This window comes from Capricornis sumatraensis, chromosome 2, assembly GCF_032405125.1.
Source record: "Capricornis sumatraensis isolate serow.1 chromosome 2, serow.2, whole genome shotgun sequence".
Classification (NCBI taxonomy): domain Eukaryota; kingdom Metazoa; phylum Chordata; class Mammalia; order Artiodactyla; family Bovidae; genus Capricornis; species Capricornis sumatraensis.
The window spans coordinates 95,916,361-96,060,539 of NC_091070.1; the positions used below are offsets into that span (position 1 = coordinate 95,916,361).

The 144,179-nt window shown below is 40.1% G+C and overlaps 3 protein-coding genes across 13 annotated transcripts; 2 read left to right on the forward strand and 1 right to left on the reverse strand.

The window, feature by feature from the left end:
- Nucleotides 1-16,683: 16,683 nt before the first annotated feature.
- AP3S1 (adaptor related protein complex 3 subunit sigma 1) lies at nucleotides 16,684-87,421 on the reverse strand. 8 transcript variants are annotated; one of them, XM_068964518.1, is made up of 7 exons: nucleotides 87,283-87,421; nucleotides 58,265-58,356; nucleotides 54,800-54,911; nucleotides 44,120-44,191; nucleotides 26,513-26,620; nucleotides 18,639-18,686; nucleotides 16,684-17,358 (listed from the first exon to the last, which is right to left on the reverse strand). In XM_068964518.1, the coding sequence occupies exons 1-7, from the start codon at nucleotides 87,349-87,351 to the stop codon at nucleotides 17,230-17,232; spliced, it is 630 nt and encodes a 209-aa protein (XP_068820619.1). In that variant the 5' UTR covers nucleotides 87,352-87,421; the 3' UTR covers nucleotides 16,684-17,229. The 8 variants fall into 8 exon arrangements, with proteins under 8 accessions (XP_068820619.1, XP_068820620.1, XP_068820621.1 ...); XM_068964519.1 differs by lacking the exon at nucleotides 18,639-18,686; XM_068964521.1 differs by lacking the exons at nucleotides 16,684-17,358; nucleotides 18,639-18,686 and adding an exon at nucleotides 23,384-23,419.
- A 197-nt stretch (nucleotides 87,422-87,618) lies between these two features.
- Nucleotides 87,619-107,835, forward strand: ATG12 (autophagy related 12). 3 transcript variants are annotated; one of them, XM_068964959.1, is made up of 5 exons: nucleotides 87,619-88,007; nucleotides 97,196-97,332; nucleotides 105,435-105,497; nucleotides 105,868-105,938; nucleotides 106,147-106,165. In XM_068964959.1, exons 1-4 carry the CDS (start codon nucleotides 87,845-87,847, stop codon nucleotides 105,892-105,894), a joined length of 390 nt encoding a protein of 129 aa, XP_068821060.1. In that variant the 5' UTR covers nucleotides 87,619-87,844; the 3' UTR covers nucleotides 105,895-105,938; nucleotides 106,147-106,165. The 3 variants fall into 3 exon arrangements, with proteins under 3 accessions (XP_068821060.1, XP_068821059.1, XP_068821061.1); XM_068964958.1 differs by lacking the exon at nucleotides 105,868-105,938 and having other exon boundaries at nucleotides 106,147-107,835; XM_068964960.1 differs by lacking the exons at nucleotides 105,435-105,497; nucleotides 105,868-105,938 and having other exon boundaries at nucleotides 106,147-107,835.
- An 8,517-nt stretch (nucleotides 107,836-116,352) lies between these two features.
- On the forward strand, nucleotides 116,353-127,625 carry CDO1 (cysteine dioxygenase type 1). 2 transcript variants are annotated; one of them, XM_068964663.1, is made up of 5 exons: nucleotides 116,353-116,726; nucleotides 119,384-119,461; nucleotides 121,018-121,172; nucleotides 125,929-126,098; nucleotides 126,937-127,625. In XM_068964663.1, the coding sequence occupies exons 1-5, from the start codon at nucleotides 116,557-116,559 to the stop codon at nucleotides 126,964-126,966; spliced, it is 603 nt and encodes a 200-aa protein (XP_068820764.1). In that variant the 5' UTR covers nucleotides 116,353-116,556; the 3' UTR covers nucleotides 126,967-127,625. The 2 variants fall into 2 exon arrangements, with proteins under 2 accessions (XP_068820764.1, XP_068820766.1); XM_068964665.1 differs by having other exon boundaries at nucleotides 121,021-121,172.
- The last annotated feature ends 16,554 nt before the right edge of the window (nucleotides 127,626-144,179 follow it).

A 144,179-nucleotide genomic window follows, 5' to 3' on the forward strand; every position in this document is an offset into this window, starting at 1 on the left:
GCAGGGCCAGATCCTTGGGAGACGTCAGGAGTGACATGCATAGAGGAGGGCGTGGTGGTGCCTAGTGTAAAGGGTGGATTGTGAAAATAAGCTATTTCAGCCTTCATATTTGGGGTGGTCTTTAGGGAAAAAATACCACATGCATTGTTAATTCTAGAATGAATGCTTCTGTGGTTTAAGTCTGACTGTCTCCTCTAGTTTCAGAGAAACATGAAAGCACCTATAAAAATAAACTCCAGGAAGTGGAAGATACATTACAAAGAGGGTTTAAACATAATAATTAGAATTCCTGCCTTCTGAAACTAAGATAGCTTTACTGCGGAAAATACTCCGGCCTTAATTTCTGTGTTGCAGTATGCAGCCCTCCCCCAACCCCAGGGGAATCTGAAAGAGTAGTCTTGGCAAACCAAAGGTCAGGAGCTTAAATGGTTAAGGAAGGTGTCTGAAAGGGAAAGTTCCAGAAGTGCACTGTTCCAAGCAGAACAATCCTTTGAAAGTGGAAAATATTCTTTACTAGCCAGCCAGGATCCTTCTGCACTTGAATGTATTTCCGCCCCACGCCCCCCCGCCACCCCCGGAGCAAAAACACATTTTTTTTTTTGAGCAACCATTTCATTAAATGCCAGTCTTCTGTTTGGCATTGTGCTAGGCACATTACATAGATTATTCATGGAGTTTTCTGCTGTGTAGTCAAGTCATGTCTGACTCTTTTGCAACCCCATGGATGGTAGCCCACCAGGCTCCTCTCTCCATAGGACATCTTGGGCAAGAATACTGGAGTGGGCTGCCATTGCCTTCTCCAGGGGATCTTCCTGACCTGGGATCAGATGGAAACCACGTCTTCTGTAGCTCCGGCATTCTCAGGCATACCACTGAGCTACTACATAAGTCCAGTTCATATAGTCATCCCAGTAATTCTATGAGATAAGTAACATTGGCATATTCTACTTACATGAAAGAAAACTGAGACTTAGCCGCCTTATGTATTTGGTTTAACACGGACAAGCTAGAATTAAAAATCTGGTGATTTGCAAGGAAACCAGAATTGAAAGAGACACATGTACCCCAACGTTCATCAAAGAACTGTTTGTAATAGCCAGGACATGGAAGCAACCTAGATGTTCATCAGCAGACAAATGGATAAGAAAGCTGTGGTACATATCCACAATGGAGTATTACTCAGCCATTAAAAAGAATACATTTGAATCAGTTCTAATGAGGTGGATGAAACTGGAACCTATTATACAGAGTAGAGTAAGTCAGAAAGAAAAACACCAATTCAGTATACTAACACATATATATGGAATTTAGAAAGATGGTAATGATGACCTTATATGCGAGACGGCAAAAGAGATACAGATGTAAAGAACAAACTTTTGGACTCCGTGGGAGAAGGCGAGGGCGGGATGATTTGTGAGAATAGCATTGAAACATGATGCCCATGAGTTTGGGTGAACTTCGGGAGTTGGTGATGGACAGGGAGGCCTGGCATGCTGCGATTCATGGGGTCGCAAAGAGTCGGACACGACTGAGCGACTGAACTGAACTGAACTGATGTATATTACCATATGTGAAACAGATGGCCAGTCCAGGTTCGATGCATGAGGTAGGGTGCTCAGGGCTGGTGTGCTGGGATGACCCTGGGGGATGGGATGGGGAGGGAGGTGGGAGGGAGGTTCCGGATGGGGGACACATGTACACCCATGGCTGATTCTTGTTAATGTATGGCAGAAACCACTACAATATTGTAAAGCAATTAGCCTCCAATTAAAATAAATAAATTAATAAATAGATAAAAATCAGGTGATTTGAATCTAGAGGTCATGAAATTAATCATTGTGGTACCTGCAATCTTTCCCAGGTGGCTCTCCTGCAAAGCAGGAGCTGCCAGAGGCACGGGTTCGATCCCTGGATTGGGACGATCCCCTGGAGGAGGTCATGGCAACCCACTCCAGTATTCTTGCCTGGAGAATCCCATGGACAGAGGAGCTTGGCGGGCTACAGTCCACGGGGTCACAAAGAGTTGGACGTGACTTTTTACCCTTAAACATCATCTCCCACTCCGTCAACCCCCAGCACCTGGTAACCACCATTTTACTCTGTGTTTTAGTGAATTCTGCTTTTTTAGATCCCATACTCAGGTGTTGTCATACCTACTATTTATCTTTCTCTATCTGGGCTTCCCTTGTGGCTCAGCTGGTAAAGAATCCTTCTGCAATGCGGGAGACCTGGGTTTGATCCTTAGCATGACGCCTCAAGATCCACGTGGCTGTAAATAGCAGGATGTTCTTCTTTCTCATGGATAATACTCCACTTTGTGTGTATGTGTTTCTTTTTTTCCCATGTCCTCACGGACACATACCTCTTGTTGTCTTCGGAACAGCCATTCTAACAGATATGAGTTGATATCTCACTGTGATTTTTTTTGAACCTTTTGAAAACTGTAGTTAACTTACAATGTCGCATTAGTTTCAGATGTACAGCAAGCGATTCAGTTATATACATGCATATACAAACGTATTTTTCTCAGATTCTTTTCCATTATAGATTATGAGCTACCGAATATATTAACAGCTCCCTGTGCTACACAGGAAGTAGACCCTTGTTGCTGATCTATTTTATGTACAGTAGTGTGTATCTGTTAATCCAAAACTTGTTTATCCTATCCCTTTCCCTTTGGTAATATAAGATTGTTTTCTATGTCTGAGTTCGTTTGGTAAATAAATTTCTTCGTATCACTTTTTAAGATTCCACAAGTGATCTGATACTGGCCTCTGTCTGACTCGCTTCGCTTAGTGTGAGAATCTCTGGGCCCGCCCTCGTTGCTGCAGATGGCACCGTTTCATTGCTCGTTATGGCTGAGTGCGTGTGTCTGTGTTTGCCACGTCTTCATCCAGTCGTCTCTTGATGGACACGTACGGTGCTTCCGTGTCTTGGCTATTGTAAACAGGGCTGCTATGAACACTGGGGTGTGAGTATCTTTCTGAGTGAGAGTTTCCACCCTTTCTGGATATATGCCCAGGCGTGGGATTGCTGGATCAGATGGTAACTCTATTTCTGTGGAAGATGTCACTGGAACTTTCACAGGGGTCACGCTGAATCTATGGGTGGCTTTGGGAATGGGGGGGGGGGGTTGCTGTCAGCATCAGGGCGGCATGAGCTGTTCCTTTTCCTCTCCCCTTTTATGTGCAGCAGGTTGGTCATTCAGAAGCAAACAAAAGGGCCTCTTCACATTACTCCAGAAAACAGCGAGTGCGGTGGGAGACGGGAGGTGAAACTGGTGAAAGCAAAATGAGGCAGACAGCAAGGGAAACAGAGACCCGCGGCAGTCCAGAGAGGCCGTCAGGAGAATCAGGCATGCTACTGGAACGGGAGAGAGTCGAGTTTGGAAACAGAGGGGAATCTCAGCAAGGCAGCCGTCCTTCCTGGGGTAACACCGCCTGCTCTGGGCTTTCCCTGCATTGACGATGGTGATTCCCTCACAGTTCAGTTCAGCTGAACAGTCGTGTCCGACTCTTTGCGGCCCCATGAATTGCAGCACGCCAGGCCTCCCTGTCCATCACCAACTCCCGGAGTTCACTCAAACTCATGTGCATTGAGTCGGTGATGCCATCCAGCCATCTCATCCTCTGTCGTCCCCTTCTCCTTCTGCCCCCAATCCCTCCCAGCATCAGTCTTTTCCAACGAGTCAACTCTTCACATGAGGTGGCCAAAGTACTGGAGTTTCAGCTTTAGCATCATTCCTTCCAAAGAACACCCAGGGCTGATCTCCTTTCAAATGGACTGGTTGGATCTCCTTGCAGTCCAAGGGATTCAGCAGTGGCCACAGGACTGGAAAAGGTCAGTTTTCATTCCAATCCCTAATAAAGGCAATGCCAAAGAATGCTCAAACTACTGCACAATTGCACTCATCTCACACACTAGTAAAGTAATGCTCAAAATTCTCCAAGCCAGGCTTCTGCAATACGCGAACCATTAACTTCCAGATGGTGAAGCTGGTTTTAGAAAAGGCAGAGGAACCAGAGATCAAATTGCCAACATCCGCTGGATCATGGAAAAAGCAAGGGAGATCCAGAAAAACATCTATTTCTGCTTTATTGACTACGCCAAAGCCTTTGACTGTGTGGATCACAATAAACTGTGGAAAATTCTGAAAGATGGGCATACCAGACCACCTGACCTGCCTCTTGAGAAACCTGTATGCAGGTCAGGAAGCAACAGTTAGAACAGGACGTGGAACAACAGACTGGTTCGAAATAGGAAAAGGAGTACGTCAAGGCTGTATATTGTCACCCTGCTTATTTAACTTATATGCAGAGTACATCATGAGAAACGCTGGGCTGGAAGAAGCACAAGCTGGAATCAAGATTGCTGGGAGAAATATCAATAACCTCAGCTATGCAGATGACACCACCCTTATGGCAGAAAGTGAAGAGGAACTAAAAAGCCTCTTGATGAAAGTGAAAGAGGAGAGTGAAAAAGTTGGCTTAAAGCTCAACATTCAGAAAACGAAGATCATGGCATCCGGTCCCATTACTTCATGGGAAATAGGTGGGGAAACAGTGGAAACAGTGTCAGACTTTATTTTTGGGGGCTCCAAAATCACTGCAGATGGTGATTGCAACCATCAAATTAAAAGCCGCTTACTCCTTGGAAGGAAACTTATGACCAACCTAGATAGCATATTGAAAAGCAGAGACATTACTTTGCCAACAAAGGTCCGTCTAGTCAAGGCTATGGTTTTTCCAGTGGTCATGTATGGATGTGAGTTGGACTGTGAAGAAAGCTGAGCACCGAAGAATTGATTCCCTCACAGGGGAGATGGAAACAAAAGGGTGAGTGGCTAACCAGTGGGCTGCCCCGGTCACAGGAGGATGGACCTACTTCTCTAGCAGCATGGATTTCTGAGGAAGGCTCTGTGACTGAGGGGGAAAGTGCGTGGCAGACAAGTATAAGGAATGGCCTTACAGGAACAAGTGCCCTGCGATCTGCTTCAAGATTTTAGCAGGAGGTCTAACCCGCAATCAGGGAACTCCCTACTGTGTAATGGGCATCCACTCAGCCCCAGGTGCTAAGCTCACACTTCCCCACAGTGCGCTGCTAGCTTTTTCCATGTCAGGTTCTACTCTACCAGGAGCTCCGAAGTGCAGCCCCAGCGCTAGTTTAGGTTAAGTGGAGCCGAAAGTTTGGCCTATAGCGCCACCGTGTGGAAAACAAAAGTTTCGAATTGCCCATCTGCTAAACTGAACAAAGGAAACAAGAAAGGTGTGTGGTATTTCAAAGGCACATTTCATCAAACACTATGAAAAAATCATGGTAATATGGCATAACAAAAAGAAAACAATAATTCTGTAGCAACGGAACCCACAGGTACAGAATACTGCAATCTGATAAAGAATTCAAAACAGTTGTTATGAAGAGATTCAATGAGTTACAAAAAAACTCAGGACAACAATTAAAAGAACTCAGGAGTAAAATTAATGAATAGAAGAAGTCATTTACCAAAGAGACTAAATTTTTTTTTTAACAAAGAAACAGACAAAAATTCTGGAGCTGAAAAAGTCAATAACTGTGATTGAGAATACATTAGAGAACTTAGGAAAAGAGGCAGAAAGATAAAAATAAGGAATTATGACCCAGAGGATAAGAACGTGGAAATGACTCTGAAGAGTAAAGAGAAACTAAGATGTTTAAAAAGTAAAGAAATCCTATGAGAACTATGAGATATGAAGGGAAAAACAAATAAAAAAATTGTTGGTCTACCAGGAGGAGAACAGTGAAAGAGGGAGCAGGGAGTGTATTCAGAGAGATAATAGCTGAGAATTTGCAAACCCTGGGGAAGGAACTAGACAAACAAGTCCAAGAAGCTAGTAGAACATCCTATTATCTCCATGAAAAAAAGAGCTTCCCAAGACACATTATAATGGAATTGTTGAGAATTAGTAAGAAAAAAAGAATCTTAGAGGCAGCCAGGGGAAAAGAGGAAGTAACCTACAAAAGAAATCCATTAGGCTATTAGCAGATTTCTCATCAGAAATGCTACGGGACAGGAGAAAGGGACATACATATTCAGAGTGCTGAAAGATGAAAACTGCCAGCCAAGAACACGTTATCCAGCAGTTATCCTTCACATATGAAGATAAAGGCATTCTCAGACAAACAAAAACTAGGGGAGTTCATCTCCACGAGACCTGCCTGGCAAGAGAGGCTGAAAGGAGCTCTTCAAGTTGAAATGAAAAGATGCTAATTAGTGACATAAAAGTAAATCAAAGTGTGCTATACTCTAGCAATGGTGAAAAATAAACAGAATATAGATGACATTTTAAAGTTTTAATTCTTTAATTAAAATTTATTAATTCAACTTATTAAATAATTAAACAATTCTTTAAAGATTAATTTTTAAAATTTAATTTAAAAATAATTCTTAATTTAATTAAAGAATTAATTACTCCAATCCATAAATTTCCATTTGTCTGTGCCTTCTTCAGTTTCTTTCAACAGTCTTGTAGTTTTCATTCTAGAGATCTTTCACTTTTTTGATTAAATTTATTTCTAGGTATTTTTCTGTTTTTGAAGCTATTGTGAAAAGGACAGTTTTTTCAGATCTTTTGATTGTTTCTGTATAAAAGCACCTGACTTCTGTATGTTAATCTTGTGTCCTGCAACTTAGCTGAATTTGTTGATTAGTTCAGTTTTTTTATTGAGTCTCTGGGATTTTCTATATTTAAAATCATAGCATATATTCTGCAAACAATGTCAATTTTATTTCTTCCTCTCAAATTTGGATGATTTTATGACTTTATCTTGCTTAACTGCTCCAGCTAGGACTTTCAGTACTACATTGAACAAGAGAGGTGAGAGTGTTACCTGCACGTGTTAACTTACGTGTCTTGCTCCTGTTCTTAGGAAAAAAGCTTTCAATTTTTCTCCATTGAGTATATTGTTATAATGTTACCTGTGGATTTCTCATTTTGATTTTGCTGAAGTATGTTCCTTCTATACCAATCTATTGAAGGTTTTTTTATCATGAAAAGATGTATATTTTGACAAGAGCGTTCTCTGAATTTATTGGTTACTCTTCAGTTTTCTCTCTCATCTATATTTAATATCTGGTTTTGGAGTCACACTGAATGAGTTGTGTTAACTCAGCAACTGCAATGCTAGCAACAGAGTCCTAATGAAACTTGTCCTCAAAATAGCTGTGATTTTGAATCACTAGACAAAACATGATTGCTATTATTTTTGGTGTGCTGAAATATGCTTTTTGGGGGGTCAGACTTCAATGAGCTGAGGAGAAACGGAGGATGGGGACTCATTGCCAACAAGATGTCCTGAAATGAATGCAGGGCTGCTGTAGATGAAAGAGGAACACAGCCGTTGTTGCACCCCTAGAGGAAGCGTTTCTGGGATCCAAGACCTCTAGACCACAAGAAACCCGAGTTGTGGCGGCACGAAGCACACATCCCCCGGCAGGTCACTGGGAGTGGGGTGAGTTTGGCCGCTCCGACTTCTGCCCCGTGGCTCACCTGCTGGGAGCAGAGCAGCATGTGCCCCGTGGCTCACCTGCTGGGAGCAGAGCAGCACGTGATGACTGCCGCCTGAGGCACCCGGTGCCCCAGCTGTGCTTTAAGAAGGCCACGCCGAGGCCCTGGCAGTCCAGCAGCTCGAGCCACTGTTCTGCATTCGCTGCAGCACCTCCTTTGCGGGAAGGCAGATGCTTGGGTGCTTTGTGATGCTCTGTGGGCCTCCCGTGTGAGCTGATCAAACTGCAGGTCCTTCAGTAGTGATGCTGGTTGAGGACATGCAGTCTGGAAACAAAAGCCCATATCCAGAAGGCGTGTCCTTTCTGTCAGGATTCACTCTTTCTAAAACGGCAGGGGCAAAAATTACTTGCCACAAGCGGCTGCTGGGTTTCCTCAAGGGAAGGTGCTGCATCGGGGGCTCAGCTTTAGTCTCTGTTACTGGTGGACATCTGACAAAATCAGTGGCTAAGTTAGCCTTGATGAGCAGGAGTTCATGCTGCTGGGCCCACGTGTGGCCTCAACCCCTGGATACCCCGTTTAAGCTCCACTGTACCAACCCTGAGGCCAATGGCAGAAGCACAGGAACACTTTGCTGAGTCATTGTCTGTATTTGGCAGGACAGCATCTCTTCAGATGATTCTATGGGTAACATACGGTTCAAAAATCTTCACATTTTCATGCTCATTCCGATGTACACCTATCCACATGCCTCCTCCCCAAGCTTCCTTCCTCTGATCTTCCGATCTGTGTCCTTCCGGGACTCTGGCTAGCCCCTGTATGCTCCCACCGTAATGGGGACAGAGGCACATGGTGAGGTTAGATGGCTAGTTGTCAGTGTCAGCTTGGGAACCGTGCCCAATAATCCTCAAAAGGTTGGGTATTTTCCATTTCCCAGTGTCTGGTTAGTCAAGTAAGTCCCTTTAAAGGAAGTCATGGGAAAAGAATTCATCTATGCCCTTGCCATGGTGTGCTGGGTTGTCCTCCTGGAGACTCGATCTTTCTGTGAATCAATGAGTTCTGGGTCCGAGAACCGGCTCAGGATCAGAAACTGGACCGCGAGTCATGCCTTTTTATTGTGGTGGTTACCCTCAACCTGATCATCCGTTTTTTATTTCTTTTGATTATGCAGATTGGGCAATGCCCTCACTGGCTGACCATCTATCTTGTACCTACTGAAGCCCTGTTCCATTAACCATCTCTATAGCCCTCTGCGAATCAAGACCTTTGGCTGCCATTTCATTAAGACGATTAATCCAGGCCTTCCCCAGTGGTTCAGTGCTAAAGAATCCCGCCTGCCAATCCAGGAGACATGGGTTTGATTCCTGATCCAGGAAGATCCCACATGCCACGGAGCAACTAAGCCACGGGTCACAACTACTGAGTCTGTGCTCTAGAGTGCGGGAGCTGCAACTACTGAGCCCACGGGCCACCACTGAAGCCCTCGCACCACAGAGCCTGTGCTCCCCAACACGAGGAACCGCTGCCGAGCCAGGCACTGCAGCTACAGTACCCCCACTCATCACAGCTAGAGAAAAGCCTGCACAGCAACGGAGACCCAGCACAGCACGCCCCCCGCCAAAAAAAAATTAATCCATTTGCCACAATCCCTTATTTTAGGATCTCAACATCCCTATTGTTTTCAGGGTACCCAGCTCTTTAACAGCATTTCCTACCATCAGCCCTGGCCTTCAGAAGACAGCTACTAATGAGCTCCTAGATGATGCCAGTGTCCCTATAGATAGCATATTCCTTATTGCTTTAATAAACGGAGGAACTTCCGGGCTGTCTTGCTTTACACAGTATATTCACTTTAGCTCACATGCTTCTCTAAGGTTTTTAATGTCTTCTTCCTCCTCCTGTCAAAGAAAAGCTATGACCAACCTAGACAGCATATTAACAAGCAGAGACATTACTTTGCCAACAAAGGTTTATCTAGTCAAGGCTATGGTTTTTCTAGTAGTCACGTATGGGTGTGAGAGTTGGATTATAAAGGCAGCTGAGTGCCTAAGAATGGATGCTTTTGAAGTGTGCTGTTGGAGAAGACTCTTGAGAGTCCCTTGAAGTGCAAGGAGATCCAACCAGTCCATCCTAAAGGAAATCAGTCCTGAATATTCATTGGAAGGACTGATGCTGAAGCTGAAACTCCAATACTCTGGCCACCTGATGCAAAGAACCAACCCATTGGAAAAGACCCTGATGCTGGGAAAGATTGAAGGCAGGAGAAGGGGATGACAGAGGACGAGATGGTCAGATGGCATCACCGACTCCAGGGACACGAGTTTGAGCAGGCTCCGGGAGCTGATGATGGACAGGGAGGCCTGGCGCGCTATGGTCCGTGGGGTCACAGAGTCGGACACACCTGAGTGACTGGACTCTACCTGTCTGCTTGTACATTCTGCTATACTCCACTTAGCTGGGCCAAACAAGTGGCTCAGCCTTTCTCCAAGCTTTCAAGAAATACCCTAGCCGTGTAACAGCACTGTCTCCCAAGGTCCTGACCAATTAGTTAAATCTTTTGTCACTGGAGAGCTTACATATAAAACTCCCTCCCTCACCCAACTTTACATTCCTTCCGCCTTAAGCCAGAAGCGTCGTGATCCAGGTCCGTATATTAATACACTCTCTTGGCTCCTCCAGGTTTACTTTGGCAGGCAAGGTTCTGCAACAACTGTGGCACACCTAGCACTTCCCTGGCCTGATTATGCTGTGTCTTGACCCTAGTTATTGGCTTGGTGATCAGAGCACGGGAGGCAAACCCTAAGGAGGATTCATCTTACCCTGCGAGGTAGATGCTTCTGCATCTTTCTCAACAAGGAGGACACGAGTGAGGGGCAGCTTAATGGGAAGAAGTGGGCTACTTCTGTAGGCCTATATCCAAGATTTTTGTCCCTGATCGTGGCTTAGCAGACATGATGAGCCTGGAATCCCTTGAACTTTGCCTATCTTACAGCTAAGTCCGGGCCTGATGCTTAGCTTTTTCTGTCATCCAGCTGAACAAGAGATGAAAGTACCTTCATAGGCTGTTAAGAAGGCCTTCTGCTCTTCATTGTTATTGTTCAGTTACTCAGTCCCTCTTCTCCTCCTGCCCTCATTCTTTCCCAGCATCAGGGTCGTTTCCAATGAGTCAGCTCTTTGCATTGGATAGCCAAGTATTGGAGCTTCAGCTTCAACATTAGTCCTTCCAATCAATCAGTTCAGTTCAGTCGCTCAGTCGTGTCTGACTCTTTGCGACCCCATGAATTGCAGCACGCCAGGCCTCCCTGTCCATCACCAACTTCCAGAGTTCACTGAAACTCACGTCCATCGAGTCCGTGATGCCACCCAGCCATCTCATCCTCTGTCATCCCCTTCTCCTCCTGCCCCCAATCCCTCCCAGCATCAGAGTCTTTTCCAATGAGTCAACTCTTCTCATGAGGTGGCCAAAGTACTGGAGTTTCAGCTTTAGCATCATTCCTTCCAAAGAAATCCCAGGGCTGATCTCCTTCAGAATGGACTGGTTGAATCTCCTTGCAGTCCAAGGGACTCTCAAGAGTCTTCTCCAACACCACAGTTCAAAAGCATCAATTCTTTGGTGCTCAGCTTTCTTCATAGTCCAACTCTCACATCCATACATGACTACTGGAATATTCATTCCAATGAATATTCAGGACCAATTTCCTTTAGGATGGACTGGTTGGATCTCCTTGCACTCCGACAGACTCTCAAGAGTCTCTCCAACACCACAGTTCAAAAGCATCAATTTTTCAGTGCTCAGCCTTTTTTATTGTCCAGCTCTCACATCCATACATGACTATGGGAAAAACCATAGCGTTGACTATATAGATCTTTGTCAGCAAAAGTAACGTCTCTGCTTTTTAATACACTGTCTAGGTTTGTCATTGCTTTTCTTCCAAGGAGCAAGCGTCTTTTAATTTCATGGCTGCAGTCACCATCTGCAGTGATTTTGGAGCACAAGAAAATAAAGTCTGTCACTGTTTCCACTGTTTCCCCATCTATTTGCCATGAAGAGATGGGGCTGGAGGCCATGATCTTCGTTTTTTTGAAAATTGAGTTTTAAGGCAGCTTTGTCACTCTCCTCCTTCACCTTCATCAAGAGGCTCTTTACTTCCTCTTTGTTTAAGGGTGGTGTCATCTGCATCTCTGAGGTTATTGGTATTTCTCCCTGCAATCTTGATTCCAGCTTGTGCTTCATCCAGCCCAGCGTTTCACATGATGTACTCTGCATATGAGTTAAATAAGTGGGGTGACAATATACAGCCTTGACATACTTCTTTCCAAGTTTTGAACCTGCTCTCAACACATAGCCTTTAATTAGTAATTAATCACACTCAGCATTTCTCTAATGGATTGATGGCCTGGAATAACAGTCATCCAATTCTATACTCTTCATGATTATTAGTTCTCATGCATTTCTCAAAGGCCTGAGACCCTGTCCCTACCAGGGCATTCCGAGTTCACCATCAGTGCCAGCTGCAACAATTACGCTGCTGTGGCATACTACTGGTGAACCACACTCCACTTGCTGTCAGTAACAGGTCTTTTAATGCTAGCCTGTCAGGAGGCAGTCAAGTTTCAAAATCTCATTTTAGAATGTGCTTCCTCAGATCATTCTAGGCTATAATTTGCTGAAAACCAGACTGAGATAGAGATTTGCATGCAAGTCAATCACTGGGATCAAAGCCTGAAGTCTCAAGGAAGTAGGATGAGCCAGAGGGAAGAGTTAAATGGCAGTGCAGTCCCGACAAAGGCTGGAGCTGATCCCATGGGCAGCACTGGAGCTGGGGCTGTCCTGCCTTAGCCACGTGGGCTGCGTTTTTATAACTTGGTTGGAGGATGTCTTGGTGAGGAGTCACGACTTGAGGTGAAGTAGCTCCCTGCAGCTGGTGGCAATCCTCAGCAACGCAGCAGAGTGCCCTCAGCCACCAACATGGCCAGCAGCTGAGGAAGTGTGTACTCCAGGCCTACAGAAGGCACGCCAAGGCGCCCGCTTCAGGCACTGATGCGCTCTCTCTCCTGCTCTACCTCATCGTCCCCATGCAGAGACCCCGCGGAATTCTAAAATATCACAGATACCAGGGTTAAAGAGAACAATTTAATTTCGGAGGTGGGTAGTTCAGTTCAGTTCAGTCGCTCAGTTGTGTCCGACTCTTTGCAACCCCATGAATCGCAGCACGCCAGGCCTCCCTCTCCATCACCAACTCCCAGAGTTCACTCAAACTCACGTCCATCGAGTCCGTGATGCCATCCAGCCATCTCATCCTCTGTCGTCCCCTTCTCCTCCTGCCCCCAATCCCTCCAGAATCAGAGTCTTTTCCAATGAGTCAACTCTTTGCATGAGGTGGCCAAAGTACTGGAGTTTCAGCTTTAGCATCATTCCTTCCAAAGAAATCCCAGGGCTGATCTCCTTCAGACCAGGGTTAAAGAAAACAATTTAATTTTGGAGGCAGGCAGGGCAGGTCTTTTTGTCTTTAGTGGTATTAAGAGTTTAAAAGCTGCCCTTTGGGGTCAGGCTTCACAGGTGGCTTAGTGGTGAAGAATCTTTCTGCAAAGTAGGAGACACAGGAGATACAGGAGACGGCATTTTGACCTCTGGGTTAGGAAGATCCCCTGGAGGAGGAAACGGGAACTCACTCTGGTATTCTTGCCTGGGAAATTCCACGGACAGAGGAGCCTGGTGGCCTACAGTCCGTGGAGTTGCAGAGTTGGACACGACTTAGTGACTGAGCAATGCAAGTATGCCACCAATTCATCACATAGTTCAATTTATTTGCTTTGCTTTTAATTTTTAGGGGTTTAAAATTTTAAGTTTGATTACTAACTACATAAAACATTTACATGGTTTCAAAACAAGATACACTTCAAGAAGTCCAGGCCTCTGCCGTTTTTCCTTCTCACTGTGTGTGTGTGTGTGTGTATGTGTGTGTGTGTGTGCATCCTTTCATTTAAAAGTGCACACACATCACTCATTCTCCCTTTTTCTTGGGTAACTGATAACATACTGTGATGGTTAATTTTATGTGTCAACTTAATTGGGCCATGGGGTTTCCCAGACATTTGGTCAAACATTCTGGGTATTTCTGTGAGGGTGTTTTGGGTTGAGATTAACATTTAAATCAATAAACTGAGTCAAGTATATTGCCCTCCCTTGTGTGAATGAGCCTCACCCAAACAGTTGAAAGCATCAATAGAACTTAAAAGGCAGATCCTTTTCATTGCTCCTGTCGGACTGCCTTCAAGCTACGACATCAGCCTTCTTTTCCTTGCTTTCTCATTTAAAAATGATCACCAACATGATGATCTCATTTAAAAATATTTACCATAAGGAACGGGCCTACATGAGTCCCATTCATTGTAAGTCCCAAGGTCTGCAGGGTGAGTTGATAAGCTGGAGACCCAGAGAGCCTAAGGTGGAGCTCCAGTCTGAAAGCTGGCAAGATTGAGACCCAGGATGAACCCTTGTTTTATTTCAACTCTGAAGGCAGAAAAAAGCCAATGTCCCAGTCTGAAGGCAGTAAGCAGGAGGAATTAAGAGGCAGCCTTTTCATTCTACTCATGCTTTCAACTGACTGGGGAAGGCCTGTTCACATCAGGGAGAGCAACATGCTTCCCTCAGTCTACTGATACAGTGTGGACCTATCACACACACACACTCACATCCTACTGGTTCCAGAGAACCCTAACTGACATACATGCGGTCGATACAGATACCCTTCTTTTTATCTAGATTTTTCTCACTTAACATTATATTCTAGGAATCAACGTTATCAGTGTTTAGCACTACAGAGGGATATCTCATTGTGATAACTCCACAAGACACCGTAATGTGGACGCAACCCAACTTCTCAACCAGTCTCCTTACAAAGGACATTTGGGTCACTCCAGCCTTTTGCTATTAAAACTGGTATGATAGTTACCATTATTTATTCAACCATTTCCTTACTGGTGGGCACTGAAGATATTTCCAGTTTATTATATAATTATTTTTAAAAGGTGATGAAATAATTACCTTTCTATATAAAGATAATTCAGCAGTGCTCCAACTGCTCCACTTTGAAAATCTCCAAAGTGAGGCACAGGGTATGTAGGATATGTGTATTTTTAAGTTTTAAAAATTTTCACAGAACTTGGCATATTTTTTTTTAAGTTACCGTAAATTACATTCCCACCAGCAACATATGACAGTTTTCATTCCTCACATTCTCTCCAGCACTGGATATTGTCGCCTCTCCTAATTTTTGCTAGTATGACAGAAGAAGTGAAAGTGAAAGCGTTAGTCACTCAGTTCAGATCAGTCGCTCAGTCGTGTCTGACTGTTTGCGACCCCATGAATCGCAGCACGCCAGGCCTCCTTGTCCATCACTAACCCCCAGAGTTCACTCAGACTCACATCCATTGAGTCCGTGATGCCATCCAGCCATCTCATCCTCTGTCGTCCCCTTCTCCTCCTGCCCTCAATCCCTCCCAGCATCAGAGTCTTTTCCAATGAATCAACTCTTTGCATGAGGTGGCCAAAGTACTGGAGTTTCAGCTTTAGCATCATTCCTTCCAAAGAAATCCCAGGGCTGATCTCCTTCAGAATGGACTGGTTGGATCTCCTTGCAGTCCAAGGGACTCTCAAAGTCTTCTCCAACACCACAGTTCAAACATATCAATTCTTCGGCGCTCAGCCTTCTTCACAGTCCAACTCTCATATCTATACATGACCACTGGAAAAACCATAGCCTTGACTAGACAGACCTTTGTTGGCAAAGTAATGTCTCTGCTTTTCAACATGCTATCTAGGTTGGTCGTAACTTTTCTTCCAAGGAGTAAGCGTCTTTTAATTTCATGGCTGCAGTCACCATCTGCAGTGATTTTGGAACCCAAAAACATAAAGTCTGACACTGTTTCTACTGTTTCCCCATCTATTTCCCATGAAGTGATGGGACCAGATGCCATGATCTTCGTTTTCTGAATGTTGAGCTTTAAGCCAACTTTTTCACTCTCCTCTTTCACTTTCATCAAGAGGCTTTTTAGTTCCTCTTTACTTTCTGCCATAAGGGTGGTGTCATCTGCATATTTGAGGTTATTGATATTTCTCCCAGCAATCAGTCATGTCCAACTCTTTGCGACCCCATGGACTGTAGCCGCCAGGCTCCTCTGTTCATGGTATTCTCCAGGCAAGAATACTGGAGTGGGTTGCCATTCCCTTCTCCAGGGGATCTTCCCGATCTAGGGATCAAACTCAGGCCTCCTAAATCACAGGCAGATTCTTTACTGTTTGAGCCACCAGGGAAACTCATGACAGGTGCAAGTAAAATCTAATTGTTCTTTAAACTTACATTCCTAGGTTACTAATGAGATTAAGCATCTTTACATATTAAGTGATCACTGAGATTTCGTTTTCTATGACTTGCTTATTCTTGTCATGTGCACGTGACTGGGTTTCTTTCTCATACTAGAATACAGTGAGAGATAAAACCCTTTCCACTATTTAGGTTAAAGCATAATCTGGCCTGGAAGTTTCCCTAATTTTGGTACATTCTAACCAAACAAAAACTTAAAGTTTTCCATAATTCACACCTCTCCCCCAGAAAAATGAAAAAGAGAAAACATACACAGTGCCAGGCACTCTTGTGTGGTACTGTACCCCATTAGGACAGGGACTAACCTGGCACGCCTGTCACATGACTGAAGAGCAGGGACTTCCCTGCATGTTCTGCTTTGCATAACTTTCTTCAAGGACTTTGATACACCTCTGAACTGATGGAAATCCCAATAATCACAGACTGGATTTCCTGGATGGGGCGTAGAGTCAGATTAATTTTATTAAAAAAAAATAGTGACTTTTCTTATACCCCAGACCTTGGAGTAAAATTCACACATGCCACAGATCTAAGGAAATGTTTCAAAAAAGAACATTTGGGGAGAGAGGACCAACTAGAACTATAGGGAAAACCTGAGTCGAACAGGAAGAGGACCCTCACTGAAGGACCACAAGATAAGACTAAATACAGAAATGTGGGCAAATTATGTGATACACTGGTCTTGACTTGTGAAATAATTGAATTTTACAATAATGAGCTTCTGAATGTTAAAAATATAAATTGAATAAATCAACATTAACAGCTGCTTAACAGTGATAAAATATACTTTTATTTATTTTGTTGAGTCAGAGGGTCGTAAAAAAAATTATTGCTAAAGTAGATATCAGGCAAACAGAACAGTGCTTTATAAGTCCGGTTACCTTGAAGTTTATTTAAACTAAGAGAAATAGGTCATAATGTTTTCATGCAATACATACTTCGTTCTTTAAATAACAATTGTGACAAATAACAGAAATTATTAAGGAATGCTGCACTTGTGATCCATACAAAACACCAACATTTTGGGTTGTACACAATTTAAAGAAATATCCTGAACACTTTTCAAAATACTGTAATAGTCAATACATACAGGCATGCCTTACGTGGCCACAGGAATGCAGTTTAGAAAATAAAGAAAAAAAAAAATCACACTGGAACTACTTAATTTCTTCAAAACCACTGAGCAAGAAAAGCAACATTGAACTTCCATACTGATTTTATATAACGTCTATACAGTACCTTGACTTAAATCCAAGAGTAAAAGTTAAGACTCTCCTCCTTTATTTTTGGTAAACAACTGCATGGTAAACTTAGATGACTTTTCCCCCTGGATTTTACCTGGGAGTGGCCTTTTTAGTTTTTTATTTAAAAGAGGGCAGGTTTGGCACTTTTATACTGATGTCACCAATGTTAATATTTCTTGGGATCTCAGGAAGATTCATATTCTTTACAGCTGATACAGCACGGGCTGGAGCTCCTGCTAAGCCAGCCTGTATACAGAAGCAAATAAAAGAAAAAGAAAATGAACAACTCAGGTGTAGCTCATCAAAAAACACTAAAACTGGAGGACAATGGTAAAAGATTTTCATATAACAAGCTTAGAGACCAGATGGTAGTTTGAATTGGTATGGAATGGTTACTTTGAAATACTAATCTATAAAGAGAAAACAGTCGACACATTAAAAAATACAGTGAATACATGCAATGATAACAATGTAAAGATTTAAATACAAATTAACTTGTACTATGGAAACATCACACAAAATATTTAAGTTGCATAGCTAGATCTTCACCTCTATCTTGATTTAACTGACTTATGATACAAACATGAAGCATATTTTACATTACTTTCCTTATTAGACACCTCTTGCAACAACTGTGATAGATGATTTTGGGTTTTTGTTTTTAAACTGTCATTTATTATTAGTATATGCTGCGAAATAAAAATTGAAAGGAATAAATCATGTTTAGTTTCTTAGGGCTAAACCCTTAAAACATTACAATACAATAAAGCTTTTTAAAATAATTTTTTACAACTGTAGAGGTTCTTCTAAACTTTTCTAGGAAAGCTCCAGAACATTAAAAAACAAAATCAGGCTTTTAAAGTGAAGCCTCAATCCAAAGAGAATGGTTCTGTCAAAAAATGAAACTGTAAGAAGAGGATCAATCCAACCCTTCAATGCATTAGTAAAAATATAATGATTAAAAATATTTTGTCATATAAAGTAGATTCAACATACGTTCAGTTTATAATATACAAATTTAGAGAAAGAAATAGCATAAATGCAAAAGGTAGGATATATATGAATACATGAATTTAACAATTTCTTATGCCATTAGTGTACAATATCTGGCTTTCATCTTAGAAGGACAATTTATAATTTGTGAAAAATTTTGAGAGAAATTTTGAGAGAAAACATGCTTAAAATTATAAGAAAAATGCATTTACATCACTTTTCTCAAAAAACTACATCGTCATTATGTTTTTAAGGTTTAATTTATATATTAATTAGATTTCATCAATTTTTATTCAGGTTATATAAAAAAGTCAACAAACATATGGGAATTCAGTATCATACATTATCTTGCACAAAAGCAATTAAGTAACAAAAACAAATCTTCCACTTTGCTTAGATTTCACATATGAGACAGTGTCCACGTTATTAGAAAGATGAGTTTTAATGTCCCTTTTGGTAATTTAGTTTGTTTTTTCTCTTACGTAATCCTACCTCTTTTGTTAATTAAAAAAAAATAATAATAAAGCTGTTACCTGAGAAAAATCTTGACTGATACAAAATAGGCCAGTGTAAACTATTAGCTGAATAAAGGATACAAACATTGTTAAGCAATGAAATAAAAGCCATGGATTATCAAGTCAGAATTGGAAATAATAGAAAAATCAGCAAAATAGTATTAATAATATATATGGTCCACACAGGCAATGATAAGGGTGATATGGATGAAAAACTCCATACCCAATTAAAAATTAAATAGGGCCGGAGAATTCAATTTTTATAATTTAATGGAGGTTAGTTGTTTTTGATGTATAACTAAAAATTTGATTGACCTCTACATTTATACCTACCTGAAATAATGCAGTTTTTGTTATACCCCACTTCTCTCCAACTGCCCCCCAAAAGATGTTGGAGATACAGATGAGTATTATTTGGGCTTCCCAGGTGGCGTTAGAGGTAAAGAACCCGTCTGCCAATACAAGAGACATGGGTTTGATCCCTGGGTCGGGAAGATCCCCTGGAGGAGGGCATGGCAACCCACTCCGGTATTCTTGCCTGGAGAATCCCATGGACACAGGAGCCTGGCGGGCTGCAGTCCACAGAGTCGCAGAGTCGGACATGACTGAAGCGACTTAGCACACATGCCAACTGGATATTTTCAAGCTCAGTGTTTAGCTACCAAAATTTAGAATGGTTTAGAATCAGAGAAGACTCCAATTCAAAGAGCTTTACCATGTTGCAGGCTTTCTTCCTTTTACTAGAAAGCATGTTGTTTTCTGAGGGAACAAAAATTATTTACCAAAATTACAGACAACCTGGAAATCGTTATCATTTTTCCAGGTAAAAAGATTTTATAATTTTTCTAATTAAATACACAACTTGCTCCTATTTCTACTCTGGAATTTATATACCAGGTGCCAGTTATGAGTAGGCTATAGCAAAGCACTGACAAAGTATTTAACTCTAAACATTTTAACAGGCACAGATTATTAGAGGATTTTTATTATTGAGAAAAAGAGAGAGAAAAGGTAGGGGTGCACGTGTGTGTATGTGTCCATCTGTTTTACTGGATGCTATGCTTAACATTTATAAGCAGGAAAAATACATTTTTGTAGTATTAAATGTCATTGTCAAGAAGCTTTCTTTCCCCATAATACCCTGTACCATAAGCAGCTAAACTACAGAATAAAATTGCATCCTGTTAAATTTCATTAGATTAAGTCGTTTCTTTGTGACCACAGACGGTGTTGACTGTTGGCTGCTAATAAGAATACATAAAGTCAATATAGCATTTGATTTAAATAGCATATATGTGCCAAATTCATATTATGTAAAACCAAAAAGTTTCTAAGTCAACAAACTACAATTCCTCTAAACATAAGCAGCGAGCCATAGACATGCAAAGGGTGGTAACTACTCAGAACACGCAAATGAATTTAGAGAAGCAAATTATTTCTCAAGCATGTTCAATACTTCTGTGTAGTATGTCACAAATTTAAATGATAGAAAACTTAAAAATTGTAATGTGTACTTCAATTAAGTTTTAATTAAACTAACATTTTAAGAAATCAGATTCTGTAGAATATAAAATGGAAAGAAAAACATGAGAAGGACTGTTGATCAGTAAGTAGACGCTTAAATGAGCTGTTAATGTTAATGTACAAAAATTCAGACTTTAAAAAATAACAGACTTCATGTCACTCAGATAGTTAACAACAGAACTGCTATAAACACATCTCAGTTTCAGACTTTCATGAACGTGAAGTCTGAAACATTTTTATTAAAGAATAAAATGTAAAAGAGGTAATTTGCCATGAAGTTTGCCAACAAAAAGGTATAAAGGAATTTTCATCTGAGTTGAGCTTTTTTAGATATACTCAAAACAAGGTACCATTTACTAACACAATTTTTTAACACTGAAATTTACAGAAATTAAGTTTACCTGTCTTGTTAGTAGTATGTACAGTTAAAAATGTCAAAATAAGATACTTCTGACAGTACAACATAGTTCTTATAGATTTAAGATTACACAGTCGACATAAAGCAGAAATAAAAAGAATGAAACCCTACTGGAGAAATAACTTGTTTCCATCTAAGCTGTTATACTCGAGCACCACCATGGCAGGTAAACTGCAGCAACTTCACTAACAAAAACCAATACATGAATCCAAAGCAGTTAAGGGTGTGAATCGGATGGAAGAATGAAGTACAGTATATAAAAGAATGGTCATGTTTTCTCTCCCATGAGATTAAATAAATTAACAGAATTAAGAGAAAGAAAACAAAATGAAGTCTGCAAGTATACCAAAATGAGGCCAAACAGATAGAAGACTTATACAGACATACTCTCAGAAATTTCAAGCACTTGAATCACAAAGATAGTAATGGATGGATATGATTCGTTTTTGATTTTTTTTAATTGCCAGACCCAAAAATAAACAAAATGTGTGCAAGCGAAACTGAAAAAAGCAGCATTATAAAATATACTTCATTCAAAGACTCTGAAGGCTCCCTTTTCCTCATGCAATAAGCAATTAGCTTTCTCCAAGGGAAAAGGAAATAACCTAGATGTTTACTTCATCTAACACACTGAATATTCTACCATCTTAAAATATTTTTTCAAGCTTGAAATAGACCATAATAAGATGGTAGTGGAATAATTTTTACATACTAAAACCTTTACCCGCCCATCCTGCTGGAAGTCGCTATATGCACAATTCATAATTTTGACCTAACAGCAAAGTGAAAGAACGTCAACATTAATAAACACAGTATTAAATGGTTTCAGATTCAAAATCATTAACAAAATAATGGCAGGTTTTGAAAGCATGTTTTGAGCAGAATGGAAAATGTCAATATTTTAATTTCTGATTTTAAGGCAGAATAACTTTTAAACTGGGGACAGGCTTGCTCTTTGCTTTAAAGGCAGTGTTTTAAAACTGCAATTATAAACAGATTAGAAATGCTGCTGACAGTCCTCTAGTGAGCAAGAACAATGGCACTTTATGAAAATTTTTATCAAAATGAGAATATTTAAAAATTGTAAACCTTTCAGGTCTAGTAATTTTATGTAACCTTAAATTATAGTTTTAATTTCTAGTATAGTTTACCTGTGTGAAATAAATATAGCAGGCTGATATCATTTATGGATCTGATATAAATAGTTTTGACCATTACATGTGACCTCCAGGGTCTTCACCATAATTCTGAAGGGGAAAGTAACTGGGCATGTCAAGGCAGAGGGGCAGAACCAACTCACAAGCTGACTTTCCAATATCTATATCTGAGGGCCACTTTTCTTGTTCTCTATTCTTTGAAAATAAGATACTTGCTGGATTAAAAAAAAAAGCAAATCAGTAGTTTTAGTGATAGATGTTATAAGACCCAAATTACTGATGCTAGAAAAAACAATTTAACATAAATTAAAGACTGGAATGTAGAAACTGGCAGTGATTTGAGATTAATGGAATAAATGAGACCGATTATATATTTTCTGTTCCTGGGATACAGTAATACAGATCTGGGGTTCAAAAGTGTGTCCCCAGCTTCATGATACAAGGCCCACAAACTCAGGATAAGAAATTATAAAACCACCTGTAAGGTGCTGCTTTCTAAACATATCCAGAAACTAATAATCTAGTGTCTAAAAAATGGTGCCAAATTCTCAGTGGCATTTTTCTAATTACTAAAGTGGCTAACCTAACCTAAGTTTATATATTTTTCCCTCCATGAGACTCAAGAAAGTATTTTCATTTAAAAATTTAAGTGGAGGTATGTAAACATTTTCATTTTTCCTGAAATGGCTTTGTACAAAAAGTTGTTCATCATCATCTCTACATGGAAATTATTAATAGTAATTCACACAGGTAACTTGTGGTGTGAAAAATTCACAGGAAATAGCAGAGAAAATTTAGTTTTGTAGGGCTACGAGTCTATTTAAAACATTTTCAATTTCTGCCAATATGCTTTGCAAAAATTTTCAAGGTTTACAATATCTTATTGAGTCATATTATGGTATATTTAGATATCAGAAGCTTGCTATAGTAGAAATCCAATTTAGTTTGGTCAATATATTTAATTCCATGTTTTAGAGCATTTAGTTCAATTTTAGAAAATTTATGATCTTATTTTGGCGGGCACTTTCAATATTCATCTGTCAGTCAAAATTGTAAAAGCAATTCTGTTAAGACTTTGGAACTGAAAACCATTAAGTGGGAGGAAAGGGACTATTTAACAGTCACTATTCTAAGCCTTTGTGGGTTCCCACTTTGTATCCAAATCTCTAAAGGTTCAGCTTTTGGTTTTTAAATTCAGAGCTTCTAAAACCCAGCAGGCAATTTTATGTTATTAATAGAATCCTAATTTAGAAAGATGAGGGAAAAGTATCTGTGAGAGTTAAATTAAGATCGGTTCTGCCATATGGTGCTCAAAATAAACTAATTCATATGCACAAAGTAAATTGTCATTTCTAGAAATGTAATTAGTCAGTTAAATGACAATGTTTTTGAAAAAAAGAACAAAAAATTTAAACTTTCCTTCACAATGCAGGCAGACAAAACAGAACAAAGATGACATCAATGATATACTAATAAAATACACTAAATCCAATAACAGATGAGCAACTACGGGGAGAAACGAGAATGGAAAATAGCTACAGGGACTATATGGGCTCATTGACACAAAGAATTTTTGAGTCTGGCCTAAATAATTAATTGCCTTTGACATCATTTTGCTTTCCCTTTGTTAAAGTACATTTTTCTCAAAGTCAGCAATACCTTGTCTACCTGTCCTGTCTGGGAGATTGAAAGATAAAGGTCTGTAAGAGAGAAGAATGGAAAGAGCTAGAAAGATCAGGATGTTCGGAAAAAAGAGGACTGACTTTTAAAAAGTAGTGACTAAATTCAGACCCATTTTATTCATCTTGAAAATCACATGAAATACATATCTTCCCCAGCCCCACCCCTCCACCTCCACACCTAGGCAGATCCTGAGTGCCTCTTCCCAAGTCCCAACAACCTCCCAGCTTAAACCCTCCTTTCCCAAGATCCCAACCTTATAGTAAACCACTTATCTATTAAAGCAGGATAGAGGAAAATCTATTCAGAGCATTATCTTTGATTCTCATCTTTTAAAAGATCTGAGTCATCTTTGCATCTACTTGTCTAGGTAATGGGAATTAAACTGGCTCACTTTTGACTGCTACTGGAAATACACTACTTTTAAAATAATGAAAACTTTTTATTTCTGACAAAGTTAAAGGGACCTTGAAACATTCATGTTATATTTTAAAAGCTGTACCGTAACTACATCCAGGCTTTTTAAAAGACATGATATTCTAAACAATACTTAATTTTAAGAATATGATAAATAAGTCTTTTCATCAATCATGGTTTTCTGAACTTTAAGATTTTCTTTGGAAATTTTTGCTTACATAATACATTTTAACTAAAATTTAGTAAGAGTAAGATTAACAAAAGCTTACAGTTTGCTCACAAATAATTTTGGATTATTCTGCAGTCATATATTAGGTAGATATAACCAACTTAAATAATATGGAAATGAAACCCATATGAAAATCTTTAACATTTCCCTGTGTCTGGAATAAAGCTGGCAGCCTTCCAAACACATTTAACATATATGATAATTACTGGAAAATTACACAAAGTCAATGTTGCTTCAACACAATTTCTTAAAATGTGATCAGAACTAAATTATGGCTTCACTATGACTCAGAATTCTATCTTGTGAGTAAAATATTAGCAGACATCACATATAGGGAAATGCTTGATAAACACATAACGTTAGTTTATCCCATAAGATTTAAAACATATTTCTCTGTAAAGAAGAAAAAGAAAACTAATTTGGCAACAGACAACAATTGATTATACATGTTAAAAAATGATCAGTGGATGAAAAATGGAAGTATTCATTCCCTAGGATTCAAAACCAGTTTAAATAGCACTGTTTTGGTGAAAGGACATTTTAAAAGTTGTAATATTCTTATAACTATTTCCACTGAAACATCAATTCTGTATTTTACTGCTCTTTATAGATAAGAAAAATTGGCTTATTAACAAAGTTTTATTGGACAATCAAAAAGCAAATATCCATTATGGAATAATAATAGGTCTCCCACGACTTCTATCAATATTACAGATAGCAAACTAAGGAGGAAAAGGGGTGAAGGGCACCACCAAAGGAAAGGAATTAAATACCTGGAAAGGTGAAAATTCCAGACAAGAGGGTGATATGTTTTTACAGATGATTATACAGAATTTATAAATTACCACATATCCACTCATTTTGGACTAATTATTAAGGGACTGTATCACTGTCTGTGTCTTAGCATTTAAAATCTATATCCATACAGTTTTGCAAAGCAAAGTTTAACAGATTACATAAATTATCATTTTAAGACCTTAAAAACTATAGCTTAGAGCTTATAGTAAATCTTTTGCCATATTGAAAAATTCATTGCAAGCCAACTCTAAATATTCTAAATATTCTGAGCCCTTTTCCTTGTCCTAAAATGAAATTTTCTCTATTAATCTAGTTTGTTTTCCCTTTTCAAAAACCAGTATTTAAAAAACTTAAACTTATACAATTACTTAAAAGAGCCATAATTTTAAGTTCTTCCCCATTTCAAGCCCTTCCTTTGGGAAACCAAGAAGGATAATCAACTGAGGTAAGGAGGAATGTAGGACTTATTTTAATTTAAAATAGAACATTGGAAAAGGCTTTTATACAAAACTTCAACTGTTTCTAACCCTCAGATTTCAGATTTATCCACCATCCTGTATTTCACTTAATTACAATGAGCACAGCATTTTGTTATGCTGATCCTTTAAAGAGCCAACAAGATAAAAATTCTTCACAACTCACCTGTTGTAAATCAATACTAGCATATTTTTAATATCTCTCTGCTTTTATAGTAATATTTACTTTAGATTATCCGAACACCTGTACTAATAATTATAAATAAAATTAGTTTCCTACTCTGAGTTATGACTATAAATATCAAAGGTAAGGGTATCCTCAAACATGTATAGTGTTAAATGAGGTATCAAGACTATTCATCTTTCTAAATTTCTTCTACAGCAATAAGAAACCACTAAAATAATGCCCACACGAGTGGTTCAGCTTCAGCACCTGTTATATTCAGCTTTGTTATTGATATTCAGCCTTGTTATTGAGGGAAGAAGCATGCAATTATAAAGCAGAGTTTTACACAAGGCTAAAGTGCTGGTTGGTCCTCATTCACTCAACCTAACAGCACAAAGTCAGCTGTATATCACCAAATCTTGCTCTTCTAGAATCCTACAAAAGCCATGAACACATGGGCCACTGTATGAAGTATATATGATTTAGCTAAGGTGTCTGTGACCTTTGACAAGGATCCAGAAATAAAAGACTAGAGTGCTGAATGTCTTTTTTTTCAATGTGCATTCAGGCCTACTAAGCACCTATTATTGATATTACTTCCTTGTGAGAGTTCCATTTTCTCTCCCTTCCTTTTTCAGAAATAGTTTTATAAAACATTAAATTCATGTATCTTTGAAAACCAGTTCTAAGATTTCTTGGATAATTAATGACTAAGAATGTAACAAATACTGATTCCACTATTCAAGTAAATAACTTCTTTTTTAAGCAATAAGAATTGGGAATTTTATTTATTACTCAAAGCAATTATGACTGTGGCTAAAAGAATACACAAAACTATTTGGTGGATAGTGGTCACAGAACATTTAACATACTAAAATGTGTATATTCCATTTATTTTCAAAACCGAATAAGCCTACCAGCTGTACTAAAGGGTGATACTGAAGGACAGACAGTGAAAGCTGCAAACCATGCATAATTTATGATCATGCTTCCTCCCTTCATTAACTAGAGCACTTTCCATTCTTACCTCAGATTTCTCCAGTTTATTTTGCGCATCAATTTGTGTAACAATCTCATTCATGTTGGTCTCCAATACCATTCCCCCCATCACCATTTCTGCAAGAATATTGTGAACCTGAAGGAAGATATAATACACATCCATAAGGAAAACTATGTTTTGTGATTCCAGTAATTTTTCTTTCAAATACTGCTGTGTCTTGTTTTATGAGCTGTAAAATAAAAATAATTTGGAGTGAGAGTTCATAATACACTTACGTCACTGCTGTGAAGCCTTAGGTAATTATACAAACCTCTTTAAATCTTAGTTTAATGAGCTGTAAAACAGGGATGACAATAATAATATCTCCTTCCTAGAGGGTTGAGAAGATTAAGTGAGGTCAACCACCTTGGAAGCACCCCCAAAATAAATAATCTATAAACATTAGCTACCATGATTATAGTATCAAAATTAAAGCTAAAAAAATGACCTATTAGGGCCTTTTATACCAGATTCTTCATCAATAATTATTAAGCTGTTTTATGCTCAAGGTATTTAATAAGGCTATGTGGCTTTACTACTAGCTCTGGATTGGAAATGAAGTAATTTTTTTTTCATATTGTGCTCATTTGCTCAGTCATGTCTGACTCTTTGCAATCTCATGGACTGTAGCCCACCAGGCTCCTCTGTCCACGGAATTTTCCAGGCAAGAATACTGGAGTGGAGTGCCATTTCTTTCTCCAGGGGATCTTCCAGATCCAGGTATCAAACTGCTGTCTCTCCTGTCCCCTGCACTGGCAGGCAGATTCTTTGGCGTTAGTGATAAAGAACCTGCCTGCCAATGCAGGAGACAGGAGTGACGCAGGTTTGATCCCCATATTGGGAAGATTCCTCTGGAGAAGGGCATGGTAACCCACTCCAGTATCCTTGCCTGGAGAATCCCATGGACAGAGGAGCCTGGCACGCTACAGTCCAAAGGGGTGCACAGAGTCGGACAAGACTGAAATGACTTAGCATCCTTGTTAGTAGAGTGCTGAGTATTCCCGCCTGTCATACAGGAGACTGGGATTTGATTCCCGATGGGAGGCAACATGGCCTTTTTGAGTTCCTGGTGGCTCAGATGGTAAAGAGTCTGCTTGCAATGCAAAAGACCCGGGTTCGATCCCTGGGTCAGGAAGATCCCCTGGAGAAGGAAATGGCAACCCACTCCAGTACTCCTGCCTGGAAAATCCCACGGATGGAGGAGCCTGGTAGGTCCATGGGGTCACAAAGAGTCTGACATGACTGGGCGACTTCACTTACTTTTCTTTCTAGCATAGCATAGCGCCACCTGGGAAGTGGCACTTTTGTTATATTATAGGAAGTGGTGCTTTCTTTATATTATAGGTACTTTAATAATACTTTTGGGCTCAGTTGATAAAGAATCCACCTGCAATGCAGGGGACCCTGGTTCGATTCCTGGGTCGGGAAAATCTGCTGGAGAAGGGATAAGCTACCCACTCCAGTATTCTTGGGCTTCCCTTGTAGTTTAACTGGTAAAGAATTCTCCTGCAATGCAGGAGACCTGGGTTTGATCTTTGGGTTGGGAAGATCCCTTGGAGAAGCAACAGGCTACCCACTTCAGTATTCTGCCTAGGAGAATATACAGTCCATGGGGTCACAAAGAGTTGGAAAGACTGAGCGACTTTCACTTTTAATAATACTTTTACCCAAAGCTCTCTCTACATATCTAATTACTCAAATTTTTCATTATCAAAAACATTACAATGACAAAAATATCATTTTCCATTGGGGAAAAAAACTATAACCCAGGTGTTTTATCAAAAGGAATTTACTGAATCAAAAATCACCAATTCAAAGCTGAAGTGGGTGTCAAAGAGCACTATACTGTGCTATAATATGCATTTTTAAAATAATGTGGCAGCATGAAGAATGGAGACTGTGGAATTAGATAGGCGTAAATGCTGACTCTCTAGCTTATTAGCTGTACTCCCTTCAGTAGGTACCTGACCTCTCTGATTGTTATTTGTGAAACAGAGGCAGAACAGTATAGGCACCTCACAGAGCTGTCATAAGGATTAAACAAATTCATGAAAGGTACTGTAGCACAGTACCTTACAGATTTTTTTTTTTTTAAACAAAAGCTTTTAAAAAGTTAAATATAGAATTAAGCTATTCAACTTTTATTCTTTTAGGATTGCATGCAAATATATTCATGATTTTTAAAATATCTTATCATTATTTACTAATGTTTCATTTTGGAAATTTGGACACTTCACACTCCAATTCTGAAAAATTCTAGAAATTATTCTTCCTTAACAAAATAAAACCGGAAGCTACAGAAGCTTTAAAAAATAGTGCTAAATATCATCACTTCGGCTAATATCCTTTCCATTACTAGATAAAATTTATTAAACTCTGTTTTGATCCTGCTGGACTTATAGTATCTGATTTAATTCTCACATTAACCTGTTACACTGAGAGAAGAAACCAGCTTACTCAAGATACATAAGCTAACACATGGCAAATTAGTGACTCAAACCTAAATCTGATTGATCCAAGTCCAATACCTTGTTTTCTTCTGTTAACAATAATAAATGAAATAATTTATTCATAATAAGTACAGCAAGTTACTTTTTAGTCTTAATCTATGAAAATCCAGTTAAAGGTCAAGAAGGTAACCAGGTGATAAAATTACCATATAATAGCTATTAAGAATTGTATGTGTAGAAAGTGTTCAGAAAGAAAAGTCATGGCAGGGAGAAATATCAATAACCTCAGATATGCAGATGACACCACCCTTATGGCAGAAAGTGAAGAGGAACTAAAAAGCTTCTTAATGAAAGTGAAAGAGAAGAATGAAAAAGCTGGCTTAAAACTCAACATTCAAAAAATGAATATCATGGCATCTGGTCTCATCACTTCATGGAAAATAGATGGGGAAAAAACAAACAGTGATAGACTTTTATTTTCTTGGGCTCCAAAATCACTGCAGATAGTGAGTGCAGCCATGAAATTAAAAGATACTTGCTCCTTGGAAGTAAAGCTATGACCTAGACAGCATATTAAAAAGCAGAGACATTACTCTACCAACGAAAGTCCGTCTAGTCAAAGCTATGGTTTTTCCAGTAGTCATGGATGGATGTGAGAGTTGGACTCCAAAGAAAGCTGAGCACCAAAGAACTGATGCTTTTGAACTGTGGTGTTGGAGAAGACTCTTGGGGGTCCCTTGAACTGAAAGGAGATCAAACCAGTCAATCCTAAAGAAAATCAGTTCCTGAATATTCATTGGAAGGACTGATGCTGAAACTGAAACTCCAACACTTTGGCCACCTGATGCCAAGAACTGACTCACTGGAAAAGATCCTGATGATGGGAAAGATTGAAGGCAGGAGGAGATGGGGATGACAGCAGTAGTTGGATGGCATCACTGATGTGATGGACATGAGTTTGAGTAGGCTCTGGGAGTTGGTGATGGACAAGGAAGCCTGGCATGCTGCAGTCCATGGGGTTGCAAAGAACTGGACAGGACTTAGCGACTGAACTGAACTGAGGGGAAAGAGATTCATTAAAACTTCTCTTTTAGCAGTAGAAATTCCTCTCTTCTTTGTAAAACAAATCCTCATGAGATAGCATGACTTGTGACACTGATAGATGTGTAGCAATTCCACCAGCCCTGTTTTGCTCAGGCTTTCTTGTGGCTTCATCCCTACACACACATCCCTACACACTGTTCTACTGCCTTTTGAAACACCTCAGAACACAAGCACTAGACTGATAGAACTGTAGATTTCAGTAACACTGAAATGTCTGCCAAGTTTAGAGGTATCAAAATATTAGCAGCCTACCAGTGTGAGTTGTAAGCAGCAAATTCTAAGAATGTATGCAAATTTGTTCTCAAAGTTAAAAAAATCCTTATGAAAGCAAATTTAGATCCTGAAGAGACAGAAAATATGAGCTAAATTCCTAACCATACTCTTAGTCATTATAAAGATAATAAATGCCTAAAGACGGTATTCTCAGTGAGGAGGTACCATAAGTTATGTAGAAATCCAAGGAGATGAACAGTTTGAGAAAGAGAACTATCAACTGGGAGGCTACTCCAATACTACCCAGGTTGCTGTTCAGTTGCTAAGTCGTGTCCGATTCTTTGTAACCCGCCGTGGACTGAGCACGCCGGATGTCCAAAGTACGGTTATGGCACATGAGGAGAGGAAATTTAGAAGGTGAACATGTCCAGTGACAGAAAAATTCATGTTCCAAGAATTGAGAAGAATTTTGGCAGACTTAGTAAGAGAAAGAGGATAAGCTCTGCTTTCAGCCTAGCCCTAACTCATGTGGATGACATATTTCAGTACTTTGTTTTATAAATCTTACTAAAAACAGATTTTTATGGAAATAAAAGGGTAACAATATGCTTATAATACACAACTCATCTACTAAACTGCTTTGATGTTCACCTAAAAGTTCAATAAGTTTTCACTCTCTTTTATGAATTTTTTTAAGTATTTAAAAAGTGGCAAATACCACATTAATGATATATTTTTCCTTTAAAAAAAAATGCCCTATCTACCCAACCACACTGCTTCTTCTGGACATAGACCATAACTTTTAAATTTCATTTTTACTTTTTTAAAAATTCACCATATAAGAAAAACAGAGACATATATAAAAATAGTCTCTACCACCCTCTGCTTCTGTTATTAGGTCCCCCTATCCAAAGATAATCACAGTTACTTGTATCTTATATATCCTTCCAGAAAACTGACCCACATACTTGTTATGTGTGTGTGCATATCTAATGTACACAAATGAGATTACATTGTACACACTATTCTCATAGTTCTACAAGAAAATAAAAATTGAATTGAAAGTTACAGGCTAGAGAAAACGAGCCTGTCAGTTAATATAGTAATAAAAGTTACTGGAGCCAGATACGTGTACAAAAACGATCAGCGAAACTGTTGGTAAGAGCAAACAAAAATATAAAATTAAAATGGTGAATCTACCATATTAATTATCACGCATCTAAAAATGAGAGAAATATACAGATTCTTCAGGAATATAGGTAAGTTATTAAATGAACAAATGAGTGGGCAGAACAATATCTACAATATAGTCCCACTGAGGTACACTAAAAAAATCACACACATTCACACACTTGGATATATCCAGAAAAATTCTGGAAAGGCACATAAATAATTTTTAAAATACGACTTTATCTTTTAAGAGCTGTTTTAGGTTCACAACAAAATTAAGAGGAAGGTGCAGAGACTATCCCGCACAAGCAGCCCTGGCCTCTGACACACACTGCCTGCTGAGAGTGGCAAATTTGTTAAAGCCAATGAACCTGCACTGAGACAAGATCACCTGACGTCATGGTCGCTCTCAGAGCTCTCTTCTGCTGTCTACATTCTATGATGCACAGCCATCACTGCTGTGTCCCAGAGAGTACCCAAAATGCCCGCTATGGCCCATCTATTCATCCCTTCCCCTCCTTCCCCAATGCTGACAACCACTAATCTTTCAGTATTTGCACAGCTTTGCCTTTTCCATAATGCCATACCTTTGGAATGGCACTCTTTCTTCCTCAGTCCTCCAGCCCCATTCCTTAGGTAACTACTACCTATTAAAAAATATCTGTAACACATTGCACACCTATTGGAACGGCTAAAGCCCTTTGGAATCATGCAGTTCATAGCCTTCTCTGATCGGTTTCCTATACTTGGCAATATGTATGTTAAGGTTCACCAGTGTCTTTTCATAGTTTGATAATTTGTTTTTAGCACTGAATAAAATTCCACTGATTGAATATAACACAGCTTGTTTTTCCATTTACCACTGAAGGACATCTCGGTTACTTTCAAGTTTTGGCAACTGTGAAAAGAGCTGCTTTAATCTCCATGTGCATGCTATTGTATGGACACAAGTTTTCAACTCTTTTGGGCAAACACCCAGGAGCACAGTTGCTGGACTGCATGATAACAGTATGATTACTTTTTTAAAAGGAATTGCCAGACTGTTGTCCACAGTGACTACCATTTTGCATTCCCACCGGAAATGAATGAGAATTCCTGTTGCTCCACATCCTTACCAGAATTTGATGTTATCGATGCTCTGGACTTTAGCCATCCCAATGTGTACAACGTGTTACAAACATTTTTTAATAGATAGTAGTTATCTAAGGAATGGGACTGGGGGACTGAGGAAGAAAGGAGAATTACTTTCTTCTATAGTTTTTGTTCATTCGTTTTGAAAACTTTTAACACAGTATATATTGCTAAAGAAGAAAAAAAAAGCTTCCAAAAAGAGTTCAGAGGAACAATTTTAAAGGCAACAGACACGTATGTATTTAAGTAATTTAAGAGGTAACTCAAAGGTGCTGAATATTTGTGAGTGATAAGAGAAGACAAGCATGCCATCTTCTACACTGTTGAATAATAACTCTTTTTATGGGTCAATGAAGAACATGAGACTTCTGCTTAAAACTACTGTAACATAAAAGTTTAAGTGGTCTCTGTATTATTTTATTATTATTTATACAGCATTATAATGTCCACTGTTGGCCTCTAATAAGCACATCTAATAGGAATTAGATGACAATATGACACTTTTTTTTCCTTCAAAAGCATTTATCTCAATTATATTAAAATTAAAAAGTTAAAAAAAAAACACATGGCATTCTTTTTATACCTAACAGTTTACCCCATCAATAAACCACATTTATTAGATATTTATATACAGTGCTACAGCCAGCAGCATCTTGGTTGAGTAAAGCCTATATAATCATTGGAGAGTAAATGAAGATTAAATCAAACACATTTCACTTTTTAACAGTTACAAGTCAACCAGGTAGAAACAAGCATCTAAAATCAAAGAAGTGGAAGGAGGTCAAATTACAGGGTCCTTTCTATGGACTGTCACTTGTTTTCTAAACATAAAAGCTACTTTGCTGTAATTTATGCTAGAAATGAGGTCCTTGGCACCAAGCGTCTTTTAATTTGCCTACACTAATATCTTACTACAGGGGTAGTCAAGTAAAACATGGCATATACAATATTTCACTTAAGAATGAAGCTGATACATATATACTGATATGGAAGGATTTACAGGAGATGAAGACAAAAGCAAGGCATAGAACATAATGTAAAATAAAAACATAATCATTCACTGAACCAAGAGAACTACGCATATCCTTGAAAATACATACAAAGTCCAGAGGCCTCCCAAGCTACACTTTTAAGAGGAATGACTTCTAGGACCACCGTGCGGTAGGGGTGAGTTGGTGCACCGAGGGGGATGAGGGAAGAAGAGCTTTCATGTTTAATCATATAGTCTTCAGTGTTATCTGACTTGTTTCTAAAGGAGGTAAGTATTATTATTTTAATTGTAAAATAATAAAACATATGAGTAACACTGCAATGTTAATGGCTGTCTGTGTACCTGTGAGAAAAAGACAGAGGCACACAGATATCACACGTCCTCCTAAAACAAGTGTGAGCTACTTGAGGACTCGGGTAAGGAGAGAGTTTCCACATAATCCTGCAGAGTGTGAAGGACTCAATAAATATTCTGTAAAATCCGTTTTACAAAGAACCCCTTCCTCTTCTCCTCTTGCAAAAAGAGCAGGAGTTTTGAAAAGGGGTGAAGAGGAGGCAAAGCAGAGTTACAAGCCTACTCTAAAAACTATAGTGCTGTTAAGATGTGATTTTTTATTAGGACAGAAAAGCCAATTATGATGAAATGACATTATTTAAGTACAGCTCAGCTCAGTTCAATCACTCAGTCACATCCGACTCTTTCAACCCCATGGACTGCAGCATGCCAGGCTTCCCTGTCCATCACCAACTCCTGGAGTCCACCCAAACTAAGGCCCATCGCGTCAGTGATTCCATCCAACCATCTCATCCTCTGTCATCCCTTTCTACTCCCTCCTTCAATCTTTCCCAGCATTAGGGTCTTTTTCAATGAGTCAGTTCTTTGCATCAGGTGGCCGAAGCATTGGAGTATCAGCTTCAGCATCAGTCCTTCCAATGAACACCTAGGATTGATTTCCTTTAGGATTAACCGGTTTTATCTCCTTGCAGTCCAAGGGACTCTCAAAAGTCTTCTGTAACATCACAGTTCAAAGCATCAATTCTTAGGCGCTCAGCTTCCTTTAGAGTTCAACTCTCACATCCATACGTGACTACTGGAAAAACCACAGCTTTGACTAGATGGTCCTTTGTTCGTAATGTCTCTGCTTTTTAGTATGCTGTCTAGGTTGGTCATAGCTTTTCTTTCTAGGAGCAAATGTCTTTTAATTTCATGGCTGCAATCACCATCTGCAGTGACTTGGAGCCCCCCAAAATAAAGTCTGTCACTGTTGCCACTGTTTCCTCATCTATTTGCCATGAAGTGATGGGACCGGATGCCATGATCTTAGTTTTCTGAATGTTGAGTTTTAAGGCAATGCTTTCACTCTCCTCTTTCACTTTCACCGAGAGGCTCTTTAGCTCTTCTTCACTTTCTGCCATAAGGGTGGTGTCATCTGCATATCTGAGCTTACTGATACTTCTCCTGGCAATCTTGATTCCAGCTTGTGCTTCACCCAGCCTGGCATTTCATATGATGTACTCTGCATTTAAATTAAATAAGCAGGGTGATAATATACTCCTTTCCTGATCTGGAATCAGTCTGTTGTTCCACGTCCTGTTCTAACTGTTGCTTCTTGACCTGCATACATATTTCTCAGGAGACAGGTCAGGTGGTCTGGTATTCCCATCTCTTTCAGAATTTTCCACAGTTTGTTGTGATCCACACAGTCAAACCTTTGGCGTAGTCAACAAATCAAAAAGAGATGTTTTTCTGGAACTCTTGTTTTTTTGATGATCCAGCGGATATTGGCAATTTGATCTCTGGTTCCTCTGCCTTTTTAAAATCCACGTTGAACATCTGTAAGTTCATGGTTCTTGTACTGCTGAACCTGGCTTGGAGAATTTTGAGCATTACTTTGCTAGTGTGCAAGATGAGTGCAATTGTGCAGTCGTTTGAACATTCTTTGGTATTGTCTTTCTTTGGGATTGGAATGAAAACTGACCTTTTCTAGTCCTGTGGCCACTGCTGAGTTTTCCAGATTTGCTGGCATATTGAGTGCAGCACTTTCACAACATCTTCTTTTAGGATTTGGGAATAGCTCAACTGGAATCCCATCACCTCCACTAGCTTTACATTTGATCACTAAAAACATTATTATGAACCACTGAAAAGGAAAAATGCTGCCAATTAAATTATGACAAGCTATAGAATTGTAAATATATACTGATCTAAATTAAAAGACACTTGCTCCTTGGAAGAAAAGCTATGACCAACCTTGACAGCATACTAAAAAGCAGAGACATTACTTAACTGACAAAAGTCCGTCTAGTCAAACCTATGGTTTTTCCAGTAGTCATGTGTGGATGTGAGAGTTGGACCACAAAGAAAGCTGAGTGCCGAAGAATTGATGCTTTTGAACTATGGTGCTAGAGGAGATTCCTGAGCATCCCTTGGACAGCAAGGATATCAAACTAATCAATCCTAAAGGAAATCAGTCCTGAGTATTCATTGGAAGGACTGATGCTGAAACTGAAGCTCCAATACTTTGGCCACCTGATGGAAATAACTGACTCATTAGAAAAGACTCTGATGCTGGGAAAGACTGAAAGCAGGAGGAGAAGGGGATGACAGAAGATGAGATGGATGGCATCATGGACTCAATGGACATCAGTTGGAGCAAGCTTCGGGAGTTGGTGATGGACAGGGAAGCCTGGAGTGCTGCAGTCCATGGGGCTGCAAAGAATCGGACACAACTGAGTGACTGAACTGAACTGATCTCAAAAATGTTAAATAGGTGAAAGAAAATCAGCATTTTAGAATCAATGAAATATGATATTTTCTTATCATGCTTTAGCTTCACAGGTATTTATAAATAAAAAAGCTATAGTGAAAAATTTTAAGTAAGAAAATGGATGTCTTTGAGTTTTACTGGAGTCACACCAACATTAAAAAAAGAGCTTACCTTCAGAAATATATCTTCTCAAAACGTACTTATCAGAACTTCATTAAATCTAAAAATATGTTAAATTTTTGTATAATAATTTTCCAGCAGGGTAGCTGACATGCCAAAGTGTTATACAAATCAAAGCTTTCACTTGGTAATGTCATTAACCTGAAGAAAGTACTTGCTTGTTTGCTGAGGAAGTACCTGGTTCTATAGGTATGTGTTTAACATTGAGATTGATGCAGCTGAGCAGGTTCTGCTGCTCCAGAGCACAATCTCCACATGAACTTCTCTCTTCTTTAATATTATATCATGAAAGAAGAGTCTAAACTATGACAACTTTGAAAATGATTTTGAAAGGAATTAAGAGTATATTTTGCTAATCCATCAAAATTTTGATAACATTTTCAAGACAAACGGAAAGGGAAAGCATACAACATACTTTCAATCAGTCGCTCAGTCGTGTCCCACTCTTTGCGACCCCATGAACTGCAGCATGCCAGGCCTCCCTGTCCATTACCAACTCCCGAAGTTTACCCAAACACATATCCATTGAGTCGGTGATGCCATCTAACCATCTCATCCTGTCATCCCCTTCTCCTCCTGCCTTCAATCTTTCCCAACATCAGAGTCTTTTCAAATGAGTCAGCTCTTCGCATCAGGTGGCCAAGATATTGGAGTAGCAGCTTCAACATCAGTCCTTCCAATGAACACCCAGGACTGATTTCCTTTAGGATGGACTGGTTGGATCTCCTTGCAGTCCAAGGGACTCTCAAGAGTCTTCTTCAACACGACAGTTCAAAAGCATCAGTTCTTCTGTGCTCAGTTTTCTTTACAGCCTCACATCCATACATGACCACTGGAAAAACCATAGTCTTGACTAGACAGACCTTTGTTGGCAAAGCAATGTCTCTGCTTTTTAATATGCTGTCTAGGTTGGTCATAACTTTTCTTCCAAGGAGTAAGCGTCTTTTAATTTCATGGCTGCAGTCACCATCTGCAGTGATTTTGGAGCCCCAAAAATAAAGTTTGACACTGTTTCCACTGTTTCCCCATCTATTTCCCATGAAGTGATGGGACCGTATGCCATGATCTTCGTTTTCTGAATGTTGAGCTTTAAGCCAACTTTTTCACTCTCCTCTTTCACTTTCATCAAGGGGCTTTTTAGTTCCTCTTCACTTTCTGCCATAAGGGTGGTGTCATCTGCATATCTGAGGTTATTGATATTTCTCCCGGCAATCTTGAGTCCAGCTTGTGCTTCTTCCAGCCCAGCGTTTCTCATGATGTACTCTGCATATGAGTTAAATAAGCAGGGTGACAATATACAGCCTTGACGTACTCCTTCTCCTATTTGGAACCAGTCTGTTGTTCCATGTCCAGTTCTAACTGTTGCTTCCTGACCTGCATACAGATTTCTCAAGAGGCAGGTCAGGTGGTCTGGTATTCCCATCTCTTGAAGAATTTTCCAGTTTATTGTGATCCACACAATCAAAGGGTTTGGCATAGTCAATAAAGCAGAAATAGATGTTTTTCTGGAACTCTCTTGTTTTTTCGATGATCCAGGTGATGTTGTCAATTTGATCTCTGGCTCCTCTGCCTTTTCTAAAATCAGCTTAAACATCTGGAAGTTCATGGTTCACATATTGTTGAAGCCTGGCTTGCAGAATTTTGAGCATTACTTTACTAGCCTGTGAGATGGGAGTGCAATTGTGCAGTAGTTTGAGCATTCTTTTCCATGGAATTAAAACTGACCTTTTCCAGTCCTGTAACCACTGCTGAATTTTCAAATTTGCTGACATATTGAGTACAGCATTTTCACAGCATCATCTTTTAGGATTTTAAATAGCTCAACTGGAATTCCATCACCTCCACTAGCTTTGTTTGTAGTGATGATTCCTAAGGCCCACTTGACTTCACATTCCAGGATGCCTGGATCTAGGTGAGTGATCATACCATCATGATTATCTCGGTCATGAAGATCTTTTTTGTACAGTCCTTCTGTGTATTCTTGCCACCTCTTAATATCTTCTGCTTATGTTAGGTCCATTTCTGTCTTTTATTGATCCCATCTTTGCATGAAATGTTCTCTTGGTATCTCTAATTTTCTTGAAGAGATCTCTAGTCTTTCCTATTCTATTGTTTTCCTTTATTTCTTTGCATTGATCACTGAGGAAGGCTTTCTAATCTCTCCTTGCTATTCTTTGGAACTAGGCATTTAAATGGGTATATCTTCCTTTTCTCCTTTGCTTTTTTGCTTCTCTTCTTTTCACAGCTATTTGTAAGGCCTCCTCAGACAGCCATTTTGCTTTTTTACATTTCTTTTTCTTGGAGATGGTCTTGATCCCTGTCTCCTGTACAACATCACGAAGCTCGGTCCATAGTTCATCAGGCACTCTATCAGATCTAGTCCCTTAAATCTATTTCTCACTTCCATTGTATAATCATAAGGGATTTGATTTGGCAACATACTTTAATATACTTATAATAATTAATATTTTTAAAATTGCTGAATATGCCTCAGTCTTTCTCTCTTCTATATTAGACATTTCTTGTTCCATTTGCCTTGGCCTGTAAACTAGCTTTCCATTTTCAATCTTTTTATCTCTCAAATATATTTATTAGAACTTCATTAAATCTAAAAATACATTAAATTTTTGTGTAATTATTCTTCAGGAGGATAGCTGACATATCAAAGTCCTATACAAATCAAAACTTTCACCTGATAATGTCATGAACCTGAAGAAAGTCTCTGCTGAGGAAGCAACTGGTTCTATAGTATGCAGTTAATATTAACCACATATAACATAACATTAACCACAAATGACATCTTCAGTCTTTCTTGACTTTTTATGCTACAATATGGACAGTGTGTTCTACCTCTCTATTTACTCAGATGTGTCTGTTTAAATTTATCCCCTGAGAATTTTAATTTTGACATTTTTTTCCTTTCCCAGAAATTCCAACAACTCCTCTAGTAGTCACATATGCTTTCTCATGGAGCATATGTACTGATTATTCAGCCTATTTTTCATTTCTCTTGTTGAGATGGCTTTTTTAAAAAGAAAACAAGCAATGGACATCAGTATAAGATTTGAGCAAAATCTGTATTTTAGTTAATAAAATTGCATCATATGTTAATTGCCTATTTTTTTATAACATAGTACTTCTATATATACATTTTTTTCTCTGCTTACTCACTGGTACTTAGGTATGGTTGCTGAGATCTCTTAAAGGTTCATTTCTTCCGCTGGTGAAAGGTAAAGGAGACTCTTACCCTATGTCCTGTGGTTTAAGGACTGGCTATCAAACTCCCTAAGTGAGAGTGGGCTAGAGGAAACCACCTCAGCTCTTAATTCTTCATTCTCTTGGCCCGAAGGGTAGGAAAGATGCTGAGGCCTCCAATTAGATATCCCTTACTCTGATCTCTTTTTGGGGGGATGGGGGAAGAAGCAGGGAAAAATAGAGCACATTATAGCTATCATTGTCAAAGTCATACATGCTCCAAACCAAGCTCTTTATAAATCTTTAGCTCTATCATCTTTGCCCTGGGATTTGATGGCGTGTTGCAGTAGTAGCAACGACCTGGGGCTGCTCAATTAGAGCCGGGGTGTGCAGGAAATGGGCAGGTAACACAATTGAGCAAATAAGCAGACCTTCCCAGTAAACCCACAATGGCCATGTAAGTAGGACATAAACCAAGTTACTCATATTTTAGATCTTATGACTGTAACGTATCTGCACTGTAATGAAGAGTTCGACTCTATTTTTGATGTCTGCCTGCTGACAGTTTACAAGCCCCACTGATCTCCCTGCCTCTCCTGCCCACATCTGGCAGAACTGATAGGAAAGTCCATGTGCCCCTTCCTTTACACTGCCAGGAAATTCAAACTATGCAAGACCTGAGCTGCATGTGGAAACCCTCATTCCAGTCCCAACCACATAACACCCCACGATAGCCACTGTTCTTGTTCTCCCCCTGAACGCTGATTATGTGACTGGTAAACCGTCTCATATCAGATCTTCCTGGTGTACATGTGGTATCTTCAGTCTCTACATCCAAATAAATTTGGGGTTGGGGGTACTGTTCCATTCTTCAGGGTGACTACAAATATTAGCTTATGTGACTGATAAAGAAACTGTTATTTAAAGGCTGGTAATGAGAAGCTCAACAACAATCACAATAAAGGAAAAGACAATGGCTTAGGGGTTAGTTAGTAGGCCACATGGAAATTATTGTATTGGAGATTAGAAAGTTCGTTTGTAGTGGTAAAACACTGGCAAAAAAGCAGATAAATTTACCCATGAAAACTCATTTCTGTCTAACATAAAAACTAATGATTTTCCGGATACTATCAGCTTTGTTACCATGGATCCCAGAGAGATAGCATACTGCATAAATTAGAAATAATCTGGTATTTGTCACTGTAGCATAAAATAATCCATCTTGACTGATAACAGAATGGGTATTCTTTACAACCTCCTTCTTCCCTTTACCGAAGTGTGGTCTAACAGCACTCAGAGAATTGTGCAGAACACCGTATTTGCCCCTAAGAAGAAATGCGCTAAGATATTTAGGAGATCCCTGACTGCTAGAAGGTCCAGGGTTGCTTGGAAGCTGAAAACAAGCCTATTTTCACAGAAGGGGTAAAAAAAAGACCAGCACTGTTTTAGATAGAGAGTATAGGGACAGAAAAAGACCCTGATGCTGGGAAAGACTGTAAACAAAAGGAGAAGGGGGCAGCAGAGGATGAGATGGTTGGATGGCATCACCGATTAAATGGACATGAGTCGGGGCAAATTTCGGGAGACAGTGGAGGACAGAGGAGCCTGGAGTGCTGTAGTTCATGGGGCTGCAAAGAGTTGGATGTGACTTAGCAGCTGAACATCAACAACAACTAACAGGGACAAGAAATGTCTATTTGACCGGTCTGTAACTTCTGTTAAACTGAAGCTTTTTTCTCATTGCATTGAAGAAAAATTAAAACTAGATTTGAGGCCATAAAGAGGCACTGCTAATTTTGGCAGGTTCCAAAACAGTGATATATGGTTGTGTGATATGAACAGGCTATGTACACTATATTTATGATCCTATAAAGACATATTTGCTTGTGTACTTAATTGTACCCCAAAATCTAGAAATACACATATTCTAAAATGCTAACACTAGTGTCAATTAAACAAGGAGGTGATTAGACCAAGGTAGTTCTAATATATTAACAGTCTGCATGAGCAAAGTAAAACCTAAGCCTGAAATGCCTCAAGGTTAAGAAGTCAAAACCTAAGAACAACCAACATACACAGCCAACCTGGCTTTTCCAAATAATGTAACTGCTTAAGCAACAGCCAGGGCTTCCCTGATAGCCCACTTGGTAAAGAACCTGCCTGCAATGTGGGAGACCTGGGTTCGATCCCTGGGTTGGAAAGACCCACTGGAGAAGGCAAAGGCTACCCACTCCAGTATTCTGGCCTGGAGAATTCCACATAGTCCATGGGGTCACAAAGAGTTGGATACAACTGAGCAACTTTCACTTTCACGCAATAGCCACTCACTTTCACTTTCAAGCAACTTTCACTTTTTTACTTTCATCAGATAATTCCCTTGCTTTGTTTCTGCTTCTTCTCTATAAACGTCTTTCATTTAGCTTGCATCAGTGGAGTGCTCATAACCACTTCCGGTTTGGTGTTGACCAATCTGAATCCATTTTTATGCAAATAAACTTAAAATGTTTAATGTGCCTCAATTTATCTTTTAATACTAGACAAACTCTGAAATTAAGATGGCTTCTATTTATTTTATTTGTTTTTTTCTGATTTTTCTAAAATGAATGTATATTAATGTAAAATAGAAGTTATAAAAACACCGTGTGTCATGTATGGAAGGTGTATATATATATATATGTTGAATTTAATTTCTCTATTAAGGAAAATTTTTCTATTACAAATGCAACAACTTTACTCTTATTGCAACATTTTACAATAGAATCCTTGATTTTCTAAAAAAATTGCTACATGTAACATAAAAGCCAATGATCTTTGAGCAGTCATTTTAAAAACAGAACTTTAAACATTTTAGTGTCTGACTCTGTGCGGCCCCACAGATGGCAGCCCACCAGGCTCCACCGTCCCTGGGAGTCTTCAGGCAAGAACACTGAAGTGGGTTGCCAGTTCCTTCCCCAATGCATGAAAGTGAAAAGTGAAAGTGAAGTTGCTCAGTCGTGTCAGACTCTTAGCGACCCCATGCACTGCAGCCTACCAGGCTCCTCCATCCATGGGATTTTCCAGGCAAGAGTACTGGAGTGGGGTGCCATTGCCTTCTCTGTTAAACATTTTAACCATGTACCAAAACATACTTTAGAATATTGTGAACCCTAAGGCCTAAAAATAACAGGTGTCTTTGTAAGTGTAAATAGTATAAGACAGATAATAGAAAAAAGCAATAGAAAACCAAAAAGAATTCTCTTAAAAATGTCAAGGTTAAGTTCTTTACGCAAAATGAGTCAATATATGAAATTAAATCACTTAGTAGATGAGAAATGTGACCTAAAGGACTGGCTAATGGTAAATGTATTCTTCTGATGTTCACAAATAATAAAATGCATTCTTTTCATTATGTTTTGATTGTGGTAGTATACATAACTAAATGCATTTGCCAAAACTTAGTAAAATGTATGCTTAAAGCTGCTGAATTTTATGTATGTGAATTACATTTCAATGAAGCTGACTTTTAAAAATCACAATTTTTTGTTAAAATTTTCATATTATTTCCCAACAATTTTATTCAATGATTTAGCCATTCACAACAATGTTACATTTTATCAACTTAACAGAGAAAAAAATCCATGTATAGTAGAAGTGGAATCTCTCATAAATTCCCTATCCCCAATAGCCAGTAACACTGAAGAATTCCGTCATTCAGGCTACAGAATTCAGTAATTCTTCCTTGCTCTCACCTCCTTTCAATAGACCATCAAGTCCTATCAATTTTACCTTCTTTCATCTCAACTCCTCTGCCTTAGTTCATTTCTTCCTGGACTACTGCAGTACACTTCTAATTTATTTCCTTGTCTTTACTCTCCCACCTACCAATCCACCATCCTTAAAGCACAAAATCATTTTGTTTTGTCCCCCTCAAAAATGAACAAACAAAGCAACAACAATGCCAAAAAACACTTGTTTTAAGAAATTAAATTGGTTCAGAATGAAGTCCCAAATCCATGGCAGTAAAGGTACTTTAAAATTAGGTTTCATGATCAATATCAAATCTTCCCCTCACAAAACGCATGTATTTTATATCTCTGCCTGTAGAGTCATCCTCTCCTTTTCTGTCTGTGAAATATCTATGACCCCTTTAACCTCTTTTTATATATTAAAAAAAATCCAGTTTAAATGTAATTTCCTCCATTCCCATCTCATCCTCTAGATGTGAATTCCTCTAGGTCGGGGTCTGAAGCTTCTTCACTAAACACAGTACCTGGCTCATAGTAAACACAACTAACGAACCGAATAAAGGATTAGAAATAGCATTATTCACTAAATTTATTTTTACTTTGACAAAAGCAAATTAACATTTTTCTAAGATAAAAAGCTTAGAAAATTTGATAACATAGAAGCTGTACCTTGTCTACATGGAAAATTAAATCCAGTTCACAGACGTTTTCAAAACACTTGTCTAATGTTTCCACAAATACCTAAAGAAAAGAAAAAAGGTTAAAAGCTTTTGAGAACTATACAAGTTCATTCAAATCTATTACCTACAAGGCAGACAATTTGTAACTGAGAACTAAAATGTCTAACTCCACTATCACATTTCTCTTTTTTAAATTGAAAACTGTATTAAGTACCAAAGGAATAATTATAGACTACTCTTCTAAACTAATTTTCAATATGGTAACAACCAAAATAAACTTCTCTGAAAATTATTAAGAACCAGAAATTGTTAGCACCATTACTTACAAAACTACTGACAAATACTCAAATCAGGCTCCCTTTCTTGACATGAGGAAAAGAGAAAGCGTGTCATAAGCATCTGTCAAGCTGGACAGGCACGGTTCAAGTCTCAACCACATCTAACAGAGACAGCAGTTTTTAATTAGCAAACCAGGATAAAAGATCATTAAAATTCAAACTCACGGACAGGTTTTAGAATCAGACTGACCTGGACTCAAACTCTGGCTAGAATTTCTTGTATGACCTTATATGGGAAAAGGGTAACCCAGTAAGCCTGGCTTGTTCAACCCTCCCCATTCCCCAAAATGGACTGCTTACAGACTAGTCTCTGACTAGTTCCTGGGAACCCAGCTCTGAGCCCTTGGAAGGTTCTGTCTGATAAGAGTGTTTCTGCATGCCTGAGAACCTGGGCCACACTGTACCAGCGTGACCAGACAGTTTATGCTGACAATGTGATTTACGATGAACACATTTTTTTCTCTCAGGTTCTGAAGCTTAAGTAGTTCAGTCACAGAAGTATCACCTGCCTATGTGACTGACCCCTAATAGAGCACCTAACACTGCCCAAAACACATCTACTAGCCACAGCCACTACTATTTATCTGGTTGTTTAACATATATGATGATTACAAGTTAAAACAAAAATAGAAAATTCTAATTCTGCTAATAAACACTGATATAAAAGAAAGGAAATTATGTGGTTGCCAAAACTTTGGAAGTTAGGAAAAAAGTTGTCAATATTTAAACCAGAGTAATACCACCTGTGAAAAATGTAAATACTTTTTTTAAAAGTGCCTTCCAGCAAAATATCATTGTAACTACATGCTCTTAACTTAGGAAATGAATTTTTAAGATTTGATGTGTTCAAATGCTAAGTTTAGTTGAAAACTTAAAAACCTGCTTCAAAAAACTCTTAACTTTCAAGTTAGCAAGAATTACTTATAATTAGAATCGAAAGCCCCAAGGCAGATACACACTACCAATCTGTTACATGGATAAGGTCAATACAAAACTAATAATCTACAAACTGAAATTAAGAAATTAAAAAAAAACAAATTAATGGGCTTTGGGAACAGTCAAAAAATAATACAGTTGTTGCTGCATTGTATTTCACAAAGAGGAAGATAAAAAGTAAAAATCCAGAAGTGGCATGGTAAATGGCACCCTCTTGTATTTCATTTTTAATGATAAAAGTTTAAAAGTCAATTTCAAGGTAACTGTTATCTTCTAAGTAGCTACTCATTAATCTCTGGCCTTAGAAATTCAAAGCCTTGTGGGAGAAAAATTACTTTTAATTTACTAAGAATAATTTTTTAGGTTTTCCTGCATTTTAATACTTATATAGCTTTCTAAAAATAAATATAAACATAAAGATATTCAGAAAAAATGCCACATTCACGTAATAGTAAACTGAGTCTCCCTTACCAGTGCCCTTCTAACAACGAAACTTCCTTGGGTCTCCTCTCTCTTTAATTACAAACTTATATGCCTGCGTCTGTATTTCTTGGGCTCTAAAATCACAGCAGATGTTGACTGTAGCCATGAAATCAGAACACATCTGCTTCTTGGCAGGAAAGCTATGACAAACCTAGACAGTGTCCTGAAAGCAGAGGCATTACTCTGCAGACAAAGATCTGTATAGTCAAGGCTATGGTTTTCCCAGTAATCACAAACAATTGTAACAGCTGGATGGTAAAGACGATGGAGCGCCAAAAAAATGATGCTTTCAAACTATGGTTCCGGAGAAGACTCCTGAGAGTCCCATGGACAGCAAGGAGATCAAACCAGTCAATCTTAAGGGAAATCAACACTGAATATTCATTGGAAGGACTGATGCTAAAGCTGAAGCTCCAGTAATTTGGTCATCTGATGCAAACTGTTGACTCATTGGAAAAGTCTCTGATGCTAGGAAAGATTGAGGGCAGAAGGCGAAGAGGGTGTCAGAGGATGAGACGGCTGGATGGCAGCACTGATGCTGTGGACATGAACTTGGGCAAATTTAGGAATATGGTGAGGGACAGAGAGGCCTGGCGTGCTGCAGTCCATGGGGTCGCAAAGAGTGGGACACGACTAGGTAACTGAACAGTAACAATAATGCCTGGGTCACAGGAATCTATCACAAGCTTAATACCTAAGAGTACTTAGTAGGCTACTAAAATTACAGCTTAGCCTCTAACAATGAAAACTAGGGCAAGTTATTTAACTCTAAGCCTCATTTGGGCATAATAATGGTACCTATGCCACAGAGTTGTTTTAATAATTAAAAGAATAAGTATAAAGGGCTTAGAACAGTATCTCACCAAAAAAAGTATTCAATATATGTTAGCAAGGATTAAAATATGATGCATAGATGCAGAAATAAAAATGTGCACTAGATAAAATAAATGTCATGAAAATTTCCCTAAGCAATATCACTGATTTGGCAGGCCCTTCTTTAGACTATCTAGATAAAAATATAAAGAATTTCTGGGCTTACAGACTTCTGCTAAATTTCAGGAGCAATCAATCCTACTGTTTCTAATCTATAATATTAAATAAAGTACATAAGTGTTAAACTGACATGTTATAAGACAAGAAATGCCTTAAACCGAAGAATAGAGGGCATTAAGTTTAAAAATATGCCGAGATCAAAAAAATAACAATTTTGTTTAGTCAGCAGCGAGATGTTCTAGAGAAACACTGGGTTAGCACAAATAAAGAATAAAAAAACATCAATAAAAATGTACTAACAAAGCAAGGGAAGACAGACTGAACTTAAAATCTGACCAATCACCTTTGAGGAACAACTATGAAAACAGTTGCACATAAGATCCAGCCTATAGAAAGCGTGACGTTTAAAGTACGTAAATAGCACTTGAGTCAGCATATGACTGGATTCTGGAGTGGACTTCCATTAAACCTGACCTAGACACTAACGTGCCAATGATTACAGATATGTTTTCTATCAGTAAAAATGAGACATTTATTGTGCATTTACCATGTAGCAGTTAATTGAAACAAATTAAATTCTTGACTTCAATATGAAAAAACTGAGTTGATGAAAGGGCTGTTTTCTGTATTCATGTCATAATGATTCTTTAAGAATTCTTAAAGAACTCAGTGATTCTTACTGTGTGATTAATTTCTATTTTTTAAAATAAAAATGAAAAAAATTTAAAGGCTAATGATGGTAATAGCACACAGTGGTAAAGAATCCACCTGCAATGCAGCAAATGGAGGATACAAAACGCAGGTTTGATCCTGGGTTGGGAAGATCTGCTGGAGGAGGAAATGGCAGCCCACTGCAGTATTCCTGCCCTGGAGAGTCCCGTGGGCAGAGGAACCTGGCGGGCTACAGCCCATGGGGTCGCAAAGAGTCGGACACAACTGGTATTTTTTAAAATATGTATTTACTTATTTACTTATGTGGCTGCGTCAGGACTTAGTTGTGGCCCATGGGCCTAGCTGTCTCACAGTATGTGGGATCTTTTCAGTTCCCTGAAGTGAAGTGAAATGAAATTGCTCAGTCGTGTCTGACTCTTTGCGACCCCATGGACTGTAGCCTACCAGGCTCCCCTGTTCATGGGATTTTCCAGGCAATAGTACAGTATCAAATCGGTAACCCCTGCATTGGAAGGCAAATTCTTAACCACTGGACCACCAGGGAAGTCCCTACAATTGGTATTTTGAGCACTGACTTAAAATAAAATGAATAAAAATCTTAGCTTTTCCTTACAGAATATCAATGAATAAATAGAAAAATCATGAAAAAAATCACCATTTGGCAAATACCACAATAATTCAGGCAGGAATCATGAAAAGATGCTAAAAACTAATGACCAAATTATGATTCGAAAAAATATTATGTATATACTATCAAAATTATTCTCCATAAGATAATCCTAAGCACAAAGGCGCAAGAGAAGTTTAAGTAGGTAAACCTGGTAGGCACTTTATCACAAGTAATGGGACAAAATGACATCATGCATATCCTGATATGATGCATTTAAGAAGGACATAACATTACTTGTGATATTCAAAAAAATATAACCCAAATTTAACCATTAAGAAACATCAAATCCAAACTGAGGAATCCTCCGTGAAATAACTGGCTAGCACGCTTCAAAGGATCAAGGCACAAAAGGCATGAGATGAATGGTGTACAATGGTGAAGAACTATTGCGAGCTAACAGAGCGGAGGAGGCCTGGAGGACAGGAGAACGAGCAGTAATTTCAATATTTCAACAATGAAAATAAGACAGGAAAAAGATTTTAGGAATGCTGAATCACCCTATCAGTGTCGATTCAAATTGTTTACAGAACTACTTTTTGGTTTCCTACATACATAAAAAACAAGTCTTAAATTTCTAATACTCTGGTAACACAGTCTGGTGGAACAAGTAGAATTTTCCTAAAATGATCCTGAGTGTGCCTGGATCACTATGGAATGCCTAAAATGGAATTTTCCTAAAATGATCCTGGGTGTGCCTGGATCACTGTGGAATGCCCAGAAAAGAAACAAATCGCACCACAGTTCCCTCTTCCTCCAGCAGGAGGAATTGCACCAGAATTCATCTCTCTGGAACCAGGGGTTTATCCTTCTCAGCCCCCAACAGGGAAGCTGCAACTTCCCACAGTTTTCAAGAGCTGGTCAGTTAGGTTTCCCAGACAATTCTTAAAAACAGGTGGCACCTCAACATGTACAGCTCAAAGCTTAAGTAATGTATATGCCACCCGATGGAGAAGGAAATGGCAACCCACTCCAGTGTTCTTGCCTGGAGAATCCCAGGGACAGGGGAGCCTGGTGGGCTTCCGTCTATGGGATCGCACAGAGTCGGACATGACTGAAGCGACTTAGCAACAGCAGCAGTAGTGTGGACTAGGATGTTTCCAATGAAGCTGACCTTTGTAATAAGAGAAAAATGACGTGGTGGAAGGTGTGAGCCCTCCGCTGGCACACTGTTCCATGCGTAGTGGTGTCTATATCAGCACAGCTTCCTACCCGATAGTGCAAAGACCAGAGAATCTTCAGCTGAGTGTTCTTGGCGTATAAGTTTCTTCAATTATGCCTATCCCTACCACATAACTCTATCACAAAGCAGAATTCCTCCTAAGATTTCATCTAAGACCATATAGGATAAAAAGAAGCCCAAATTCTTGTAAAAATGATAAAGAAAAATAAGACTTCTTTACCCAATTCAGTCTGTGTATTAATGAATAATACTTTATACATTATCCTCATAAATACATGCTTTAACGATAATATCAGCTAAAAAAATTGACTGCTATAAGCCAGTCATTTAGCAACAGGCTTCACGTACACTATATATTTTTTAATGCTTTCACCTATTCTATGAGCTATTGTTATTATTACTATTGTTACCCCCATTTTGCAGACAAGCAAAATCAGGGTTGAAAGTGAAAGTGAAGTCGTGTCCTACTCTTTGCAACCCCGTGGACTGTAGCCCACTAGGCTTCTCCGCCCATGGGATTCTCCAGGCAAGAATACTGGAGTGGGTTGCCATTTCCTTCTCCAGGGGATCTTCCCAACCCATGGATTGAACCCAGGTCTCCCACATTGCAGGCAGACGCTTTAACCTCTGAGCCACCAGGGAAGCCCCAGAGGTTAAATAACTTGCCCAAAGTACAAGCAGGGCCTCAATGGTTTTAATCACTAGTACTCTGGCCTGGAAAATCCCATGGACGGAGGAGCCTGGTAGGCTGCAGTCCATGGGGTCGCACAGAGGGTCGCACAGAGTCAGACACGACTGAAGCGACTTACCAGCAGCAGCAGCGTGCTTTAATTAACTGATATTTCTAACAACTCATGAAGTCGATAGGTAGTATACTGAAATAGGCATACTTTACAACTGAAAAAAACTCAAGGTCTGTAAGCATTAAATGACTGGCTCACTATCATATTAAATGAACATTAATAGCAATAAGTAAAATAACTTCACAAAAGTCAGTGTAACAGTCAGTACTACAGAACTGACAGATGCTATATATATAAGAACTCTAGTTTATATACATATTATAACACTAAGGTCAAAACATATCTTTCTAAATTTAGAGAAAAGTTTAGCAGTTTATTCTCCATTTCCTCCTAACTATAACTGAACAAGATTGACACTGAATAACTACTACATGCGACATCATGTAGCAAAAAGCTGTTACAAAATTTGGAATTATTGAGTAAACTTTTATGCCTCCATTATCAGCATGGCATACTAAATTAATTGAGGACACTCTGCTTATAAATAACTCAAACAACCAACATGAATATTTAATGAAGTCCTATTCTCACTCTGTGTAAATATTTCAACACTTCCAATGAAGATATGCTACAACAGAAAGGACTTCAAAAAGGCTAGCTTACAACTCTGAAACTGGATTATATTGCAGTCACTATCACACTAAAATAGCACACACAAGAAAGAAAAAAAGGCCACCTTTTCCCCCTGACTAACAAAGAATTAAAAGAAAATAAAAGCTGATTATTCAGCTTGGTGGCATGCTCGTATAAATCTCACATGGAAGGTATTAACAAGTCCTTCTTTCAGATCTTACATAAGATAAAAAGTCAAATCTGACACAACACACTGGTACCTTAGAAACACAAAACTTTTGCACAAAAGTACTAATATAAGTGCCCAATGATCATTTGAATTGTATTGTTTTTAACATTCAAAAACCCACAATGAAACATGTATTCAGTCATCACATACTGATGTTGATTAAGTTTTCTTGACCCATTCTCTAACAAAAATATAAAACCAAGAGGTTTTGATCTAAACTCTCTTGATTTATATAATTTTCCACTTTTACTTGTATTACACTTGCCTTTCTCAAAACTAGAGGATGAATAAGGCCAGAAAATCAGTTCTAAATAAGCTCTGAAAAGCTGTTTGTTTCATGAGACAGAAGCAGACAATAAGCTACTCCCTTTCATTTTGTTCACTCAACCAATTTTTTTTTAATGACTAACTTGTGCATGCTCAGCACTCCCTCTTCTTTAAAGATATGTAGTAACCACAGGGGCAAGACAGTAACTACAAAACTTCCAACATGTTCAAGGGAGTTGATAGAACCCATCTCTGTAAGGCAAATTACAGAAAGTTTCTTTTTTTGTGACATAATAGATCAACATTTAATAACTCAATAGGATCTTCTTATAAAAACAGCTCATCTACATTAGAAATGGAAAGGTAACACAATTTTCCTGAAATTCTTTCTCTGTATTTTATTTAGGATCAAGACATACTACCAACATTTCAAATAGTCATGGCTAAAAATTCTTGCAAAACACAAGACATAGTTTCCACTTTTCATAAATACATGATAGATTTCAGATATGACAAAGGATATTTGGTTTTTAATTCCCATCCGAGCAGTAATAACCATGCAGTCATATCCATTAAGATCAGCAATAATATCAAAACAGTAATCAATGAAGGGCGAACAATACAGGTAGGAAGATTAGCAAGCACAAAGGTTGTGAGTAAAAGCATGCCTGGTGTATCTGAGGAACACGGAGGCCAGGGTGGGTGAAGCAAAGGGGAAAGCACCAGAAAATGGAGGTAAGCAGTAAGGCATGGGGAGGAGAGTCGGAGTACGTGACTCACGGGTCATTTGTAAGGAATTTGGCTTTTACTGTGCGTGAGAGGGGAAGCCACTGGAGGATTCAGTACGGAAGCGTAAAACACAACATACTGAACAGTATCACCCTGGCTGTTCCACTAAGAAACAGAAAAGGGAGAAGATGGTGGGAGCAGGAAGACCAGTCAGAAAGCTACTGAAATAACCCAAGCAAGAGCTGATGGCGGCATGGACCCTGTGGAGGCAGTGCAGAGGGTACTAAGTGGATTCTGTATACTCAACAGAGTTTTTGCCAAAGAAGATGTGAGAGAGATCAAGAAACTAAAATGAAGCAACTAAAAGTCGGAGGATGCAAACCAGACAAGGAAGCCAAGTGAGAAGATATTTCATGAAGAAGAGAGTGCTAAATAATCTTGACCGAGGAAAGGAAGGCTGAGAAGCACCTTTAGATTTAGCAATAGCGGAGCTGGAAAACCTGATTGGAATGTATTCAAGAAAGAATGAGAGAAGGGAAATTTAAGACACTGCATATAGAAAATATTTTTAAAGTGTTTTGCTATAAGGAGAGGGAAAGAAATAAGGCAGTGGCTAGAGAAGGAAGGAGGGACAGGATTTTTAAGATGGAAGAACGTATTAACACATTATAGACTAGTGGGAATAATCTAGAAGAGAAGAAAAAATGATGTAGAAGAGAGAAAATGCTAGAGCAATGAGGAGGAAGTAGACTAGTATATAAGCGGGGGAGCTGGCCCTAGCTAGGAACAAAGTTCACTCTTCTCTTACAGAAAGGACAGAGTGCAGGGAAGCAGATACCGAGCCTGTGGAAGTTCCCTTCTGGTTGCCTAACAAACTAGGGAAGCTGTATGCTGGAGAAGTGCTAGAGGTTTGAGAAAGGAGGAGAATGTATCAGCCACTGTCTAGGAGTGTGGAAGAGTGAAATGGCCGGGGAAATATACTATGATTACTGGGCAGCATTAAGGACTCCCTAAGGCTTGGGACCATGAATTAAAAGTGAGGCCAGCATGTATGGTTATCTTTTTTTACTCAGATATGGGGGTATAGGCAAAAAGCTGAGTATATGCAAGCCTATGAGTATCAGGATTGACCATGGAATTTAAGCTGGCCAAGGAAAGTTAAGATATTAGGAGGATCAGGGACAGTGAGAAAAACATAGATTTAAAAGACAGAAGATCCCAAAGATCCACTGAAAAGACAAAAAACACAGGAAGAGAATATAGGATCCTAGAAATATCTATTTTTCTAAAATTGCCGCTTATTTATTAATAAACATTGAATAGTTTAGAATATATAACTATAGCTAGAAAACTGTCAATAAATATTTTTATCCTAAAAAAAAAAACAACAAAAAAAAAAACAAAGAAAAGAACTGAGGGTCCCAACAGGCTCAAAGAACAGTTGGAGTAATAGAAGCTGTGATACGAAAAGATAAGAGATGGTAGCAGAGAGTGGAAACTGTGAGGGACCGAAGTCTGGATAAACACAAGGTCTAGAAGTGAGTAGTGAAGTGGAATAATGGGCAAAATTCATTGGAGAAGAGGAATTTCAGCTTGAAGATACCAGTGTACTGAATGAATTACCCACATGAATGCGGAAATACCCAAGAATTATAATACAAGTAGTACTGGAGTGAATGTCATGGAACTAAGAACTAATATCTGTTGGAGACAATTCTCCGTGGGTCTTCCATTCCTCTACATCATCTGAACAGAGATACTAACTACCTTTATTGTGGATTAACTTTCCAAGCAAACTTGTATAGCCAACAGCCTTGGAAAATAGACAGTGTTTCCCTCCAAAGCAAAGGATACGTTTCCTTTACTTGGAAGAGGTTCTCTTCCTCTAGGACATGGGCAGACATGCCTGGTGTCTGTTATGAAAAGACACCTCATTGAGTCACACTTGAGGAAGTGGGACTTGAGTAACCAGTGAAAGCAAATGCTGTCACACCGGCTACTGCTTTTGCTGTTAGTAACGAAGTCCTTTGTTTCTACACCAGAAACACCACTCCCCGCCCTCCGTCTTTTGTTAGCATCCATGAAACCATGGAAGTTTTTGCTTGCAGGTAGAGTAAAATCTCAGACCACTGAAAGTTTTTGACGAAGTGTCCCATGAATAGGGAGTGGGAGTGAGAGGTTACTGCAATGGGTAGAAAGCATGGGTAGAAAGTGGTACAGTTTGAGAACATGAGATAAAGTTTGGAAATGTTTCAGAAGAGAAAAAAGTCTAGAGAAAGTAATGAAAAGCAAAGAGAACACCCTTCAGGGTCAATGAAGTGAAGAAAGGAGGAGAGAAAACTACTGTTTAAGAAGAAGCTGGCAGGTATTATCATCAGGGAAGCCAGATTTAACTGACAGCAAAAAGATGAAGGCAATATTAACGGAAGAGGCTGAAGGAACTTGCTGATAACTGACCTTGAGTTTACAGGGACATTAAGGCAGACCTGCAGGAGACAGGAAGGGGCAGGTCTGGGTTAGATCTGGATACATGTGGCAAAGGGCTTCCTCTGGTGACTTATGTGAACAGGAAAACGGGCACAGAGACGTTAGCTGTCGTCAGTTCCCACCAGATTAAACCAGGCTGTGTGTTTCTACATCCCTCGCCCCTCTCTAACCCACTCAGCATCTACTATGGGATGCTTTATTTCTTACCGGACAAAACATCACTGTAGAAAATTTAAGAACATAGAAGTTTTATGAAACAAAAATGCCAAAGTTGTTGTTTAAGACAGAAAGAGGCAAGGGTTAACTTACTTGAATTAGATCTAAAATGCCAAGTTCACTTTCTGAAGAATCCACACAGAAGACAAAATATAATGTTGCGTAATGTCTATAAATCAGTTTGTTGTCAGATCCTCCGATTAATCTAAATGGCAAAACAAAACAATTGGAATGTTATAGAAACAAACTGAAAAACATTTTCATTAACTCAAGCAAACTGATAATTTTTTTTTAAACTTTCTAAAAAATGAAAGGTAACAATGACACAGCATTCAAGTGAACTAGGGGGCTGTTATCTTCAGAGAAGTCAGGTAAAAGATGCCAGTGCTTCATCTTAGTTCACTCACTCAATTATTTACTGAGTACTTGCTATGTGTCAGGCACTGAGCGTGGGTGAGAAGCAATGAACAAATAAGAAAAAGTGAACTACGCAGGTGGAAGGAACTACTTAGAGAATCAAAACAGGACAATGCCACACCGACAGATTTGCTACTTTTGATTGGGAGTTGAACGAGTTGATGTTTCAGCTGACATTTAATGACAAGAAAAATTTCGAGATGAACATTTCAGACGCAGGTAAACTAATAAAAAAGCAAATTCATCAGAATGAAATATCTATGTTCAAGAAAGAAAAAGAAAGCTTCAATCAATGAAAGATAAGTACATGATTAGGCCAGAGAAGTAGGCAGAAATGAGTCCATAGGGCATTTTTAAGTGCTTACTAGATTTAATCCCATAGGTCACAGTAAGTTACATAGCTTGAGACTGATTATCAACTAGGAGAAAAAAAAAAAGGACATATCTTCTTCAGTTTTGGATAGACTTACTATCAAGTTCTTCTCCGAAAGCACATTTTGTTTTGGAGTAGAAGCACAAGAAAACTGAGCTAAGAGATACTCAATTCTTTTGCCAAATACTTTTTTTTACGGATTGGAGTTTCAGTATTTTAAAAATATGTAATCATTATAAACACAATTTTCTAAATATAGTTTAGCTATTCCATTGTTAAGTTTACAAAAATCAAAGCTAAACACAATGAGAGCTAACTGAACATTCAATGATGACCCAGGAAAATAACAACTATTTCTTTCCTTTGGGCTCACTTTGAGGCTTGTGGGGTCTCAGTTCCCCAACTAGGGATCAAACCCATGCCCGCTGCACATGGACCTCCAGCGAAGTCCCTATTTCTTACTCAGTAAAAGTAACACTAAATTCACAAGTTTGTAGAAACAACTTCCTTAAGTACACACTCATTTATTACTTTACATCCTTTAATACCGAAAATGAAAATTATCTTGGACAAGAATGAAAACTCCTACTATCTAGACAAGATATGCAATGTAAAAATATGTACAAGCACTTCAAAGGTTCCCTGCGTGTATTTACTAGGCACTGTCCTTGAAAGGGACAAAGAGAGCACAAAGAGCAGGCAGGCCTCCTCCTGAATCTGCAGTGTAGTCATTTATCTTACATTTCTGTCTGGCTCTGCTGTAAAAGAAGACCGAATATTTTAAAACTATGAGTTTTAAAATGGCAATTAAAATTTTTGAAAGCAAATAAAAATATTGATATAAACATACTTTATTATAATTTCATCTTTAAGCTATATAGTACAATACTGATTCAAATTCTTGTATAGAATGTAACACACAATATAAAAAGCATAGAATTCTAGAAATCCTTAGTCCAAATATCTCATTTAACATAAGAGGAGAAAACTGAGGTACAAAGAATTTTAGTGACCTAACCAGGAAAATCAGCTTGTTAGCAACAACACTAGTATTAAATCAGATGCGCAGCCCCATTTCTGATGCAATACTTGCTTTCTACTTTTTATAAGGCTGAAAAGAATAATCACAAATTCAAGCCATATTTTCTGGATCAAACAGTGCCCTGGTTAGATCAATCAATTTCTTGCACGTGCACTACAGGCAGTACACTGTGCTGGGTGATAAACCTCCTACGAGATTAGAAGATCAGGAGACTGGAATAAAGGGAAATGATGGTACTGGCAAACACAAGTCAACTACAGAAGTTTAAGCAACATAAGTGAAGCACAATTAAAATACAAAAACAGAAAGCAGGTACATCTATCAACTATGAAATTGGAGGCCTTGAGTTAACAGCAAAATTTACAAATCATATGTGTACTTGCAAATTTAAGTGCAACATGATATAACCTTTTAAGAAATGCAAGTAAACGTTCTACATGATAAAAAGTAATTTATGGTCAGGTATGAATGAATTCTCTATTATGAAAACTATTCTTTATAATATACATCATCTACCTTAAAAATACAGAAAAGTGTAGGTTTCTCTGACTAATTTCTAATTATTCACAGTGAAGTTCAGTTAAAGTGGAGTTTTTTGAATTGTCAGTGAGGAAATATCGTGGTAAGAAATTAAAGATATAAGCATGGAAGGGAACACCTATGAAACCATTTGAGAACAAACTGTTTTCATGAAACCCATTAATTTAAATTTATAACAGCTGGCAAACTAATTATATGCAATTTTTATTTATTCATTTTAAAAACAGAAAAGTCTGTTATTTGAATTTAAACTTATTTAATCTAGACACATACATATATAATATCTGAAAAGTAGACTTCAGAATTGTTCATAATATAAAAGAAAAGATGCTATCTAAATTTTTACGAAAGCAGGTTCATTCACCCTAAGGAGTACCCTGTAGTCATTAAAAAGAATGAGATTGCTCTAGATGGGTTTATATGCAAAGCTTTTAAAAATGTAAGTACAAACAAGCAACATGATAAGCAAAACACATGTGTGATCCCATAAGTATGTTCTATTTTTATGTGCTGTGTTTAGTCGCTCAGTAGTGTCCAACTCTTTGTGACCCCATGGATTGTAGCCTGTCAGGCTCCTCTGTCCATGGGATTTTCCAAGCAGGAATACTGGAGTGGGTTGCCATTCCCTCCTCCAGGGGATCTTCCCAGCCCAGAGTCTGAACCCAGGTCACTCACATTGCAGGTGGATTCTTTACCATCTGAGCCACCAGGGAAGCCGAAGAATACTGGAGTGGGTAGCCTATCCCTTCTCCAGGGGATCTTCCCGACCCAGGAATTCAACCAGGGTCTCCTGCATTGAAGGTGGATTCTTTACCAGCTGAACTACTGGGGAAGCCTTACATTTTTATATGTTAGTGCAAAACTAATTTTCTAGAAGGATACAACAAGAAACCGGGAAGACGGACTAAAGTTGGAGGAGGGAGACTTGGTTTACGTTTTATATTTCTGTTTGAATTTTTGCCATATGAACATATTACCTTTATATAAAATGCCTTTATAAAAATTTTAAAAGAAAAAGATTAAGTATCTTAAAAATTATTTAAGTTAGATTTATAGCTAATATAAGAGGCAATTAATTCCCCAGTCCAACTGATCAAATTAGGAAATTTTACAATAAAACAATTAAACAGTGATACTCTACTCATATAGTCAAAGATTAGAAATGTCCATGAAATGTTTTACTTACAATCCTCCTTCTAGGAAATTACAAACATTTTCATCTCTCTTAGATACCAAATGGAATGTCTCCCTGATGATTTGCTGTTGTGTATCTTCACTCTGAGAAAGAATAATTCATATATGTTAGAGTCCAATTTTTAGGTTTAACAGTTTTATAAAAATTTGAAAATAAAAGACAGTAATCTGTCTGGGAAATTCATCTAAGAGAATAGTCCTCGGAGAACTAACCTATTATATCTTAATAGAAACAAACCCCAACATTTCAAAATTAAAAAAAAAAGCAAAAACATAACAAAAAAGCAGCACTTAATATTTTCCAGTGTAATAAAATTTATTTCCCAGCTTTAAAACCAACAAGAAAAATATAAGACACATGAATTATAGACACTGGTAAAAGGGAAACTAGATATCAACTAGTCAAAGTACATTGTACAAATGGGTAAACTGAAACAAAGAGATAGTGTTATAAACAATTCATGGAGCTAATCCATATTTTAAAAGAAAGAACAGAAGTTTGGTGCTCTCAATTAAGTAAGTTTAAGTGCAAACTGAGGTAAGAGTTTATCCAGCTTACTTATCTTTATGTAAGCACAGCTTAAAACCAAGAATTGACTCAACAAATATTTACTAAATTCACCAAGCAGTTCATATCTCAGTAAAAAAAAGAATCAGCTTCTCAAACACTGCAATATAAAATTGGGCAAAATCACGAACAAGAAATTTCCCAGGAACGAATATATGATGGTCCATAAACAAATGAAAAGATGCTAAACCTCATTAGTATGAAGTGAAATACAAATTAAAGTAACAATGAAATAACTCGACACGTACCGTATGAGCAAAAATATAAAAGTATGACAATATCTAATGTTGACAAAGATATGGAGCCACAGAAATTCTCGTGGTACCAGTGGAAAGGTAAATGGTAAAATCACTCGGGCAAGAAGTTTTACAATTCAGCACTCTACTCCTAGGCACAATGCTAACCCATATGAAACCACTGTTCCTGAAGCTCAAAAACAGTAGAATATTGACAACTACATATACCTAACAAATTCTTAACCTGTATACCAAGAAACACAGAAGAATGTTCACAAAGGCACCACCAACAATAACAACAAAAAAAGCTGGAAATAACCCAAATGTTCACCAATCACGTAAGTTACAGTATGCTTATATAGTGGAATCCTATAAGAAGTAAAAATTAAGTAAATTATACCCACCAATATGAATGATTTTCAAAAAATTTATGTGGGAAAAAGGAGTTACCAGAGCTCAAGTTGCCATTAAAAAAAACCAAAAGCCCACAAACGGATGACTTAACTAACAGAAACGTATTTTCTCACAATTCTGGAGGCTAGAGGTTCAAGACTGAGGTGGCAGGATAGCTGGTTTCTGGTGAGTGGCATCTTTTTGGCTTGAAGACAACCACCTGCTCATTGCATTCTTACACGTCCTTATGGGGAGAAACAGCAAGAACAGGCTCTCTGGTATCTCTTCTGGAAAGGGCACTAATCACATCATGAGGGCCCCATGGTCATCATCTCATCTAAACCTAATTAAGTTCCAAAGTCCTAACCCCAAATCAAATTGAGGGTTTGGGCTTCAGCAAGTAAATGCAGGGGGTACACAATTCAGTCTACAGTAGGGGAGAAAAGCAAGTACCAGAATAATATGTAATCACTCCACTAGTATAAAATTCAAACACATGGAAAACTAAACATTGTGTTTGACAAAAATTTGGGGGTGATAAAAATAAAACTATAAAGAAAATCATGGACATGATTAACAGATTTCAAAGGCCTATTTTCATAGGAAGAAACACAACTGTCATTCATAGATAAAAAGATTTTCCACAGAGAAAATCTAACATCATTTACACAGAAGTGATACAATTAATAAACAGTTAAAATAAGAACACAAAGACATTACATAAAAATTCTACTGCCATTCTAAACTTCTGCAAGAATGAGTTGCAAAATGTAATTTTAAAAAGATATCATCAAAAACCAGGCATTAAAGGAAACAAAAAAATTGCAAGAAAAAATGTAAAACTTTACTGGAAAAAGTTAAAGAATATCTAAGTAAATGAAAATATGTATAATGTTTATAGACTGAATGATCCAATATTATACAGATGCTCAAACTCCCCAAAATGCTCCAAAGACTTCAACTCAGTTCAGTTCAGTTGCTCAGTCATGTCCGACTCTTTGCGACCCCATGAATCGCAGCATGCCAGGCCTCCCTGTCCATCACCAACTCCCGGAGTTCACTCAGACTCACATCCATCGAGTCAGTGATGCCATCTAGCCATCTCATCCTTGGTCGTCTCCTTCTCTTCCTGCCCCCAATCCCTGCCAGCATCAGAGTCTTTTCCAGTGAGTCAACTCTTTGCATGAGGTGGCCAAAGTACTGGAGTTTGACTTAAGGTAATTCTAATCAAAATTTCAACATGGGTGTGGGAGATAAACTTGAAAACCTGATTATGACTCAAAATATGATTTATATATGAGAACAGAGGGCTAGAATAACCAGACACTCAAGTAGAATACAAGAGGACCTGCTGACCAGGTGAGAATTATTATAAAGCCACAGTAATTAAGATAACATATTGGTGCAGAAATAGGGAAAATGACTGATGGAGCCAGAAGCACACTCACACATAAGTATAATAATTTAATTTTAAACATAATACGCATGCAGATTAGCAGGAATGGAAGGGCATTTTCATAAATGGTCCCAGGATGAAAATTTTTGGTTTTGTTCTAATATAATGAACTTCTAGCTCTCATGTTATACTCAAAAATCGGTCCCAGATTGATTAAAAATAAATGTCAGTGCAACCTAAAAGTTCATCCACAGAGGGATAGATGAACAAGATGTGGTACAGATACACAATGGAATATCACTCAGCCATTAAAAAGAATGAAATGCCCCTTGCAGCAGCATGGATGGACCTAGAGTGTGATACTGAGTGAAGTCAGACAGAGGGCAAAAACATTATATGACATCCCTGATATGAGGAATCTATAAGAAACGATACCAATGACCCCACTTACAAAACAGAAAGAGACTTACAAACTTAGAAAATGAAATTAAGGTTGAAGGGAAGGAAGGCAGGGAGAAAGGGATAATTAGGGAGTTTGGGAAGGTCATGTACACACTGCTGTATTTAAAATGGATACCAACAAGGACCTATTGTATAGCCCATGGAACTCTACTCAATGTTATATGCCAGTATAGATAGAAGGGGGGTTTCAAAGGAATAGATGCATGTATATGTATGGCTGAGTCCCTTCGCTGTTCACCTGAAACTACCACAACATTGTTAATTGGCTATACCCCAATACAAAATAAAAAGTTTTAAGTTAAAAAAAAATGTCAACGATGAGGCTACAAAAATCTAAAAATATAATACAGAAGAATATCGTTATAACATTGTAATAGTGTTGGACTTTTAAACAAGACACAAATGATAACTATAAAGGAAATGGTAACTATAAAGGAAAAGGTTTGCAAATTTGATCACATCAAAAGTAGGCATTTTTAATGCTGAAGTGACATCACAAAAAGAATTAAGAGAGCTACAAACATGACAAACATTTCCACAATACATAAAACTCACAAAAGGAATAGTATCTAGCACACAAAAAATACTTAACTGCCAGCAAGAAAAAGATAAAAATTCCAACAGAAAAATAACTGGGTAAAAATAAGACTTGGAATACAACAAACTAAAAAGTTTCTCTATAGCAACGAAAACCATCAACAAAATAGGTAACCCACCGAATGGAAGAAAATGTCTGCAAGCCATATATCTGATTAGAGGTTAATATTCAAAGATATAAAGATTCCATACAACTGAATAGTTAAAAAAAAAAAAAATCCAAACAATCCTAATTTTAAACCTTAGGACAGAAGATCTAAATAGACTTTTCCAAAGAAGATATACAGATGGCCACAAGGTCCATAAAAAGATGCTCAATATCAGTAATCATCAGGGAAATACAAAGTAAAACCACAATGAAGTACCACTTCACACTTGTCAGAATGACTATAACAAAGATGCTCAAGTGTGGGTGGGCAGGTGGAGAAGGGAACCACGGTGCACGGCTGATGAGATTGTAAATCGCTGCAGCTGCTGTGAAAACCAGTATGGAGGCCCCTCAAAAAAGTAAAAACAGAACCACCACAGGATCCAGCAATTTCACGTCCAAGTTTTTATCTGAAGAAAATGAAAATACTAATGTGAAAAGACAAAAGCATTCTCATGTTCATCTGAACATTATACACAATAACCAATATATGGAAGGCACCTGAGTGTCCATGCATAAAGGAAATAAATGTGCATATAAAGGCATACCCTGGAAATACTGAAGGTTTGCGTCCAGACCACAGTACAGCGATAAAAGGAGAAACACAAAACTTTTGGTTGCCCCGTTCATAAAAAAGTTATGTTTATTCCATAATGTGGGCTACTAAGATTCAACGGGATTAAGTATAAAAAAAGTACATACCTTAATTAAAGAAAACTTTATTGCTAAAAAAATGTTAACCATGATCTGAGCTTTCCCTGAATCATAATCTTTTCACTGGTGGAAGGTCTTGCCTCAGTGGCTGATGACTGATCAGGGTGGTGGTTGCTGAAGGTTGGGCTGACTACAGCAATTTCTTAATGTGAAACAACAATGCAGTTTGCCATATCGATGGACTCTTCCCTTCATAACAGAGGAATCATGCAGTGCTGCTTGACAGTATTTTACCCACAGGAAAATTTCTTTCAAAACTGGAGCCAGTCCTCTCAAAGCCTACAACTACTTTATCAACTGAATTTATGAATTATTCTAAGTCTTTTGTTGTCCTAACAACACTCTTTACAGCATCCCCATCAGGAGTAGATTCTGTCTCAAAATACCATTTCTTTGCTCATCATTATGAAGCAACTCCTCATCTGTTCAAGTTTTATCATATTGTTGCTGTTCAGTCACTCAGTCCTGTCCAACTCTTTGCAACCCCATGGACTGCAGCATGCCAGGCGTCCCCGTCCTTCACCATCTCCCAGAGTTTGCTCAAACTCATGTCCATTGAGTCAGTGATGCCATCCAACCATCTAGTCCTCTGTTATGCCCTTCTCCTCCTGTCTTCAATCTTTCCCAGCATCAGGGTCTTTTCCAATGAGTTGGCTCTTCACATCAGGTGGCCAAAGTACTGGAGTTTCAGCTTCAGCATCAGTCCTTCCAATGAATATTCAGGATTGATTTAATTTAGGATTGATCTCCCTGCAGTCCAAAGGACTCTCAAGAGTCTTCTCCAACACCACAATTCAAAAGCATCAATTCTTTGGTGGTCAGCCTTCTTTACGTCCAACTCTCACATCCATACATGACTACTGTAAAAACCATAGCTTTGACTACACAGACCTTTGTTGGTAAAGCAATGTCTCTGCTTTTAATACTGTCTAGGTTTGTCACAGCTTTTCTTCAAAGGGGCAAGTATTTTTTAAATTTCATGGCTACAGTCACTGTCCCCAGTGATTTTGGAGCCCAAGAAAATAAAGTCTGTCATTGTTTTCCCATCTAATAGCCATGAAGTGATGGGACCAGATGTCATGATCTTCATTTTTTGAATGCTGAGTTTTAAGCCAGCATTTTCATTCTCCTCTTTCACCTTCATCAAGAAGTAAAAATATTTCCTCTTTGCTTTCTGTCATAAGGGTGGTGTCATCTGCCTATCTGGGGTTGTTGATATTTCTCCTGGCAATCTTGATTCCAGTTTGTGCTTCAACCAGCCCAGCATTTTGCATATGTACTCTGCATATGAGTTATATAAGCAGGGTGACAATATGCAGCCTTGACGTACTCCTTTCCCAATTTGGAAACAGTCTGCTGTTCCATGTCCAGTTCTAACTGTTGCTTCTTGACCTGCATACAGATTTCTTAAGAGGCAGGTCAGGTGGTCTGGTATACCCATCTCTTTAAGAATTGTCCACAGTTTGTTGTGATCCACACAGTCAAAGGCTTTAGTGCAGTCAATGAAGTGGAAGTAGATGTTTTTCTGGAATTCTCTTGCTTTTTCCATGATCCAACAGATGTTGCCAATTTGATCTCTGGTTCCTCTGACTTTTCTAAATCCAGTTGGTACATCTGGAAGTTCTTGGTTCCAGTACTGTTGAAGCCTAGCTTGGAGGATTTTGAGCACTACTTTGCTAGTGTGTGAAATGAGTGCAATTGTGTGGTAGTTTGAACATTCTTTGGCACTGGAATGAAAACGGACCTTTTCTGGTCTTATGTTCACTGTTGAGTTTTCCCAATTTGCTGGGATACTGAGTGCAGCACTTTAACAGCATCATCTTTCAGGATCTGAAACAGCTTAGGTGGAATTCTATCGCCTCCACTAGCTTTGTTCACAGTGATGCTGCCTAAGGCCCTCTCAACTTCACATTCCAGGATGCCAGGCTCTAGGTAAGTGATCACACCATCATGGTAATCCAGGTCGTCAAGATCTTTTTTGTATAGTTCTGTGTAATCTTGCCACTTCTTAATAGCTCTGCTTCTGTTGCTGCTGCTACTGCTAAGTCGCATCAGCTGTGTCCAACTCCGTGCGACCCTATAGACGCAGCCCACCAGGCTCCTCTGTCCCTGGGATTCTCCAGGCAAGAACACTGGAGTGGGTTGCCATTTCCTTCTCCAATGCATGGAAGTGAAAAGTGAAAGTGAAGTCGCTCAGTCGTGTCTGACTATAGCCTACCAGGCTCCTCCGTTCATGGGATTCTCTAGGCAAGAGTTCTGCTTCTGTTAAGTCCATACTATTTCTGTCCTTTATTGTTTCCCTCTTTGCATGAAATGTTCCCTTGGTATCTCTAATTTTCTTGAAGAGATCTCTAGTCTTTCCCATTCTATTGTTTTCCCCTATTTCTTTGCACTGTTCGCTTAGGAAGACGTTCTTCTCTCTCGCTATTCTTTGGAAATCTGCGTCCACATCCTCAGGCTCTGCTCCTAATTCTAGTTCTCTTGTTGTATCTACCGCATCTGCAATTACTTCCTCCACTGGAGTCTTGACTCCCTCCCCTGCAAGTCATTCACAAAGGCTGGAACCAACTTCTTCTAACTCCTGTGAATGTTGATATTATCACCTCTTCTCATGAATCATAAATGCTCTTAATAGCATTTAGAATGGTGAGTTCAGTTCAGTTCAGTTGCTCAGTTATGTCCGACTCTTTGCGACCCTATGAACCACAGCTCACCAGGCCTCCCTGTCCATCACCAAATTCCGGAGTTCACTCAGACTCACGTCCATTGAGTCCGTGATGCAATCCAGCCATCTCATTCTCGGTCGTCCCCTTCTCCTTCTGCTCCCAATCCCTCTCAGCATCAGAGTCTTTTCCAATGAGTCAACTCTTTGCATGAGGTGGCCAAAGTACTGGAGTGTCAGCTTTAGCATCATTCCTTCCAAAGAAATCCCAGGGCTGATCTCCTTTAGGATGGACTGGTTGGATCTCCTTGCAGTCCAAGGGACTCTCAAGAGAATTCTCCAACTCCACAGTTCAAAAGCATCAATTCTTCGGCGCTCAGCCTTCTTCACAGTCCAACTCTCACATCCATACATGACCACTGGAAAAACCATAGCCTTGACTAGACGGACCTTAGTTGGCAAACTAACGTCTCTGCTTTTGAATATACTATCTAGGTTGGTCATAACTTTTCTTCCAAGGAGTACCCTTCCCTAAAGGTTTCCAATTGACTGCCCACATCCATCAGAGGAATCACTGTCTGTGGCCGCTATAGCCTTACAAAATATCTTTTTTAAAGTAGAAGACTTGAAAGTCAAAATGAGTTCTTGATCTGTGGCCTGTATACTGTATTAGCAAGCATGAAAATGACATGAATCTCGTACATCTTCACCACAGCTTTGGGTGACCACCTGCACTGTCAATGAGCAATAATATTTTGAAAGGAATCTTTTAATTGTTTTTTTCTATGAGCAGGAGGTCTTAACAGTGGGCTTAAAATAAATTCAGTAAACCATGTTGTAAATAGATGTGCTGTCATCTGGCTTTGTCGTTCCATTTACAGAGCACAAGCAGAGTAGCACAATTTTAGCATAACATTAGCATAATTCTTAAGGGCCCTGGGAACGGAAAATGAGCAACAGCTTCAAATGAAAGTCACCAGCTGCACTAGCCCTTAACAAGAGTCAGCCTAGTCTTTGAATCACTGATGTCAGGCCCATCCTGGATGGCATCTTCTTCCAACAGAAGGATGTTCTGTCTACATGGAAAATCTGTTGTTTAGTACAGTCACCTTCATTCATCATCTTGATTCTTCCGAATCACTCACTGCAGTTTCTATATCGGCACTTGCTGTTTCACCTTGCACTTTCATGTTACTAAGGTTTCTTTCCTTAAACATCATGAATGAACCTCTGCCCGTTTCAAACTTACCTTATGCAGCATCCTCAACTCTGTCAGCCTTCACAGAGCTGAAGAATTAGTCATGCTCTGGATTAGGCTTTGGCTTAAGGGAATGCTGTGGCTGGTTTCACCTTCTGTCCAGACCACAGAAACTTTCTCCACATCAGCAGTTAGGCTACTTCACTTTCTTATCATTCGTGTGCTGACTGCAATAGTACTGTTAATTTCCTTCAAGAACGTTTCCTTTGCGCTTACAGCTTGGCTATCTGTTTGGTGCAAGAGACCAAGCTTTTAGCCCACCTTAGCTTTCAACATGCCTTCCTCACTAAGCCTAACCACATCTTGCTTTTGATTTAAAGTGAGAGATGTGGGACTCCTCCTTTCATTGGAACAACTTACAGACTACTATCAGGTCATTAACTGCTCGAATTTCAAAGCTATTGTATCTCAGGAAACGGGGAGGCCCAGGAAGTGGGGGAGAGAAGGGGACTGGCTGGTCAGTGGGGCAGTCAGAACATACACATTTGGTTTGCTCTCGTATATGCCTGTGGTTTGCGGCACCCCTAAAAATTTATAACAGTGACATCAATGATCCCTCACAGACCATTATAACAAAGAAAATAACAATGAAAATATTTGAACTATTGCAAGAACCACCAAAATGTGACACAGAGACATAAGTGAGCAAATGCTGTTAGAAAAACTGGTGCAAACAGTCTTGCTCGAGGTAGGGTTGCCACAAACCTTCAATCTGTAAAAAATGCAAAATCTGGGTTAAAGTGTGATAAAACAAAGGGCAATAACATGAGGTGTGCCTGTAAATCTGTGTTATTTTTAAGTCACTAAGTTTGTGGTCATTTCTTAGGGCAGCAATAAAAGTAAATACCTGCCATATCGAAAACAGGAGGATAAAGAAAATGTCAACAAGCCAGATGCTGAAATTCCTAGTTCTTTACTTCGGTCAGCTCCCAGAATTCCATGCCAGAGGGGGCACAACTGAAAGTCAACCGTGCATATCTCTTCCACATTCTGCATGCCGTCACACGATGTCACTACACCATGCTGAGAGCATGAAGCTGACCATAACGGAGCACTTATACCATGCAGCAGATACTACAAAATAGGGCTCTTTCCTCCCAGCTAAGCCAGTGGTTACAAAAAAACACTGGCCATCTGTATGTCTTCCTTAAATGCAAATCAAAACTTCAAAGAGGTATCATTTCACACTAGTGAGAATGGCTACCATTAAAAAGTCTACAAATAATAAATGCTGGAGAGGGTATGGAGAAAAGGGAATCTTCCTACACTGTTGATGGGAATGTAAGTTGGTGCAGTCAACTTATGGGAGGTTCCTCAGAAAACGAAAAACAGAATTACCATATGATCCAGCAATCTCACTCCTGGTATATACCCAGACAAAACTATAATTTGAAAAGATACATGCATCCTTATGTTCATCAGGTCAGTTCAGTTGCTCAGTTGTGTCCAACTGTTTGCAAGCCCATGAATCACAGCACGCCAGGCCTCCCTGTCCATCACCAACTCCCGGAGTTCACTCAAACTCATGTCCATCGAGTCCATGATGCCATCCAGCCATCTCATCCTCTGTTGTCCCCTTCTCCTCCTGCCCCCAATCCCTCCCAGCATCAGGGTCTTTTCCAATGAGTCAACTCTTCGCATGAGGTGGCCAAAGTATTGGAGTTTCAGCTTCAGCATCAGTCCTTCCAATGAATATGCAGGACTGATTTCCTTAGGATGGACTGGTTGGATCTCCTTGCAGTCCAAGGGACTCTCAAGAGTCTTCTCCAACACCACAGTTCAAAAGCATCAATTCTTCGGCACTCAGCTTTCTTCACAGTCCAACTCTCACATCCATACATGACCACTGGAAAAACTATAGCCTTGACAAGATGGACCTTTGTTGGCAAATATCTCTGCTTTTCAATATACTATCTAGGTTGGTCATAACTTTCCTTCCAAGGAGTAAGCATCTTTTAATTTCATGGCTGCAATCACCATCTGCAGTGATTTTGGAGCCCAGACACTGACATTGTTTCCCCATCTATTTCCCATGAAGTGATGGGACCAGATGCCATGATCTTCATTTTCTGAATGTTGAGCTTTAAGCCAACTTTTTCACTCTCCTCTTTCACTCTCATCAAGGGGCTTTTTAGTTCCTCTTCACTTTCTGCCATAAGGGTGGTGTCATCTGTATATCTGAGGTTATTGATATTTCTCCCGGCAATCTTAATTTCAGCCTGTGCTTCATCCAGCCCAGCGTTTCTCATGATGTACACTGCATATAAGTTAAATAAGCAGGGTGACAATATACAGCCTTGATGTACTCCTTTTCCTATTTGCAGCACTATTTACAATAGCTAGGACACAAACAGATGAATGGATAAAAATGTGGTACATATATACAATAGAATACTACTCAGCCATAAAAATGAATGAAACATAGATGTGACTGAAAATTATCATGGGGCTGATAGCTGAGTTGGTCAAGAATCCGCTTCCAATGCAGGAGACCTGGGTTTGATCCCTGGGTTTGGAAGATCCCCTGGAGAAGGATAAGGCTACCCATTCTGGTATTCTGGCCTGGAGAATTCCAAGGACTGTATAGTCCATGGGGTCTCAAAAGAGTCAGACACAACTGAGCAACTTTCACTTCACAAAGATTATCACAGTAAGTGAAGTCAGAAAGAGAATGACAAATAGCATATGATACCACTTATATGTGGAATTTAAAATATGGCACAAATAAACCTATCTACAAATCAGAAACATACTCACAGACATAGAGAGCAGACTTCTGCTTGCCAAGGGGAAAGGATATAGTGGGGAGAACTACTGGGAGTTTGGGATTAGTAGAGGCAAAGGATTCCATGTAGGATGGATAAACAACAAACTCCTACTGTGTAGCACAGGGAACTATACTCAGTATCTCGTGATGAACAATAACGGAAAAGAACATTTTTTAAAAAGAATGCATGTGTATTACTGAGTCACTTTGCTGTATAGCAGAAATTGGCATTACTCTGTAAATCAACTATATGTCAATAAAATTCTCAGTCACAAAAATTCCTATCCTATCTTCCATGGTAACTAGATGTAGAAGTTCCTTGGACACCATCTCAAGAATGACAAATAAATGCCCACAAAGAAGGTTCTAGCTGGTCAGGAACACTAATACTAGACTTAATGTGAGTGAAAAATAAATCTTCATTGTATTAAGCACAAAGACTTGGGGAGACTGCTGTTATAGCTGCTTCTATTGTTACACTAGTGAAATGCCTAGCCTGACCATCTCAAGTAAAGCTCATATAGACAACCTCTATTCATGGATTCAGTAGTCATGTATGGATGTGAGAGCTCAACAATGAAAAAGGGGCGCCAAAGAACCAATGCCTTCAAACTATGGTGCTGGAGAAGACTCTTGAGAATCTCTTGGACTACAAGGAGATCCAACCAGTTAATCCTAAAGGAAATCAGTCCTGAATATTCATTGGAAGGACTGATGCTGAAGCTGAAGCTCCAATACTTTGTCTACCTGATGCAAAGAGCTAAGTCATTGGAAAAGACCCTGATGCTGGGAAAGACTGAAGGCAGGAGGAGAAGGGGATGACAGAGGATGAGATGGCTGGCTGTCATCACTGACTCAGTGGACATGAGTTTGAGCAAACTCCGGGAGATGGTGAAGGACAGGGAAGCCTGGTGGGCTGCAGTCCTGGGGTCACAAAGAGTCGGACATGACTGAGCGACTGAACAACAGCAACAGGGAGTCAGAGTCTCCAGTTAGCTTTTCGTATCCCACTTTTACAAAGAAGTCAACCAAAGATTAGTGGACACCTGATGAAAGCTCTAAATAAAAGCTAAGGACAAAACTAGAGGTGAAGAGCAACCAAAAGGAAATAAACCAAGAAGAGAGAAGAAAGTATATGTCATTAATACTAGTGAGGTAAGAAAAGATAATCCAACTGTGAACAGGAACAGCATAACATAAAACAGTAACAGTAAAATTTTTTAGAAAGAGTTCATGTAAACTCAAAATATGAGGAGAAATTTTAAAATTCAGGGGAAAGACTGGAAAATAAAGTGAGAAAACTATTCAAAAAATTGGACCAAAGGGCAGAGAAATAGGTGAGAAAGAATAGAAGAAGTAGAACAACAATCCAGAGGAATGCTGAATAAAAGGAGATTCGAAAAAAAGAACTGAGAAATTTTTCAAGGAGAGAAAACAAAAATTTCCAGAATTAAAGGGCCCATCAAGAACCCAGCACAACTAGTGAAAACAGATTTCTTAGCAAGGGTCTGTGAAACTTACGAAACTGCAGACAAACAGGAGTCTACATATTTTCTGGAGAGTAAAAAGAGGTCAGTACACAAAGAATAGATAATTAGAATTTCATCAGGCTTTTTGATAACGATACTGGAAACTAAAAGGTAATAGAGCAATGCCATCAAAATTCTGAGGAAAGGTTATTTCCAGCAAGAATTCTATAGGCGGTCAATGAAAAGTTACAGTCTCTTCAGACTTGCAAAGTCTCAAATAAATTTATTAATATCTCCCACGATCTTTCTTTTTCAAGAAGTTACTGGAAGATATGTTCCACCATGGTAAGGTAATAAACCAAAAAAACCAAGCAAGAGGAGACCCAGCGCACGAACAGGATAAAGGAATACCTACAATAACAAAGACTCTAACATGACTGCCATAAAGGATTTCAGGAAAGAGTCCCCCTTTTTTTCTTTTTGGTGAGTTCCAGAGTCCCCCTGTGGATAGCTGTTCAACAGCTGGTTCTATTCTAGTACTCTTACACGAAGAGATGAGCGCATGTCCTTCTACTCTGCCATCTGGAATCAGTCTCTCCAGGAGAGATTTCTTCCAGAATAAGAAACTGATAGAAAATGTATATAACTGAGACAACGGACAGAGACATGAATTAGGGGTAAGTAAACAAAAGATTAGATCAAAGGAAAAGGCGACTGCATCTTCAAGGAAAAGGGAATGTCAGGAAAAACTAAGCAATTTATAATATGGTTCAGATGAGGATAGTGTTCACAAAAGAAACTAATGTAAACATCAAATACTGATCTAACCAAAATTATGAAATAACTATAAAAGGACTGGAAGGATACAGATGTTGAGTGGAAGGGGTGGAAAAAGAGCTAAATAATCATTTTCAATAGCAGAAGTCAACAGATATGCCTACAAGTGAAAAATGCCCATTGCCTACAGGCAACAAAACCACCATGTTATTTAATAAACATGTAATAAACACCAAGTTATCAGATAAATGTATGTACCTACAGGAGGGGGGGAATAAGAGCATGTTATTTTTCACAATAAATTCTATAGAACTATGTAATAGTTCTTTATGTGTGTGTGTTCAGTCAGTTAGTCATATCCAACTCTTTAGGACTCTTTACGACCCTGTTAGGGTCCTCTGTCCATGGGATTTTCCCAGCAAGAATAATGGAACAGGTTGCCATTTCCTCCTCCAAAGAGTCTTTCTGACCCAGGGATGGAATTCCCATCTCCTGCACTGCAGGCAGATTCTTTACTGCTGAGCCAGTGGGGAATCCAGTTACATTCTATACCCTATGTTTATGTATACAACTTTGATAAGCATGCTAAAAATAAAGAAGGGAGGGAAGAGAGTATGGATTCTGCAACCAGACTACCTGGGTTTATTCCTGAATAAACTGTGCAACTTTGAGCAAATTGCTTTATCTGCCTGAGTCTTCCTCTGGTAGCAAGAATAATAATATTTACCTCACAGAGTTATTGTGAGGATTGAATTAATACACATAATGCTCTAAAAAACAACAGCTGGCACATAATAAGCATGGATTAACATTGACTTACTTTAGAATATTCATTTCGAGGCACTGTCATCATCCATTAAATAGCTCTAGAATTCTAATGATAGTATAAAGGTCTTATAGGAGTTTTAAGAAAAGTTATCTTTTTGCATTACATTATTGTTCATAAACAAATAACAGGCTAAATATGTTAAACTTTAATTATGTTTCACTGTCTTAACAGTGAAAAGAATTTCTCATACAAACTTCAAGACTGCTACTTGGAATCATCTTTCTTAAAATACCAAGCAATACTCAACTAAGAAAATCAACACTAGAAAGAAGCCCTGAAATTTTATTCAAGCAACCGAAGTCTAAGCTAAGATTAAACAAATCAAGTCTCTACTGACAAAAGAAAATTTCCCATTCTTTAAAAATCAGTTTAATTTAACAGCTTTCATAAAGAAGCCTGGAGGTTGCTTCAGGCTGATCATATTTCCTAACGCTACAGTCTCATAACAGAAGTCAGAAGATATACACACATTTCAGTCAGTCACGTCTCCTGGATTACATCAGTCTAAAGACAAGTAGAATTACATAAAGGCAACAATGCTTATTATTTTTAATACTTCTTAATCCACACTGAAAACTAAATATTAAAAATCCTCCAGTAGCCCACTAATAAAACCTTACCTTTTTCTACGTTCCTTTCCTTGATTCTAAACATATATCCTAAACAAAAGCGGACTTTAAAACCCAAACTTTCCTCTAATCAGACAGTAAATATACCATTATCCACTTCCCTGCCTCCTACAAATAAATTTTTTCTTAAGGTGCATTCATTTACTCCACTGAACATCAGACTATCAACAATCACCAACACAAAAAGAAAGTTTCTTTTCCAAAAGAGCTTAAAACAAGAAATAAAGTGAATATATCTACTTAGTATTTTTATTTCATATTCTATATTTTGCCTGTTTTATTGTTCAAAAAAGAAATAGACATCTTTATGACAAAAGGGGGTAACCTCTGACAGAAGAACAACACAAAAAATATATTCAATACTGTAAGAAGCCAAGGGGAACACATGATTTTCAGCAGCAAGATTATCTTCAAACAAAAGTGACATATATCTATGGATGGATTTACAGAACAGACAGAATTCAGGAATGCAGAGGAGGAGGAATGTGATGCTACATGATATTGGAGGCAGAAGGAAAAGTTTGGGCCAAAGCACGGACCAAAGCATGACCAAAGTGAGCAGCATATATGAGGAATAATAATTAGCTTACTTTGCATTAAGATGCAGAAGGGAGAGAAAGACTGTCTTTTTCCTAAAGGGAACAGAAGTTTGCAAACTAAGCCACAGAGCACTCCAACATTTAGAAAACATGAAAAAGAGAAGCCCTCAACAGAAAAAATTCAGTTAGCGTGGGTTTTTTTTGCCAGATCTCGCCCAAGTTGGAAGTCTGCCTGGAAACTTGGTATATGTGAGTAGGCTTCACTTTTAGCCTGAGTGTATAAAGAACAAGCAGTCACCATTGGGCTACCCCTAAATCCCAACCAACAAGGAGAGAAGACAGCACCTGCAACAGAAATTATACTAGCACTTGCCCAGACAGTTTATTAAATTTCTTTGAATTCAATGGTGTTTCCCCCTGCAACATATAAAAATGTATTAATAATGCTTAGCACAAGAAAGCACTCAATATGTGAAAGCGATTATCAACACTCTAAAATTAACACCTATCACACTAAGAAGTTTGCCACTTTCAGTGGCAAAACCCCTATTATTTAATTTAAATAACAAACAGCTGAGAAGGTGATAGACTGAGTTTGAAATATTTAAAAAGAGAGCCTGAACCGTGGTGGAAGCTGACAGGTCTGAGAACTAGAAAACAAAGTAAAATTTGGGGAGGAAAGTTGGAGTAAGGTACCTAGACAATTCCATGGGAAAAGAATAGTCTTTTCCACAAATGGTGAGAGGAAAACTGGATAGCTACCTGCAAAAAATGACATTAACCTTTACCCCACACCATACACAGAGCTAACTCAAAAAAAGATCACAGACCTAAATGTAAGAAAACTACAAAACTCCTGAAAGGAAATATAACCTATATGATCTTGGATTAGACAAAGTTTTCTTAGATATGCCCAAAAAAAAAAAAAAAAACACAGGCAAAGGGGCAGGGGGAAAGGATAAATTGGACAAAATCAAAATAAGAAACCTTTATGGACTTCCCCTGTGGTCCATTGGTTAAGAATCTGCCTTCCAGGGCAGGGGATGCGGGTTCGATCCCTGGTCAGGGAACTAAGTTCCCACATGTCACAGGGTAACAAAGGCTGTGCACCGCAACAAAGAGCTGATGTGGCCAAATAAATACAGATTATAAAAATCACAAACCTCTGTGCCGCAGATGACACTGGCAGGAAAGTGGAAGCAACAACAAAGATGTGCAACTCACGTGTCTGCAAGGTGTCTGCATCCGGAGTACATCAAGAACTCTTACAAACTCAATAACCAAAAGACACAGAACCCAGCTTTAAAAGGGATTAAGGGTTTGAATAGACTTTTTCTCCAAAGGTATACAAATGGCCAATAAGCACATGAAAAGATGCTCACTGACACTGTCATTAGGAAAATATAAGTGAAAATCACAATGAGATACCATCTGACATCCACCACATTAACTAGAATCAAAAAGCCATGCAATAAAATAAGAGTTAATGAAGATATGAAGAAATTGGAGCCTTCATACGCTGCTGATGGGTATTTAAATTGGAATAGACAGTCTGGAGAATGATCTGGCAGTTCTTTAAACAACTAATAAACATAGTTACTATATGACCTAGTCATTCCACTCCTAGATACATAACCAAAAGATATGAAAATATATGTCCACAGAAAAAATTTGTACATGAATGTTCAGAGCAACACTATTCACAGTAGTCAAAAAGTAGAAACAGTTCAAACATCCATCAACTGATAAAGGGACAAGCAAATGTGGTATGTCTATACAATGGAATATTATTTGGCCATAAAAATGCAGTACTGATATGTGCTACTACATGGGTGAATCCTGAAAATATGCTAAGTGAAAAGACGTCAGCCACAAAAGACTACATATTTCATGATTTCATTTATATGAGATGTCTAGAATAGGCAAATCTAAATACACAGAAAATAGATTAGTAGTTGCCAAAGGCTGGAGGGAGTAGAGATTAGGGACTGACTATTAATGGGTATGAGGTTTCATTTGTTTTGATAAAAATGTTCTAAATATACATTATGCTGATAGTTGCATTAATACAGCCATGAATAAAAAATTTTTTTAATCACTGAATTATATATTTTAAATGGGTAAATTTTATAGTATGTGAATTATAAATTATACCTTAAAGATTTTTTTAAAGGTTTTTTTAATTCTTTAAAATTAAAAAAAAGAAAAAAAAAAGCCAGGGCAAGTTTTTTTTTAGCTTTCTGTTTAAAATACCTCCCAATGAAACTCTTTTCTGGAAGAATCTTGTAGAACTTTGCATTTTGCAATAAGAAGGAAGTTCACTCCAAAACAAGGTCTACAAAGAGACGATTCATTGTGAGGAAATAGAAAGAACATCCAAGAACAATCTCTGGACTGTTCTATAGTCCCTTAGCTATGTAACTTTCCAACCAAGGACAGGAAGTAACAAGAAGTAGTAATAATAAAAGTAGCAATGAAAGTTATTATTAATTTAGGTAACAGGTACTGAGTTTTTATTATGCATCAGGTTTTGAAAGTATTTTCTTACCCAATATTCACTTTAAAAAACCGTATTCAAAATAAAAGTCCACAGCAGAAGACTGGTTAAATAAATTATGATATATTATATAATAAACTATTATATAGTCATTAAAAAATCATTTTCCCAAAAGCACAGGAGAAAAAAAAATCACCAAAATCAAAAATTTTGTGCATCAAAAGACACTATCCTTTGAAAAGGGATACCACTCCTTGGGTGAATAAGCAACCCACTGATTGGGAGAAAATATCTGCAAATCATGTATCTGATAAGAAGCAACTCAACAACAAAGAAACCAAATAGCCTGATTATAAAATGGGCAAAGTACTTAGATATTTCTCCAAAGAAGATAAACAAACGATCAGTAAACACACGAAATGACGCTCAACATCACTAGTTAACAGGGAAGTGTAACCTAACACCCAGGTTCACAGCAGCGTTATTCACAATAATCAAAAAGTGGAACTCAAGCATCCATTAACAGACCAACGGACAAATAATGCATGGCACGTGCATGTATACATGTTATTCAGCCTTGAAAAAGAGGAAAAAGTTGACACACGCAACAGCACCGGTAAATCTTTGAAGACGCCATGCCACGTGAAGGGCTTCCCAGGGGGTACTAGTGGTGAAGAGCCCACCTGCCAGGGCAGGAAAATAAGACACACAGGTTCAGTCCCTGGGTCAGGAAGATCCCATGGAGGAGAGCATGGCATCCAATTCCAGTATTCTTGCCTGGAGAATCCCATGGACAAAGGAGCCTGGTGGGCTACAGTCCATGGGGTCACAAAGAGTCAGACACGACTGAAGCGCCTTAGCATGCATGCATAGCACGTGCCTGCTAAGTGAAAGACGCCAGTCACGAAAGGACAAACATTGCGTGATTTCTCTTTCATGAGATTCCTAACCAAATTCATTGAGACAGAAAGTAGAACGGTGGTTGCCAGTGGCTTTCCAGGGGGAAGGGGACCATGGGGGGTTAAGTGTTTACCAGTGTACAAAGTTTCAAGTGGGGAAGATGAAGAAGTTCTCCAGAGGGATGGCAGTGATGGTTACACAACACTCTACTTAAGGCCACAGAGCTATATACTTAAAATGGTAAACCTGTTACAAACGATTTATCACCATAAACATCATTTTATAACAATCACACTAAGAATTATCAGTGACAGGTAATGGCAGAATACATGTGTGGTGGGATGAACTGGCAATCTTTCCCACTTAATTGGCTAGCACACAGTCATCAAAACAGTATAGTGGGTGTGACACACTGATCAAGAGCCCTTTCCTCCTGGCTAACAAAGAGAACAGTGACTGACAGCTATGGATTCCTGCACTGGAGGCTCCAAGCAAAGCAGAAAAGATGTACATGCTTCCTGGCACGATAACAGAGCTGGTCTAGTAGGCATCACATGAACTTTGCTCATCTATAATTAAGGCTGTGAGATGTCTGAGAAAGATAAAAGCTTTTCTTCCTGAGCTGTGTTACTTCACAGGTTACTTAGGAAACGAAACCAGCTTGATCACTGGTCTCATTAACACAGAGGCTGCACAGAATTGAGCACTCACTTTTACCTTCATTTGCTGGGCGAGCTCTCCTACCTCTCCAAACCAGGTAGAGGAGAAAATAATTGAGCAGAGGAGAGCATCACTGCCTCTCCTGCAGAGGTGAGAGGCAGTGTTCAACCATGCAAAATACAAGTGGGATTCAAGGAGAAATGCCGCTTCCTGTGGAGAGCATGACAGGGATGATGTCATCTGACTGAAAGGCCTGAAGAAGAGAAGGCGTGGTCTGACACAGGCATGAGTCCCTCTCTTTCTCTCTGACTTCATCTCCGGTCACTCTTCCCTGCGATCACTCCACTTGCCTTCTCACTATTTCTCCACACCAACTGTGGACCCGTCTGAGGGATCCTACACCTCTTTCTGCCTGAAATGTTCCTTCCTCAGTTTTTCTCAAACACTCCCTCACTTCATTCGGTTCATCTTCTCCAACGTCAGGTTTGCAAAGAGTCTTTCCTTGATGATTTTCTTTAAGATAGCTTCTCCCCATCATTCTTTATCTGCCTACATGGTTTAATTTTTTTTTCATAGACTAATCACAGTTTGACATAATTCATTTATTGTTTATTTCTTGTCACTGGAAAGTATTAATAAACCCACAGGGCAGGAAGGCTGTCAGTCTTACTCATTATAATATTATCAGAGCTTAGAACAGGGGCATACAAAACAACAAATAAATATGTGTTGAAGGAATATGGGCAGGGGAGGAGAGAAAGGAGAGTGCAATGGACAGGTCAGAGAGTATCCAAAAAGGACACTCTTCATCTAAATGCAGAGTTCCAAAGAGTAGCAAGAAGAGATAAGAAAGCCGTCTTCAGCGATCAATGCAAAGAAATAGAGGAAAACAACAGAATGGGAAAGACTAGAGATCTCTTCAAGAAAATTAGAGATACCAAGGGAACATTTCATGCAAAGATGGGCTCAATAAAGGACAGAAATGGTATGGACTTAACAGAAGCAGAAGATATTAAGAAGAGGTGGCAAGAATACACGGAAGAACTGTACAAAAAAGATGTTCATGACCCAGATAGTCATGATGATGTGATCACTAATCTAGAACCAGACATCTTGGAATGTGAAGTGAAGTGGGCCTTAGAAAGCATCACTACGAACAAAGCTAGTGGAGGTGATGGAATTTCAACTGAGCTGTTTCAAATCCTGAAAGATGACGCTGTGAAAGTGCTGCACTCAGTATGCCAGCAAATTAGGGAAAACTCAGCAGTGGCCGCAGGACTGGAAAAGGTCAGTTTTCACTTCAATTCCAAAGAAAGGCAATGCAAAAGAATGCTCAAACTACCACACAATTGCACTCATCTCACATACTAGTAAAGTAATGCTCAAAATTCTCCAAGCCAGGCTTCAGCAATACGTGAACCGTGAACTCCCTGACGTTCAAGCTGGTTTTAAAAAAGGCAGAGGAACCAGAGATCAAATTGCCAACATTCTCTGGATCATTGAAAAGGCAAGAGAGTTCCAGAAAAATATCTATTTCTGCTTTATTGACTATGCCAAAGCCTTTGACTGTGTGGATCACAATAAACTGTGGAAAATTCTGAAAGAGATGGGAATACCAGACCACCTAACCTGCCTCTTGAGAAATCTGTATGCAGGTCAAGAAGCAACAGTTAGAACTGGACATGGAACAACAGACTGGTTCCAAATAGGAAAAGGAGTACGTCAAGGCTGTATATTGTCAGCCCGCTTATTTAACTTATATGCAGAGTACATCATGAGAAACACTGGGCTGGAAGAAATACAAGCTGGAATCAAGATTGCCAGGAGAAATATCAATAACCTCAGATATGCAGATGACACCACCCTTATGGCAGAAAGTGAAGAGGAACTAAAAAGCCTCTTGATGAAAGTGAAAGAGGAGAGTGAAAAAGTTGGCCTAAAGCTCAACATTCAGAAAACTAAGATCATGGCATCTGGTCCCATTACTTCATGGGAAATAGATGGGGAAATAGTGGAAACAGTGTCAGACTTTATTTTTTTGGGCTCCAGAATCACTGCAGATGGTGACTGCAGCCATGAAATTAAAAGATGCTTACTCCTTGGAAGAAAAGTTATGACCAACCTAGATGGCATATTCAAAAGCAGAGACATTACTTTGCCGACTAAGGTCCATCTAGTCAAGGCTATGGTTTTTCCTGTGGTCATGTATGGATGTGAGAGTTGGACTGTGAAGACGGCTGAGCGCCGAACAATTGATGCTTTTGAACTGTGGTGTTGGAGAAGACTCTTGAGAGTCCCTTGGACTGCAAGGAGATCCAACCAGTCCATTCTGAAGGAGATCAACCCTGGGATTTCTTTGGAAGGAATGATGGTAAAGCTGAAACTCCAGTACTTTGGCCATCTCATGAGAACAGTTGACTCATTGGAAAAAACTCTGATGCTGGGGGGGATTGGGGGCAGGAGGAGAAGGGGACAACCGAGGATGAGATGGCTGGATGGCATCACGGACTCCATGGACATGAGTCTGAGTGAACTCCGGGAGATGGTGATGAACAGGGAAGCCTGGCGTGCTGCGATTCATGGAGTCGCAAAGAGTCAGACACGACTGAGTGACTGAACTGAACTACTTTCAAAGGACTGAGCCTGGAAGTGTCTCCGCTTGGAGTCTTAAGAATTTAACACCTGATAGCTAGAATGTTGGCCTTTACTCCTCCTACATAGCTTGAGAGTTTCCTGACCCTTTAGCAAAGAAAGCTGTATATCAGTATTGCAGTTCAGATGAGTTGGTGAGAGGAAGGCTGACAGGGCCAGAACTGCCTTGGCTTAGCAGTAGCAGCAGTGAAGAAATCAGTAACCCAAAAGTACAAAGACAATTTCGAGTGCTAAAGAAGGAATCCTTTGACTTTATCACAAAAATTAGCAAAGATTTCCCTTCAGAATCAAAAAAAGGGAAGGACCCTGATACACTCAGGTTACTTACATAAGTTCAATTCTATGGGGGGAGGGAGGGAGATACATATGGAGAAAAAAAATACATGCAACTTATTAAAATGCAATTAATATAATTATGCATTTTTAAATATTTAATAACCAAACAGCTAGACATGAGATGATTGGATAGCATCACCAACTCAATGAACATGAATTTGAGCAAACATTGGGAGATAGTGAAGGACAAGGAAGCCTGGTACACTGCAGTCCATGGGGTTGCAAAGAGGTGGACATGACTTAGTGACATGACATTAACAGCAAGACATTAAAATATTTGGTTATCTTAAAGCCACAAGTGTTCTATAAATCCAATAACAGCTTCAATGCGTTCTTTGTGCTATTAGTGTTTAAAAGGGATATACTCTTCATTGGGATATTCTAGAGAAAAAACTTAAGAAGACATAGAGAAGAAGTACATTAAATAGCAACAGTTATCTATGGGTGGTGAAATCAAGGATGACCTTAGTGATCTTAATACTTACATATTTTTCATGTAATCACAATAAATTTATTTAAAAATTAATAAATAATTTAGCGATCAGCTTAACTAAAGAAATATAATACTGCCACCCAATACAAGGCCTTTTTCTGTTCTGAAAGGCAGAGGAGTGGACTATAACATTTTCCTATTTATAACCTTTTCCCCCAAACCCAAAATCACTGTGATGGTGAACATTTTATTTCTTCCTTTCAACACAATTGGCAATACGTTTATTAATCTTAATTTTTAAAAGAGCAAGTCTTTAAGCATACTACCTACAAAAATTGCAATTATATTAGAATTCAAATTTTTCAATATTCCACTGGTATAAGGAGTACCTTGAACTGAGTAGTAAGTAAGATTTTTTGTGTCATGTGTTCAGAACCACATCGTATCAAGAACTAGTCTTGATAGTAACATTCTCAATCTAAAATTACCGAGAATGGGGCTTCCCTGGTGGTCCAGTGGTTCCGAATCTGCTTTGCAATGCAAGGAACATGGGTTTGCCCCCTAGTCCAGGAAGCTCCCAGATGCTGCACAGCAACTAAGCCCATGCTCCACGATTACTGGGCCGCACTCTAGAGCCCTTTCCTGCACTTGGAGCCTACGCTCCTCAGCAGGCGACGCCACTGCAGTGAGCAGCCAGCACACTGTAGCAAAGGGAAGCTCCCGCTCGCCGCAACTAGAGAAAGCCTGCTATGGCAATGAAGACCCTGCAACCAAAAAATAAAATAAATCTTAAAAAAATTAAATAAAATTACAGAGAAGAAGAAAATATCTATTCAAAAGAAACAACATGAGCTAAAGAAGAGGGAATAGTGGACACTTTTTTGCCTACCCACATCTACTCCTCTCTTCCACCTTTCCAACAGAATACCAATTTTCTTCATATTTCCACTCTCATCCTCAGCTGCAAGTGAAAGTGTGAAAGTCGCTCAGTCGTGTCTGACTCTTTGCAACCACATGGACTATACACTCCATAGAGTTCTCCAGGCCAGAATACTGGAGTGGGTAGGCTTTCCCTCCTCCGGGGATCTTCCCAACCCAGGGATCGAACCCAGGTCTCCCGCATTGCGGGCGGATTCCTTACCCAACTGAGCCACAAGGGAAGCCCGAGCTGTAAGGGTGGATCCCAATTACTCTAACCAGAACAGGTAGACTCACCCAGACTGAAGGGAAAGACACAGTCTAGGATTATAGGAACAGATCACTCTCTCCTTGTTGATTTTATTAATTAAAACTGATTTCAAGGAGGAAATCAACCTTTGGATATCAACTTTGTGAAGTGCAGGGCAGAGAAAGAGAAACTGGATTTATAGTGAAGTAATTGATTTGCTGAATGAAATAATTTTGGAGTTTGTCTATTAGTCTGCATTTCCTATTCTATATCCTAACAAAGTTCCTTTTAAAGCAAATTGGAGTCAAGTTACATAAAACTCAATTTGTATAGCCAAAAGTGTCCTAAAGCTAAAGTGTCATGTGGAAGGAAATAAAACAATTTTGAATTATCTTGTTAACAAAACAGTCAAATACTATGTGTTAATATGTGTTAATACCTAAATTTAAACTTAGAATTGTTGACATCTCAATCATAAAAATAAGTTTAACTATCCCACTTGCCACAATGTCTTAATAGCTGCAAAAAAAGACATCAGTCAACACCAATGCATCTTTCTCAAAGAAATTTTTGAAAGAAAAATAGTTATATATACTTATACTTTATATTTTTTCTGTGAAGAAATTCAAAAAAAGGAAAGAACAATATGAGCATTCTATCTAGGGCTTGCATTTGGCTGAAAAACAGCTTAATAATCAGATATAGTTTATAAGAATGTTGAGACAACTCATGTATGTAATAGTCTGAAAACTTTCCTGTTTGTACTTTGTGTACACCCTTACACATACACAATTGCTTAAATCTGTAGACACAATTACAGTAATTCATATAAAAGGAAAACACTTTTATTTTATTATAGATATTCACCAAAGGATATGCCATGGTGCATTAATAACGTGAGAATCATAACCCAAGGGTTTTTTTCCTTGTTGATGGCTATATAAAATATATATCTGGCTTATGAAATATAAATCTCTTTAGTGATTTATAGTAATATACAAATATTTCCAGGCAAATATTAAAACACTGAAGTTTACTGTTGCCAAGTTGCTGTGGCTAAACGTCAATTAAAGAAGTAAAGCAAGAAAAACATTTGAATTTCTGCAGTCAAGTTCAAGGATGTGCTTGCATGCTAAGTCGCTTCAGTCGGTCTGACTCTTTGCAACCCTATGGACTGTAGCCTGCCAGGTTCCTCTGTCCATGGAATTCTCGAGGCAAGAATACTGGAGTGGGTTGCCATGCCCTCCTCCAGGGGATCTTCCTGACCCAGGGACAGAACCTGCATCTCTTACGTCTCCTTCACTGGCAGGTAGGCTCTTTATCACTAGGGACACCTGGGAAGCCCAGCTCAAGAATACAGGAGGGAAAAACAAAAGTGAATGAATTCTGAGTCCACTCTTGAAATCTTACATGTCTGATTCTAGCAGAATGAACCAAAAACATCAGTTTAGAAAACCGAGGGTGACTTCCTATGTCCCAAACATTGAACAGCAGGTTGGAGGCACAATCAAATCTAAACATTTATTACAGCAAGAACTGGACATCTGTACTATTAAAGGGTAAATACAAACTGTTGTATCATAAGGGAGAATAAATGAGAAATGGAAATCCAATGCAGCAAGGGAAACCGGTTGGCATGGTTAAACAGTTTTCAAACTCTTCAGTGTCAAATCATTATTGCTGGACTCAAACCTCAGCATCTAATCAGAGTACAGGAATGGTATCCAAACCACACCTCTAGATATCCCTCCATAAATTAAATTCAAAACTGTCAATGTTACTGGATATATACTTCTTAAAGCCTTCTTTCAACTAAAAACCAAAACAGTTGCAGTAACAGCTGTTTCATTACTTTCGTCCTAAAGACATGGATTCTTAAAACTTTCAGTTAATAAAAAGACTAAATTTCAAGAGTTGGAAGGAACCTTGGGAAATCATTTCTAAACACACTCCATCTCAAGCTAGGAAACTCTGATAAATGTGTTTAGCAAAGAAATACAGAGGTCTTTATATTTAAGGCTTAATGTTGATTGCTGAGGGTAACACAAATATGTTTAAAAACTGATATCTTCCGTTAAGGAATGTATAGGATGCCCCAAGGAATTATGCGATCTGAAACAGAATAGTATACCATCATAAAATAAAAACAAAATCCTAAGAACCAAGAGGAATCTTAAGCAAGACAAAAAGGCTTCGGTGGATGCTTAAGTGATGAGTTACACTCGGAATCTGGACATCTGGCAATGGTAGGGAAGGACACTGCAAGCAGTGAGAACAGAGTAAACTCTGTGGCCCCCATACATGCCGGCCTTGCTTCCTCCTTCCGCAGACAGTCTGTTCTTGCCATGCCAGTCCTGATGTTCTTCCAACAGGACAGGTTCTTCCATTCCCTCCTTAGGGCCTTTGCAGCTACTGCTCCCTTTGCCTGGAAAGAATTTCCCCCAGATAATTGCAATGCTGCCTTCTCACCTCTTTCAAGTCTTTGCTCAAGCATCACCATCTCAGCGGAAACTTACCTGACTATTCTAAAGTGTCACCTTTGCCTTCCCTATCACCCTTCCCTGCTTTATTTTTCCCACAGCACCTATTACTAGCCGGCATGGTATATATTCTACTTTTAGCTTTGTCTATGTCCCAGCTGAAAAAGCATAAGTTATCTGTTTGTTCACCTCCAAATTTTAAAACACTGCCTGCACATGGTAGGCATGAAATCAGTATTTGTTGACAAACTGACTGATGGTATAAAAACTGAATAAATGAACTGACTGAATGAAAAGGATTCCTGCCTTCAAATAGGCAAGAAAATATATAAATAATCTCAAATTATTCCTGAATGACAAAAATAAACAGCTGGCAAAACTCGATTTATGAAAGAGTAATAACATCTCCTGGCATCCGCCACTTGCTCATGTCCAGTGACCACTAGATTCTTCTTTCACATCTCTTAGCAACCTACTCCCAGCCACACCAGTCATTTAGCAATAGACATGAGTTTGAGCAAATTCCGTGAGATAGTGAAGGACAGGAAAACCTGGAGTGCTGCAGTTCACAGGGTGGCAAAGAGTTGGACATTTCTTCACGGCTGAACAAGAAAGTGACACCAGAGCTGCCACTGTTCCACGTTAACCTTAGTGCTACCTACTGAGTAAAGGTGAAAGATATTTCTGTGGCCAGCACTGGACGAGAGAAAAGAGGTATTTCTGCATTTCAAGTTTGACACATTTTTCTGCACATAGTTAAAGTATACACTACAGAAGTGGTTACACTGATATTATGGATTAGCCACAAAACCTTCTACTTTGAATAGTGCTTAATTATTAAGTGGAGATATGGAGAAACACATGTTAAAATTCTGTTTTACAACTGGAACATACTGTTTCTACACTGCAGATGGACGGCAGGGTAAAATGGCTCAAAGAAAGATACCTTCAGGAAAGGCTAGCACAGCAATGTATTTAAGGCAAATGGATAATAATGTAAAATCAAGGATTTTTTTTCCATTCAGAAAAATCAACTAGGATTTTATGCTGGATTAAAGAATGATGTAGAATTCTTAAACATATTAGGATCGAAATTATACTACACTAAAACGAAACAGGAGTAGTACAAAATATTCTTTTCTATTTATCGCCAGCAAAAGCAAAATTACTTACGGATACGAGAAATGAGCTCAAGATTTCTCACTTCAACTAACACCTCTACACAGACTGCATTATCATTTCAGGCAAAGTGAAATTGTCACATTGCATTTTTAAAGGCAGGAATGACTTCCATCTGGGATTTATCTGCATAAAAGTGTTAGCCGTGGCACAGTTTCAATATTTAATTGAAAGTTCATTTTCTGGCTCTAAGGAAAATGTCCAATACAAAGTTATAGACAACAATAAATAATGCAACAATAAACAAAAGTTATATGTCCACACGGATCCTATCACTGAGAGCCTAATTTTGTGTTTCCACAGTGGTAAATTTTGCCCTCAGATAGGCACACTGGTCTATAACCCTCCATCAAACAGTGATAAATTACTTGTAAATTACTGACGTAAAACCTGCGTTTTCCCACAATATTTACACTTCTGAAACGGTTTAACAAATATTATTATTCTTTGTAAGCAGAAGAAAAACTATAAATTAGGGCAAACTCCCTTAGGTAGAAAAATGACAAACCAGTCGCTGAAATGGTCACTTTCAGGTACAGCATCACCGTTCTACTTGATCAAACAACAATCCTCGCCAGCTATTGCAGGAGTAAATAAAATACAGCCGCTAGGGGAAAAGCCACAGAGAAACGTTAGGTCCTCACTCATCTTTGTCGTTAAAAAGGAGACACCGGAAAGTCACACTGAGCACTCGATCACGTATGGCAACCTACGGGAGACTACAGAGCGTGCAGGTCTCTCCAAACGCAGGAAGCCAAAGTTCCTGCGCGACAAGAGGATTACAGCGGAAAAAAAACCAACACTAGCCCATCTGTCCACACAGGAGAAGAGAAAGAAGTCAGGCAGGAAAGGCTGGGAGTCGGGGAGGTGGGGCTGCCAGACCAGCCGGCTCCGCGCCGTCTCCCTCGGCTGCTAACACGAGCGGGCTGCAAACCCGGGTGGGCTCGCGCGCGCAGGTGGGGTGCAGCCGCCTGACCCGCTTCGGCCCTGCACCGGGAAGTCTCCAGGGCCTCGCCCGCACAGCCGGGAAGCCACCCAGCCCACAGACAAGCGGAGGAGCCGCCTGAGAAGAGCCACGTCGGAGGAAGGGAGCGCGGCGGGAGGTGGACACCTGGCACACCCACCCAGAGGCTGACAGCCCGGAGCGCGCGGCGGCCGGGGCGCCAGAAGGGCCGCGGCGCGCCCGAGGGGGTCGCCCGGAGGGCGCTGCCGGCCGCCAACGACTCCCCCTTCGCCCCGATCGGCGGCGGCGGGCACTCACGTAGGGCTGGTAGAACTTGGAGAGCCGCGGCTTCCCGTGGTTGTTAAAGATGAGGATCGCCTTGATCATGGCTGAGCCGGGCGGACCGGGTGGGAACTGGGGGCCAGGGCGGGGGCGGGCGCGCGAGCCTCGCCTCGGGATCTCGCCGGCTGTCCTTCCCCACCCGCCCCCTCCCGCACACGCACGCGCGCGCGCCGCGCCCCCGAGATTCGGGGCGGGGCTTGCACGGGGCGGGGCTTGGGAGGGGTTGGCACGGGGGGAAGCGGAAACAGCTCCAGGGCCGGGGCGCGGCGCTTAGGGGCGCCTGCGCACTCGGCGGCTGACGGAGACGTCTCCCAGAGACGTTTTCCGGAAGCTTGCTAGAGTGAAATAGTTGCTCTGTCAGCGGTCTGGGGACCACACAGATTCGACGCAGAGGACCAACCTGCGATTCTGAGTCAGGGTTGGGTTGGGTTCTCCCCCGCCCCGACCCCGGAGCCTCTCTAGAGATGCGCTTTGGCGCAACGCCCGCCCACTGCACTCGCTGAGCCACCGCTTCCGCCCTCCCTGCCCTCGAAGCAAGATGGCTGAGGAGCAAGAGTCTGCGCTGCAGCTCCCTCCCTCAACTGCTCCCGAAGCTGAAGTGCCTACCGAGGTCTCCCCAGAAACAGCCACTCCGGAGCCCCCTTCTTCTGCTGCAGTCTCTCCGGGAACAGAGGAGCCTGTCGGTGACACCAAGAAAAAAAGTAATTTTCAGAGCACTGTCTCTCTGGGCAGAGGCGGGAGGTTGAGGTTGTGTTCGAAAACGGATGGCGGCTAATAAGAAGCAAAAGTAGGGTAGGGCCGGTTCCAGACGAGGTTCTTGACCAGTCAGGAGAAAGGAAGTATACTTTTCGGCTTTCAAGACGTTTGAGTTGAGTGCTTCGAAAGAAAAGCTATCCCCAGAGGCGCTGTGTTTTAGCTGTGTTTTACCTAGCGATGTGGCGCTGGGTTTTAAAACCGTGTACTCTAATCTTTGAAGTAGCCACACTGCGAGCTCTGTGAAGGTGGGAGCACTGTGGGATCTTGGGTAGCTCCGAGTGCTTAATGCGAGATCTAATTATTTGAATAGTGACTTTAGCTGATACGGATTGTTGTTCAGTCGCTCAGTCGTTTCGGACTCTGTGCGATCCCATGGACTGCAGGCTTCCCTGACCTTCACCATCTCCCGGAGTCTGCTCAAACTCATGTCCGTTGAGTCGGTGATGCCATCCAGCCATCTAGGTGGTAAGGATAGTCTGTAGCAGATCTGAAGTGGAATCCACACCTTCCAACTAGGTCACCGGTGTTTTTATACCAAATCGTGTGAGCTCATCTTGGACCAAAAAACGGGTTTTGAACACTGCTAAGGGAAAACCGAAAACATTAGCATCGCCTTAAAAGAAAAAAAGCAACACCATTTTGGAATATTTCATTGCTTGAACTGGCTGTCCTCAACCCTTTATTGCTTGAGAACTAGTTCGCCATTGTGAAATACAGAAATTCCTTTGTAAAATGCAGCAGTTCCTAAGTGGAGCGCTCTGTGTAGAGTTGCCTATGAGAAAAGCAGGAAATCATTTTCTGTCCCTAGTCTTAAAGTATAGGTATGGCATTTTGTGCTTACTGAGCTCTAGTCCTTTCATCCAGCTTCATTTTCTGCTGCTTGTGGAGTATAATTGTCTGTCCCAGCATTGTCCCTCTTTTAAGTCAGACTGACTCTACATTTGAGGGAAGTCTCTTCCGTCATTTCCAGCTGATGCACCAGTAGAGGAACAAAACCTTGTAATTATTTCTGTAGATAACCACTAAAATCGCCCTAGATGAATCCCTTGAGTTTTACAGATCCTCTTATTTTTTTGGAGTCGTCGTGTTAGTTTCAGCTGTACAGTGAAATGAATCAGTTATACATATATCTACTCTTTAAGATTCATTTTCCATGTTGGTGATTACAGAGTATTGAGTAGCATGCCTGGTGCTATACAGTAGGTCCCTATTGGTTATCTGTTTTATATATAGTAGTGGTGGTCCCTTTTTTCCCCTTCCAGTTTACTGTAAGCCAAACAGACTATGAAAGGGTTTGTCTTAATATCTAGTAGTCTCAGTCAGCAGTTTACTACGTACTTGACCTTGGAGATCGCTGTGAGAACTGTGGCTAAAAAGTAACTGCTCACAACCTAGATATGGTCTGTTTTCTTGGGTCTGCTCAATTTATTATTTTTAACCATCCTTTTAAAATCAAATTTTCATCTTCTGGCTCCTGTGAATATTTGAGGTAGCTTCTCTGATGTCACACTTACTTTCTAGCTATTGAATTTCTACCCTGAAATTGTCATCCTTTTTTGAGGACCTTTATGATAGAAAAAAGCTTAAATATTTCATATATTCCACATTTGGTTTAATCTAGAGCTTATTGAAGCAGACCCAGATTGTTAGTTCTTGCGGCCCTTTAGGATCATCTGAGGGAGCTTTTGAACAACCAGTGCCAAGGCCCTACTTCCAGAAGACTCTGATTTAATTGATGTAGGCATCTGTATTCTTGTAAATGTTCTCCCAGTTGAGTCTTATGTGTAGCTATGGTTGAGAACTACAAGCAAATTACCTTTTATAATTTTTTTAAATATATAGCTTTAATTATAAATATTTTTCCTCTGTAGCTTCTTGCCCTTGCCTTCTTCAGTAATACAGCTTACTATTGTCTGCTTCACATTCTTGGAATGAGCAGTTGCAGTTGACTGATTGATAGCCCCAGGGAATTTAGGGAACAGGGACCAGGCTGTGGAAGATCAGTTAATGGAAATCCCCTTAGTTATCTCCCAGTTCATCTTTTTTCCTTGGATAACTGAGATTAGAATTACCAAGTGGAAGAAGGAAGATAAACTTTAGTAGAAAGATAAACAGTGCATTATGGGTTCCAGATGGCTTCATTCCAGGGATAAACTTGAATTAATTGATCTCAGTAACCTGATAGTGACCCAATTTTTTTAATACCTAGGAATGGGACAAGAAGGATGTAATAGAATAGAGTTGATTTTAGGGGGCAGCAGAACACTTCTGCTTTCAGTCTTTCTTTTGATTTAATTTTTAATTTTTTTAAAATTGAAGTATAGTTAATTTGGGCTTCTCAGGTGGTGCTCTGGGTAAAGAACCTGCCTGCCAATGCAGGAAACTTAAGAGACTCGAGTTTGATCCCTGGGTCAGGAAGATCCCCTGGAGGAGGGCTTGGCAACCCACGCCAGTACTCTTGCCTGGAGAATCCCATGGACAGAGGAGACTGGAGGGCTACGGTGTGTAGGGTTGCAGAGAGTCAGACACGACTGAATCAGCCTGGCAAGCATGCGCATAGTTAATTTACAGTGTTGTGTTAGTTTCAAGTGTCCAGCAAAGTGATTCAGTTACATGTGTGTGTATTGCTCAATCATGTCCAACCCTGTAACCCTATAGACTGTAGGCCACCAGGCTTCTCTGTCCATGGGATTTTCCAGGTGAGAATATTGAAGTGGGTTGCTATTTCCTACTCCAGGAGATCTTCCTGACACACAGATCCAACACAAGTCTCTTATCTCCTGCATTGCCATGTGGATTCTTTACTTCTGCACCACCTGGGAAGCCCCAATTCAGCTATACATATATGTATAGATTCTTTGTCATATTTTTTTCCATTGTACATTATCACAAGATAATCGAGTATAGTCCTGTTCACCTGTTTTATATCTAGTACTCCAGTACTCTTGCCTGGAAAATCCCATGGACGGAGGAGCCTGGTAGGCTGCAGTCCATGGGGTCGCTGAGGGTCAGACACGACTGAGTGACTTCACTTTCACTTTTCACTTTCATACATTGGAGAAGGAAATGGTAACCCACTCCAGTGTTCTTGCCTGGAGAATCCCAGGGACGGGGGAGCCTGGTAGGTTGCCATCTATGGGGTTGCACAGAGTCAGACACGACTGAAGCGACTTAGCAGCAGCAGCAGCAGCAGCAGCAGCAGCGGTATATATTAATCCCAAACTCCTAATATATTCCTCTCCCCTTTGCTGCTCTGTCCCTGGGATTCTCTAGGCAAGAACACTGAAGTGGGTAGCCATTTCCTTTTTCACCTCTCCCCTTTGGTAACTATAAATTTGTTTTTTGTTTGTGACTCTGTTTCTATTTTGTAAATAAGTTCGTTTGTATCATTTTTTTAGATTCCACATATAAGTTGTATCATATGATAATTATCTTTCTGTCTGACTTAATATGATCTCTAGATCCATTCATGTTGCTGCAAGTGGCATTATTTTGTTCTATTTTTTTGCTGAGTGATACTCCACATCTTTTTTCCCATTTATCTGTTGATGAATACTTAGGTTTCTTCCATATCTTGGCTATTTTAATAGTGCTGCTGTGAACATTTGGGTGTGTTAACGGTGTTCTCCAGATACATGCCCAGGAGTGGGATTGCAGAGTTTTATGGTAACTATTTTTGGTTTTTTAAGGCACCTCCTTTGTAGTAGATTACTTGACCATAAGTGTGTGGTTTCATTTCTCGGCTTTCTCTCCTGTTCTATTGATCTGTGTGTCTGTTTTTGTGTCAGTACTGTATTGTTTTGATGACTGAAGCATTGTAGTATAGTCTAAAAGCAAGGAGTGTGATTCCTCCAGCTCTGTTCTTTCTCAAGGTTGTTAAAATAACTTGTTTTAGTTCTGTGAAAAATGCCATTGGTAATTTGATAAGAATTAAATTGAATCTGTAGATTGTCTTGGGCTTCCCTGGTGGCTCAGAGGGTAAAGCATCTGCCTGCAATGCGGGAGACCTGGGTTTGATCCCTGGGTCAGGAAGATCCCCTGGAGAAGGAAGGGGCAACCCACTCCGGTATTCTTGCCTGGAAAATCCCAGGGATGGAGCCTGGTAGGCTACAGTCCATGGGGTAGCAAAGAGTTGGATACGACTGAGCAACTTCACTTCACTTCAGATTGTCTTGGGTGGTGTAGTCATTTTAACTATCCTGATTCATCCAATCCAAGAACACAGTGGATCATTATCATTCTTTTGTGTTGTCTTTGGTTTCTTTCATCAGTGTCTTACAGTTTTTGCCTCCTTATTTAGATTAATTCCTAGCTATTTGATTGTTTTTCATTCGATGGTAAATGAGATTGTTTCCCTAATTTCTCTTTCTGATATCTTGTTGTTAGTCTGTGGAAATACAGCAGATTACTGTACACTAATTTTGTATCCAGCAACTTAAGGGAATTCATTGATGAGCTTTATTAGCTTAGTATCACTGATTGATTTGCAGATGCTGAAAACTCATCATACCCCTGGGATAAAACCCACTTGATCATGGTGTATGGTCCTTTTAATGTATTGTTGGAATTAATCTGTTAGTATTTTGTTGAGGATTTTTGCATCTGTGTTCACCAGTGATGTATGTTAGTCGCTCAATCGTGCCTGACTCTTTGCGACCCCATGGACTGCAGTCCACCAGGTTCCTCTGGCCATGAGATTTTCCAGGCAAGGATACTGGAGTGGGTTGCCAGTTCCTTCTCCAGGGGACCGTCCCAACCCAGGGATCAAACCCGGGTCTCCTGCACTGCAGGCAAATTCTTTACCAACTGAGCTACAAGGGAAGCCCTGTTTACCAGTGATACTGGCCTGTAATTTTCTGTTTTTGTGATACCTTTTTCTGGTTTTCCAACAGGGTGACCTCATAGAACAAGTTAGTAAGTGTTCTTTCCCCTGTGATTTTTGGGAATAGTTTCAGAAGAATAAGCATTAAATCTTGTAAATATTTGGTAGAATTCACCTGTGAAGCCGTCTGGTCCTGGACTTTAGTTTATTGGCAGTTTTCGAATTCCTGATTCAGTTTTAGTAGGGGTAATTGATTGATCTGTTCATATTTTCTATTTCTTCCTGGTTCAGTCTTGGAAGATTGTACCTTTCTTAAAATTTTTCCATTTTTTCTCAGTTGGCCATTTTGTTGGCATATAGTTGCTCAGAGTAGTCTCTTATGATCCTTTGTATTTCTGTGGTGTCTATTGTAACTTCTTTTTCGTTTCTGATTTTATTGATTTGGGCCCTCTTCCTTTTTTTCTTGATGAGTCTGACTAAAGGTTTATCAAGTTTGTTTATCTTTTCGAAGAACCAGCTTTCAGTTTACTTGATCTTTGTCTTTATTTCATTGACTTCTGCTCTGGTGTTTATTTTTTCTTTCTTCCTACTAACTTTGGATTTTGTTTGTTGTTCTTTCTCCAGTTGCCTTAGATCTAAGGTAAGGTTGTTTGAGATTTTTCTTGTTCCCAAAGTAAATCTGTATCACTGTCAACTTTCCTTTTAGAACTGCTTTTGCTGTGTTTCATAGGTTTTGAATCATCATTCGTTTTCATTTGTCTCTAGGTATTTTTTGTTTGCTCTTTGATTTCCTCAGTGATGCATTGATTGTTTAGCTTCCATGTGTTTGTGTTTTTTGCAGTTTTTTTCAAGTAGTTGATTTCTAGCCTTGTATTGTTGTGGTCAGAAAAGATGCTTGATATGAATTCAGTTTTCTTCAGTTTACCAAAGCTGGCTTTGTGGCACAGCATGTGATCTATCCTAAAGAATGTTCCCCGTGAATTTGAGAAGAATGTGTATTCTCGTGCTTTTGGATGGAATGCTTTATAAATATCAGTTGAGTCAATCCAGTTTAATGTGTCATTTAAGACCTATATTTCCTTATTGATTTTTCTGTCTGGATAATCTGTCCCTTAATGTAAGTGGGGTGTTAAAAGTTGCCAACTATTATTGTGTTACTCTCATTTACTCCTTTTATATCTGTTAACATTTGCCTTATGTGTTGAGGTGTTTCTCTGTTGGGCGCATATATATTTACAGTTGTTATGTTATATCTTCTTGGAGTGATCCTTTCATTATTTTGTAGTGTCTGTCTTTGTCTCTTGTAATAGTCTTTAGTGTATATTGTCTGATACAACTGTTGCAACTGTGGCTTTCATTTGATTTCCATTTGTGTGGAATACCTTTTTCCATTCTCCACACTTTCTGTCTATATGTATGTTTAGATCTGAAGGGTTTCCCTGGCAACTATACAGATTTTGTTTTTGTATCCGTTTAGCCAGTCTTATTTGGTTGGAGCATTTAGTCTATTTTCTTTTGAAGTAGTTATTGATATCTGTGTTCCTATTGCCATGAAATTAAAAGATGCTTACTCCTTGGAAGGAAAGTTATGACCAACCTAGATAGCATATTCAAAAGCAGAGACATTACTTTGCCAACAAAGGTCCATCTAGTCAAGGCTATGGTTTTTCCAGTGGTCATGTATGGATGTGAGAGTTGGACTGTGAAGAAAGCTGAGAGCCAAAGAATTGATGCTTTTGAACTGTGGTGTTGGGACTCTTGAGTGTCCCTTGGACTGCAAGGAGAGTGAGTGAATTCTGGGAGTTGGTGATGAACAGGGAGGCCTGGCATGCTGCAATTCATGGGGTCGCAGAGTCGGACACGACTGAGCGAATGACCTGAAGTGATTGCCATTTTATTAATTATTTTGGGTTCATCGTTGTAGGTCTTTTTGTTTGCCTTCGTTCATGCTCTTGTGATTTGATGAGTATCTTTAGTGTTAAGTTTGGATTCCTCTTTTTTTGTATGAATGTCTGTTAATAGATTTCTGTTTTGCAGTTACCTTGAGGTGTTTATGTAGGAGCCTATATGTATAGGTACTTGTTTTAAGTTGCTGATCTCTTGATTTTAAATGCACTTTAGATACTTTGTAGTTATACTCTCCTCTTTTCACAGTTACTGTTTTGTGTATCGTTTAAACTGCCTATTATGGATACAGATGACTTTACTATTTTTGTCTTTAAATTTCCCTGCTAGCTTTGTGTACAAATGATTTCCTGCCTTTATTGTATGTTTGCCTTTACCAGTTAGCTTGTCTATGTCATAATTTTCTTATTTCTAGTTGAGGGCTTTTCTTTTCCACCTATAAAAGTTTCTTTAGCATTTTTTGTAACGCTGGTGGTGCTGAGTTCTTCCAGCTTTTTTTTTTTTTTTAATCTTTAAAGTTTTTTATTTCCTCATCATATCTGAATGAGAGCCTTGCTGGGTAGTGTGTTCTTGGTTGTAAGTTTTTCTGTCATCACTTTAAGTATATAATGCCACTCCCTTCTGACCTGAAAAGTTTTTGTTAAAAAATCAGCTAGTAGCTTTATGAAAGTTCCCTTGTATGTTTTATACATACAAGTATTTTCTGTTTATCTTCAATTTTCGTCATTTTGATTACAATATGTTGTTGTATATTTCTCTGAAGTAATCCTGTATGGATGTTTCTTCATTTCCTAGACTTTGGTGACTGTTTTCTTCCCTAGTTTAGGGAAATTTTCAGCTAATATCTCTTCAGATATTTTCTCAGGCTCTCTCGTGTGCGCTCTCTCTCTCTCTCTCTCTCTTCCCCTTCTAGGGTATAATGTGAATATTACACCTTTAATGTTGTCCCAGAAGTCTCTTAAACTATCCTCATTTCTTTTCATTCTTTTTTCTGTTTGGCAGCAGTGATTTCCACTATTTTGTCAGAACTAATCCATTCTTCCACCTCATTGTTAAAAAAAACTTCTAATTTTTTTGTTAAGTGAAGTAACTTCTGGAGACAAATTCATAGTCTTTCTAGTTGCATCTTTCTATTTTGAATTACTGAAACATTTGATTTCTCTGAAACCTTTTTGGCCCTAGTTGATATATTTTCTGTTTAATAATTTATATTGTTTTCCTTCATTAAAAAGTTTATTGTAGAAAACTTGGTAATTACAAAAAGCACAAGTAATATCAGGTAATAATCACCTATAATACTCCTACTAAGAAATACTATTTTGGAGAATAACATGAATATGTGCCTGTGATGGTTTTAGTGAAATTGAAATCATATTCAGTTTTATATGTAATTAGGCTCTTTTATATGTAATGCTTTTTGATAACTTTTTCATACTATGAAATATGCTTTTATAATATTTATCTTTAATGGCAGCTTAATTATCTTATGGTTTAATGAGTGAGTTATATGATACTGCTGTAAATAAACACTCTATACATAATCATTTAATCTTTATAACAATCTTACCAGGTTTCTGCTATTATCCTCATTTTACAAGTGGAGAAACTGTAGTATGGAGAGATTAAAGGGCTTACCTAAATACATGTATACATACCTGGCAAGTGGCAGAGCCAAGACTTTGAACTCAGGGAGCTCAGAGTGTGTGTTCTTTATCTTTAGTATATAACTTCTATCACAGCTTTTATTTAACCAATCCCCTCTAAATATCTTTTTGGAAATTTAGATTTACCTTTTTGTAATTAAAAATAAATGTTTCAATGAAAGTGAAATTCTTCTAAATGAATCTGTTCATATCTTGTATTTTTAATCTCAGGCATGCCTCCAGGATCATGAGTACATAAACTGTGTATTGATTGAAGGTTTAAGCTTTCTAACGCCTTTTGTATCGCATCCTCTGTAGGCGTGTCAGCATATCGGTCAGTATAGTTGACCATTGAACAGTGTGACTTTGAACTAAGCAGGTCTGTTTATATCTTCATGTGTGGCTCAGTGGTAAAGACTCTGCCTGCTGATGCAGGAGATGCTGGTTCAATCCCTGGGTCGGAAAGATCTCTGGTTGAGGATATGGCAACCCACTCTAGTATCCTTGCCTGGAAAATCCCATGGACAGAGGAGTCTAGTGGGTCCATGGACTTGCAAAGAGTCAGACGACTTGGCAACTGAGCAGCAAGTCTACTTATACATAGATTGTTTTCAATAAATACCTTCCAGAATAACAGATAATCCATTGTAGGTTGAATCTGTGGATGCATAAGTTATAGGTGGATTTTCGACTGTATGGACATTGATGCCCTGAATTCTGTTTTGACCAGGGTCAACTGTTTTTTTCTTTTTTTCCTTTACAGTTGACATTCTGCTAAAGGCTGTGGGAGACACTCCTATAATGAAAACAAAGAAATGGGCTGTAGAGCGAACCCGAACCATCCAAGGACTCATTGACTTCATCAAAAAGTTCCTTAAACTTGTGGCTTCAGAACAGTTGGTATGAAACCAATGGTGGTCATTTCCCTACAGAAGTTCACAGAGCATGCATCTCTCAGTATCCGGGGGGAGGTAGGTGGGGGGATTGATTCCAGGACCATCTTCTGTAGATGCTCAGGTTCCTTATATAAAATGGCATATTTGCGTATAATCTGCACATATTCTCCCATATACTTTAAATCACTTTTAGATCCCTTATGCTACCTTATACTATGTAAATAGTTACCAGTACCCAACAAATTAAAGTTTGGCTTTTTTGGAACTTTCTGGAATTATTTTCTCCAAATGTTTTTTCATGACAATTGGGTGAATCTGAGGGAGCATTCAGAGCCCATGGATTCAGAGGGGGAACTATAGTTCCTAGGTGACAATAAATAACTTTTGTATAGAAATACATATGGAGCCACATATGTTATCTCAGTAATGTCCTTTTATTTCTTTTGTTAGTGGAATTTCTGTGCTTTATTGAAGGATTCTCTGGTGAACCCTGAAATGAAATGAATTTTTTTAGCCTACTGTATTGGTTTTCCTCAAAAAGTCACTGAATGCCCATGCAGAAAGATCTATCCTAGAATATTGGTACATAAAGTTATGAGTTCTGTTTGTTCTGGTGTCAATATTGCATTCTTCCCGTTCTTCTCAAGGTAAGCAGTGTTCCTTTGCCCTGCGCTGTGGAAGAACTAAGCGATGCACACTCCTTCCTTCATGAGTTTGAACTGCAGATATCTGCTTATACACGGCCCTTGAACAACATGAGTTTGAACTGCAGAAATCCACAATACATAGTGTACCACTGCACAACCAACAGTTGGTTGAATCTGCCTTCTATACCTAGGTTTTTGACTGCTCAGAGGGTTGGCATCCCAACCCCCTTGTTTCTAAGGGTCAGCTGTATTCATTTCATACTGTGGTACATGTTAAGCATTTCATGCCAGATTGTTAGGATTAAAATTTTAAATGCCACTGGTTTTGAATTTGGTATTTGACCACAGAAACTTAAATGTCTACATGGATTTGACTTTTTGTCACAATAAAATGCCTTTATTTTCAGATCACAATCTTGGTCCATTTTAACACATAATGTATGGGTGGATAGATAATTGAAGAATCATTAACTTTTTTGAATACAATTATGTATATGGATTGGGAAGGGATATAGTTGCTGTGAACACAGGAATGAGAACTGGTAAAATGAATGAAGTGATTATTAAGTGAGGTTTGTTGGAATTTATCTCTTTTTGGTCAATGTAGAAGAAGAAACTACTCTGATCTAAGATTTTGGTGGTAATTGGTTTTCACGGAAGTGTCATGTCATGAGTACAAAAGTTAAGTGCAAGATAGGTTGATCACTACAAGTTACTTGAGAGAAGGATAGCATAAAGCCAGGGATTCCTCCAAAGGAAGTTGCAAGGGGAAAGTGTTGGAGATTTTTGAGTTTTACAGGTGAACATCTCCATTTGTGATTACTTGGAATGAGAAAATCATGTTTTCTAAAGAGTGCCATAAAGAATTTGATTAAATTTCAGAGATGGGCAAGAAGATTATAGTGTCATCTGCTTGCATATGGTAGCTAAAACCTGAGGAACACAGGACCTTGCCTAGAGGCCAAGTCTAAATGGAATAGTTAGGGGGATAAGGACATACACTTAAGAGATTATTAAGGGTAGAGCATGAAGAGTTGGCGGTAACTAGAGGAGAACCAAGTAATTCAGGCATTACTTTTAGAAATTTGTAGGTAGAAGAAAAGACGAAACAGTGGTTTGTTCTATGTTAATGTTAGAATTTTGACAGTTTGTATTGCCTATATTCAGCAATCTGAAAGGACTTGGTTGCATTTTGTATTGCCTATATTCAGCAACCTGAAAGGACTTGGTTGATGTCAATGTGTATTTGGTTGAACCATGTAAAATTTTCATCTGTGAATCGTTTGGACCAAAAAAACCCCAGCAATTTTATAAGGTCCCGTTTTAAGCTTCTGTAGTGAGTATGACTATCTCTTCCCTGTTAAGCAATAGAAAGCATAAATGTCATCTTTGTATCACTTGTCTAGGTTAAACTAGAACTAACGTCTTCTAGCTTCATGGAGCTGCTGCTGTCGTTCAGTTGCTGTTGTCTCTTACTATTTGCGACCCCATGGACTGCAGGACGCCAGGCTTCCCTGTCCCTCACTATCTCTTGGAGTTTGCTCAAACTCATATCCACTGAGTCAGTGGCACCATCCACTGACTGTTGCCCCATTTTGCTGCCCTCAGTCTTTCCCAGCATCAGGATCTTTTCCAGTAAGTCGGCTGTTCACATCAAGTGGCCAAAATATTGGAGCTTCAGCTTCAGTATCAGTTGTTCCAGTGAATATTCAGGGTTGATTTCCTTTAGGGTGGACTGGTTGGATCTCCTTGCAGTCCAAGAGACTCAAGCGTCTTCTCCAACACCACAGTTTGAAAGCATCAAATCTTTTGGCTCTCAGCCTTCTTTATGGTCCAACTCTCACATCCATTCATGACTACTGGAAAAACTATAGCTTTGACTATATGGACCTTTGTTGGCAAAGTGATATCTTGCTTTTTTAATATGCTGTGTAGGTTTGTCATAGCTTTTCTTCAAAGGAGTAAATGTCTTCTAATTTCATGGCTGCAGTCACCATCTGGACCCTACATTATTTTAGCAAAATAAATGTCAAAAGAAAAAGTAATACTGGGGATTCTGGGAAGATAGCAGTAGTGTCAGAAGGCATGAATTCCCACTAAAACAGTCAACTAGAAAGTAAAACCAAATCCCCATAGTCAGTATACTTAAAACTCAGATGACAGTATCCTCGTGAACCCTAAGATTCAAGTTGGTAGAAATTCCCAACAACTGCAGGATCTGTGTCTTACTAGCAGATATGCTGCCAAGATACGCAAGCAACCAATCAATAGATAAGTGGATAGAAGATGTATACACACACACACAGCACAGTGGAATACTTGTTCAGTCGCCAAGTTGTGTCCAACTCTTCACAACCCCATGGACTGCAACATCCAGGCTTCTCTGTCCCTCACCGTCTCCCTGAGTTTTCCCAAGTTCATGTCCATTGCATCAGTGATGCCATCCAACCATCTCATCCTCTGTTGTCCTCTTCTGCCTTCACTCTTTACCAGCATCAGGGCCTGATGAGTCAGCTGTTCATATCAGGTGGCCAAAGTATTGGAGCTTCAGCATCAGTCCTTGCCAAACATGGAAAAGGTGTATACAGTCAGCAAAAAGAAGACCTGAAGTGACTGTAGCTCAGATCATCAGCTTCTCCTAGCAAAATTCAGGCTTAACCTAAAGGAAGCAGGGAAAACCAGTATGCCAGCCAGGTATGACTTAAATCCCCTGTGAATATACAGTGGAAGTGATGAATAGATTCAGGGGATTAGATCTAGTAAATAGTGCCTGAAGAACTATGGACGGAGGTCCACAATATTGTATTCAGTTCAGTTCAGTCATGTCCAACTCTTTGCGACCCCATAAATCACAACACGCCAGGCATTCCTGTCCATCACCAACTCCCGAGTTCACTCAAACTCAAGTCCATCGAGTCGGTGATGCCATCCAGCCATCTCATCCTCTGTCATCCCCTTCTCCTGTTACCCCAAATCCCTCCCAGCATCAGAGTCTTTTCCAATGAATCAACTCTTCGCATGAGGTGGCCAAAGTATTGGAGTCTCAGCTTCAACATCAGTCCTTCCAATGAACACCCAGGACTGATCTCCTTTAGGATGGACTGGTTGGATCTCCTTGCAGTCCAAGGGACTCTCAAGAGTCTTCTCCAACACCACAGTTCAAAAGCATCAGTTCTTTGGCTCTCAGCTTTCTTCACAGTCCAACTCTCACATCCATACATGACTACTGGAAAAACCATAGCCTTGACTAAACGGACCTTTGTTGGCAAAGTAATGTCTCTGCTTTTGAATATGCTATCTAGGTTGGTCATAACTTTCCTTCCAAGGAGTAAGCATCTTTTAATTTCATGGCTGCAGTCACCATCTGCAGTGATTTTGGAACCCCCCAAAATAAAGTCTGACAGTGTATTCATTGTTTCCCTATCTATTTGCCATGAAGTAATGGGACCGGATGCCATGATCTTTGTTTTCTGAATGTTGAGCTTTAAGCCAACTTTTTAACTCTCCTCTTTCACTTTCATCAAGAGGCTTTTTAGTTCCTCTTCACTTTCTGCCATAAGGGTGATGTCATCTGCATATCTGAGGTTATTGATACTTCTCCCGGCAATCTTGATTCCAGCTTGTGTTTCTTCCAGCCCAGCGTCTCTCATGATGTCCTCTGCATAGAAGTTAAATAAGCAGGGTGACAATATACAGCCTTGACGTACTCCTTTTCCTATTTGGAACCAGCCTGTTGTTCCTTGTCCAGTTCTAACTGTTGCTTCCTGACCTGCATATAGGCAGCAAACAAAACCATCCCAAAGAAAAAGAAAGAAGGCAAAATTGTCTGAGGAAACTTTACAGATACCTGAATAGAGTGCTACTGAGCCATTAGAAAGAAAGAAAATTTGCCATTTGCAGCAACATGGATGGACTTGAAAAGCATTATGCTAAGTGAAATAAGTCAGAGAACGACAAATACTGTTTGATATCACCTGTTCATGGAAACCTTTTAAAAACAGTGAATATAACAAACAAGAAGGAGACTTAACAGATACAGAGAACGAACTAATGGTTTCCAGTGTTGGGAGTAGGGTACACTATAGGGCTGGAGAAGTGGGATGTAAGACTGTTGGATGCAAGATAGGATGAAGGGATGTATTGTACAACACGGGGCACGTAGCCTATATTTTGTAATAACTGTAAATAGAAAGTAACCCTTAAGAATTGTATTAAAAAAATTTGTTTTTAACTTAAAAAAACAACTTCAGCCTGGAGTGTTGGGTTGCTCAGGCTCTGCGATGTGTCTTGGGGAGAGGTGGAATGAAATGTTCAAAGATTTTGAGGGACTTCCCGGGTGGTCCAGCAGTTAAGAATCTGCCTTGCAATGCAGGAAACATGGTTCAGATCCCTGGCTGGGGACCTAGGGTCCTACCTGCCATGGAGCAGCTATGGCTGTGTGATGCAACTACTGAGCGTGCGCACCAGAACCAGAGAGCTCTGTGCACCACAGGGAAGAACAGAATGAGAAGACAGTAAATACCGAGTAAGAACAAAGGAGAGTAAACATACAGATAACAGGAGTCCCTGAAGAAGAAAACCAAAGCAAAAGAACAAGACAAATACTTAGAACTATAATTCAAGAGAAACTTCTTCTGAAAAGATTTGAAACTACATATTGAAAAAACTTACCAAGATCCTGAGAATACCAACCCAGTGCAACCATCACCAAGACACATTCTAGTAAGATGACTAGATGTGAAATAAAAAAAAAAATCCTTCGGACATCTAGGGGGAAAATGTCATGGCTTAGGATATTAAGTTACCTCCAAATTTGGCTAGCAGAGATACAAAGAAAGTGTTGAGATAATGGATTTTATAAACTGTTAATGCAAAACTGGCTTTTAAGGCAGCGACTATTAGCAGTGTGCCAGAACTCAATAGTATGCCGTTCCATGAACTCTTCCTACATAATCTAATCGAGAGGTTATAACAACCAAAACGACTAAAGAGACATGACTTAAATCATTAGTCTTTAAAATTTTATCCTCCCACATTCTAGCATTTAGTTAAAGATTGCATTTTGAAAATTTTACCTCCATGTATCACCCATATAAACTGGTTTAATTGCTTTTTATATTAAAATCACTTTCAGTTGCTAACTCCTGCTACAGAGTTACGTAGGTTTCTTACAGTTCTCTACTGTATCTGCTGTATTGTCCCTTTGCCACTCACGACATCTTTTGGTGCTTTTGCCTACAGAGTCCTAATTATTACTCTCTCTACCTAGTTAAGTCCAAATTTGGTCCTCTTTTTTCTTCGAGAAAGTCTTTCCTAACCAAACGGCTAGGCTAAACTAATGCCACACACCTTCTCAGTTGCAGCTTTCCCAAGTATATATTCTTATCTGAGAATGTTTGCTTATGGAAGGTAGGAATCATGTTAATCCTCACTTTTGTTCCACACCTTGGGCATTTCCTAGCACATAATAGACACTTAAGAGTTTGTCTACTGAAATAAACTAAATTGTCACCCAGAGTCCTTTTCCTAATTTAAAGTGTACCAAAAAGTAATAAAATCTCTGTTCACTCATAGTTGAACTGCCAGGAACTAAACACAAATTATTATGTCTCGATCATAGGAAATTTATGTTAAAATGCACACTGATTTCTGAAATTATGTTAGAACTTTACTCAGCCTTAATAGTGAATTGATATTTAAGAATGTATTATTTTAAATAGTTAAATAAGTGTAATTACTGGTCTATTGAATACATCTACCAAGTGTTTATACTTGATGTGTACAATCTCATTTTTTTGTTCCTAGCAGCTTCAAGAAGTATAGGTCCTGTCAGTTTCGTATTTACAAACAAGTACACAATTTGAAAAAAGTTACTTGGGTTTAGAGCCAGAATTCAAACCTGGATCTCAGTAGAACCCCTCCTCTTTCTTGTACTTAGTCACTCAGTCGAGTCTGACTCTTTGCCAGGACTGTAGCCCGCCAGGTTCCTATGTCCATGGGGATTCTCCAGGCAAGAACGCTGGAGTGGGTTGCCATGCCCTCCTCCAGGGGATATTCCCAACCGAGAGGTCAAACCCATTGTGCTTGGATTCTTTACCTTTTGAGCCACGAGGGAAGCCCAAGAATACCGGAGTGGGTAGCCTATCCCTTCTCCAGGGAAATTCCTGACCCAGAAATCAAGCTGGGGTCTCATTGCAGGCAGATCTTAACCAGCTGAGCTACCCAGGAAGCCCTCTCTTCCTTACTTAAGAAGTACTGTTAGCACTCTGTATTGTCTGAAGGAGAAATGTATGTGATATTTATTCTTCTAGCTGGTATCCCAAATAGTATCTAGTAACCAACTATTTGTGTGTGTGTGTGTGTATGTGTATACATATATATATATTTAAGGACTAAAAGATGAATACCACAGTTAAAACCACTGGGACCCAAGCTATCATTAAATGATAGGATTGAAAAGAGTTAGATGACTCATTTGTATGGAATTTGTAAAATTATTTCTGTTTCCCAATAAAACTGAAACCACAAATTTTCTCTAAAGCCATATACTATGAGCATATTTCTCTCATATTTCTTCATAGAATATGCTCATATGTGAAACCCAGGAAATTTTAGTCTTAGAATTTAATATAGACAAAGGAAAATTGTGTTAAGCTTCAGTGTTTTGTTTTCTAAAAAGGAAATTATGAAAAGTCACTTAGACACTATGATCTTTTGCTTCAGTATCTTCAGGAATTTAAATACTAAAATGTTTTAGTAGAAACAGACTAGACTGCAACATTTAACAGTGAATCCTTTAAGGAACCAGATTGAAAGGATATTAGGTTTCAATTTTGTTACATTTTTTTTCTGTGTCATTTGGCCGCAAGTGACTTTAGATGGTGCAGTGGTTAAGAATCCGCCTACCAGTGCAGGAGACAAAATACACAGGTTCGAGCCCTGGGTCAGGAAGATCCTTTGGAGTAGAAAATGGCAACTCACTCCAGTATTCTTGTGTGAAAAATTGCACGGTCAGGGGAACCTGGCGGCTGCAGTCCATGGGGTCCCAAAGAATCAGACACAGCTGAGTGCACAGCACACAATTACATGTTTTGATTTGGGGCTGTGTGTGTAAAACTTTGTTAAGAGAAACTTTCTCTTTAATTATGAATAAATTAGAGTATTGGTATTTTTTACAAATGTAATTTCTTGAATAAGTAAAAGCTATTGGTGAAAACAAAAGTTTCTTAGTTATAAAAAGCTGAAAACAAAAACTCTGTTAGTCCTCCAAGGGAAAAAAATACTGTTCCGAAAGATCTTATTAATTACTAATTTATGAGAATTAGGAAGAAGGAGTTTAGGGACACTGTTCACTTTTGAAGACAAAGAATTTGAGGTAGCTGACTGGGAACCAGAAACATGCAGATTAATCTGAATACCTTTAAAAATGAATCACCATAAATGTTCTTCTTTCTTGCAGTTTATTTACGTGAATCAGTCCTTTGCCCCCTCCCCAGACCAGGAAGTTGGGACCCTCTATGAGGTAAAACATTCCTGCTTTATTGTCTTCATGGAATATGCTCATCTGTGTATAGTGTGATCATTAATTCACGTCATTTAAGAGAAGGAAATGGCAACCCACTCCAGTATACTTGCCTGGAAAATCCCATGGACAGAGGAGCTTGGTGGGCTCCAGGGGGTCACAAAAGTCTGACATGACTTAGCGACTAAACAGCGACAAGTTCATAATTGTCTATCAAGAAAAAGAGATTACTTTGTTGTGTCTCTTAACCCCTAGAACATAGTTGTGTCTCAATAAATGACGCAGTGATTGAAAAAGTAAGGAATGAGTAATACGAATAGAAGATGACTGAAATGTGACCAGAAAGAGAGATCCCCTTGTTTACCTGCAGGGAGTATCCTCCACGTTGTTCGTATAATCGGTGATCCAGATCTCCCTCCAGGAAACTGAAAAGGAGACTATGTAAGAATTATTTTATTTAGCATCTTTGACGTTTATGATTACTAGCATTCGTCCAACAGCAGCTTGTAACTGTTGAAGGAAGTAGCCTTTATAGGTACATGTACAAGGATATTTATGATACTATCACATAACAATTCTTTCTTAGTTTCATCTAAAGATAACAGAAATTGAGTTCAATTTTCATTGCATTTTTTTTTTCTTTTTGTAGTGTTTTGGCAGTGATGGTAAACTGGTCCTGCATTACTGCAAATCTCAAGCATGGGGATGAACTACAGCGGAAAAGATCTTGCTAACCTAAAAGAAATCTTCACAAAGAAAACTGCTCTGAAAAGTTTTCATCTTGTGGCAAGAGACTTGTGGTTGTGATCTGTTCAGCATGTATCTACTATGACCCATGTTGATTTAAAATATCCACAGATTTGATGGACTTAGAAAAATGTGATTTGTATTAATACAAAAATCATCATAAAAGATTGATATTAGTATATACCGATTACTACAGTTATTCCTTCAGAGGTGTCTTCAAGGTATTGAAAAGGAGACTAAGATGGTATAAAGCTGCTTTTGTACTACTTCTCAAAATAACTGAAATTGTTTACTTGAAGAATTAGCACTCTGCTGATTTTTTTTTCCCCTCCACTCTAAAAGTCAATTTACTAAAAGATTCTTTGGGGGCATATTCAGGGGAGTCCAATTTGTTTGTGGCAGTGATAGGCCTTTTCTCATTTTCATTTCTGTCAACTGTTACCTTGTGAAACAGATTTGCATTGACCTGCTGGCTTTATTACCTTAGTCGGTCAGTAGAGGGCAACCCAGCTGCCAGGAAGAGTGAAGCAGCTTGGTTCTACATCTTCACCAGAAGATAATAGCTATTCCTGCTAATTTCTAGCAAACATCTAGCCAAGAGAGCAGAGGTGTTGACACACTGGAAAACTGCTTTAGAGAAGAGTCGTGGTTTTGGTTTGTTCTATTGGGAAACAGAAGTAATTTTATAAATTCTAGACAAATGAGTCATTGAACGCTTCCAATCCTATCATTTAATGATTCTTGAGTCCCAGTGGTTATAACTGTGGTATTAATCTCTCTTTTATTTCTATAGTGTCAAAAACAGTGAGTAAGCTTGGAAGCATCTCTCAGTTTTTTATAATGTATTTTCCAACTTGAAAATGCTCAAAGAATAATTGGAAAATAGCTAGATTTTATGCCATGAATAAAACTATTTTTTTTTTACTGATGCTGTTAAACTGATAATTGCTTTAATAAGATTTAACTTTTTCTTCATTCTGTATTATATTTGTGATGCAGCATTTTTATAAAACATTCTAATAAATTGAATGGAATCTTCAAACAGGATCTAAGGTGTGTACAAGAAATCTAAGTGTTCATTTTCAAAGATAATGAGAATGATATGATTTTGTCAAAGACAAAGTCCTTTGAGTCCCAGAGTGTACTTTATGGTTAATGATCTGCCATACATTATCGTTAGGGAATGCCAAGGAACAATTCAGTTTAAGGTGATGAAATCATGTTCAGTTCTCATTTTCCAGTTGAGAACAAATTTCTAAGCCCCCTTACAAATGATGTCCCTGTTTAATAAATTAATGCAACTAGTATTTAGCCCTGAAATAATACAGGTTGAATTGTGTAAATTTATTTTGTAAGGTGAATTAAGAAATCAGTATATTTGTTGAAAGTTAGAAAGTATATTATTTTCAGATCAAATAAGTTGAATATGGTGAAGATCTGTTGTCCAGTTTTGTGCTCTTACAGTTTACTGAAGGATGTAAATATATTTATCTATATGCATTTATATTTAACAGATGGCAAGAATGTGTTTAACCTGTGTGTATATTATGTTTGCTGCTAAGGTTTCAAAATGATAGACTGTTTACTTAATTAAAACTACTTGAGCTTGAATTGTGTCATCAACTTATTCTTTTTTGATCTGAATAATTGATTAATTTATTAAATCTGAGGTTAGCTAAATATGTATACTTTATTTTCTTCCCTCACAACCTTTAAAAATAGGACTTTACAAGTTTTTCAAACTATATTTGCAACTCTTACTTGGAAGCCTAGATCGCCTGAGTTATTTGCTTACTAGAACCTAGAATGCAATTCACAAAAATATTTTTGCAGATGTTTGAACTCTTGATTGACATGAGCTTGGGGTGTTGGGGGGAACCTGAACCCTAAGTTTTCCATATTTATGAGAAAATCAGTGTCAGTAATGTCATGCTTTATCTTACTGTACAGAGATTACAGTGTATGTAATGTTAGAATATGGGGCTTCCCATAGTCTAAAGAATCCCGCCAGTGCAGGAGGTGCTGAGACTCGGGTTTGTTCCCTGGTTCAGGAAGATCCCCTGGAGAGGGGAAGTGTTCTTGCCTGGAGAGTCCCATGGACCACGGAGCCTACTGGGCTACAGTGGGAGTTATACAGGTTCGAACACAACTAAACAGCTGAGCACACACACAACACAGTGTTACAATGCTCTGCTTTATCTTTGAAGCTGCCTATGCCAAGGACTTCACAATGAGTTCTCCATATTTAGGGTATAAGGTAAGCTTAAGAGTGTCTATCTGGAATGAAAATAAGATGGAATAGTTTCTGGAATAACCAGTGTTTTGGATATTGGGGTTGGGCTGGGGAGGGCAGAGTTTTAGCCCTGAAGGGACCTTTAATATTATCTATTCTGATAAGATTAGAAAACTCAAGGAGAAGTGCAGACCCAGCTTAGATCACATAGTATTAGATTATACTTGCTTTAGATTACACAGACAGTTTAGTTGTGAGTAACCCCACACTGGGAAAGTGCAGTATTCAGGGGTATAATAATGAAAACCACCTTTTGTGCAGCTTCTGCTTCATTTTCCAAGGATTATAAATACTCTTAGTGCAATATGCCTTAGTAAAGCATAAGGGAATTCAGCTACAGACCACATAATGGAAGGAAAGTATTCAGAAAACAGTACAGCAGATTTAGTTTCACAAATAACTCTTTTCCTTCAAAATTGTTTAGCCTACACTAGATTATTCGCTATTTCGTGAACACGCATTGTGTTTGTTCTTGGTTCCCTGCCCTTCAGCCCCTTCAAATCTTACCTCTCTGCCTAATTCATTTTTTATCTTTCTTAAAGATTACCTGAATCTCAGAAGGAGGTCATACTCAAATAAGAGCACAGCAAACTACCACGCTTACAGCCGTTACTGCACTACTACCTTAGAAGCATGTTGAGCACCCTTTGATCATTGTAAATCCCTAAAAATGGGATTTTGGAGGGCTTTTATTTGGTACCCACTATGTAATACTTAGTACATTGCCTTACACATAATCAGTAATTCATCATATATTGAGTTTATGAAATTAAGTGTGGTTTGCAAAATGATTTAACTTAAAGCAACAAGTAAAGTAATTTATTTTTAATTTTTATGGCAGAAGATAAAAGTGCAACATGACAGTTTTGATGTCCAATAATTGAAGAGCTCATTTCAGTTGATAAGACCATTGAAAACTGGGCAAAATACATTAAAATGCAGTTCACAAGAATAAAAATATTGATGGCTAATGGAGCATGAAAAGTACTGGACATCACTAGTTATAAAAAGTACAAGTAAAATCTATGAGATGCTGATTATCACCTCTTGTATTATCAGTAGTTAAAAACAATTACCAATATTGACAACACTGGGGGGAAATAAGCCCTATCATACTCTTGGTTAATGGAATATGAATTAGTACTGCATATTTAGGGGACATTTTGGCAATCTATCAAAAGTCTTGAAGTTATAAGTTTTCATTTATTTATTTTGTTTATTCACCTATAGAGTGCCTACTATGTCCTCAGCATTGGAATAAAGCATAAGATCCCTATTCTGGAACTTTCTAATAGGTAGATTGTCAGGTATGAATTTAAATAATTCTTGAAATTTTAAATTGATTTTTTAAAATAATAAATACTTAATTAGATTTACCTTTTTTTTTTTTTAATTTTTGGTCATGCCACTCAGCTTGTGGGGTCTAAGTTCCCTGACTAGGGATTGAAACTGGGCTCTCAGCAGTGAGAGGGCCAAGTTCTAACCACTGGCCTGCCAGAGAATTCCCTTTGCTTTCTTCTGTGAGATTGATGAAGGAAAGATAAAACAGGTATGTATATGAATATGATTAGAATCTTGAGTTAGAGGAATCCTTACAAATCAGCTCCCATGGTTCCTTATATGTTCTCATATGAAGCAGATATACCTGAAACTCATTGGTTATTTACAGTGACACCCTATCCATGTTGAGCTGAATCTATTCTTTACAGAACTCTCTTCCCTACTGCCTTCCTCCCTACCTCTTAAAACTGTCTCTTCCCAGCTGTACTATGTACGAAGTGTATCTTTTCCCCTTTCCCACCTCAATTCTGCCCAGTCCTCTAATTTAATCCAGGCAAATCCATTCCTTCCGATTCTCTAACTAAATTACTAATTCTCTAACAACCCACTTTCAGGCTGTCGGCACAGCTTGGCAACTTTACCAAAAACACGTTAAGAATTCAGCCATCTTTCATCTCTTCTCTGACTCTAGCCAAGGCCACCATGACCTTTCATGTGAAATAAAATAGCCAGCTAATTGGCTTCCCTTCATCTGCTCTGTAGCCAAAATCCCCAAGTGGCTTCCCGTTTCTGAGTAAAAGCCCTAAGTGATCTAAAGTCCCCATTTCTACAGCTTGCCACCCACATCCGTGTTCATCTGTGTTATGCACACACTGGGCTTGCTTCCATGCCAAGGCTTTCTGCTTACCATGTCCTCCACCTGGAAACTTCCCCCAGACAACCACATTTCTCACTAACATCCTTCAGTTCCTGCTCAGTTATCACTTCATCAAGGAAGTGTTCCCCTGAGCTCCCTCTAAAATGACACCTCCTCACAACTCTCTTTATCTTCTTTCCCCTGCTGAATTTTTCTCCCTTGTGTGTTGTATATAGTACCATGTGTCCATTTCTCCATGTACACTGTATGTAGTATTAGTTGCTATAGCTACCCGCGTGAACCTTAGAACATAAGTCTTCTGAGGGCAGTCTTAAGTTTTATAAGCCGTACCTGGTGTATAGTATATGCTTTTAAATATGTGTTGAATGGATAGATAGGTCAATATTGTAAACCTCGAATAACTCTAGCTCCTGTATCTGGATATCTACCACATGTCAATGTCTTTCTTACATGACCTTAAATCTTCCTTAGACATGATGATCATTGCCCTGGGCCATGCACAGTGCAGTAGAACTACCACCTCTGAGTCTAGGTATTCTGCTCATGTTCATAGAGCCTGTTCTGGCAGTCACTTGGGGTAGGGGGGCATGAGGGATACTACCATTACAATGTGCAGTTCTTTGTGGAATAATATGGGTGTTCTTTGCAAACAAATTAAAAGCCTGCAAAGAAACAAGTCTACTGCATTTGAATGTACAGCCACAGGGATCCTTAAAGAAAAAACCAACAGTTGTTCCTCTAATCAGTTACCGGTATGCTTTTACTGAAGTCACCATTCATGCATACTCAAAGCACTGTGTGCTAGGCACAGAGGAGAGGATACAAAAATAACCTGTAAGTGAAGTGTATCCCAAAGGTTCTCATTGTCAAAATAATCCATATAAGTAACTGCAGATACCTGCTCCAAGGTGGTAAGCACCATAAGAAAGATACTAATTATTGCTCTAGTTGTTCAAGAGGAGACATGAGAAGAAAGCATTTGAGCCAAGACCTTAAGGTAGGATTTGGACATATTAAAATGTCTTTCTAGTATCTGGGCAGAAGGAAAAGCTTAAGCAGAAGAATGGATTTGGTAACCACAAGACATACTAACTAATACAATCTGGCTGGAAGACATCTGGTAAATGAGAAAAGTAAAGGTGAAAGATGAAAAAGGTACTGTAGAACCAAAACATGGAGAATTTTAAGTGCCAGACTGACAAACCTAGTGTGCAGAAAATAAAGAGTTACTGAAAGTTTCTGACCAGGAGACATAATCAGTCTGGAGTCTAAAGGATAGTGTGCATAATAAAAGATCCACAGTGGGAAAGGCCAGCACAATAATCCACCCAAAATTATAGTAGAGGCTTGAACAAGTGGAGTAGCAATGGAAATAGAAGGGTGGGAAACCCTAAAAGATATTCTGGAGATTTTAAAAAGTTATCTGTTGGTTGAAAAGGCTTGAGAATGAGGCAATGAGATCAAACCAGTGAATCCTAAAGGAAATCAGTCCTGAATACTCATTGCAAGGACTGATGCTGAAGCCGAAACTCCAATACTTTGGCCACCTGATGCAGAGAACTGACTCATGGGAAAAGACCCTGATGCTGCGAAAGAAAGAGTCGGACGCAACTGAACTGAACTGACTTGAGAATGAAGTTGAAAAGAGCAGCCAGTGGTGGATGAGGTTCTTGAACTTTGGTAGCCTCATTGTGGAAACAGAACCTCCAGGAAATGAAAAGCATGTTTGAAAGGTGTTTTAAATATGGTATATTTCATTTGTGGCACTAAAAGGTGTTAGAGATTGCTCTCAGTGTGTGCGATTAGGGAGATGTAGGAGACATCCACAGAGAGGGGATCAATCGTGATTTTAGGGGGAGAGTTTAGAGAGGCAGTGAATATGAATGTGTGGCTATAGCTATATTATATAGATAGATCTTTGATTAGAGATACATATAATATTTTATATATACATGTTACGTGTATCAGTTCAGTTCAGTTCAGTTCAGTTGCTCAGTCGTGTTCGACTCTTTGTGACCCCATGAATTGCAGCACGCCAGGCCTCCCTGTTCATCACCATCTCCCAGAGTTCATTCAGACTCACGTCCATCAAGTCAGTGATGCCATCCAGCCATCTCATCCTCGGTCGTCCCCTTCTCCTCCTGCCCCCAATCCCTCCCAGCATCAGAGTCTTTTCCAATGAGTCAACTCTTCGCATGAGGTGGCCAAAGTACTGGAGTTTCAGCTTTAGCATCATTCCTTCCAAAGAAATCCCAGGGTTGATCTCCTTCAGAATGGACTGGTTGGATCTCCTTGCAGTCCAAGGGACTCTCAAGAGTCTTCTCCAACACCACAGTTCAAAAGCATCAATTCTTTGGCGCTCAGCCTTCTTCACAGTCCAACTCTCACATCCGTACATGACCACAGGAAAAACCATAGCCTTGACTAGACGAACCTTAGCAAAGTAATATATCTGCTTTTGAATATACTATCTAGGTTGGTCATAACTTTTCTTCCAAGGAGTAAGTGCCTTTTAATTTCATGGCTGCAGTCACCATCTGCAGTGATTTTAGAGCCCCCCCAAAATAAAGTCTGACACTGTTTCTACTGTTTCCCCATCTATTTCCCATGAAGTGATGGGACTGGATGCCATGAGTATACACACACACATATATATATCCTTGAGGTCTCTGAATGGCAAGAGGAGGTAGAAAAAGAAAATACTGTCTGAAAAATTTAGGGAAGTGTAATCCACTATGAAATGCAGGGAAGTTAAGCTTGTATTTGATTTTTGTTTTTCATTCCCAATATTTGTGAGTTAAAATGGCTGAAAAGAGGTATTCAGTAATGAAGAGACTCAACAGGAAGTTCAGTAATAGCCACAGGACTGGAAAAGGTCAATTTTCATTCCAATCCCTAGGAAAGGCAATGCCAAAGAATGTTGAAACTATCATACAATTGCGCTCATTTCATATGCTAGCAAGATAATCCTCAAAATCCTTCAAGGTAGGCTTCAACAGTACGTGAACCAAGAACTTCCAGATGTACAAGCTGGATTTAGAAAAGGCAGAAGAACCAGAGGTCAAATTTGCCAACATCTGTTGTATCAAAGGAAAAGCAAGGGAATAATTTAAAAAAAAAATCTATTTCTGCTTCTTTGACTATGCTAAAGCTTCTGACTGTGTAAGTCACAACAAAAAGTGGAAAATTCTTAAAGGAGATGGGAATACCAGACCACCTCACCTGTCTCCTGAGAAACCTGTATACAGGTCAAGAAGCAACAGAAAGACATGGAACAACTGACTGGTTCAAAATTGGGAAAGGAGTATGTCAAGGCTGTATATTGTCACTGTGCTTATTTAACTTATATACAGAGTATATCATGTGAAAGGCTGGGCTGGATGAAGCACAAGCTGGAATCAAGGTTGCCGGGAGAAATATCAACAACCTCAGATATGTGGAAGATACCACTCTAATGGCAGAAAGCGAAGAGCAAGTAAAGAGCCTTTTGATGAGGGTGAAACAGGAAAGCGAAAAACCTGACTTAAAACTAAACATTCAAAAACTAAGATTATGGCATCTGATCCCATCATTTCATGGCAAATAGAAGGGGGAAAAGTGGAAACAGTGACAGATTTTACTTTCTTGGGCTCCCAAATCACTGCAGACAATGACTGCTACCACGAAAGACGCATGCTGCTTGGAAGAGGCATCACTTTGCCAGCAAAGGTCTGTATAGTCAAAGCTATGTGTTTTCCAGTAGTTGTGTAAGGATGTGAAAGTTGGACCATAAAGAAGGCTGAGTGCCAAAGAATTGATGTTTTAGAATTGTGGTGTTAGAGAAGACTTTTGAGAGTCCCCCGGACTGCAAGGAGATCAAACCAGTCAATCCTAAAGGAAATCAACCCTGCATATTCATTGGAAGGACTGATGCTGAAGCTGAAGCTCCAATACTTTGGCCACCTGATGCGAAGAACTGACTGATTGGAAAAGACCCTGATGCTGGAAAGGATTGAGAGCAAGAGAAGGGGGCAACAGAGAATGAGATGGTTGGATGGCATCATCAGTTCAATGGACATGAGTTTGAGCAAACTCGGGAAGATAGTGAGGGACAGGAAAGCCTTGTGTGCCGCATTTCGTGGATTTGCAAAGAGTAGGACTTAGCAACTGGACAACAACAGGAAACATAAGAATAAAAAATGTTGAGCAAATGACTAAAAGGGTACAAATTTTTAATACTTTGTCCTATAATTCTTTAACCACCTCTGCAACACACACCACAAAAGGTTGGCTTCTGGAGTACTACCATGTATACAATATATACAGATATTCATACATTTGTGCTACTGCTGAGTCACTTCAGTCGTGTCTGATTCTGTGCAACCCCATAGAGGGCAGCCCACCAAGCTCCCCCGTCCCTGGGATTCTCCAGGCAAGAACACTGGAGTGGGTTGCCATTTCCTTCTCCAATGCGTGAGAGTGAGAAGTGAAAGTGAAGTCGCTCAGTCGTGTCCGACTCTTCGCCACCCCATGGACTGGGCCCTTCCAGGCTCCTCTGCCCATGGGATTTTCCAGGCAAGAGTACTGGAGTGGGGTGCCATTGCCTTCTCTGTCATACATATGTATATACATATAAATACCTTGGAGCAAAATCTAGGAAAACAAGCCAGTCTTCCAGAAGTCTAGACTTTTAATGAACCCTAATCTATCTATAGTAAGAAAGAAGGATTCTCTACTTTCTTCTGTCCTTCACTTTTATTTTCATGCATACCTAATTTGTGTTCATCTCAAAGCTTGCTGTGTGCTATGCAGAACATAGAAATGCATTTTCTTGTGTGTATTACTGGTACCAACAAGTGCCAGTGGTATTATCCTTCAAGCACAAGCCTAAAATTGAGATATTTAAGTAACTAGAACGCTTTAAATTTCTTTGACCCATTACTTGAAACATCAGGTCTTTGCATTGAATATATTATTAAGGAACTGTTTTATTTTAAAAATCAGAGGGATACCCGGCCTTCTATTGTTTCACTAGGTTGCTCTAGACACAAGCCTCCCTTGTCAAACTGTAATTTAAAGTACAACACATTCAAATTTTTTTAAAGAAGATTTTGATTTATTTTCACCTAGCCTTGAAGCACATTATCGATGGTTTCAATCGGCAGAACAGTAGCTCTCCAGCCTTAGGTGTGCAATCCATCCTCAACCTTGGCGAACTGTTCACAATCCCTCGGCTCCATTTAGAAGAAAATCCCCTTTCTTTCCCGTTTCTTCCTCCCAATCTCCCTCCCCTTCTCCAGACCCCTTTTGTCGACGTCCTAGCATTGTGAACCGAGGCTGCAGAGCGGAGCCTCAGGGAGCTGGGCGGGGGAGAAGGGTTTGGATGCGCCGCCAAAAGGCGCCTTGCTCCGGAGGGGTGGGCAGAGACTGCGCGAAGCCCACCGCAAGCGCTGCGACCCGCGAAGACAGCGTTCCGCCAGGGCGAGGGTGCCGAGAGAGCCTGGGTCGTCTGCGTGGGCCTTACCCGCACACGTTCTCGCCGCTTTAAGCCCCCTTCTCAGGTCGCTTCCCGCTTCTCCCCACCCTCTGAGGGACGTTGGCACATTCCCGCCGACTCCGAGAGCTTTAAAAGGGCCCTGGGAGGCTGAACCTACGAGGTTTGGTCCCGATTTGTGTGCGCAGCGCGTACCCAGACCCGCCAGGGCGGGTATCTTGGCACGGGCATATTTACGCCGTGGCCCTCGTGCACTCGGGGGCTTTGTGTCGCGTGTAACTAACTGTCTAGCTAGCGCCTAGGAACTCTCGCCTCCGGCTCCTCGGCTCGCTCAGCTCCTCCTCCTTCGCAGCCCGGCAGCGAGACGCGTGCCGCCAGTTACTCGGGGATGGAGCGGACCGAGGTGCTGAAGCCCCGCACCCTGGCTGATCTGATCCGCGTCCTGCACCAGCTCTTCGCCGGCGAGGAGATCAACGTGGAGGAGGTGCAGGCCGTCTTGGAAGCCTACGAGAGCAACCCCGCCGAGTGGGCAGTGTACGCCAAGTTCGACCAGTACAGGTGAGCGCGTTCTCGCCCGGGTCTCCGAGGCTCCGCGGCGCCGGCCTCCCGGCCCAACGGCGAACGGCGCGGGAGGAGGGGGTTCGACCGCCGGAGAGCGCAGGCGGCCCGGCTCCCGCCGCGCCCACCCTCGCGGTGCTCCCAGCCGGCTCCCGCACCCCGGCGCCGCGCCTCCATGCCCGCGAGCCCTGGGGCCTGCGCTCGGCGCTTTGGGCCGAAGGTGGGTCCCACTGGCCCGAGACTGCGACAGGCTCCCGGAGGGGAGGACACCGCTGCAAGTTTTCTGTTCTCTTCTCGTTGATCAACCCCTCGGCTTCCAAACAGCCGAGGCGTCCAGAGCAGGAGCCCTCCACCCGCCCCCCACCCCGCTCTGGAGCCTTCGCTCGCCTAGTCCGCGGAGAAGATGCGGGGAGCCCCAGGGGGCTGGACGCCCTCAGGCTCGGACTGGCTGGACTAACCCGGGGTGCTCCTAGGAGAAGGTCCAACAGCGGTCCGGAGAAAGGGGTGACTGTGGCAGACGCAATTAAGCGACATTAATTCTCACCACTTCTCCCTCGATCGCCTGCAACCAGGCGTCCGCCGGCAAGCATTTTTGCTAATATATAATAACGACCTGGGGTTGTCAGCTATTTTTCAGTCTATGCTGATCCCTCTCCCAAAGCAATGTGTCTCCCCCGACTGCAGGTTTATTTAAAACCACTGTTTGGTTCTCAAATGAGTGCTTCTCTTTCAGCCCCCAAGCAATATGCTGTTTCCTATCCTTTAGATCTGAGAGTCTGGAATGTAAATTGAAGACCCCTCCCCCGCCCCCCGCCGCCGCTCCTCAGCTGTGCTAGAGTGAGATGAACGGGGTGGCTGCTCATTGCAGCCCTGGCTTGGAGATTGAGTAAAATTGAAACGTGAAGCACTACCAATCCTCTGGGGAGAGAAGTAAAATTTAATCACCCGGAAGAGTGAGGATTGCTTTTTCCGAAGGGTAGCCAGCGCTTCGGTCATAATGGTTGGTTGTGTTGAGGGCGGGGAGGGCTCTGGTACTCTTCCGATGACTTGACTCATGAGCTAACTTATTACCTCACAACTGTTCTGTGACATAGGTGCCATTCTTCTCCCTGTTTTACAGGGGAGGAGGAGGAGGTAATGAGAGGGTTGATTACCTGCATAAGAACTAATGTCCAGGATTCAAATTAGCATTCTTGTTTCTGAGCCTACACTCTAAACCACTACTAAACTTCTTACAGACATAAGGTGCCATCATAGTTTTCTTCTACCCAGATTTATTATTGACCAAGTGAAATCAGTTAACCAGGGTAGCTTGTAAGAGCTTTCAATCTGTAGAACAAGGGCATTTCCAAGGCCTTGAATTTACCTTGATCGACAAGCTCGAAACCACTTGATACCTTTGGATTGACCTATTCCACAGGTTTCTGAAGCACCCCTCAGTAAGATAATGGGTGCAGTACTGCAGCTGGAGGAGGGAGGGAGATGGGAGAACAGAAATCAATGCCATATTTTGTGCATGTATCAAGTGTCCCAGTACAGTGAAGGAGTCTGATCTCTGGCCTTGGGATGGCCAGTGCAGAAGAAGCAACGCAGAGTAAGTGCTAGGCAGTAAATTCTCTGGAAGAAGCGCCAGCAAGAGGAGGCCCCTAGGACTGGGGGAAGGAGAATAGGATCGCTAGTACAGAAACCGTTTCCCAGGGTCAAGGGCCATGTGCACGGCCCCTGGCAGATCATAAAGGGCTGCAAAGTAAGGATAACTGTCCTCGAATCCACTAATCAATCTCAGGGATCCTGCTCTGCCAGCACCTGGCCGCTAGCCGAGGGGAGGAGGGGGCGTGTGGGGCACAGTGAGCAGATGAGCGTGTGAACAAACAAAATGGGTAAAGATTCCTTTCCTTAAAAATGAGTTTAAATAAATGTCTTAATTACCTAACTTTGTTAATTAGATGGCGTCAAGAGAACCCGCTAGACCAACAGAAACTTTAAAGTTGATTTTTTGAGGCGGGGGTGGTGTGGGTGCGGTTGTTTTGATTTGAGATTTTTGGAGGCCAATTGCTAATTTCTCTTCACTGTAAAAGGTTTAGGGTATTATTTTACTTCACAAGTATAGTGCCTTTTGTCCTGGTACTTAGGTCCCTGAGTGGAGGATTTTTCATTATGATGCTTTTGAATGTGCCTGTCGTTCGTGTCTTGGCTGTAGTAAAACTAAGGAGAATTCTAGAACAGCTATTTAATAAAACCTTGGTTCTCAAATTCTGGTGTAGCTACAGGGAGGAGGAAGAAAGATAATAGCAGCATTCTTGCTTAGAGCAGTAATGTACTTTGAAAATGCTTTCTGTGAGAAACTTCTATTTTTTTTAATCAGTTTGAGGCTGTCACCTGAAAAATCAAGGAATTTGATTTTTTTTGTTACCTTTTTCATGCCACTGATTGAAACTGAGCAGCTGTGAACAGTGATTCAAAATACAAAAATGTCTAAAATGAGCCATAGAAAAATATTTGCTTTCATTTGTGCTCAATCTCTAACTAGACAACCACATTTAAAGTTGCTGAGAGGTAAAAACATTAGCATTTGTAAATTAATGATGCTGTATGGCATTTTTCTCCCAGTGCTTGTCTCATTAAACAAATTCCAACTTCCTAAATGTTCTTTTTAGGTATACTCGAAATCTTGTGGATCAAGGAAATGGAAAATTTAATCTCATGGTTCTATGCTGGGGTGAAGGACATGGCAGGTAAGACAACTGCTCGTCTAGATATCGATTACAGTGCTTAGTCCAACATATGAAAAGTGCCGAGCGGAGGGGCCGCGTGTCTGTGAACACTAATACATCCCAGATTGCTCACAGTGCTCCCTGACCCCAGCAAAACTCCTTATGGGAATTAGCATGAGGTTTAGCGTATACCATGTATGAGAGACCTGCCCCTCAAATGAGTGGTAAATCAAAGGAGGTGGTGGGAAGCAACCAGCTTAATTTGAACCTCTGTGTTCTCTGGAGTTAAACTTTCTATGGAATTATGCTAAAACTTGACCTTTGTGGTGCTTTGAAGTGTGTAAACAATTGTCGGGCCAAAGACCAAAGCATCCAGATGTGAAACTAGAAAAACAATTTGGAAAATTTCTTTCTACTTCAAGCTGATTGTTTCTTTTCTTTATATAGAAATGAGGTAACTTAGACTAATACCAATTCTTGGTTCTGTAATTTTCCCTCAGCTTATGCATTTGCAAGTCTTACTACCAGTCAAGGATGATTACCTCTTCAAGCAGGTCCTCCTCAGTCTTTTGAAAATGGTAAAACAAACAAACCATAATCCAGACCCATTTTTGGTACAAGAAAGGAAACATGAATTTATAAGATTTTGGAAAGTTAGGTTTATAGAGTGCATTTGCTTATCTGTCTAGAATGAAGTTGTTTTCATCCTCTCAAAATTTTTTGAAAGCAGATTATATATTAGTAGGATGATGCTCTGTGACTTAGGAAGCAAGTTCTTGTGGTACATATATGGGTTAACAGGAGTCAACATACGAAATAAGTGCTGTAGTGTATACAAATTCATACCTTTTAATTCATACCTTTTAACCCTATAGCTAATACTACTTAATGAACTTAAATACTATTTACAGGAATAAACTCTTTCCCCAAATCCAATTTGCTTTTTTACTCTCCCATCAATATTGGGAAGCAATCACAGGTAGGATACTCTAAGTCTATAAAATGTTAACATTTTATATACTTTGCAGTGTAATTTTCAGTGGGTAACACACACGTTCATTCTTCTGTCCTCCAGAGGAAAGAGAGAAAAGCCTGAGGGGGAAAACACTGTCACATGACTTTCAACCTTCTCAATATGATGCAGTTATTACAGTTATTATCGTTATTATCCTTTCTAAAATTACTCTAATGTAGTTTTTAAATCAAGTTCTAACCCAGCTTAATTGAGTTATTAAAAGCTGTATCGTGGAAAAGATAAATGGTTACTGGTTTTGTGTTTCTGTTATCAAAGTAGTTTTACAACAGGGTTTTAAAAAGTGAACTGTTCTTCAGTAGGGTTATGGATCAAAACTATACCCCTTATATGCATCAACATGGGAAATGTAGTGTTGTATTACTTTGCCCTGAACAATGTTGAATTATAAACTGATGACATTTAAAAATCCAGCTGAAACGCATATTGGCCTGGGAGATGCCCTACTGACAGTTGGAGCTGTGAACTCTGGACAGACTCATAGGTCTGAGTTATAGGTCTGAGTTCATCTACTGAGTTCAGTTGTTGTTTTGTGTAAATATAGCAGTATCCATGATCACACCGACTCGCACTGCTTTCTGAAGATGCTGCAGGGGAATCTAAAGGAGACATTGTTTGCCTGGCCTGACAAGAAATCCAATGAGATGATCAAGAAGTCTGAAAGAATCTTGAGGGAAAACCAGTGTGCCTACATCAACGGTAACATCCAATACATTTTTCTAACAATGTGCAAGGGAAAACCTTGCACACCCATCTGAAATATTGCTCTCTTGCATTTGTGCAGTAGAGCATGGATCCTGGAGGCATGATCTCATCTGCTTAGGAAGTAACCTAAAAGCAGTGGGTTTTGCTTTCTTTTCTTAGAGCTTTGCATGTGGATGGTTACAAAGAGTTGGACACGACTGAGTAACCAAACCATCCCCATGTGCGGATGGGAATCTCTTATTAAAAACATACGCATGCAGGCTAACATCCAATGAAGAGTCATTTACCTACCAAGTCTTAGGACAGTTAGAATCAAATAGGAATTTACATAAGGAGAGTCTTTTAATAAAGATGAGAGGCCAAGTTGGAAGTATTAGTCTTTGGTTAGAAAATGGAAAGAAATGTTCTGGAAGTGATTAAGAATGCTGGCTAGTCCCTGTTTTCCTAAAGTGCATGCAGCTTACTTCCAAAGAGTATTCTCAGGAGAAACTTTATGAAGCAGATTATTTAGCAATGATTTCTAGATCTCTGACAATTCTTTCTTTCTCCTGAATGTAATATGGGAGAGCTGAATGCTCTTCAGTAGAGGCAATGATTAACATCTGTGTTCCTAAAGGGCTTAGTAACTGCAAAAAGCTCCTCAAAGCTTCTGTGAGATAACTTTTTTATTCCCATTTACAGATGAAATTGCCAACACATAGGAAGATTAAGGTCACTCAGGATTTTGACCCAAAGAATTTGATGCCAAAGCCCACACTCTTAGTTGGGATGCTATCCCACTTATCTAAAATAAAGTATTACAGAGGTTTTTCTGGCAAAGCAGGTTCTTTCTTCTTAGATCTTAAAGTTAAGTATTGCTTGGTACATAGCTTAATTTTGTTCATTAGTTTAAGAATGCAAGTCACTTACAAAGGTCAGATTGTGTAGAAACTTTTCCCCCATTCACATAACACAAGGGAGTTATTCCTCAAGTGGCAGGAAACTCTTATTTGAGGTGGACTTCCCAAGTGGCACTAAAGAAACTGCCTGCCAATGCAGGAGACGTAAGAGCTGTGGGTTCAATCCCTGGGTCAAGAAGATCCGCTGGAGGAGTGCGTGGCAACCCACTCCGGTATTCTTGCCTGGAGAATCACATGGACAGAGGAGCCTGGTGGGCTACAGCCCATAGGGTTGCACAGAGTCAGACACGACTGAAGCGATTCAACACACACATAAATAGCAGGCACGCGAGACTCCTGAGAACAAGATTACTAGTACTCTTCACAATAGAGCCCAAGCCTTTCAGAATAATTACTTTCCACTAGAATCACAGAGTCATTGTGAAGCTACATTAGGTCTTGGAGAACACTTAAGATTTTTTTCAAGGGTCTTCAGTGCAAGAGACTGTGGGAACTGGTGTGCAAGCGGTCCTGTCTAAAGGGGCAACGTGACTACAGCTCCAGTGAGATCATCCTGGCTTTTCCATAGAAGTGGGGCATTCTGATATTTTTTTGCTGCACCTCATGGCATGCCGGACTGCCCTGCCCAGGGATTGAACCCATGTCCTGTGTACTGGAAGCTCACCATCTTTACCAATGGACCATCAGAGAGGTCCTGGGAAATTCTGATTTTTATGGGAAATTTTGCTAACCAGCAAAATACTGGATAAGATAAGCTAAATATTTCTGTAGTAGTATTAAAGCCACAAACTTTTAACCTTTGATTTTTACATGCAGGGGGAATGCTAGATATGGATAGTGAGCAGAGGAAAGATGTTTCAAGTACAGGAAGGAGCGTGAGTGAAGGCATAACCATTGCAAAGAATGAAAACTATGCGGGGATGGTCCAGCTGGAAGGGAAGAAGAATGGACTTGGATAGGAGGAGTAGAGTAAAGCGGATCAGGGCCTTAGCCTCCAAGACAAGCTTCAAGCGAGAGCTTTCTTTGGTCAGCAGAATTTTACTGGGAATGTCTTGATCAAGCAGTATGCATCACAGGGTGAAGAAGAGGGAAAATGGGGCAAGGAAATCAAGTTACCTGTCTTCATAGGCAGAAGGTGGACATTGCCTCGAACAAGCTAGCATCCATAAGTTTCACCAAGAACGGTCTGGTATTAGTGTGACAGAGGGTATATCATTGGCAAAAAGGAAAGGAGGGAAAGACTAATAATAATAATGCTGGAATCACATCAGGGATCAGATATGAGCATCTGGGGCTTCTAAAGAATCGTGCGCTGTTTTTGTGGGATCTTTGCTTGCCCTGGGTGGTTTATGCACTTGCAATTGGAGGGGAAAGACAGTCAGTTCTTCAGAATGTTTAACTTTTGTTCAAAATTAAGCCAGTGTATTATAAAAGCTTAGGCTATAAAATGGAAGGGTTTGCCTATCTGAGAACTAAGCCCCATTTTTTTAAATGAGGAGGATCCTGGAAGTTCTGAGTTGTTCAAAGGTAGTCAGTCTAACTGGGAGTAGAACCAAAGTCTTCTGTTTCTGGGCTACGTTGTTCTTGTCATGCAAGCTCCTGGAGCTAGATGATAAGGCGTAAGGCCAAATTAAGTGCCCTAAGGAGAAGAGGGCGGCGGAGGATGAGATGGTCGGATAGCATCACCGACTCAGTGGACATGAATTTGAGCAAACTCCTGGAGACAGTGGGGGACAGAGAAGCCTGGTGTGCTGTAGTTCACGGGGTCACAAAGACTCAGACATGACTTAGCAACTGAACAACAACTGACTTCACTAACACGCTGAACTCCTTCCTTGATTCACCTTCCAACTGTCTCTCTACTATATACATTTCTGTATCCACATAGTTATACAAATACTTTGTTTTGTTTATTTCGGTCTTCTTGCAGACACCTCCCCCAGGCCTTTTGACCTCCTTCAGTGTGGACTGGCTGGCCAGGGCCCCCCAGGTCCCCTCACCCCCCAGGCTTTCCCTTTCCTCTCTCCGGGCGCCTATCCCCTCGTTCCCTGAGCTCATGCCTGCTTTCTCTTGGGTTCACATGCTTGTTTTGGTAGCACATGTCTTCCAACGGCCCTGTGAGAAGAGGTACATGGAAGATACGTTTTTGAGACCTCTTATATCTAAAAATCTCTGTCCGACCCTTATGAAATCATGACCTGGCAGCCGCTTTTTCTCAGAACTATAAAGGTAATCACTTGCTTCTAGTTTCCATCCTTCTTGTTGAAAGCCTGGTTCCTTTCTGATTCTTGAATGTTTCTATGAATCCCATTCTTTCTTTCTGGGAACTCTTGAGGCCTTCTCTTTGGGGGTCTTCTGATGCACTTTGTTTCATGACACTCATTATGCTGGGACCTCAGGAGGTCCTTATGATCTAGGAACTCGTGTTCTTCAAAATAATATTCTCAAGTTGTTTCTTTGATTTTGCTGCTGTTGAGTTTCTGTTTCTGAAATCACTGTGGATCAGATATTAAACCTTCTGAACTAGTCCTCTGGTGTTTTGGGTTTTTTTTTTTTAATCTTCCCTATGTTCTATCTTTGGCCCTTTTTTCCTTGAGTCTTACAGGTTTTTCTTCTAGCGCTTCTATTCATATTTTTATTTCTTCTCTTTATATCTATGAAAGCTCTTTTTACTCTCTAGCCCTTTTAATGGTATCCTCCCCTTATCTCTGTCTCTCTCTGGCCACACCAGGTGGCTTACAGGATCTGAGTTCGACCAGGGGTTGAACTCCGCTCATCACAGTGAAAGCGCTGAGTCCTAACCCCTGGGCCACCAGGGAACTCCCTTTCTCTTATTTCTATGAGGATATTGATGTTTTTGGTTTTGTTTTTTTAAGCCTTCTCGTGAGTCGTGTCTTTCATGTTGCCTTTTTTCTATTATACTAGAGGCTCTGCTCACATGTCTGGTGGCCTTGACCGTGTGCTAGCATTTAAAAACCAGGGACACAAAAGTTAATTGGAAGCTTTCACACATGGATGGTGTTTGTCAACTGGATCATCTTGTAAAGCTTTTCCTTGAGGAACAACCAAGGGCCATATCTTCAGGACTTTTTCTTGAGCTGATCAGATTCTCAGAGAAACTATTTCCCACCTCTTGTCTGGAGACAAGAGAAGGAACTACCATTTGGCAGCATTTTGGCAATTTTGTGATGAAGAAAGTGGAGATCGCACCACTCAATGTGTAAATTTTCACTTTAGTGACCAGTTTTTCACTGAGTATCCCCCAGTCCTGAGTTCATCTGCTGTACTCTTTCTAGGGAATAAGTAGATCTCAGACTTCCACCAGGCTTAGAGGGGAGGTGAGGGAAACGTGATGAAAAGGGTTTGAGGCTAAAAAGATAGACTTCGACTAGTTCTTATGTCTGAAGCTCGTCTTTACCTTCATTTCAGGAAGTGTCTGTGCTGCCAGTTTCTGGGCTATTTGTCAGTTTCAGGATATAAATCAGATTATTTCTTGGCCATGTCCAAGCATAACTGAGGATTTAGCTTTCTCTGCAAAGCCATCCATCTCCTTCTGTACTTTCAATTTTTTTAAGAGTTGTGTTTTTTTTTTTTTACTTTAATAAAGAAGTTTCTTCTTTTCCTTTTATCTTCATATGTTGATGCCTTTTTAATTCTTCCACTTCAAGAAAGAGTGTCTTCAGGGAAAAGCAGAGTGTCGTTTATTCTTTAACTGGAAGTTCAGTCACAACTAATTTTTAATAAGTCCATATGTATTGGTTGATTTAAGGTCTTGGGTGACTAGCAAAATTTTTGCTTAAGTCTATCATCTAAGCCCCTTCATCTCTCCATCCCTCTTGGATATTGTTTAGATTCCATTGGCTTACATCGAGTAGAGAATATTAGCCATACAGAGCCTGCTGTGAGCCTGCACTTGTATAGTCCGCCTTTCGACACATGCCACGCCTTTGATCAAAGAACAGGACATAAAAACAAAGTCACCATGACATTCCATAGCAAATTTGGAATCAAGACTCCATTTGTAAGTATAATTTCTCTCTCCTATGTTTAAATGCTTTCTAGGTTGACAGCATTACATGGATACATTGCTTTTCTTGTTCTAGATATTATTTGAATATCTTAAGTATTCTTAAGTTGAAGGATGAGATGAGCCTTAACTTGGGGAAAAGGCCCTCTATATATTCTCTTATTTTCTTTAATTTCAGAGACTATACTTCCATTTATTAAAAAGGAAAAGCTTAAATTAGATGCAAAGAATTGATTATTGAAAGATTTCAGAATTTATACTTATTACTAAAGAAAATATCTTATCTTCATTAGGGAAATAAGAGTGAGAACTATATTGATAAATCTGCCGCTGCCATGACTTAATGTCTGTGGTCTGACCTGCTGAGACAGCATAAATAACTTGCATAGTTAACCTTTGCACAGTTGAGACCCTGTTCTGGTAACGTGAATGAGGAAACTTGCCTGTTCTGGTTCCCAAGTCGCTTTGTCTCTGAGTATGTTGGCAACCCGCGGAAATATGGTATGGCAGTCTCCCACCTCTGAAGCCAATGGGCCATGTAGTCAAGTGGTCTTTAGTGAGTCATGGGAATGCCCAGAAATGCACGGTGCATGAGAAGACTGAATATCCTTATCCATCGTAAGAAAGTACAGCCTTTGCGAGAAGCCAGGGCAGAATTTTCTCAACTGATTGCCCTGCTTTATTTCCTGCATTCCGATCCGGAGATAAATAACTCTTATCACAGGAACAAAACAGCAGAAGCCCCATTGCCATATACTGAATTTTCTAACACTGCTAGAGAAGCAGAAATGTCTCCTGTAAAGATCTTACCCTGCTTCTTTCTTTCTTGCAGACAACTTCAGGATCACTGGAGAACAACTAAGGGGCACCAGGCCCTCTGAGGTTTAAGGTCCAGCGAAGTTCCGCCTTGGCCAGAAAGGTCTGCTACCACTTGCCTGTCCAGTAATACACTTTACAAGGCCAATATTAGATCTACCATAAGGCAGATGCTAATTATAAGGCATTAAGTAAGCAAATAGTGCCCCGAGCTACTAGAGAAGAAAAATACCACTAAAGATAAAAAGGCTTATGATTTTAAAGGTCAAATCAAGCTCCACTGCTAAACCCATCAGAACCATACTAGGAATGTCAATGATGGTTTTTATAGTTTTTAGAAACACTTTGGTCTCTGGATTGTAATTAGCAAGAAATAAAAGCAAGATATCAAACCACCCGCCTTGTTACTTGGAAGGCTAAATGTAGATGTCTTCAATATACTTTGTATGTTCTTAATATTTGAGGAGAACTTTTTGAATCTGTGCATTTTATTTTTTCAATCTTATTTTACAAATTCCTGTTCTATAAATAATAGGTTAGTAGATAGAGAAACTTAAGGCACTTTGCCATTTGGTAATTAAATGAAGGGCAGAAGATTTCAAAAAGTACATGTACCCAAACCCACAGCAAACTAAAACTATGAACTCAATGTCCAAGTATCCAGCGGTTGGAGACTTTGTACTGCTGCCAGAATTGCCAAATAATTTTAATAAAGTTGGGTTTGAACATAATTCAAAGTTGTCTTTCTCTTTAGCGTGATCAGACTTTTGTATAATTCATGGCTTCTTAGATTTAGGTAGATTACCAAAAGCACTGCAGAAGGTGCCTTTATGATATAAGAATATAAGAAGACCAAAAACCGCATTCAAGAGGAACTTACCTTTGGGGGTTTTTATATGTGTTCACCAACTGGCTAGAGATAGCAACCCAAGGGTCTCTGGCCCTAGGGCAGCTCATAGACATGATCAGTTGTGCCTGAAAATTGTCTGTGGGGTCTGTATGTGTTTATATATGAATTGGATTACAACAGTTAAAAACTGGGGGTTTCACGGAAGGAGGAATGGACTTTGAAGTATCTGGCAAGACTGGACCTGTGCTGCATTTTCACTGATAGCAGTTGGCCGGCTGGGATCTGCCCCTTGGATGGGGCCCCCTCCCTGATCTGTGGCAATCCCCATTTTGCCTGTTCCTTTGTGTGTGTTTCCTGCAAAGCCCACTCATGCTTTTGAGTTGGCTGCCCCCTCTTTAGGCAATTTTCTTAGGAATAGCTGTCATAATCTTGGGTTAGAAACTAAACTCCTTTGAAGATACTTCTGGTTAGGCCATTGATTGTGGAATCTCATAGAATTATTTACATCTTTATACCTTTGCTTCCTCTCACTTTTGAGAAGGATATCAATGTTTACTGAGTTTCTAGTTGGTGCTAGTGGTAAAGAATTCACCTGCCAATGCAAGGGTTACTGGTTCGATCCCTGGGTTGGGAAGATTCCCTGGAGGAGGAAATGGCACCCCACTGCAGTATTCTTGCCTGAAAATACCATGGGCAGAGGAGCCTGGTGGGCTGCAGTCCATGGGGCCACAGAGTCAGATGGGACTGAGCATTTAAAACATACTTAGTGCTATTATAAGTTGTTAAGATGTACTAACAAGCTGAATTCCAGAAAATTTCCTTATCAATTAGATACTGTGTTGATTTCATTCTGCTGCTATAACACTACCACAAACTTGTTCTCCTACAGCTCTGTTGGTCAGAAGTCAGAAGCTTCCTGGCATCACATGCAAGGCCCATGTCAGAGGCTTATCTTTGGTGTGGGTTCATTGATCATGTACTTGGACGAACTGGTTGACGAATGAAGGGCTTTTACCTGTGTTTCATGCGAAGGGATATCATTACATTTAGTAATGGTGCCTAGTCCTTTTTTTTTTTTTGACTCCTACCACTTTGAAATCTCAAACGCTAAAGAAGTCTCCAGAAAGGCCAGCACACAACAGATTTGCTTACAGTTTCAGAAAAGATTCCTAGACCCTGTGAAGGCCCCTAGAAGCCCCAGTTAAGAGCTTTCCCAAGGCTCGTGGCAAATGGTGGCTATTTCACTTCTTTTGCTGAGCAAGCTGGGTTACTAGTTAACCTGTTAAAGTTTAGGGAGGTTTCTAGGAATCACCAGAGGTTGATGCTACCTTATCTGAGGCATGTACATGTAGCTCACAAGGTCAGTTCTCTCTAAAGACATGAAAGACTCTGCAGTCTTTCACAATTTCAGTTATCTAGTTTGTAGGTGTTTTCTTTAAAGTGTACGTGGGAGAGTGAAATAAGTTAGACACAGAAGGACAAACAATGCATGATTCCGCTTATACGAACCACCTAGAAAAGGCCAACTTACGTAGACAGAAAAGGTAGCCTAGAGGTAACCAGAGGCTAAGGGGTGGGGGAGGGTGGCAGGGAATGGGAGTTACTGTTTAATGGGTCCAGAGTTTCTGGTGAGGGTAATGAAAATGACTTGGGTATAGATGGTGGTGGTGCGGACATAGCGTTGTGAATGTATTTGGTATCACTGAACTGAACATTTGTGTATAGTTAAAATAGTGAAAGAATGTATGTGGAAGAAAAGTTTGTGTGTGTTGGATAGGTAAGACTTCCTGTCACAGAGAATGCAGATGATAGGAAAGGCATGTGGTGGAAAGTATCTTTTTCACCCCATCCTCAGGCTCTCAGTTTTCCTCTCTCAATGTAACCTCACCCATATTGCCACTCTCCCGGGCTTCCTCATTTACTTTTCCCCATTATTTAGACACAGGGCAGCATTCTGAAGTCCATATGGTGCATTTACAAGGAGACTTTTCCATATCCAGATACAAGCAGTTCCCTCACTTTCTACTGATGGTTGCCTGTATGGTATTACACTGTGTGAATGTACCATGGTTTACTCCACCGGCCCTCTGCTCATGGACTTTGAGGTGATTTGTAACCTTTTACCATCACAAACAATTCTGCAATGAGTAACCTTGTATGTGATGTCATTTCACAAATATCGGTGGACATGTCTTCATTACAAAACAACCCCAATAACTCAGCCCCAAGAAATGAGGTAACAGTGGAAGGTCATGGCAAGCCACCCTAACGGAGAGGACCCCTCAAGGGTAGAACCTGATGTCATCACTATGCAATTCAGCCACTTCCACATATTCACTGGTCGAGTGTATTCACATTAAGCCTCCAACTGTCAGAAGCTTGACACTCAGGGAGCTTACTTATCACGAGCAGGAAAACCTGTGCTTTTGTGAGAAAACTGATGATCAATTTAGGCTTCTGCCCACGCAGATGGGAGAGCTGACACATTCCTGATGTTTGGCTTTTGTTTGCTTCTATCACTCACTCACCTTGATGAATGCGTGAAGATGTGATGGCTTTAGGTGCTTTTGAAAACATCCTTCTTGAGTAATTCACAAAGAGATGTAAAGGATCTCAGAGACTGAGATCTGAATGTGATTTTGAGCACTCATTTAAGCCTCAGTAGCCTGAGGGGACATCCTTATACAACCTCAAGGAGATGGCCATCTGTTTGACATATTTATTTCTGTATATCATATGATACAGTGGGATGTATATTTACCTAAAAATGCAACCAGAAAAATTCCTCGCACATGAGGGGTAGAAATTAGAACTAGAAAGTAACTTACTGCAACTGAAAAGATTGATTAGCCTTCCATTCCAAGGGCCCTCCTGGGCGTGTCATAAGAAGAAAAAGTATTACAACAATAGGTCACTGCCATACACCTTTTCACAAATGAAAGGATGATTTTAACAAATTTATGCAGGGTTCATCTGACCGATAAATATAAAATAATGCTAGCATGAAATTACAAAGATGAAAAGACTGCCAAACAAATCTTTTGATAAATGAAGAAGCTGAGGCAGGTGAAGTTAGGGTTAACCACTGCCCAGAGCAGCTTTGTGAACCTTCACACAGCCCCATGGGAGATGATATGGAGAAATTTCACAAGCTGACTGATAGATTAAAATTAATAATGGGACTATTTACACTGTGTCAATCTGTCATTACTACAAGTCAGAGTAGGTAGTTCTCTATCTTAAGAGAGTCTGTTAAATATTTGAGAGCATACCACTATATCTAAACCTATACAGTCAATTCAAAATAAAGACAAGGTTTGCCTGGACTATTTAAATATACATTTTAATCCTTTCATTGTTCCTGGATTCTTGCATACATAGAAAAATGTCACTTCGGAGAAATCCTTTAAATTGAGAGAGAGATATTGTTTCTCCCCTCCCCATGTCAAAGATGGGGACATATAAGGAGACGTAGATAAAATAGTTTACCCAAGGACACACAGCTAGGTAATGGAAAAAACAAAATAGATGTTGGCTCTGCCCAGGACACGTTGAACCTTTGGCAGAAGAGCAAAACTATTAACCAGGAACAGAAAGTTAATATGCAATGGTGATTTTGTGGCTTTCCTATCTGTCAACTGGTTCTTGACTTCATAGCTTAAAAAACAAAAAAAATACTCAGAAGGTACTCAGGCTGAAAGGGACAGTGAAAAGTGAAAAAGTGAAAGTGTTAGTCACTCATTTGTGTCCGACTCTTTGTGACCCCACGGACTGTAGCCCATCAGGCTCCTCTGTTCATGGAATTCTCCAAGCAAGAAGAATACTGGAGTGGGTAGCCATTCCCTTCTCCAGGGGATCTTCATGACCCAGGGAAAGGGACAATCTTTCCGTGTAAGTGGATCTGAATTAATTATCCTGTCATAATAAAGTTTGGGAGTGAGCGGTGCTTCACTCCTCCTTACTCGACAGAGTGCGGTTATCATCACTGGGACTGTCCATAGTCATTCCCCGTGACACCAGACCAGTATTCCAGGTTGTCTTCATTAGGACTCATTCAATTGCCAGTGACAACATGTGACCCAGCTGACTTGAGCAGAATGAGGTCATATAACTGTCAACTCCAGCAGGCTCTTAGGCAAAGGTGGGCCAAAGGTTTGAAACAACTTTTTAGGACTCTTACCTTGCTCTAGCATGTCCTGACTCTGGAGTCTAACCCTTGTATAAGATGATTCCCAGTAACACCAGGCTCACAATTTCAATTCAGTTTTGGCAAAATAAGGTGTTTATTTATAATCTTTCTATAGAAGTTTAGGAAGTTAGCTATGTGGGCTCTGATTGCATTGTATACCCATCTCCAACCTATTCACTATGAGCAGCTGCGTATGAACTCAGCCCTGGCTTGAATCATCTGATTGCCTCTGGAGTCGGGTGGAGCCAGTTCCATTGAATCAGATGGGTTAGTGTGGGGCATAAGGTCACCCAGGGGAGTCAGAAGGGGAGACTAGAGGCTAGGCAGACAAAATCAATAGATTTTTTACTACTTGGGAGGTCAACAGATATTTGTTGAATGAAGGAAGGAAGGAAGGATCATAGCAACTAAACCACCATCACCTTTTTATCCCTGGTAACACTAATTTAGGGCTTCCCAGGTGGTGCTAGTAGTAAAGAACCTGCCTGCCAATGCAGGAGATGTAAGAGACGTGGGTTCGATCCCCGGGTTGGGAAGATCCCCTGGGGGAGGAAATGGCTGCCCACTCCAGTATTCTTGCTTGGAGAATCCCGTGGACAGAGCAGCCTGGCAGGCTACAGTTCATGGAGTTGCAGAGAGTCAACACGACTGAGCGACTGACACTACTACACTGCTACTAACAGCAATTTAACCAGTTCAGTGCTAGCTGTGTTTCTTTCACTTACTAAGGAAATTTATAAAACACCCCATCACTCCAAAGACAGGAATTAACAGGTAGACTCCTGACTGTGGGCCCAAAGAAAGCTCCAATATATGAATATTCTCCATCAGTTCTAACCCATGAATAACCTTTTCCCACCAGAATTGCAGCGTTATGTGATAGGAGGCAAGTGGACTTTTTTCGCTGTCCCAGAATCTCGCCGGAGAAGGCAATGGCACCCCACTCCAGGACTCTTGCCTGGAAAATCCTATGGACGGAGGAGCCTGGTAGGCTGCAGTCCATGGGATCTCTAAGAGTCGGATATGACTGAGCGTCTTCACTTTCCCTTTTCACTTTCATGCATTGGAGAAGGAAATGGCAACCCACTCCAGTGTTCTTGCCTGGAGAATCCCAAGGACGGGGGAGCCTGGTGGGCTGCCGTCTCTGGGGTCGCACAGAGTCGGACACGACTGAAGTGACTTAGCAGCAGCAGCAGCAGCAGCAGCAGCAGCAGCAGCAGCAGCAGCAGCAGCAGCAGAATCTCGCTAAATCTTAAAGTTGAAAATGAGCGATGTCAAAAATGTCGTGCACTAAAGTGAACAGAAAAAGTCGCTAGGAGGCAGAATCAGGCATTTCTCCTCAGGGCTTGTGAGTTGTTGTGTCTCCCAGCAGTAGCACCACCCCGTCACCCCTTCCCCAGCCTCATGAGGAGTTGCAGTCTTGGCATTGCCTTTGAGAGTTCCTCAAATCCCTCTTTATGTTCATTCCTAAATCTCTCTTCTCTCTTTAGTTGCTAAGTCGTGTCTGACTCTCGTGACCCCATGGACTGTAGCCCGTCAGGCTCCTCTGTCCATGGGATTCTCCAGGCAACAATACTGGAGTGGGTTGAAGTTTCCTCCTTCAGGGCATCTTCCCAACCCAGGGATCGAACCCAGGTCTCCTGTATCGCAGGCAGACTCTTTACCAACTGAGCTACGCGGAAAGCCCATTCCTACATCTATCTACATGAGTGCTTAAGTCTGTTAGGACAGCGCTCCAGCTGCTGCTGTGCCCATATCTCAGGTCTCTCTTCCCCATCCCTCCTCAAGCTCCCCTTTCCCCTCCCCAGGTGTTTCATTCAGATCTTAAGCTCCCCTGCACTCTGGTCAAACATCACTTTCTTGCCTCGCTGACTTTGTTCTCTTGTCTCCTGCCTAAAATGCGTCTGTCTCAGTACCCTGCCTTCTGAGGGAGCAGCAGCTCCTCTCTCAGGCCCAGCTCAAATACCAGTTCTTTCAGAAGTACCACGCGCATGCATGCCGTGCTAAGTCTCTTAGGCCGTGTCTGACTCTGTGTGACCCCATGGACTGTAGCCCACCAGGCTCCTCTGTCCCTGGGATTCTCCAGGCAGGAACACTGGAGTGGGCTGCCACACCCCTGCTCCAGGGGATCTTCCCCAGCCAGGGACTGAACCCGAGTCTCCTGCGGCCCCCTGGGCTCCAGCACTGCAGGGCGGGTTCTTTACCGCGGAGCCACCAGAGAAGGCCCAGAAGCGCTGCAGTGAGAGAGAATCTCTTTCTGGGCTTCCACAGAATGTCATTTTCATTTTCTTGTAGCTGTGAAATAAAATTCACACTTTATAGCAAGACAAGAAACATTTAAATGGGAAAAATGCTCTCTACCCTTTGCTCTCCTCTCTCCCCACTACTGTGCATTGCATATCTGAATTGTGCATCAGCCAAACCTCCCCTACCGGCAGAAATATCTGCTTAAAGAGCCACATTCTCCTAGCATCAGCAAGACAGCTGTAAAGATAACACTTCTTCTTGATTTTGTAAGGGGCCTCAATGAAGCTTAGCTCTGGATTGTATAAACTCAATAACACATCATTTAAGTATAGCCCTCTGTCTCAGAAAAACTTATCTGACTGTGTCTTGACTTCCAACGGATGGAACAGTTCTCTGAGCTTTCTGAGATGTTTCCAAGTTATAATCTTCATATTTGGAGCAAATAAAATTTGCCATTTCTTCCTTAGGTTGACTGATAATTTTTTCCTCAACATAGCATTACTGTACTGTGCTCTAGGTTACAGGAATTCATTTGTGTCCTGCCTACCACCAGATAACAGACTTTCAAGGAGCTGTGCAGTCACTTAGACAGAGTTCCCTTCACTGGGCCCAGCTAATTCTTGTTGCATTAAGCTGGAGCAAGACAATTTTTTCTTTTTTACCGAATATAATTTGTCTTGTTTTGCTATTGTACAGAAGTGAGAAAGAATATAGGCCACTGAGTTTCTTTTTTTTTCTCTGATTGTGCCTGCCTTTGAATTCTCTTGCTTCAGGGGATAAAGAAGTGACTTCAGACAACTTCTCCTGGATTTTTTCCCCCCCAAAAGCCTAAACTGATGAAGAGATTATGCTGAGTATTCAGGAGTTGGGTATGACGGGGATTGTGGGTGGTAGCTGAATGGAAAAGGACATGATTTCTTTTAGAAAGACTTGTTCCTTATCCCCTGGAAGTTTTTTAGAGTGGATTTATGGTGCACTTAGAAAGGCTGGAGTCTGAGGAGCACAAAGCAGGCTCTCTCCAGGCACTATACAAACTTAAGCAATGAGCTTATCAGTGTCGACAAAGATAAACTGAAACCTAGAAGTATCTACTTTCTCAGCAGCACATAAGCTTCCTGAATTCTTGTGTAATTCTGAGAGGGGGAAGGAATTGCTTCTAGTCAAAACCTAAGAGTGAGCTTCTCACCAGTCTGGCACAATATTGGCCAAGAGTTGGAATTAATTTGATTCACAGAAAAATAAAGTAATAGAGCTTCCAGTGTTGGATAAGAGCCTGGCTGCTGTGACCTGAATGCTGAGTCAAAAGGATTTTCTTTCAAGATGGGTTCAGATTCATAGACTTGCAGTGCACTGGACCCTGGGGCTAGAATCTGCTATAAACACCTGGGTTTCTAACTCAGGAAGGGCCCACATCATGAGCAAAAAGAGCAGGAATTGTATAAGAACCGAGAGTGATCGATTTATCTAGAGAGATTGCTGTTGTTTACTTGCTGTCATGTCCAACTCTTTGTAACACCGTGGACTGCCAGGCTCCCTCTGTCTGCAGGATTTTCCAGGCAAGAATACTGGAGTGGGTTGCCATGCCCTCTTCCAGCGGATCTTCCTGACCCAGGGATTGAACCCATCTCCTGCACTGGCATGCAGATTCTTTACCTCTGCACCACCTGAGAAGCCCCAAGAATACTGGAGTGGGTTGCCATTTCCTTCTCCAGGGATCTTCCTGACCCAGGGATTGAACACATCTCCTGCACTGGCGGGTGGATTCTTTTACTGCTGAGCAACCGGGGAAGCCCATTTAGAGATACACACAGTCCATAAGGGCTTCCCGGGAGGCGCTAGTGGTGAAGAACAGTCCTGCCAATGCAAGAGATGCAGGTTCGATCCCTGGGTTGGGAAGACCCCCTGCAGAAGGGCATGGCAACCCATTCTAGTATTTTTGCCTGGAGAATCCCATGGACAGAGGAGCCTTGCAGGTTACAGTCCATAGGGTCACACAGAGTCAGACACGACAGAAGCAACTTAGGACACACGCACGTTCCATAAACAAAATGTGGTTCGTCTCAAAAGACGAGAGCAACCCCAGGGCATGGGGTCGTCCAAGAAAGTAAGAGCTGTCAAGAGAGAAACAAACTCCTCAGGATGAGTGTGAGCCACCTCAGGAGATGAGACTCTGAAATCTCCTGGTTTTAATGGGCTGGGTGATTTCCTAGGCTAATGAGTGGGATCCTTATTCCAACTATTTCAGGGAAGGAACAGGGTTTTCCAGGAATTAGGCTGCCGCCCACTTTTTGGCCTTTTATGGCTTCCCAGCTGGCGCTAGTGGTAAAGAACCTGCCTGCCAATGCAGGAGACGCAAGAGATGCAGGTTCAGTCCTTGGGGCGGGAAGATCCCCTGAAGGAGGGCATGGCACCCTACGCCCAATGGGCAGAGGAGCCTTCAGGCTACAGTCCATGGAGCTGCATAGAGTCGGACACGACTGAAGCAACTTAGCAGCAGCAACAGCAGTGGTAAAAGAATCTGCCAGCTAATGCAGGAGACGCAGGAGACCCAGGTTTGATCCCTGGGTCAGGAAGATCCCCTGGAGAAGGAAATGGCAACCCACTCCAGTATTCTTGCCTGGAAGATTCCATGGACAGAGGAGCCTGGCGGGCTACAGTCCAAGGCGTCGCAAAGAGTCGGACATGACTGAGCATACAGTCCTTGGTAATGGTCAGCCTCAGAACTGTCATGGCGCTGCTGGACGTGTCCTTCATCATATGCTAAGGTATTACAATGAGCATATAATGAGGCTCAGGGTCTGCTGGGAATCAAATCTTCTGCCATCTTGGGTCTAGTAGGTTGTATTAGGTTGGAACAAACGTAATTGCGGTCTCAGACCATGAATTTTAAATCATTATAACTTAGGGTCAAACACATCTTTATTAATCAAAATAGGAACCATTGCAATCAGCACATTTTTGCCAACGAGAAGTAAGTTGGCTTATTCCTGAAGCATAAAAATGTGTGCTTCAGAATTAAACAAACTTTTAGAAAGCATTTCCTGCCTCCTGCTGGTTGTTTTCCCTCCAAAAACTTCTTGAGATGCTTGAAGAAGTGGTAGTCGGTTGGCAAGAGAGCAAGTGAATATGACAGATGAGGCGAAACTTCGTAGCCCAATTCATTCAACTTTTGAAGCGCTGGTCAGGCATTGTTGGGGAGAAGAGTCGGGCCCTTTCTGCTGACCAGTGCCAGCTACAGGCATTGCAGTTTTTGGTGCATCTCATCAATTTGCTGAGCATACTTCTCGGATGTAATGGTTTCACTGGGATTCAGAAAACTGTAGTGGATCAGACCAGCAGAAAATCACCAGACAGTGGCCAAGACCATTTTTTGGTGCAGCTTTGGCTTTGGGAAGTGTTCTGGAGCTTCTTCCTTGTCCAATTACTGAGCTAATTGTCACTGGTTGTCACATTAAATCCATTTTTTGGTCACACATCACAATCCGATGGAGAAATGGTTGTTGTTGTTAGAGTAAGAGAAAAATGGCACTTTAAAACAACTTTTAAAATTTTCAGTCAGCTCACGAGGCACCCACATATCGAACTTTTTCACCTCCACAATTTGCTTCAAGTGCTGAACAACCCTCAAACGCTTGACGTTGGGGTTTTGGCAGTTTTTCATGTAAGAGGATCAGCTTCAATGATGCTCTCAGCTGCTCATTGTCATCTTCCGTTGGCCAGACACTACGCTCCTCATCTTCAAGGCTCTCATCTCCTTTGCAAAACTTGTTAAACCACCACTGCACTGTACGGTGGTTAGCAGTTCCTAGGCCAAATGCGTTATTGATGTTGTGAATTGTCATCGCTGCTTTACAACCCATTTTGAACTTGAACAAGAAAACAATCGAATTTGCTTTTCGTCTAACATTATCTAATATCAAATCAGCAGCAAGTAATGTCATTAGCAAAAAAACTAAAGTGAGAAATGTGCGTTAAAGTGATGTATAACCACATTTATTTAAGGATGTATTCCAATATCAAATGGCAAATTTCAACAATGCAAAACCGTGATGACTGTTGCACCAGCCTAATAACCAGTTTACACCGTATCCACAAGGACTCTGTTATTCTGAAAGGGTCGTGCCCTGCCCACTTCCACCCTGTTTCACAGGGATCAGGTGAGCCTCTGCGGACTATGGAGCTGAGAGATGCGCTTAGTTTTATCTCCTTAAATACTTTTGCCACCTGAAAATATGCACTTCCTTGTTATGGCAGTTTATATAGTAGTCATTCTTGGTCCCTGATGACAGGCACTTATCAGAGGTTCAAAATGCCCATCATCATCAACAAATACAGAAGTCAGCTATCAACTATAAATGTGTGAATTATGGGAAGCCTTCAAGCCTTTGTCAGGAAGAAGATATTTGAGGAACAATACCAGAAACTTTGAGGACAATAGAAAATTGGGGGAAACTATGACATGAAAATTATTAGAATTTCCCAAATTTTCTTTTCTGAAATACTGTCAGAAAAGTTAGCTATCAACTATAAATGTGTGAATTATGGGAAGCCTTCAAGCCTTTGTCAGGAAGAAGATAAATAGATGTCATGAAATATCCTGGTATTTGAGGAACAATACCAGAAACTTTGGGGACAACAGAAAATTGGGGGAAACTATGACATAAAAATTATTAGAATTTCCCACATTTTCTTTTCTGAAATACTAACTTTTTGTTCTTGGAAAGTATTTTCAGACAGTCCTTTAGTAACATAAATACAATCAAGTATTTAAGGACCACTCCCACACACACACACCTTTGCTTTTGGGAAAACTGTGGTGTTATCATTTATCTCTCTACAAGTGTTGAAATAAATAAGCTAAACGTGCTGGGTGTCATATAAATTAGTTTTGTGTCTCTGCAGACTTTGTAATGTGTGTGTGCTCAGTTGTGTCCGACTCTTTGTGACCCTGTGGACCTCAGCCCACCAGGCTCCTCTGTCCATGGGATATTCCAGGCAAGAATGCTGGAGTGGGTTGCCATTTCCTCCTCAAGGGGATCTTCCCGACCCAGGGATCCAACCCACAGCTCCTGTGTCTCCTGTATTGGCATGCGTGTTCTTTACCACTGAGCCCCCTGGGAAGCCCAGACTTTGCTGTTCAGTTCAGTTCAGTCGCTCAGTCGTGTCTGACTCTTTGCGATCCCATGAATCACAGCACGCCAGGCTTCCCTGTCCATCACCAACTCCCTGAGTTCACGCAAACTCATGTCCATCAAGTCGGTGATGCCATCCAGCCATCTCATCCTCGGTCATCCCCTTCTCTTGCCCCTAATCCCTCCCAGCATCAGAGTCTTTTTCAATGAGTCAACTCTTCACATGAGGTGGCCAAAGTACTGGAGTTTCAGCTTTAGCATCAGTCCTTCCAATGGACACCCAGGACCGATCTCCTTTAGGATGGACTGGTTGGATCTCCTTGCAGTCCAAGGGACTCTCAAGAGTCTTCTCCAACACCACAGTTCAAAAGCATCAATTCTTCGGTGCTCAGCCTTCTTCACAGTTCAACTCTCACATCCATACATGACCAGTGGAAAAACCATAGCTTTGACTAGACAGACTTTGCTGTTACTCTGGAGTAAATGGGTCTTTGGTCTCTATAACATGTGTGGTCTGGCTGAGCCTGCCGGAAACTCCCTGCAGAGACCTACAGGAGAAACAGGACAGCCACGCGGTCGCGGTCGCTGCCCTCTGCGGGGGATGGTGGAAAGGACTGGACTGGCTGGGAGTCACTCTGCAGGCATTCCTCTCCAGATGGATGGCACCAGACTTCGGCAAGGTATTTCGGTGGGACTGTTTGCTGTTGTGGGTATCCAGCTGAAGCCAGAGGGCTGGGTCATATCTGGAGACAGGGGTGAGAACAGGGTGGGGCAGGCTTTTCCTGAAGGGAGTGTCTGTTTTTCCTCAGTCATTTTGGGGAGAGGTAGATTTTGGCTGAAAGAAAGAGACCTCAGACTAAAAGGGGGTGAAAAATTCCTTTTCCCCAGTCAAACAATGTAAAGTGTGGCACGAGTCTGGGGATTTTTGTAGGAGGGCAAGGCTGTTCCTTCTAGGTAGAGGTGGGAGGCAGCTCTTCAGGGGACCTCAGGGCAGATCTGAGCCTGAGGGCTCAGGAAACCACATCCCTCAGGACTATGAGGCTCTGTGCTGCGCGCAGTCCATTTCCCTCTGCCCAAGCCTTCAGTCATGTCTTATCCATTTCGACTTAGCTTTTGCTGTGCCATGAGAGATCAAAGGAAGATTTGGGTTGGATCTGCAAAGAGTCTCTGGCAGCCTCTCCCTGAGGCCACAGCTGGGGGTGCAGCAATGGGCCCAGTGCTCAGTAGACTTCAAGAATCATTGGCAGCATCAGTTGGTGAGGCAGCAAAGAGAAATAAAAGCAATTCATTGCACACACACAAGAAAGCATCTTGCACGTTCTCAGAAATACCCAGGTGTCATTTTGCAAAGAGTTAGGGTCCAATATCGTGCTAGTAGGGTCTGGAAGCCTCATCATGAATACATGTTACAGAATGTGGTGATCTAAGGTTTCAGCTGCAGACTGGTGAGAGGTTTATTTTGGACCTAATGCATGGGCAGCATCCCAGGAGAGGCAGGGCAGCAGGCCAAGTAAGGTCTTCTGTGCCCTCAAGTCTTGCCTTTCTGTGAGATGCTTCCGTGCCAGCTTCTGCTGCTGCCACCCAGCTTGATCCCCAGGAATGCTGCTCCCTCTTCAACACTTTGGCCTGAGCAAGGATATAAAGCTCAAATTTCTTGAATATGGTGCTATTAATATTTCAGTGCCAGATAAGTTAACTCATACTAAAATAAATAAATTAAAATTTTTACCTCAAAGAAGATCTGTAAGCAAATATTGAATTCAAATTAATTACAAATTACAGATAAATAATTAAAAATTATTTTAGATTATGTATTTGTAATTATTCATAATAAAATATTGGCCGAAAATACTTTATTAGAAACAGCATTGCACGCAATGCAGTTTTTGAGTATGAAGATACAGATCCTACAATAACTTCACAATCGTGCAAGTGCAATCTCACTGACATCTCTGAATTTTTCTTTTCTACATTCCACCTTGTCCCCACAGGCCAAATACCATCATATTCTCTACCACAGGGCAGTGGTGTTCTGAAAGGTTTATTCTCTTTCTCATCCTAGTCATCCACAGTGCCCACCCCAACCCCTTCCTTATTTATGTGTTAAGAAAACAGAACTTCTTCAGAGTTGATGAACAATTCAGAGGGATGGCTATGTAGACCCACATATCATAAGCAATGACCTAACTGTGGCATATTCTTACAACAGCAACTGTGCAAATTTAGTAAGAGGGAGACAACTTCTCTTACACCCTGCTTTTCTGTGTGGCAGTTTCTATTTTCTAAAATGGCTCTAACAGTACCTCTGGGCCCACATGCTCTTCCAGACACTACCTTTTTCCTCTCCCCAAACCTGGTTCAGTGAATAAAATGTGGCAGAAGTATTAATGTTGCCTGGTGTCACAGACTAGACTATCATTTTCTACCTGTTCTTAATCTCACTCTCTCAACTCTCTCTCAGCATGCTCACTCTTGGAACCCAGCCACAATGCTTCAAGAAGCCCAAACCAGCTCATGCAGAAAGGTCACATGGAGAGGCCCATGAGAACAGGGAATGAGGTCTTCAGCCAACATCCAGCCTAAACTGCCAGCCATGTGAGTAAATGAGCTTTCAGAGGATCCCAGATATCACAGTGCAGAGAAAAACCATCTCCTCTCGGCCCTGTTTGAATTCATAACCCTCAAAGTTATGAGCATAACAAATAGATGCTTTGCACCATTATATTAGGAGGGTAATTTGTTACCCAGAATAACCGGAGTGTGCTGGGAGATTAGAGATACAGATATCAAATGAATCATGATCACTGTCTTCACGGAATTTATACTCATATTTCTGAGGTTCCTTTCACAGCTGCACACACTGTGGGAGTTTGGGGAGGCCTGAGTGTGAACAAGTTTAGAGATATACTTAGGAGTCAGATTTATAGAGCCGAAAATATCAACTTTGTTACTGATCCTGTCCGGTCCCTGAGGCTTCAGGCCTGTAGCCAAGTGCGTTTGCTAATATCTCACTCCTAGATTAGGTTTAGTCACTCATCCAGGCGCTGGCCCAGCTGGAAAACTTCAGGCCTCCTCCCTAACTCCTTTCCCTTCGCCCACCTTTCCCCAGGAGCAGAGAAGTGAGTGGGGGCCCGTCTGTAACGCCGCGGATGGAGCTAAGTGCGCATGCTCAGCTGCTTCTCCCAACCTCTAATCCGGACTCCCTCCTCCTTCAAACAGAATGAGGGCCTAGAAAAGGCATGCACAGTGTTAGTGCTGCTGAGCGACTTCCACCAGGAAACAGGAATGTCATACCTCCCACCACATTATTATTAAAGATTTATTATGTTTCTTCAACTTTTTTCTATTTTAACCTTGTCCTAAGCAAAAATTCTCATGAAACTGGGGATTTGATTAACTAATTATACATTTTTCTGCTATACATGAAAATAAGTACTGTTTTAATCAACTATTAGAAGTTGTTGGTCAGTGTACCATTTTAAATAATTGCACATGTATCAGTGGATGTATATCACACTTGGGGAAATTATGCTATGAGATATTGATTGATGTCACCGCACAAAAGGAGTCAGGTCCACCTCAGCAGATAAACCATTCCATGTTTGGTCAAAAGCAAATGTAAGACATGAAAATTGATATTAAATGAAAAAAAAGTTAAAGAAGATTACATTTTACTGTTTCTTTTCTGCGGTATAATCCTTGGATGTTTCTGGAATGGTAAAAGATTCATGATACCGGAACTAGAAATCATATGACATTATAATGAAGTCTCCTGATTTTTCCAATAATTCTAGCACTGTGGACATGATTCAGGATGACTGTGTTGTTCTTGATTCTGAATCTTAGTGTGTTTCCCAACTGCCCTTCTCTGAGCCTTTGAAGCAAAGTTTTGTCACCTTGCATGTCCTCAGCTTTGGTGACAGAGGCTGTTGCTCCATTTCTCTCTCCCCTAGTTCTTCCTTTTCTTGCTCCCGAAAACCACTTCAGATAAGTTGGGGTGGGGGGGGTGCCACCCTAGTGTGCTGGCATGGAACTGCTGCGGGGTGGGAATTATCGCGCTCTTGGTGTCTAACAGTGGTCACTTAGGGCTGCCTCCATGTATGATCTCAAAGTAAGTTTTACAAATTGAGGAATAAGTGCTGTGAGCCTTCCCTGGTGGCTCAGCTGGTAAAGAATCCATCCATAATGCAGGAGACCCCGGTTCGATTCCTGGATGGGAAAGATCCCCTGGAGAAGGGATAAGCTCCCCACTCCAGTATTCTTGCCTGGAGAATCCCCATGGACAGAGGAGCCTGGCGGGCTACAGTCCATGGGTTTGCAAAGAGTTAGACACAACTGAGAACCCAGCACAGCGGCACAGGTGATGGACACTGTTATATGAGTTTCAGGTGCAGACAGTGATTCACAGATTTTAAAGGTCATACTCCAATCACAGTTATAAAATGTGGGCTATATTCCCTGTGCTGTACAGTATATTCTTATGGCTTATTTATTTTATACATATCTGTTCTTACCTCTTAATCCCCTACCCCCTATCTTCTTCCTCCCCTTCCCTCTCCCCACTGGTAATCATTGTTTTCTATATGTGTGAGTCTATTTCTGTGTTATATTCACTAGTCAGCTGTATTTTTTAGATTTCCCCATGTAATGATATGATATAGTATTTGTCTTTCTCTGCCTGACTGAGTTCACTTAGTATAATACCCTCCGAGCTCATCTGTGCTGCTGCAAATGGCAAAACTGCATTCTTTCTTATGACAGAGTAATATTCCTTGTGTGTGTGTGTGTGTGTGTGTGTACATACATATGAAAATACATGTATACATCACCTTCATCCATTC

What these genes read in the sequence shown, in the direction of transcription:
- CDO1 (XM_068964663.1), top strand. Translation starts at nt 116,557, where the DNA reads ATGGAGCGGACCGAGGTGCTGAAGCCCCGCACCCTGGCTGATCTGATC. An exon ending in CCAGTGTGCCTACATCAACG is followed by an intron (nt 121,173 to 125,928) that starts GTAACATCCAAT and finishes GATATTGTTTAG; the next exon opens with ATTCCATTGGCTTACATCGA. An exon ending in TTGGAATCAAGACTCCATTT is followed by an intron (nt 126,099 to 126,936) that starts GTAAGTATAATT and finishes TCTTTCTTGCAG; the next exon opens with ACAACTTCAGGATCACTGGA.
- AP3S1 (XM_068964518.1), bottom strand. Translation starts at nt 87,351, where the DNA reads ATGATCAAGGCGATCCTCATCTTTAACAACCACGGGAAGCCGCGGCTC. An exon ending in CCAAGTTCTACCAGCCCTAC is followed by an intron (nt 58,357 to 87,282) that starts GTGAGTGCCCGC and finishes ATTCTTTCTCAG; the next exon opens with AGTGAAGATACACAACAGCA. An exon ending in TAATTTTCCATGTAGACAAG is followed by an intron (nt 26,621 to 44,119) that starts GTACAGCTTCTA and finishes ATCTTCCTTCAG; the next exon opens with GTTCACAATATTCTTGCAGA.
- ATG12 (XM_068964958.1), top strand. Translation starts at nt 87,845, where the DNA reads ATGGCTGAGGAGCAAGAGTCTGCGCTGCAGCTCCCTCCCTCAACTGCT. An exon ending in TTGTGGCTTCAGAACAGTTG is followed by an intron (nt 97,333 to 105,434) that starts GTATGAAACCAA and finishes TCTTTCTTGCAG; the next exon opens with TTTATTTACGTGAATCAGTC. An exon ending in AAGTTGGGACCCTCTATGAG is followed by an intron (nt 105,498 to 106,146) that starts GTAAAACATTCC and finishes TTCTTTTTGTAG; the next exon opens with TGTTTTGGCAGTGATGGTAA.